Source organism: Myxine glutinosa, chromosome 1 (assembly GCF_964187855.1).
Source record: "Myxine glutinosa chromosome 1, kmMyxGlut1.1, whole genome shotgun sequence".
NCBI lineage: Eukaryota > Metazoa > Chordata > Myxini > Myxiniformes > Myxinidae > Myxine > Myxine glutinosa.
In genome coordinates this window covers 153,879,914-154,018,944 of record NC_136261.1, presented here as the reverse complement: position 1 = coordinate 154,018,944, position 139,031 = coordinate 153,879,914, and the positions used below count along the sequence as shown (strand labels likewise).

The following is a 139,031-nucleotide window of genomic DNA, read 5'->3' as shown; positions in this document are numbered from 1 at the left end:
CGGCAAGATGGTGGCTGTGCATGTGTGGTGAGGTACGAGCTGCTCTGCTGTTCTACTCTTTTGTCCCTTTGCACGTCGTATCTCACCTTTTCCTTCCCCCTGTTCGTTTATCTTTACATCCTTACTCTGCATTTGTGCCCCAACCCCTCCCCTTTGATCAGACCCAACACTTCGGAGCTTCGGCCTTCCCCATCCCCCTCTGCCTCCCTTTTCCCTCCTCGATCCCTTTTCTTATCTCGTTTGTATTTATATTCACTCCGTGTCCTTTGTTTCCTTTTCCTTTTCTGAGAGAGAGAAAGAGAGCCCGCAGCTGTTTGTGGATAACTTTTGCATTAATCGGCGGCCCATCCCGTCCTCCGGCTGATCGCTTTTTTCTCCACCAGCTGTGTTTGTTTTCGCCTTTGAAAATCTGTCTCGGCTCGTAATTAATTAATCACTGTTCGAGAGCGATATTCACTCTCCCGTCCTCGTCCCCCCCCCCCCGTCCCTCGTCCCCCCCCCGTCCCTCGTCCCCCCCCGTCCCCCCGTCCCTCGTCCCCCCCCCCGCCCGCTCCTCACCCCCGTCCCTCGTCCCCGTCCCTCGTCCCCCGTCCCTCGTCCCCCGTCCCTCGTCCCCCGTCCCCACCCCCCACCCCGTCCCTTGTAAATTATGACTTCGTTTTCACGTTACGTGGCATATGAAGCGTTAACTCGTAGACATGGCGTTGTTTGTGTCCCACCCGAACGAGGTCAGCGTCGAAGACCTCGTTATTGCTGTGGGCAACATAATCGGTATTGATAAAGTTCGCGCGGCCTCACGAATGAACAAACGTGTCGTTATTTTCGTATCCGAGGCTGAACTGGTTCACGAGATTGTATGTACAGGATTATCGACAGATGACGGACATTTCGTACTCGTGTCCCCTCTCGACACTCCAGCTGTTAAGGTTCATCATCTCGAACTGTCCTCCATTCCTGAAGAACGAGAGGACTGGTCTCCGAACTATCTCGTTATGGTACTGTGGTTTCGCATGTCACGATGTTACCTTTACGTTGCCAGGACGACCGGGCTAAACATGTGATGTCTTTCAGGAGACAAGCTTATCTTGTACTTCCTCCTTCTAACGTCGAAAGAACGCTGAACATTTGTTTTGAAATTCAAAATTGATAATCATGATTACCAATTATACGTAACCACTGACACCTTGAAATGTTTTGAATGTGGTAAATTCGGACACCTGAAACGCTCTTGCCCAAAAACGGCTTCGTCGAACGATGGGACAAACCACGTAAACAACAAGGATTCTTCTTCTTCATCCTTTTGCTTCGGCTGTGAAGGGAACATCTTCCATGTCCGGCAATAACGCTCAGCCTTCCCATCCCGATGATCCAAACAGCACAACGAACATCGGGGGATGGTTTCACCATTGTTCCGTCAAGGAAGAGAAAGACCTTTCCCGACGGTCATTTAACTCAGAAAAAGGCAGCATTTAACAATAAGCAACCTGTCGGTAACACCCCCCCAGTCGTGACCGATGCCACTCTACAAGGCTTACCTGGGACAAACCCTGTACCTACAGCCAACAAGTTCGGCCCCCTTTCATGTGAGGACATAGACGTTCCACATGCAGGGACTGGTTTACCTGTTAACAAATCAAATGGAATCGTCTCACCTGTTACGGACTCGGCTATTGGAAAGTCCCTCTGATGATTTTGCTGAGACCACTGGTGATGAACCTGCTGAGACCACTGGTGATGAACCTGTCGAGACCATGGATGATGAACCTGTCGAGACCATGGATGATGAACCTGCCGAGACCACTGGTGATGAACCTGCCGAGACCACTGGTGATGAACCTGCCGAGACCACTGGTGTGAACCTGCCGAGACCACTGGTGATGAACCTGCTGAGACCATTGGTGATGAACCTGCCGAGGCCACTGGTGATGAACTTGCTGTCACTTTGGAAAATGTTAATCCTGAGCATGATGATGCTGAATTCCCGCCAGCAGAAAATAGCGAAACTGTCCCAGTTACTGCTCTCACTTCATCACCGGGTGAAGCTGGAATCGCAGGAATCAATATCTTGCAAGAGACTCCTATTCTGCTAGATACCGCCACACCATCGGAGGTTTGTTGCAGTCGGGGGAAGCAACATCGCTGCATCTGCTGATGCTGTTTCTGTTTCACAAAATCCACAGATTATTGCTGTTATTCCTCAAAGCAATGTTCCCACGGTGAGGAGAGCACACAGATGTTACAACTAGTGCAGGTCCGTGTGCCAATATTGATGACAGCAGCGACATGCAGGATTATACAAGCTTGTGTGATTCGGAAATTAAAACTGACTCTGACGAATCTGACCTGGAGGAAGCAAACAGCCAGATGGAAGCAATGGAGAAACCTACCAGTCTAGGTCCTACTTCCCCTGAACAAATACGACTTTTCTTGAAAAATACGTACAGGAAACGCAGTAATAACCTAACAGAATACTTTCCCGATTTACCGTCCTTCCTTGAGTGTGCTCAGGCTATTATACGCAGGCCTGACTTATTCAACTTTCCTCAGACACATTGTCACCGTTTAAGAAAATTGATCGCCAAGACGAAAAAGACTCTAAGTTAATTCATGGTGAGTTTCAAGATTGGAACAGTAAATGTCAATGGTGGTGGAAGTTCACTCCGCCAGATCCAGATCAAGCAGCTGATAAACGCAAATGGTCTCGACATAGCTTTGTTGCAGGAGACCCACGCTGTCAGATCTGTTCAGGCCCAGTGGCGGCTCATTATGGATAAGAAGTGTTTCTTTAGTAACAGCTCCTCGTCTAAGGCAGGAATCATGTTTGTCTTAGGGAAAACATTTCCCAACCATCCTCGCTTCAATTTGCGAATATCATTGATGGCCATCTTGCCTCTGTGACCTTCTATCTCAATCAGGTCAAGTTTACAATCCTTAATGTGTATGCTCCAAGCAAAAATGGTGAGCGGATCTCCTTCTTTGCTGAACTGAGAAAGTTCCTCCAAACACTGGATCTGCAGACTTGTCTAATTATTGGTGGCGATTTTAACTGTACTGTTAATGCCTCATGCGACCGAAACGGGCCGGAACCTCAACCATGTACCGCAAAACTCTTTGCAAATATCATCGCAAAATATAATCTCCATGATGTCTGGCGCTTGCAACACCTTCCGAACAATCCTACACTTGGTGTCGTTGTTCCAACAACCACATCTCACTTGCGAGGCTTGATCGCATTTATGTAAATTCTCACCTGTTACATGGAGTTTGCAAATCTGACATCGTGCCTTCCGGTTTCTCCGATCACTTCCTAGCTCGAGCATTCGTTCAACTCTCGAAACCGTGTCCAGGGAGTTCTCACTGGAAATTCAACAATAGTTTAATAGAAGACTTCAATTTTATTCAGGCTTTTGAATCTTTCTGGACAGATCTCTTGGAACGGAAGTTAAGCTGTTCTGGTTAACCCACTGGTGTGGTGGGATCTAGTTAAAAACCCCAAATCAAAGGCTTCTGCCAACAATACCAGAGCTCTCAAAAAGGGCTGATTATGAAGCAAGGAAATTATTGCAATCAGAGATTTCTACATCTCCAGAGGGTCACAGGACAAAATAATTAATGTGCAAAGAGCCTTAACCGAAAAACAGTCTTTATTGAAAAGAAATAACTGAGAGGAATGCACGTGGTGCCCTAGTTCGGATGAGGGTGCAGCACCTTAATGAGACAGACATACCAACTAAGTACTTTTTTTCCTTAGAGAAACGCCTCCCGAACAAACAGCTCTCTCAACTGCGTTTGGCAGACTCATCCATCACTTTCAACCAATCAGTTATCAAACTTTTTACAAAGGAATACTTCTCGAAAATATACTCGATGGAGCAAATAAATCCTGTCAGTGGTCGCCTCTATCTCCGTAGGGCTGCCAGTGTTGTGTGAGGGTGGACGTTCCTACCTGGAGGGGCCCATTACCTTGGACGAACTTGGCACCGCTCTGCACAGCCTTGCTGTTGGGAAAGCGCCTGGATTGGACGGACTTACAACTGAATTTTATAAGAAATTCTGGCATCTACTGGGTCCCGAACTCCTCAACACCTTGAACGCAAGCTGCCAGCTTGGAGAGCTCCTCAGAGTTGCCGACGGGCTATTCTCACCCTCATTCCAAAGAAAGGAGACTTGCTCTATATTAAAAACTGGCGCCCAATCTCTTTGCTATGCACAGACTATAAAGTATTCTCAAAAGCCCTGGCATCGCGACTCACTCCTCATCTCTCCTCATTGTTGAAAGAAGACCAATGCTATTGTGTACCCAAGCGCTCCATCTATGACAACATCTCCCCTCGTAGAGACATGATTGAACTGTGCAAAGAAAACCCCACAGATTTGGGACTTCCTTCTCCTTGATCAGGAGAAGGCCTTTGACCGCGTCGATCATCGGTACCTCTTCAAAGTGCTTGAACGGTTTGGACTTGGTCCGACCTTCATTTCTTACATTAAGATACTGTATAACAATATCTCTAGTGTGCTTAAGATAAACAATGGACTTGTTACATCCTTGCCTGTCAACAGGGGAATTCGACAAGGTTGCCCCCTCTCTGGCTTGCTCTATGCTCTCTCCATCGAACCCTTACTGGGTTATTTGCGTGCTAGACTAACCGGGGTTGGGTTTTCTCATCTTGAACGGCCCATTAAGGTGCTGGCATATGCTGATGATGTGTGTGTCTTTGTGCGGAACCTCAATGACATTAACGTTGTCCGTTATTGTCTATCCGTGTTTGAAAAGGCTTCTTCAGCCAAAGTGAATTGGGAGAAAACGAGCGCCATTTGGCTTGGTCCGTCATGTCACTCGGCACCCAAACTTCCTGCTCCTCTTGCATGGGCCACTGATGGCGTGAAATACCTTGGAGTGTTCTTGGGTAATGACGCCACAGTAGCAAAGAATTGGGCTGGTCTGTTGGATCTTGTTGAAGGAAAACTGCAAAAATGGAGAAATCTGATAACACAACTGTCTTATCGTGGAAGGGTCTTGGTGATCAACAGTTTGGTGGCCTCTACCCTATGGCACAGGTTCTTTGTGCTGCACCCTCCGGTAGTGTTGCTTCAACAGCTCCAGAAGTGCTTTGTGTCTTTCTTCTGGGATGGAAAGCAACTGGTTGCGACCCGAGGTCCTCAGCTTGCCACTGACCGATGGAGGCCAAGGCCTGGTTGACATAAAGAGCCGGTTAATGGCCTTTCGACTTTCGGTTGCTCTACGCATGCTGTACATGCACCCCTCTCCACCTTGGGTCGACGTCGCTCGTCGCCTTTTGCAGCAGGCGGGGAGACTAGGCTATGACCACGCTATATTCTTGATGGATCTCTCGCATCTTGATATGTCTCCCCTCTCCAGGTTTTATCAAAGTGTACTAAACGCATGGCGAACTCTAACGACAACAAGAGCTACGCATTCGTACACAAAGCAAATGTTCTTGATGGAACCTTTGTTTTACAATTCAATTTTCCATGATATGCCTGCTGATAGGTGTCTCGTTCAATGCTTTGTCGCGAAGAACATAAAATCCGTCGCCGATCTTTTAAGCCCAAGTGGCAGTTGGATTGGAGCTGATGCATTGGCAAGCCTGGTTGGCGTGCGATCCTCCAGAGTCGTGGCACGTATGCTACGCTGTGTGCTTCATACCTATGTACAGCTTGCACCTAACTGGGAGCAAGTCCAAGCAGACAACGAACAAGGTGCCTCTCCTGCTACCTTTCCTGAACTTATTTGCAAGTTTTCTCTTGCCAACTCTCCTCCGTGTACCCCCTTTAGCATAGGATTCAATGGGTTTCCTAAACAAAAAGACCTCTATTTGGGTTGCGTAAGTTTCCTTTTGCAAGGGCAAATGACACAGCGGAGGGTTCGATGGAGAGACCTCTTACCTTGTTCCCCCCCATATTTTCCTAATTGGAAAGGATTCTATCATCCTCCTGTGCCGCCACGACATGGTGACCTCCAATGGAGACTTGCACACTGGATCCTCCCCTCTAACCACTTGCTGCACCGCTTCTCAAGTCTCCTAGCAGATGAATGTCCCTTTTGTAAAAGGCCTGAAAACCTCTTTCATATTTATGTTGAATGTCAACGGTTGGCTCCTTTATTTATCTTTCTTAAGAATTGTTTTGGCAGGATTGGCTTGGTTTTCAACACTTGTGTTTTCATTTATGGCTTAGACATCTCACACAAGAATATGAATGATGTGTTAGGTAATTTCCTGCTTGCACAGGCAAAAATGGCAGTGTATAAATCAAGAAAAAGAAAAGTTGATGATCTCGGAGCTAATGAGGAAAATGCCTTATTCCTGTTTAAAAATCTTGTGACGAGCCGTGTAAAGTTAGACTTTGCCTTTTTCTCCATAACAGGAAGGCTGCCACAGTTTGAGACCAAATGGTGCGTGAAAGAAGTCATTTGTAAAATCCTGGAGAAACGTTTATTGTTTTGTGAAATGTTTTGTGCATAATTTTACTGTATTTTACTGTATTAATATTTTTTGTTTGTTTCTCTGCTTGAAATGACAATGTGACCCCTATTTGGGGGTTTTCTTTTTCTATTTTTATAATAAAAAGATACAAAAGTCTCTCTTTCTCTCTCTCTCTCTTCTCTCTCTCTCTCTCTCTCTCTCTCTCTTTCTCTCTCTTTCTCTCTCTTTCTCTCTCTTTCTCTCTCTTTCTCTCTCTTTCTCTCTCTCTCTCTCTCTCTCTCTCTCTCTCTCTCTCTCTCTTTCTGTCTCTTTCTCTCTCTTTCTCTCTCTCTCTCTCTCTCTCTCTCTCTCTCTCTCTCTCTCTCTCTCTCTCTCTCTCTCTCTCTTTCTCTCTCTTTCTCTCTCTTTCTCACTCTTTCTCTCTCTTTCTCTCTCTCTCTCTCTCTCTCTTTCTCACTCTTTCTCTCTCTTCTCTCTCTCTCTCTCTCTCTCTCTCTTTCTCTCTCTCTCTCTTTCTCTCTTCTTTCTCTCTCTCTTTCTCTCTCTCTTTCTCTCTCTCTTTCTCTCTCTCTTTCTCTCTCTCTTTCTCTTTCTCTTTCTCTCTCTCTCTCTCTCTCTCTCTCTCTCTCTCTCTCTCTCTCTCTCTCTCTCTCTCTCTCGAGAGAGGGCCCATTTTGGGTGCGGCCTACTGGCTTCGACGGCATTTTGTAAGCCATTTTTGTGCTTATAATGCACGTTTATTACTTACTTTAGTTCGATTATTTAGGTTTGATACCTTCTTGTCCGGTTCGGACAAGTGGGGGGTGTTGAATTCGCTGGTATGGCGAATGCACGCTCTTGGTTAGAGGCGTTCGATAGCCTAACGAGGAAGCATGCATTTGTGTGTGTTCCACCAGAAGGAGTCCTCACTGAGGATGTGGTACTCGCAGTGGGGAAAATAATCGGGTGCGAGCATGTCCGAGCTGCCTCACGAATGAATCAAAAAGTTGTTATTTTCCTGTCCGAAGAAAACTTTGTTCACGACGTCGTGAGTGCAGGTTTAACCACAGAAGGTGGTGTTTTTATGTTAGCGTCCCCCATGGATACTCCAGCGATGAAAATCGTTGTATCAAACGTACCACCATTTATAACAAATGACAAACTAATGTCAGTCCTTTCTCGTTATGGAACAGCTGTGTCGAGAATGTCCATGATCCCTCTGAAGAGCCGAGGCGAGAGGATAAAACACGTTATGAGTTTCCGTCGCCAAGTTTACATGGTACTTCCCGATCGTGGTGATGATACAGGGTTAAATATTTCATTTAAAGTAAAATCCGACGATCGGGAGTATCAAATGTATGCCTCGTCAGCCTCACTAACGTGCTTTCACTGTGGAGCCTTTGGTCACGTTAAACGTTTTTGTCCCAAGGTTTCGTGTTCAAAGTGTGGGGAAAATGGCCACGCATACACCGATTGTAAAAATGATAATACTCGTGTTCCTATTAAACCGACTGGAGTTAATCCTGTGAGTTTGCCGGTTCCTGCTGTTCCCTCCTGCAGTGAGACGAACAATAGCAGCATCGATGGGCATATCCCGAGTCTAGAAAACGATCGCACTTCACTTCCTGTCACAGAAACCGAAGCGACCCCAACTCGCACAACCTTTGCTGCGATTCCCTCATGTAGTGAAGGAATGGAGGAGGACCCTATTATTGGTTCTAAAAAACGAAGGGCGTCGGTTGATAATTTTTCTACCAGTAATCCAAAAAAGGTGGTATTGGAGAAGGCCAGTGTAGCTGAACACACACCTCAATGTGTTCCTAATGCTTCCATCGGGTTTGAAAAAAAGGATGGTGAATCGGGTGCTGCAATTGAGGATAATATGTCTGAAAGTTTGTGTACAAACTCTGTAGACGCAAATTGCTATATGGGTGAAATAAGTTGCAACGCTGAATACGTTGATAAACCCTCGAACGAACCATTACGATCATTGACATCAGTCACTGTGAACGAGCAGACAGTGACTGACTCATCCCTCCACAGTGCTGCTCCACCGATGCAGATTCAAAACTGTGTTACCGAGTCACTCATCGATTCGGTAGATTGTGCTCCACAAGAGGATGAAACCGAGGCTTCAACTTCTGACGAGCAGAAATATCACCATGGCATCGTGGATTGCACAGTGGAGCTCTCCAGCGAATCCCCAGAGATACTGACAATTCCCATAGTGACCACGGAGGCCGACATCCTCGATCCTGGAGGGACCTTGTCAGACTTGTCGGAATCTGATGAGGATGACGAGGTGCCCGAGTTGTCTCAGTCTCAGTTGAGTCAGCCAATGATATCTCCTCAACTCGTACTCTCCTTTCTGAATGAAACCTACAGACAGCGAAATGTAGTTATCAGGGATACATTTCCTGATTTAGGTTCATTCATTCAATCAGCAAAGGAAATAACAAGAAAGGGCAAAGAATTTCCACTAACAAGGTCACAATTTCACCGACTCAGGAAATTTATTACAAAAGCCAGTCTTGAGATTTCGCAAGACCCAATCAAACCTTTTGATAAGGAATGAAGCAAATTACCTTTGGCACCTTGAACATTAACGGTGGAGGTGCAAACCCAAACCGCCAAGCTCAAGTGCAAAGTTTGTTTCGGCGCAAAAATGTCGATGTACTTTTACTGCAGGAAACGCACATCACCCAAAACGTAGAATATGATTGGTGTCGCGTTTTTGGGGGACAGTGCTTTTTTAGCAACCTGTCTTCCCTTTCGGCAGGTGTTGCTTTCGTACTTCGACCAGGGCTAGTACCTGAGTCAATCCTCTTCCAGGAGATCATTAAAGGCCGATTCAGCTCTCTTGAACTGGAGGTTAATAATTTCCATTTCACATTATTCAATGTGTACGCACCAAGTGAGAGCACAGAACGGAAAGCTTTCTTTGCGTCTGTGATTAATCACCTGCAGACAGTTGATCTAAACCAATGTGTGTGTATCGGGGGTGATTTCAACTGTACCTTTGAACCTGTAATGGACAGGAACTCGGCAGAACCTCATCCCGAATCATGTATTGATTTATCCCTTTTCCTTTCTCGGGTGGGTTTGCTAGATGTATGGAGGGTACTTTTCCCCAATGAACCTCAGTTCACCTGGAGCCGCATCACCAGAGGAAGAGTGTCCTTTGCGAGACTCGACCGATGGTATATAAACTCACCTTTTAGAAACGCTATAGTCTCTCCAGATTATTTTCCGTCAATATTCTCAGACCATCATTTAGTAACCATGGGGTTTCTTTATCCTCAGTCAATAAATAAAAGTGCATACTGGAAATTTAATACCAGTCTTCTAGAAGATGGTCTATTTAAAGAAGCCTTCCAAGTTTTCTGGGCTAATCAAATCCAAAGAAAGCCCTCTTTTTCTTCAGTTAATCTTTGGTGGGACAATACGAAAGCCCAGATTCGGGTGTTTTGTCAACAGTTTAGAGCAAACATTACAAATGTTAAGAATATAACAATGACTTGTTTGGAAGCTGACATTGTACAGCTCGAAGGTAAACTTGCTAAAAATAATAATGCAAGAAACTTCCAGTTATTACTAGAAAAGAAGACTCAGCTGAGAGAGTTAATCCAGGAGAAAGCAGCAGGGTTGTTGCTCAGACTAAGGGTTAAGAACTTAAAGGTTTTAGATACCCCTAGTAAAGCTTTTTTTCATCTGGACTCTGTCAGTAAAGCACCCAAGAACATTTTTTCTGTAATTAATCCTGGCGGAGCTGTCGTAAATCCCAGAGACAGACGGTTATGTGTTCAAGACTTCTTTTCCAAACTGTTTTCAAAACAGGTAGTTTGTGATGAAACAATGAGACTTTTAACCTCTCACCTATCCTCGTTAACCGAGTCCCAGCGGCTGGATATGGACTCGCCAATTACGCTCGAGGAGTTAACGCAAGCCCTGGCTGGAATGGACTCGGGAAGAGCCCCTGGAATCGATGGTCTGCCGGCTGAATTTTATGTGGAATTTTGGGAACTATTAGGTCCAGAACTGATGCATGTTCTTGAATCATCACTGACTCATGGAGAATTGCCTTTAAGTTTGAGAAGAGCGGTGATGTCCCTTCTTCCAAAGGCTGGTGATTTGCGACAAATGAAGAATTGGAGACCTGTTTCTCTACTATGCACTGATTATAAAATCCTTTCAAAAGTTCTGGCGAATCGAGCTAAAAGGGTAATTTGCGATTTGGTTCACCCTGATCAGAGTTATTGTATTCCAGGTAGATCTATGTATGATAACATATTTTTCATTAGAGATCTCATAGATGGCAACTGTGTGCAGAATGACTTTGGTATAATTTTTCTTGATTTAGAAAAGGCTTTTGATAGCATCGATCATGTCTTTTTGAATCATGTGCTTGAAGCCTGTGGATTTGGAGATAATTTCAGAACTTATATTGCTTTATTTAGTCCAGTAAATCTAGCAATCATTTAACTGGACCTAGAACAAATTGCAATAGAAGGTTTTTTGGCTTTAACTTGTTTATTAGGTCCCTCTGATGAACATATAAAAAGTCTTCAACTTTTAGACAACTGGAAAGTGGTTAATTTGCATAAATTCAAGATGGCCGCCGTCCAAAGCTTCAATTTTGCCTAGGCCTATACTAATCCCATCATCTTGTTTCTTGTTTCAACAGATTGGACCATGTCTAATGGTGCGACATCTACCGAAGCCATGGAAGAAGAGGTGGTGCATAATCCCTGCGGCATTTGCTCAAACACGTTAGACGAAGGAGAAACAGTCAAGCTGAGGGCGAAGGGAGCAGATACTATCAACAAGGCCAGTACTGAACGTGGAACGCCGTCAATTACCGTGTCCGAGGGCCAAACGGTGCACATTGATTGCCGAAAGATGCATGTCAATACGAAGCCAAATAGAATCCCTGGGAAGCAGAAGAAACGTCCTGAAAAACCTGCTCTTCGTTCTCAGGAACCACACTTTTGTTTTACAGAGAACTGCTTTTTTTGTGGTAGAAAAATCTATTTGGACACAAAGTATGCTTCAAAAGAAGTGTATCCAGTACGCACCTTCAACTTTCAAAGGACAATACTTTCTGCATGTGATGCCAGGGCTGATGAGTGGGCTGAGACTGTTAGAGGCCGAATTAACTTTGCACGCGATCTTCCAGCAGCTGACGCAATATATCACAAGCAGTGCAGCTCAAATTTCCAGACACATAGGCAGATCCCCTCCAAATATCGTGATTCCGCAGACAGTGAACCTCCTCGCAAGGGTCGCAAAGTAGATGCGTCACGAGAGGAAGCATTTCTGCTCGCAATCGAGGACCTAGTCAGTGGCAATGATGATGAACAGACTACAGTGGTTGATGTCGTTGATAGAATGTCCCAGTTGTGCCCTGATGTTGAAGCGTATAGTGTAAAGTACATGAAACAGAAACTTATTTCATATTTTGGAGATGAACTGGTTATTAGTAACGTGCATGGACGCAGCGATGTTGTAACTGTCAAAGAAACTGCTGCAAAGATTTTGCAACAATTCAAAGACTCACCACAGACTGATGATGAGGAAGCAGGAAAAAGAAAGATCGTCAGGGCTGCGGCACAGTTGATCAAAGCAGATATAAAGAACATTGATACTTGTAGAGATTTCTATCCAGATCCTTCTGAACTCCGGTCGCTGGAAAAGAATGTGGCGTACGTTCCGCAGTCCCTTCGTATATTTCTGCAAGAGACGTTCAGTGGCAAGTCATGTGATCTTGAAGTTGCATCAATTGGACAAAGTATCATGCAACTTACCAGACCAAGGGCCATTGTAGCACCCATTCAGTATGGATTGGCGGTTCAAATGCACCAGCACTTTGGTTCCCGCTTCCTTGTGGACAGTTTACACAGCCACGGCTTCTGTCTGCCTTACGCAGAAGTTTTGAGGTTTTCGAAGTGTGCTGCCAATTTCAGGGGCACCAACATATCCACGGCAGGCAGGTTTGGACAGTTCGTTGCAGACAATGTTGATCACAACTTGCGTACGCTTGATGGGCGAGGAACATACCATGGTATGGGTATAATTGTTGCTGTCACCCCTGGAGTAAGAAACACAACATCAATACCAAGATTGCAGTCACCTGGAAACAACTTCACGGCAGCTCAAATTGAAATCAAATACTACCGCAGTATTCGTAAGAAGGGTGGGCCTCTCGAATTTAGAAAGCTTGACCCCATTTCAGCATCTGACAAGCTTGAAAATCTGGACATACTGTGGAAAACGTCATGGTTGCTTCGACCAAAACGACCAGGCTGGTCCGGCTTAATGCAGAGTGTGTGCCATGGACCACACCCAGGGAAATCATCCGTCCATTTCTTGCCCATGATTGACATGGACCCTACTGACATGAGTTGTATTTACTCAACACTTCACTTCGTTGCTGCGGAAAGCCATCGCCAAGGAACGACGCCAATGCTGACATTCGACCAACCGCTTTTTTTTTTTTTTTTTTTTTTTTTTGTATACAAGGTCGAGGCTCGTGAAAGAGCGAACATTAATCACACAGAAAGACAAACCGACACAAAAAACATATAACATAGGGAGCGGTAGACAAGATGGGGAGAGAGGGGGAAGGACACAAACACAACATTTGAGAGCAGGGACCGAGAGACATGGAGACATCGAGAGATCTGAGAGAGGGCGAGGGCTTTGGGGGGGGGGGGGGGCGTGGGAAGGGGGCGGTGGGAGAGGTATAAAACATATGGACACTGCCAGGACTTCCAGGAAAGAAGTTGGAATTTCAAACAAGGTGGATCTGGGGTGAATTAGCGGGGGTAGAAAAGATCAAGGTTTTGGATGGGGGAAGATAAGAGATGGTGGTGAACAGCTGTTTTAAAGACCTGGAGGGAGGAGTGGGATTGAAGGGAGTGAGGGAGTTTGTTCCAGAGGCGGGAGAAAAGAGGAATGAAAGAGTGAAGGTGAGCAGAGAGCCGAGATTTCGGCAGTTTAACCATCAGAGGGTTGCTGGCAGATCTTGTGCGACCTGTAGGAATATTTGGGGGACAGAGCACAGAGAGAGCTGGGGGTGCAAGGCCGGAGAGGAGTCGGTAGAAGACAGAAAGACCACCTACCTGCCTGCGGTGAGTGAGTGAAAGGCCCTCAGAGATAGCTTCATCGCGGGAGATTCCAATAATTCTGAAAGCTTTGGTTTCAACAGCGTGAAGCCGAGCTAGGTGTGAGGCAGGAGCACCGGCCCATAGGGGAGAACAGTATTCCATTGAGCTGCGGATGAAAGCCTTGTATGTGGTGAGGAGCTCAGGTGTGCCGAGGAAGGACTTCGCACGACGGAGGATGCCCAGTCGGCGACTGGCTTTGGAGGCCAGCTTGGAAATGTGGTTTTCCCAAGAAAGATCATGGCAGATAGTGAGACCCAAAATCTTGAGCGACAGAACTTCTTGGAGAGGATTGTTGAGAAAGTAGATGGGAGGGTTGTCCAGTCGATCTTTTCGGAGAGACATAGTAAGAGTGTGAGATTTGTCAGGATTGAAAGACATGTTCCACTTGTTTGACCAGTCTGTGATTTTGTCCAGGTCTTCAGAGAGTGAGGAGGCAGCAGACTGCCGATCTGAGGGAAGAGGAATGGAGCGGCAGAGAGTGGAGTCATCAGCAAAGAGATAGAGAGGATTTTCGAGAGAGTCAGAGAGATCATTGATGAAGACCAGAAAAAGCACGGGGCCCAGAACACTGCCTTGGGGAACTCCAGCCTGAACAGGAAGAGGAGATGAGAGAAACCCATTCAGGGCCAGACGTTGACGACGACTAGAGAGGAAGTCCGCCAGCCATGCGTGGAGATTTCCATGGATACCAAAGGAGGAGAGTTTGGTGAGCAGAGCGGGGTGCCAGACCGTGTCGAAGGCACGTGATATGTCGAGGGAGACAGCTCTAATTTCCTGTTTGGCATTGAGGACCTCCATCCATTGTTGAGACAGCAGAAGCAGCATGTCCAGAGTAGAGTGACCTGGTCTGAAACCAAATTGATGATCAGAGATCAAGCCATTGGAGAAGAGGAAAGATTTCATATCCGAAGCAGTGATGGATTCCATGACTTTGCTGATAATTGGGAGAAGGCTGATTGGTCTGTAGTTGCTAGGATCTGTTTTTGCACCTTTTTTGTGCAAAGCGGTGATGTTGGCTGATTTCCAAGCAGATGGCAGTTGACCTTGAGCAAAAGAGAGGGTGAAGAGAACAGAGAGAGGGTGAGATAGAGCAGCAGAGCAGGATTTTAGGACCCGTGGGCTGATGCCATCGGGTCCAGTTGCAGAATCAGAGTCGAGGGTTGACAGAAACTTTTCCACCTTGTCAGGAGGAAAGGACACGGAGTCCAGGAGCAGCAGGGTACGACTGGGTATGGTGGGTACAGAGAGGGATGGGTTTGGGACACAAGATTTAGAGGCAAACACAGAGTTGAGGCATTCAGCTTTTTCACGTGCGGAGTCAGCTGTGTAGCCATTTGAGGTAAGGGAGGGGATGGAGGGGGAACAAACACCAGAAACGGATTTGACCAGACGCCACCAGGATTTGGAAGAGGGAGACAGATAAGAGAGTTCGGTCTTGAGAACGGAGAGATATTGTTTCCTGGCTCTCCTGAGGGTGGACACACACTTGTTTCGGGCTTTGTGAAAGGAAATGAGATTTCCTTCCGTTGGATTTGCTTTCCAGGAGACGAAGGCAAGTTGTTTCTGGGCAACAGCCTCACCACAAGATTCCGTGTACCATGGACGGGAGGAAGGGTATGACAACTGAAGACGAGATGGGATAAATCTGTGCATGAGAGAGAGCAATTTACTTTGGAAGAATTCCCAGGATGAGTTGATGTCAGAGGTGGTAGAGATGGGAGACCAGTCCAGATGATTGATGGCTGCTTGAAGACCGTGCCAGTTGGCCTGAGTGAAATGCCAGACTCGTCGACGCTGAGCAGGCTCCCTGAGGATGGTCAGAGAGATGTCCACTTTAACAAGGACATGATCAGATGATCCGATCGGAGCAGAAGAAGAGCAGCAGACATTTTCAGGGAAGTTAGTCATAACCAAGTCCAGAAGAGAAGATGTTCCGTTGACTGAGATCCGGGTCGGGAAATTGACAGATTGTGTCAGTTCCAGTGAGTCGCAGAAGTCCTTTGCTGAGGAGCCATGGCTGGTGAGAGAGGTACCCACACCCAGCCAACTGGCATGATGACAGTTGAAATCACCACATATGAGGAAGAGAGAGTTGGGATGAGTAGATAGAAGTTGGTCCATATCATCAGACAGCGAGATGTAGATGGAGTCATCACTGTTTGGTGGATGGTACAACACACATATGAACAAGAGGTGGGAGCGAAGGGGAAGCCGTAGCCAGAGGTATTCCTGGGGGTGAGGTGGAGAGAGTGCAGTGCAGGGCGAGTGAGGAAGAGAGTTTTTGATAAAGATAGCAACCCCGCCTCCAGGACGAGGCTCAGGTCTATCATACCGGAGGAGGGAGTAGCCCGGGAGAGATACTATGGAATCAGAGACATCATAAAGGAGGAAAGTTTCTGTTAAGCAGATCACGTCTGGTTTGACAGAAGCAACCTGTATGGAGAGATCAGTTAAGTTTGAACGAAGGCCCCGGATGTTTGAGGTCCATACCGTTAATGAAGAGGAAGGGGGAGCATCAGATACAGAACAGGGGGGAGGAGGGGTAGGGTAAGATGTGGAAGAGGTGGAAGAGGTAGGGAGAGCTGTTGAAGGTGTGTCAGAGATTTCAGAATAGCTCGGAGAAAGGGAAGGATGGGGCGGACAAAAGGTTTGATGGTGATTGGGTGAGCCACAATGAGGTGTTATTTGAGGAGGGGGAAGAGCGAGGCAGAAGGTTGGGGGAGATGGAGGTGAGAGTTTGAAGGGGGAAGAAGCGGGGAGGACGCTTTGAGGAGGGGGAGTGAGAGGGGGGAAATTGAGAAGCAATGAGGTTGGGGAGATTTGAAGGGGAGGGGTGAGGGGGAAGTTTGGGAGGGAAGGGGCAAGGGGAGGGATTTGAAAGGGATGGGATATGGGGGAGATTTGGAGGGGAGGGGTGAGGCAGGAGTCTAGGAGGGGAGGGGTGAGGGGGCGTCTTGGCGGGGAGGGGTGAGGGGGTCGTTTAGGAGGGAGGGGGCAAGGGGGGAGATTTGAAAGGGATGGGTGATGGGGAAGATTTGGAGGGGAGGGGTGATGGGGAAGATTTGGAGGGGAGGGGTTATGGGGAAGATTTGGAGGGGAGGGGTGAGATTGGATTTTTGAAAGTGTACGATTTATGGGAAACGAACATTTATTGCAAAATGAGTTGCTTGTGACCTTCGAGTTAAAAATACGTTTAAGGACGCTGGATGGAGGATGGAGTGCAGGAGAGTTTAGGGAATGTAGAAAAAAGGCACTATAGGAGATGGATATTTTTTTTGGGATGAATTGATTTGGTGAGCAAGTCGAACAAGCTTTATTGGAAAAAATAAAGCTTTATTGGTGAGCAAGCTTTATTGGAAAGCGAAGACGATCATTGTTCATGAGAAGGAAGGAAGCGAACTGAAACCCATTGTTTTGAACCTTGGTGGCTTTCACTCTGTGATGAGCTTTTTGGGATGCATGGGCCATGTTATGGAAGCATCTGGGCTTAAGGAGGTTTTGGAACTTATATATGCTGAAAATGCTGTGACCCAAATGCTGAGTGGGAAAGCCTATGCACGAGCAATCAGAGGCCACTTCTTGGTTGACACAGCCTTGAGTTCGATTGTGTTAGGCAGGGCATACGGTCTCAACCTCTCAATGGTAGATGAGGAAAGTGATGAATGCAAGGACTTCCAGGAGGCTGCAGATCTTTTGGATAAGCTGTTGCGTGAAGACGTTTCACCGGATGAAGTCTGCAGTAAAGACGTTTTCAACAGAATTTGTGAAAAACTTAAAGCTGAGAAGAGCTCCTTAGCAGAGCATAAGATGGGAAAGCTATGGATTCAATACATGGACATGATTGACTTGTTGCGTCGCTTCCTGAGGGCACTGAGAATGGGCGATTTCCTACTGTACCTCAGAACACTCCAGGAGATGTTGCCGTACTTTGCAGCGTGTGGTCATAACAATTATGCCAAGTCAGCCCATGTGTACATTCAAGACATGATTGAACTTGAGCAGCTCAACCCAGACATGTTCTGCCAATTGAACTCCGGTCTATTTGTGATCAGCCGAAGTGATCGGCTGTGGGCAGGACTGCCAAGCGACTTGGTTATAGAGCAGGTTTTGATGCGCTCTTTGAAAACGAATGGTGGATTGACACGTGATAGGGGCATGGAGGAAACGCAACGCCTGCGCTGGTTACTTGCTATGCCAGCCTGCGCTGAGGTGAGTGAAGTTATGCAAGAACTCACAGGGAAGCATTTCCACACCTCTGAGCAGCACAAAGAAATGACTGAAGCAAGGCGTGAACGAGATAGGAAGGACACAGAGAAGGTTCTCGCATTCTTCAAGGATTATGATCCATTTCAAGAATCAAATGAACTCAGGAATATTGCCAACGGTGTGACAGGACCAGCCTCGGCCAATCCTCATTTACTGTATGAGGTTGGTATGAACATTGTGCAGAAGATGGAAGGTAGCAATGCTTTTGACTTTTCATTTAGGAAGAAAGATCAAGTTGCGTCGTTGGGTAAAAAGGTTACAATCAGTGCTGAAAAAGTAGCAATCGACCCACAGCTCCTTTTCCAGAGGCTCCTCATCTTTGCTAATAACAGAGAGTTAGGTGTTGAAGAGGTCTTTGCGTATGAGTTGTCTAGCTACCCTACTGCTCTGTTCGATAAGTGGGGGAGGCTCAGGGAAGCCAATAAAACACAGCTAGGAGATGAGATAGCTGCTGTTGCTCCCAGGTCGGCATTGGAATCATTTGAGGAAGAAAGGACTGTGACCCATGTTCTGGATGGTGGTTCCTTATTGCAAAGGATTCCATGGAAGAAGGGTGACACATTTGAGGACATTGCAAACATGTACATGAAGCATGTTTCCAAAAACTTTCTCAACCCGGTGGTTGTAGTCGACGGTTATAAATCAGGACCTACTACCAAGGACATGACACACAATCGACGATCAAAAGGAGTCTTTGGTCAAAAGGTGATGTTCACTCCAACCATGCCCCTTAGGTCAAAAAAGGAAAACTTCTTGTCAAACACGGACAATAAGCAAAACTTCATTGCCTTATTGTGTGAAACATTCAAGGCAAATGGAATTGACTGTGTCAATGCGCCAGCAGATGCAGATGTCATGATTGCGAAGAAGGGAATTGAACATGCAAGGGAAACCGTGACATATGTGATAGGTGAGGACACAGACTTGTTGGTGCTGTTGTGTCATTATGCGGAACGAGGGATGAATGATTTGTACTTCAAGTCGAGCAAGGACGGTGGGAAATGTTGGCATATTAACTCTGTAGCAGAAGCTCTGGGTGAAAGCATCTGCCGTGTCCTGCCAGTTGTCCATGCACTCTGTGGATGTGACTCAACCTCACGACTGTATGGTATTGGTAAAAGGGCTGCCTTGAGGAAAGTGAGGGAAGAGAACGGTTTCTTGAAATGTATAGAAGCATTCTGTTGCCAAAGTGGAACTAAAGACGCGATATCATCAGCTGGTGAAAAGGCCTTGGTTTATTTGTATGGGGGAAAAGGAAATGACACCCTTTACGGACTGCGAAAGACAAAGTTTTGCAACAAGGTGGCAAAAAGTTCAACTACCGTTGAAGTTCAAAGCCTTCCCCCAACAACCGATGCAGCCAAATACCACTCGTTCCGAGTTTATTGTCAGGTCCAGGAATGGATGGGGAACAGTGTGGACCCCGAGAAATGGGGCTGGTGTCTGCGGAAGGGACAGCTTGAACCGAAGACGATGGATTCGCCAGTGGCTCCTGATTCACTACTGAAATTGGTCAGATGTCAGTGTAAGGGCAACTGTGACACTCAACGCTGTAGTTGCAAACGGAATGAGCTTGAATGTTCCAGTGCATGTGGTGAATGTAAAGGACTCTGTCAAAATAGCAACTTTGATGCAAGCACCGATGATCCAAGTGAATACGAACTCCTATCATGAATGACATCATTGCCTCTGAATGACGTCATACTACGTCATGGTGACGTCATATCACATTTGCAATGCCTCATTCTGTATTTTGATATCATATTCCAGTTGTTTGTAATACATTTATAGGGTCTAGGAGCAGCCAGAAAAAAGTTAGCTGTAAATTGAAGCTTTGGACGGCGGCCATCTTGAATTTATGCAAATTAACCACTTTCCAGTTGTCTAAAAGTTGAAGACTTTTTATATGTTCATCAGAGGGACCTAATAAACAAGTCAAAGCCAAAAAACCTTCTATTGCACTTTGTTCTGGGTCCAGCTCTACTTTGACTGGACTAATTGTACAACAATATATTCAGTTTAGTTAAGGTGAACAATGAGCTTTGTTCTCCCATACAGGTTCAAAGGGGGGTAAGGCAAGGTTGCCCTGTCTCCGGCTTACTGTTCACCCTTGTAATGGAATCACTTCTCGTGTTACTAAGGAATAACGTTTCTGGAATGAGTATATCTCCTGATCATCCTCCAGTTGTCGTATCAGCGTATGCTGATGATGTTGCAATCATTGTTAAAAACAATAACGACATTGCAGCTCTGGCTAAGTGCCTACATTTGTTTGGTTTAGCTTCCTCGTTGAAGTGCAACTGGGAAAAGAGCAAAGCGCTATGGGTTCCCTCTGTCAGGGACAGTGCATCTAGAATGGCGCAAGACCCGCCAATACACCTTCCTGCAAGTTTAAAGTGGGTGGATGAAGGTGTTCGCTATCTTGGAGTGTTCCTTGGATCCCCACAGTACGGCCAGAAAAACTGGGAAGGTGTTGCTGAACGCGTAAAAAAGAGATTGAGTAGATGGAGGAGAGCCCTGCCTCACCTTTCATATAAGGGCCGAGTTTTGGTAGTCAAGAACCTCGTCACCTCCTTCTTGTGGCACAGATTCATCTGCCTGCAACCACCAGAAGGCTTGGTGAAGGAAGTGCAAAGGCAACTATTGGAGTTCTTTTGGGGAGGGCATCACTGGTTACGGCCAAACGTTGTATGCCGTCCATTGGCCGAGGGTGGCCAGAGTATGGTCGACATCAGGAGCCGTATAATGGCCTTTCGGCTATGCTCTGTGCAAAAACTTTTGGTGAAAGAGCAATTACCAAACCATGTTTTGGCCACCCACATTTTGCGGCAAGCTGGCGGGCTGGGATATGGCCGCGAATGTTTCTTGGTCCTGCTTCAACAAGTTGACACATCTCCTCTTCCTGTTTTTTATCAGTGTGTGTTGAATGCTTGGCAGAACCTCACAGTGTGCCGTCAAGAAGACAACTACGACATCCATATGTTTGCACAAGAGCCTTTGTTCTGCAATCGGCTTTTCCCAAACATACCCAAAAGTAGGGACCTCTGCCAGCATTTCATAATTGCCGGCATCACAAAAGTATGGCACCTCCGGCAAGTTTCAGGTTGCGGGTGGAAATCAGCTCGAGAAGTAGCCGAGCTAGCAGGAATTCGGTCCGAAAGAGTGACTGCAAAAGTGTTGAGAGAGGTGATACGAATAGGGGTACGGCTGAGAGTATGCTGGTCCCACGAGCTCAAACCATTGCACGATGAGTGGGTTTTTCCTGGGTTACTGGTGCACTTCAAGTTGGAAGACTTACCCCCGGTTAGCATGGGGATAAGCCCCTTTCAAGAGACTAGCAGTAAAGAGCTATACAAGTCATGTGTCAAGTTACTGCTGGGGGATACGGCGCTAAATGGAGTAATCCGGTGGAAGAGACTGTTGCCTGTGGGACCCCCCTCTGAACCTGTATGGAACTCCATGTATAGCAAGCTCGTAAGTAAAAGATCTGGTGATCTCCAATGGAGACTGATCCACTGGATAGTCCCCTCCAATAAGTTAATCAACCATTTCTCTCCTACATCCACATGTTGCCCATTCTGCATATGTACGGAGGACGTGTTCCACGCCTTCATTAATTGTGTGAGATTGGTTCCTTTGTTTCGGTGGTTTAATCTTGTGGCACACAGAATGAAGGTTGGTTTCTCGTTGCGTTCTTTTATTTTTGGCTGTAATGCCAAGTCAAGCAAGGAAAATATGTTAATGAGGTTTCTTGTCGCAACAGCCAAGCTGGCAATATATCTCTCAAGAAGGGAGAAATTGAACGGTAAACCTGCCGGGGAATGCAATGTAATGTTGTTTTTCAATGCCCTCGTGTCGGCAAGACTTAAACTAGAGTTTTGTTTCTATAAGGATGCAAACAATCTTGATGAATTCACCAATACTTGGTGTCATGAAGGGTTGTGTGAGGTTCGTGAGAACCAACTGGTTTTATTTTTGTAGGTTGTATAAAGTTAATGGTTTATTTTGGCAAATTGTGTGCCGTGATACTTCTGTAACCTTTTCGTTTCATTGCTTTTTCATGTATTTATGGTTGGTGTAAAGGTATAAATACATTTTTTTTGTATTATTTTGATAATAAAAGGACTTCAAAAGTCAAAAAGTCTCTCTCTGTCTCTCTCTGTCTGTCTCTCTTTCTCTCTCTCTCTTTCTCTCTCTGTCTCTCTCTGTCTCTCTCTGTCTGTCTCTCTCTTTCTCTTTCTCTCTCTCTTTCTCTTTCTCTTTCTCTCTCTCTTTCTCTCTCTCTTTCTCTTTCTCTTTCTCTCTCTTTCTCTTTCTCTTTCTCTCTCTTTCTCTCTCTCTCTCTCTCTCGCGCCCCCTGCTGGCCGTTCGTGTGTTGGGCGTGGCAAGATGGCGTGCACTGGTGTTCGTGTGCTGTAGCTCCGTGCTTGTGTTGTGTTGTCCCCCCCCCCCACCATTCCTTCCTTTCCCATCGTGCCTTTGTCGTGTCCTTCTTTACCACCTGTGCCCCTTTCCCTCCCTTGAGACAGAGAGAGTGAGAGAAGAGCCCAAAGGTGAGCAGACCCGTTCGGTTCGGTTTACCTGCTCCGTCGGTGCTGTTTACCTTACTCGCGTCGTGTGAACTTTATTATTCATTATTTCATTTCGACTTTATTTATTTTGTGTCCTTTCCGCCTGGTCAAGGTGGAAAGGTGAGACATCGCCGTTATGGCGAGTGTTCGTGCACGGCAGGAAGGGTTTGAAACCCTAACAAGGAAGCATGCTTTCGTGTGTGTCCCTCCCGAAGGTGTTCCTACCGAGGACATTATCCTAGCTGTAGGGAATGTTATCGGCGATGAAAATGTCCGCGCCGCGTCGCGGATGAACCAAAAGTTTGTTGTTTTCGTGTCGGACGAGAAGTTCGTGCATGATGTTGTTAGTACCGGTCTGTCATTGAAAGGTGGGCAGTTCGTCATGGTTTCCCCGATGGACACACCGGCGATTAAAGTAACTATTTCAAATGTCGCTCCGTTTATCACAGATGATAAGTTAATGGCTGTTCTGACCCGGTATGGAACTGTTGTTTCCCGAATCTCGATGATTCCCCTGGGATGTCGGGATGAACGAATGAAACATGTTATGAGTTTCCGGAGACAAGTATTCATGGTGCTTCCTGATCGCGGCGACGATACAGGACTAAACATCTCGTTTAAAATTTCGGTAAATGATCGTCAATATCAAATGTACGCTTCGTCAGGCACCTTAACGTGCTTCCTTTGTGGAGCTTTCGGACACGTTAAAAGGTTTTGTCCCAAAGCATCTTGTACGAAGTGTGGTAAATTGGGACACACCAATGTGGGCTGTAAAAAAGAAAACACCCCGACCGTGCTTCCTCATGCCTCGACCGTGCTTCCTCACGCCTCGACCGTGCTTCCTCACGCCTCGACCGTGCTTCCTCACGCCTCGACCGTGCTTCCTCACGCCTCGACCGTGCTTCCTCACGCCTCGACCGTGCTCCCCGACGCTCAAACCGTGCTCCCCGACGCTCAAACCGTGCTCCCTGGCGCTCAAACCGTGCTACCTGAAGCCCCGACCGTGCTTCCCGACGCCCCGACCGTGCTTCCTGATGTCCCAACTGTGCTTCCCGAGGTCCCGACTACGCTTCCCGAAGCCCCAACCGTGCTACCTGAAGCCCCAACCGTGCTACCTGAAGCCCCAACCGTGCTACCCAAAGCCCCAACCGTGCTTCCCGAAGCCCCGACTGTGCTTCCCGACGCCACGACTGTGCTTCCCGACGCCACGACTGTGCTTCCCGATGCCCCGACCGTGCTTCCCGACGCCCCGGTGCTACCCAAACCCAGTGAGATGGCACTTGGTGATGCTAGTACTGCTGGCGAACCCATGAATGAAGAACTTGTCATACTGACCAAAAAACGGAAAGCACCACTAACAAATAGCCCCGATGGTGCGATAAAGAAGGCTGTCTTGGGCAGAGACACTGTCTCTGCAAAAGAGGGCAAAACGTTTACAGCAAACGAAAATATCGAACGCCAAAGTGGAAAAGAGGATGTTACTGATTTCCCAGGCTCTGAGAATAAAGCCGACATTGATCCGAACAATGCGGCCATTTTTGAGCCTGAACGCGAAGCCCTACCGGTTCCCCCTCCAGTAGCTGAGCGGACTGGTGACCAAACAAATTGCTCTGTCTTACAAACAGAAATCGTAACCCCGGCTACGCAGAGATCTGCAGCCATTTGCCAAAGCACACATAAAGAAAGTAAGCACCAGTCTGCTCGTGAGTGTGTACCAGAGTACCCAACGAAATCTCAGGAGATGCATCCAGAGGAGCTCGTGAGAGCTGCAAGTAAAGCCCAAGATCCAGGTGGGACATTATCAGACCTGTCAGAGTCTGAGGACGAGGTGGAAGTGACTGAGCTGTCACAGTCATCAGCATCTCAGTCACAGATACCCCCCCAACACATCGTGTCGTTTCTAGCCGAAACGTACAGACAGCGTAACATAGTCATTAAAGACTATTTTGCCGATTTGGTTGCATTCATCCACACTGCAAAATCCATAATTAAAACGCCTGAACAATTTGACCTGAATAAGTCACAATACCACAGGTTAAGAAAATTCATCACACGTGCAGGTGTAGAGTGTTCCCAGCCACAGGCTGATTTCATCAATACAGGATGAAAACTATAAAACTTGCAACTTTAAATATTAACGGTGGTGGTGCTAGCCACCTCCGCCAGGTTCAAGTAAAAAACATATTTCAACGGAAAAAGGTGGATGTGATCTTACTTCAAGAAACTCACATCACACCAAATGTGGAACATAACTGGCATCAACTTTTTAAGAGCCAATGCTATTTCAGCAATTTATCAGCTTCATCTGCTGGAATCGGCTTCTTGCTGAAGCCAGGCCTCGTGTGTGAGTCATGCCATTTTCAGGAGGTAATAAATGGTCGGCTTAGCTCTCTCAAACTAGTAAGCCATAACTTCCATTACACCATTTTTAATGTGTATGCGCCAAGTGATAGCGTAGAGCGTAAGTCCTTCTTCACCTCAATGATAAATCACTTAAGATCGGTTGATTTTGATCATTGTGTGTGTGTCGGAGGTGATTTCAATTGCACCTTCGACCCATCGGTTGACAGAAACTCTGTCGAACCCCATCCTGAGTCCCATGTACACTTATCCAATTTTTTTAGCACAATGGGCTTCGTTGATGTTTGGCGGTTGCACCACCCAAACACATCCCAGTACACCTGGTGTCGATGCGCCAATAGTCGAGTATCCTTGGCAAGGCTTGACAGATGGTACATCAACGTACCCTTTAAAAATACTGCGGTTTCTTCAAATCTTTTTCCTTCTGTGTTTTCAGACCATCATATGGTAACCCTAAACCTTTCCTTTCCTCAACCCGCAAATAGGAGCGCTTATTGGAAGTTTAATGTTAGACTTCTAGAAGATGGTATGTTTAAAGAAGCCTTTCGTGTTTTCTGGGCAAGTCTAGTAGCAAAGAAATCTTCCTTTTCTTCATCCAGCATATGGTGGGATAACATGAAATCTCAAATTCGGGTTTTTTGTCAATGTTTCCAATCACACAGCGCAAACGACAAGCACTTTACAATGGCCCGGTTGGAATTGGATATTCTACAATTGGAGAGTAAATTGGCTCATGAAAACAATGACGCCAATTACCGGTTATTGCTTGTAAAGAAAGCTCTTTTAAGGGAGTTAGTTCAAGAGAAAGCAGCCGGTACATTAATTAGACTTAGAATACAGAATGTAAAATTATCAGACACCCCAAACAAGTCTTTCTTTCATTTAGAATCCTTAAGCAAGCCATCACGGCTAATCTCTTCTGTTTTGGACTCAAGAGGCAACGTTGTTGTCAACGAGGATGATGTTAGACTAAACATTATTGAATTCTATACAAAACTTTTTGAGGAGCAGACTGTTTGTAATGATACAATGATGGATTTAACCTCTCACCTCCCCTCCCTAACTGAGGCTCAACGGTTGGAGCTTGACCTACCAATCACCCTCCTTGAGCTAACCTGTGCTCTTGCTGCCATGGATTCAGGGAAAGCTCCGGGTATTGACGGTCTACCTCCCGAATTCTTTCTGACATTTTGGGACCTTTTAGGCCCTGAGTTGCTGAATGTTTTGGACACTTCTATACAGACTGGTATAATGCCGCTGAGTCTAAGAAGAGCCGTAGTGTGCTTGCTCCCGAAAACTGAAGATCCCCGACTTTTGGTGAACTGGCGACCGATCTCCCTGCTGTGCACGGACTACAAGCTTTTTTCAAAAGTACTAGCTAATCGACTAAAAAAGGTTATTGGCGATCTAGTACTGCCAGAACAGAGTTACTGTGTTCCTGGAAGATCCATCCATGATAATATTTCTTTAATCAGAGATCTCATTGATGGTAACCGTGTTAAAGAAGACTTTGGAATGATGTCGCTTGATCTTGAAAAGGCATTTGACAGTATCGACCATAAGTTTATGCATCATGTGTTACAGGCATGCGGCCTCGGAGCAAACTTTCGTTCCTACATTTCCTTGCTATACACAGATGTATTTAGTTTAATTAAGATTAATAATGTGCTGGCTCCCCCCATCAAGGTTCGGAGAGGGGTTCGGCAAGGGTGCCCAGTCTCTGGTTTATTGTTTGCTCTTTCTTTAGAGCCTCTTCTCAATCTACTGAGAAAGAAGATTTCTGGAATAGCACTTTCTCCCATGAGTGCACCGCTAACCCTATGTGCTTATGCGGATGACGTCTGCATCTTTGTAAAAGATAAGGATGATATTGATATCCTTGTTGAGTGCCTATCAAAGTTTCACGCTGCCTCCTCTTTAAAAATCAATTGGAACAAGAGCAAGACGTTATGGATACCCTCCCCCTATCGCAACCTTCTTCAGCCTGTACCACAGCCGCCCCCATCCCTCCCCGCAGGGTTGCTGTGGGGAAGTGAGGGAATTAAGTACTTGGGCATATTCCTTGGTTCCCCACAGTATGCTCAGAGAAATTGGGACGGGGTAATTGAGCAAGTGGGAGAAAGATTGAACCGATGGAAAAGGGTTTTACCTCATTTGTCCTTCAAGGGCCGTGTGCTAGTGATCAACAACTTAGTTGCCACAATGTTGTGGCATAGGTTCATCTGCCTGCAACCGCCAGAGGCCCTACTCAAAGCAGTCCAGGGCAAACTGGTGGACTTCTTCTGGGGAGGCTACCACTGGCTACGACCCGATGTGATATGTCGCCCCTCGGCTGAGGGTGGCCACAACCTCGTCGTCAAAGCCCGCTAATGGCCTTCTGGGCTGCGGTCCATTCAACGTCTCCTCTACATGGAACATCTGCCAGGCCGGCTCCCTGCACGCCTTGTACTGCAGCGAGCGGGTAGGCTCGGGTACGGGTTTTGAACTTTTTCAAATGAACCTCCAACATGTCGACATATCGGTTTCTCCCTGCTTTTTACCAAAGCCTCTTAAATGCCTGGCAGAGTCTTTCTGTGAGTCGTCAGGCGGGACACATATGTAACGAAAATGCTGGCACACGAGCCTTTGTTCTATAACCCTCTCTTTCCCGACATTCCAAAGAGTCGAGATTTTTGCCAACACTTTATAGCAGCTGGTATCGTGAAGGTGCGGCATCTCCGACATGACTCAGGGTATGGTTGGAAATCCGTAAGTGAAATCGCCGACCTAACAGGGATTTGGTCCCATAGGATGATTGCAAAAATTTTGAGGAAAATGATTCAGGTGGGACGGCAACTTGGCCTAACTTGGACTCGAGGTACAGAAGAAGATCTAAATGAGCCGACAGTGCCTAAATTGATTGTTGAACCCATTCAAAACGATTTGCCCCCTGTTAGCGATGGGTCAAAGCTTTTCCAGACAATGGACAGCAAGGGCATCTACAAGATGTGCCTCAAGCTGTTAAATGGGAACCCTTCGTTAAATGGAGTTACCCGATGGAAAGGATTGTTACCCGGAGGACCCCCCTCCGAACCTATCTGGGAAGCCATGTATAGTGAGCCCACATCCAAAAGAACAGGTGTTCTCCAGTGGCGTTTGGCCCACTGGATTGTTCCCTCCAACACGTTTATTAGACATTTTTCTCCTGTATCTGTTTGTTGTCCCTTCTGTACAGTCAATGAGGACTTGTTTCATGCATTCATAGACTGTATCCGATTATTTCCTTTGTTTCATTGGTTGAATTACATTGCACACGAAATGCATGTTACTTTTTCTTTGAGGAATTTCGTCTTTGGTTTTGCTCCTAAACAGAATCCTGCGTCTAAACTGTTTAGTTTCCTAATAGCAACTGCGAAACTTGCTGTTTATTTGACGAGGAAAAGACAAACTATCTGGCAAACCGATAGAGCACTGCAATATTATGTTGTGTTTGAATGCATTAGTCTCAGCAAGATTGAAACTGGAATTTACCCTTTCCAACGAGGCCGGAAATTTTCAAAACTTTGTTGATACTTGGTGTGTTGGTGGGTTTTGTGAGGTTAAGAAAACGAATTTAGAATACTGTTGTGAGATACTGATTGTTTCTTATTTGATGATCATTGGGTGCTTCTTCTTTTTCTTTTTCTTTTTATTGGCATATTGATTTCATTGCAAAACGTGTATATTGTTCCTTTTATATTTTATATTTTTGTAATAAAAGGACTAAAAGTCTCTCTCTTTCTCTTTCTCTCTCTCTCTCTCTCTTTCTCTCTCTCTCTTTCTCTTCTCTCTCTCTCTTTCTCTTTCTCTCTCTCTTTCTCTCTCTCTTTCTCTTTCTCTCTCTCTCTCTCTCTCTCTCTCTCTCTCTCTCTCTCTCTCTCTCTCTCTCTCTCTCTCTCTCTCTTTCTCTTTCTCTCTCTCTCTTTCTCTTTCTCTCTTTCTCTTTCTCTCTCTCTCTTTCTCTTTCTCTCTCTCTCTTTCTCTTTCTCTTTCTCTTTCTCTCTCTCTTTCTCTCTCTCTTTCTCTTTCTCTCTCTTTCTCTTTCTCTTTCTCTTTCTCTTTCTCTTTCTCTCTCTCTCTCCTTCACTTTTCACAAGTTTTAATTCGTGAAAGTCTTCACTTTTTTTGTGTACATAGTCAAGGTTTGTGGAAGAGTTCGATTTAGAACACAGAATAGATCAGGATGCAACATAACTAAAGTAACAGCAGGCGTAGAAGGGAGAAATGCCAAGAGCAGGGCGGAGGAAGAAATAGACAGAGACGGACAAGCAAGGGATGCGGGTAACTATGAGAGGAAGAGGAGCATGCAAAAGGTGGACAAGATAGCTACATAAGCACAATTTTGGGAGTGGTGGGGGTTGTTTAACATGTCTAAAATAGATCTTGTCAAGGCCTTTTCTTGGATAGGCCTTTCCCACCGTGTTCCTCGTTTTGCTTCTTTTTTCCCAAATATCTTACTTCTACCTCCTCAACATCATCCTGTTTTCCATCCTTGCTTCCGAAAATCAAAATACAGGGTGTCCCTTCTTAACGTCGTCCCAGTTAACGTTGTTTCGTTATTAAGTCTATACTAATTGGATACCAAGGCTTCACAGAAAGAACGTCGTGATTATTTAGCAATCGCTCACTATTACATCGTCGGTTATATAAATGGCATGGAAAGTCTTCAGTGCTACTATGAAATTTATAAAGAAAAGAGGCAGAGTAGCAAGCAGTCGACCATTGGTGCTTTTTTGGGAGGGAGAAAAACACTCATCTCAACAGCAAGCAGAAGCCTACACGAAGCAAGGGGGAGATCCCTCCAGATCTGAGTGACTCGCCACCCTCCACTCTCCACTATCCACTAGTAGATTTTTTTTTTGGTAATAAATGGTGATTTTTTTTTGTAATTATTTTACATTTATTTACAGTACTGTATTACAATGTACAATAAAGTATATAAACAATGAAAAGTGTGAATATTTGTTTATACTGGTGCACCCATTCCCCATGGGAGCGGCAGCAAGGGTCATTCCTCTCTGTGATATATAGATTACAGTAGATCAGGTGTTGGGCCTCAAGAACATTGGGGGGGGGGGGGGGGGGTGGGGGGGGTGTATTCAGTTTCCAAGTTTCTTGTAGATCTCGGTCAGACAGACAGACACCAAATTGCGTATTTTAGTATCATTTACTTATATGTGATGCATTTGATGTTGATGAAGGAACCCAACCTCCCCCACCCCTATTTACATTAATTCTGAGATAAATTGATCCATTTAACGTCATTTCACTGAACACTTAACCATTAGATTGATCCATATAACGTTAAGGGAGAACCAAGTGTGAACAAAAAAGAAAACGTCTTTCACTTCAAACAATCGGTTATGTTCATACGTACGTACGCATGTCGGATATGTCGTATGTATGTGTCTCGGCAACTGTTGATCCAATTCACACGAAATTTTCAACATAAGGAGCACCACCTCATGTGCAACTTTTTAGTCATAATTATGACATCTTAGATCACGTGGTACAAGCGCCATTTTGCGAGAGCCAAAGAAATTGGACCTTTGTATCTCTGAAACCACTCCATGGAAAAATTGAAACATGACTCATTGTAAAGAACTCCCCATGAGGAATAACATTAATGACGATATGATCGGTGCCTTCATTATGAAGTCATAATTCGACAAGTACAACGCTTGACCTGATGAGTATGAACATTTTTGAGGATCATCTTGAGATAATTTGGTCAACAGAATCAAAGTTATGACATCATAGGTCATGTGGGACCCTAAACCCCTGTAATGAGTGAAGATTTCGTTTTGTTTCGAAAGGCATTAATTTGGCATATTGGTCGATGTATATTCCAAGTTTCAGCTAGTTTCAATGTATAGACTTTGAGATATGAGTGCCCACACATTTTGGGCAGACGGACGGACAGATGAACTGACAGACACCAACGTGAATTCGAGGGTTTTAAAATATAACTCAAGAATGCATAAACAGACGTTGCTGAAATTTGGAAGATACCACCTCAATGTCTCAATAAACATTAAATGTAACTGTATATGCATGGGAATACATAAGAGTTGTTCGGGTTAGGCATAACCTCTTTGACTTTGAACACTGAATTGGAACGCAACTGTCGAACCACAACATGTACCTGTTCTTCCCAATAATAACGAAGTTTTCCTGGTCCACTCCGAGGGATCAAGTTCCTCACCAGCACTTTGTCTCCTGGATAAAGAGTTGCCTGATGTACTTTCCTGTCATATCTCTGCTTGTTGGTGGCAGCACTCTTCGTGGATTTCCTTGCTGCCATGTGTTACGTGTTCCTCCCCGACCTCCTGGTCTCGGTATACCTCCGAACCCCGGGAGGAATCACGGCAGAAAAATATATTATTCCGTGTCGAAATCAATAAGGAAACAACATCAATGATTACGTACAAACCAATAATATTGTTACGGACCGCGGATAAGATGTTGATTTGCCGAGCGGATGGCGCCGCGGCCCTAACAGTTACCCCGACTAACCCGATGCCTGAACGTTGGCCAAAATCGCGCCACAGATATTCAATGGGGAAACCTCTAAAGCGACCGAATGTAAAGAGGAAGAAGAAGACGTACAGAAGAATAACAGGATTTATTATTTACACACACTAAGCAAAAGGAGCAGTCAAGGTTATATACAGGGAAAATGGAAAAAGCAGGTGACACAGTGAAAATACTAGCTTAACTATACAAGCTTAATTAACCCTGGGACAAGACAAACAAAACAACTCACGTACACAAGAAGGATGGAAGGGCAGGAATGGATGCTGGAAGGAGGAATGGGAAGGTTCAGCTGGGGCAGATGGTTTGGGTTTGATCCCGCACGGGACGTCGGCTGGACCTCGACGGCCACCGATGCCACCGCTATCTGGTTCCCGCGGGGTAACGGGTTGACGCTGCCTGGTGGAGTCAACGCTGCTTGTTGAGCCCAACGCTGCTGGTTCTCTGGCTCACCTCAGGACGCGTCTGCCATCTCTGGCGCAACTCGTTCTTGGACCCTTTTTGCACAACTCTGTCTTGGTACCTTTTGCGCAACTCTTGTCATTCACCTCTCTTTGGCGCAACTCTTGTAATAGACCTTTGGCGCAACTCTTATAATTGACTTCTCGTGCAACTCTTTTAATTGACCTCGAACCTTCTCTCTCGAACCTTCTCTCTCTCTTCTCTCTCTCTCTCCTTCTGGCGCAACGGTGTCCGCGCGTGCTTATATTACGCCTCGGGCGATCAAGCCGCCGGCCTTCAGGACACGCCCCTCGGTGAGCTCGCTTCGGCCCTGATTGGTGGGCACAGGCCCTCTGACTCCACCCTTGATGACGATGGGCGGGCACGCCCTTCTTCCCCGAGCTGACCACGCCGTAATGGCGGCAATTGCAGTTGGCAGTAGAAGTTTTGGGAATGGGAATGAAAGGGGATCTATCTATTTGAATTCGGTGCAATGGAGTATTAAGTTAATGGAAGACAAGGCCTTACCCTAATACACATAATAAGGAAATAACTGTCAACAAGGGGGGAAATCTATGATTGGCTAACGTGTGGTGTTTATGAACTAATTATGGGACGCACTTTGACCTTTATACATAACTGGAGTAAGGAGGGCGATATTTTAACAACAATTTACACAATAACAATAAATATAAAAAAACATTCTCATATCCACAACACTGCACCCTCCTCCTCTTAGGCACGTCCCAGGCCTCTTACCTTAACTTTTAGTGTTGCACGTAGGTGTAGTTCCCTCTACATTTAACCTGACGCTGAGTGCGACAGTTTTAAAACATAAATAAATATGTCCCGCTGCTCCATTGCACCCTGCCTAACAGATTCATGCCCACAGCTAACCGAATTGCAGAATGGTCTTCAAACTATACATTGATGGTGGGGAGCATTATTTACAATGACGTTACTTTATTTACAAAATGCAACCCAGGACCTGTGATTGTTCTTTCTGGGGGGGGGAGACAGTCTGCTCTGCATCAATGCATCATGAAAGCACCCAAAAATGCATCAATACACCATCAAGCACCAATCGGTGCACAGTCATCACTGTTCATGAATAAAAAAAAACAACCAAACCCTGGTGGTGGTCTCTTGCTCTTCGGCTCCCTCTGCTGGCTATTTGTTCTTCCAGATGTTGTCTTTCTTTCATTTTCTTACTGGCGGCCTATTGGTGGAAATAAAATGCACCCAACGTGTCCATTTTTTTTAATTTATGGCCCACAGGGGCCGATTATGTATGGTTCACCTGTGGGGCATCGGTGCCCTGTGGCCAAGGTCCGCCAGCAAGATTTCGGGCCTTCAAGGCCGGTTTCAGCAGACGGGCCATGCCCCAAGACGGGCCATGCCCCAACCCATGGGGTCCATAAGTGGTGCTCGGCCACAGACATGTGGTCCATAAGGTGGTGCATCGATGCAGACAGCTGGTTCCGGGAGTTTCGGGCGCACAATGGCGGACTCACGCACGCTCCCCTCGGCGCCCAGTGGCGCACAGGTCCTCATGTGGGAGACAAAAGGGGGAAAGACAGATGAGCGAGGGGTAAGGTCTCAAGGGTACACATCAAACAAGGCAATGCAAGGCGAAGTGCGTACGGAGAGCGAAGTGAGAAAGCTCGTCCCTACCTTACGTCACCCCCCCTGTCACCTACTCTACCCTTGCCCTTACCCCATATTTACAACAATCTACACATTTACAAATCCGTCAATACCGTCACATCTTCCCCCTATTTCCCCTATACTAAATTCGTCTTCACTCCCTCTACTTCAAAATTTGCCATCACCAATTCATCATCAATCCTCGTAAGGAGGGAGAGATGGAACAACAAAGGACAATGTCACACCCACGTCATGATGCGTCTCACATTCCAAACATTTGCACAATAAAAATAATAAAACATGGCATGGTGTGGAGTTACGTCACCTCAGGTGAGTGGATGTAGATGGTGCGAGGAGATCTTAATCCTAACTACCTTCTAAATGACATTAACACACTTTACACTACCCGGGGTCTTTCCCTGCCAATCCATTGGCCAACTTACACTATGGGTTCTAAAAACCAATTTCCATTGACCAAACTGTGGTGCTTCTCAATTTGGGGTCTCACTCCCCCGATGCAACTCCCTGTGCCCTTGCACAATTTCAGGACTGGGGCATGTAGCTCTCCCAGCAGGTCTACCCACCTGCACACCTCCACCACTGCAGTTGCCACCCGAGCTTGCCTAGCTCCTCACCCTAACCTATCTAACTGTGGAAGGCCCCTCCTGGCTCTGTCACCCCTTGGTGCCCTCTGGCACTGGGCTACCCGGGTCCGTCCTCCTGATCCTCGGGCCCCATCCACAACAACTCTACCGGCTCCCAGAGCCCACCTGCGGCATCACCTGGCCGACATCCTCACAGTGGCGGAGTGTCAACCAACTACACACACTAACAGGCTACACGCCCAGCCATTTCCACAACACTAATGCACCAATCACAACACTCCTGTGCAACTACCCGCACCACAGATGCCAATATCCAACCACAATTTACCTGTAACCTCTACCTAACTCTTACACTACCCTCCCCGGGTATTCGTGATGGGGGTCCATCCTTCCCCCATTCACACCTTCGCACCATCCACTCCACTCCACAGCTTCCACCATACTCACTCCACGACCATCCATTCCAATACTCCATATACTCCACCCTCCATGTCTTCCACACAACCATTCTCCATTCACCTGTAGTTGCACACCTGTGCAATCACACCTGGTGCCACCTGCACCCTCCTTCCTTCCTGGACCATTTGGTCAGCACAACTCACATCACCTTCTCTCACTCATACACTGCTCCACACACCTGTTCAGTTGCACACCTGTGCAATCACACCTGTTCCTCACACACGCCATCATCTGAACTACCTGTTGCCCTGCTAACTTAGTGCTCCCCGTCTTCCCTTTAAACTAAGCACATACCACGTCATTATCATCCAAACTAATCTACCTGCGTCCCCACTACAGGTATCATTGTCACTACCTAATCTTACCGTTACCTAAGGTCATCTTCTCTAGATCCCTACACACTATATCCTAACCCTCCCGGGCTAGTTTTCACTGCCATAAACCCCATAAAACTAGTGCTCCTTTGCCCCCGCTGTGAGAGATGGCAGAGTTGCCATCCCACCACATCGGGCATCTCCCACTACCATCCCCCCAGTCCTCTGACGCTACGAGCCCCCGTCGCAAGAGGTACTGGGTCCTGCCTCGGCATCTAGAGCCGAGGCGATCCACGAGGGCGCCTGCTCGCCGGCATAAGGTCTTATCCGGTTGGCATGGACGATCCGAGGGGTGGCCCGTGGCCCCATTTTGATCTTAATGACCACGTCACAGATTTGCGACAGGACGACTCCTGGGCCTTGCCAGGGGGAGGTGAGTTTTGGGCACCTACCCCTTCCGCCTCCGGGGATTAAAGAACCAAATCTTCATCCCCGGAGCGTACTGACTCCCCTGGCTCCGGTCGTCGTACCTGCGCTTCATCTTGGCCCCCGCCAGATGGAGCTGGCGGCGGGCGAAGGCATGGACCCGCTCTCCCGCGGCGGTGTATCCGTGGTGTCTGGCACGGGACCGCTTCGCAAGTCGGCGGGAGCCCGTAACTCCCGCCCATACATAAGCAACGCTGGACTGCATGCGGTGGCCCCGTGCTGGCTAGTTCAGTAGGCCATTAACAGGTACGGGAGATGTTCATCCCAGTCATCCTGACGGGTGGTGGTGAACAATGCCAGTTGTTGTACCAATGTTCTGTTGAACCGTTCCACCATCCCGTCAGATTGTGGCCGCAAGGGCGTGGTCCTGGTTTTCCGAATTGACAGGAGTCTGCACACATCTTTTAGCAATTGACTTTCAAAATTTCGACCCTGATCGGTGTGCAGCTCCTGTGGAATCCCGTGCTGACATACAAATCCTTCTACGAAGGCCTGCGCCACAACCCCGGCTTCTTGGTTGGGGAGGGCGTAGGCCTCCGGCCACTTGGTGAAATAATCCATCACAACGAGGATATACTTATTACCTTGGTGGGTGCGGGGCAGCGGTCCTAGAATATCCATAGCCACCCGCTCAAGGGGGGCCCCCACCTGATGTAATTGAAGAGGGGCCCTCATCCTCCGTGCTGGTCCCTTTTTGGCAGAACAGGCGTCGCATCTTCGACACCAGTCCTGTATGTCGCGCCCCATATTCACCCAATAGAACCTCCGGCGGACCCGAGATATTGTCTTTGTCCTGCCCAAATGGCCGCCGGAGCGGGTACCATGCACCTGTTGTAATATGACGTTCTTGAATTTGTCAGGGACTATCACCAGCCAGGAAGTTCTATCAGAGGGAACCTCCACCCACTTGCGATACAAGATGTTGCCTTTCAATTCCAGGGTCTGCCACTGAGCCCAATATGCCTTCGTCTGCATCCCGAGGGGGGTGACCTCTTCCCCTTTCGGTCTTTGCCCCAATTTGACCCATTTGAACACCGGTCCCAGGACAGGATCCTCCTGCTGGGCCGTGCTCCATGCCAAATTTCCAAATTCCTCGTCCGCGGTTAGTGGCAAAATTGGCCCTCTCACCCGGGTTGCCCGGACGACGAGAATCGGGGCAGAATCGCCCAATTGCTCCCTCTCCTCGTGTCTCGCACAAAATTTGCAGTTTTCCCCCAGACAAGGACGCCGAGAGAGTGCGTCCGCATTACCATGGGCCTTCCCGGCCCTATGGGTCACATTGAAATCGTACTGCTGCAACTTTTCCAACCACCTTGCAATTTGGCCCTCCGGTTCCTTGAACCGAAGGAGCCATTGCAAGGAGGAATGGTCAGTTCGAACCGAAAATTTCCGCCCGTACAGGTACGGGTGGTAATGGTTCATGGCAGCCAGCATAGCCAATAACTCTTTGCGAGTGACACAATAATTTCGCTCGGGCCTACTTAAGGCCCGACTATAGTAACCAATCACTCTCTCCACGCCCTCCTGTGTCTGAGATAAAACTGCGCCCAATCCTTCCTGGCTCGCATCCGTGTCCAGAGTAAATGTCCCGTCACTAGTGGGGTAAGCTAGAAGGGGTGCGGATGTTAGACACCCCTTCAATTTTTGGAAGGCCTCATGGCACTCCCGTGTCCAATAAAATCGCGTCCCCTTCTCCGTAAGCCGGTGGAGGGGACGGGCCAACTCCGCAAATTTCGCCACAAAACGCCGGTAGTAGGAGCAGAGTCCCAAAAACCCCCGCACCTCTTTGATGGTACGTGGTGCGGGCCACTCCTCTACTGCTTTAATTTTGTCTGGGTCCGTTTTTACCCCCTCGCGGCCGATCACGTGACCTAGATAGGCCACCTCTCTTGCAAACAAGGTGCACTTACTCGGGTTCAGCTTCAACCCCGCCTGTCTGAGGCACCCGAACACCTGTTCCAAATTAGCTAACGCCTGAGGGAAGGTCTTGTCATGTACTAGGACGTCATCCAGGTATACCAGGCATGATTGCCATGGCATGCCGCCTAGTACATGTTCCATTAATCGCTCAAAGGTGGCGGGGGCATTACACAAACCAAACGGCATCACAGTGAACTGATACAGCCCCTTACCTGTGGAAAATGCCGTTTTCTCCTTCCCTGTCCGATCCATCTCCACCTGCCAATACCCACTCTTGAGGTCCAAAGTTGTGAACCAATTTGAGCCCGCAACGGCATCGAGGGTGTCATCAATCCTTGGCAGGGGATATGAGTCCTTGAGTGTCATGTTGTTTAGCTGGCGATAGTCCACGCAGAACCGCGTGGTCCCATCCTTCTTTTTGACCAGCACAACAGGTGACATCCAAGGACTTCCCGAGGGCTCGATCACGCCTGCGTCGAGCATTTTTTCAACCTGCTCGTCAGCTTCCGCCCTCTTGCTCCAAGGGAGCCGTCGGGCGGCCTGACGAATAGGCCGGGCCTCACCGGTGTGGATCTGATGTTTCACCAGGCCCGTACGTCCAATATCCTCGGTGGACAAGGAGAAGAGGTCCAAATGGGACCCAACCAGTTTGTGTAAGGCCTCACTCTGGGTACCTCCCAACTCTACGCTACTACGATTTACCATCTCACAAATGGGATCGGGCCAATTCCTACTACTTATTGAAGGCTCCCCCTGGGGCCGGCTTGGCTGGACGTTCTCGCTCCTCACTGACGCGACTTCTCTAACTGGGGTGCAGCCAGCTACCTTCGTGCCCCTCACTATAGTGCGTGGTTCTGTGCTAATATTAATTACTCGGACGGCCACCACCGGCCCGTCCGTTTTTACAAGGGTGCGGCCCACGATTAAACCAGGTATGGATCGCGCTGCCACCGGTTCGACCAGGCCGCAGGACTCCTGCCATGTCGGGCGAGCTGACCATCGGGCCGGCACTATGGCCTCGGCCCCCGGAGGGATGGTCACGGCCTCAGGAGCCTCCAGCTCCACCCTCTCGGCCGTGCTCACCCCCTCCAATGGTAGCTCTTCCACTCCCCATCGCAGGATCCCCCGGCTCAAGTCAAATTTTACAACCGCTGGCAGTCAACAAATCCAAACCTATTAAGCATGGGTCGCACACCTCCGCCACCCAAACCTCTATCTCTTGCTTTACCGATCCCAACTTGAGGGTCACAAAACCACGCCCTATGATCGGGGCCGTTGCCCCGGTAGCCAACTGCAAACTATGATTTTCCAGACGCTGGATTTTACCCCAGCCGTCTGCACTCGAATTAAGGATCACGGGGCTGATGATCGTGGCGCTGGCTCCCGTGTCCACCACGGCGTCTACCCCCACGCCGGCAATTTTGCACCGCATTGTTAAGCTACCTTTTCCAATTTGGCCACAATGAATGACCTGTCACGTCAACGAGGGCTTCTCTCCATCCCCTACTGCCGAACACCGCCCTGCATGCCCGGTACGTTTTAGTTTCCCGGGGCCTGGCGGGGGGGGGGGGGGGGTGTGTTACATATTTATGTTAATGTATGTGAATTACTATTCAGGTCCTTGCTTATTAATGTGTAGTCGATTAAGGGTTGTTGTGATTAAAGGGTCTGGAGCCCTTCTGGGAAAAAGGAGACCGGAAACGGAAGAAAAAAGACACGAGGTCCGGGAGAAGCGACGATTCTTCTTCTTCCTCGCCCAGCTCCGAGGAGAGTGGGGATCGAGATTGAGCAGCGTGGAAAAGCTGCGTTCCCAAGCCCGTCTGGCGAGAGGAGTTACCGGGACGTGTAACTACCCTTTTGACACGTCAAGTTGCCGTGGGTCCGTGCACGGACCCAGCATCCGGCACAGTTCGCCGCACCGTCTACAAGGACGCGTATGGGTCGCACTTTGGGGCCTCGCCCGCGTTGCAAGCGGTGCTTGCTTTGCCCGCTTCGCTTGGCCAGGAGGGGTGTGCTGCAGCCGTGGTTCCCGGTACGGTACGTGCCCGGTGGAAGCACGTCCGCCCGGGGTTCGTTCAACCGCCCGTGTGCGGCGAAGCCGACCATCATCTTGGTCAGGAGGGGCCCAGAGACATTGTGAGGGACAGAGACCAAAGGGGTCGTGAGTACCCAAGGGGTCGGGAGTGGGGAAAGGGGACACACGTATGTAAGATGGCCATCTTAATCATCTCGGGGATTGATTGTTGATTGTGGATTGTTGATGGTTGATTGCTCGGGGAATATATCATTGATTATTCCGGATCCTTGGTGTGGGGTTTTTTCTTGGTTGGAATTCATATTGATTGCGTTACGAAAGCGCATACATAATAAATCTTTCTGGCGGAGTTCCTCTCACGGTCCGGGGGTCACCGAGACCAGGTAGTCACCGGGAGGACCACGTAACAGGTGTCTGAGGTCGGCTAGGCCGATCGATACTGGGCGGAGTTGAGGGCATCGGCTGATGGGGAACGTCCCGGCACGGAGCTCGACACTCCCACGCACGGTGACCCATCCGAGCACAATTATAGCACCTCACCTGGTAAGGTGCTTGCCTCCGGTATTCCAAATTCCCCCCCCTGTATGTCCGAATTGGGGTACTCTGTCGGGGACTACCGGGTGCCGCCACTGGAGCCGCCTGCCATGGTCCAGGTCCCGCTAGACGCCGATCCACCAGCCTCCGGACCATGCTGTCCAGGTCAGGGCCCCCGTGGGGGGAAGGCCCCCTGGGGGGGGGCGACCCCCATCATGGGCCCTACCTGACGCACCGCCACTGCGTGGCGCTCGCCTCCCCGGGCCAGGGGCCTCGCTGCTTCCCAACGGGCCGCAGCGTCGGCCGCCTGACTCATGGTCTGCGGGCGCCACATGGCGAGCTGTTGTCGGAGCTCCAGATCCGGGAGGGCCTGGATAAAGTGATCCAGCGCCAGGCTTTCCTGGGAACTCGCTGCCATGTCCGCGTGTGCAATCCCTACCGCGCGGCGAATATCGTGAGCAAGTTCCCCGATGGTCTCCTGGGGCTTGCGTTTTCGCTGCGCAAGTTGAGCTTTAACAAGCTCGCTTTGCTGCTCAATACCGAATCTGTTGATTAAAGCCGCACGGAGAGCTGACAGGGTGAGAGCACCCGGTGGTAAAGCTGTCAGCACCTCCGCCGCCGCACTGCGCAGCGCCCCTACCAGGTGTACTCCACCTTCGTCCGGACTCCAACCATTGCCTCGGCACACGTACTCAAACTGCGCCAGGTACGCCCTCAGATCACTCTTGCCGTCATACGGCGCGAGTGGTACCTTGTGGGCGCCCGAAGGCCGGACCCCGCGCGTCACTCCTGGCGGGATCAACGTGGGACCAAACCGTTCGGGCTCCCACAGTGCGCTATTCCCGGGGGGCTCCCGCGCGTCCCCCGTCCCTCCAAACACTACCCCTCCTGGTGTCGATGCCTGGGTCGCCCTTCCGCAACCCGCTACCCACTCCATACCCGCACACCCTTGCTCACCAGCACCCCCCTCACTCCCCACAGCCAGACCTCCTTGCACACCTCCTCTTTCCATACATCCGGACCATTCATACATCTCACCATTGGTCCCTCATGAACACCCGGGTCTACACCACCCCCCAAGCCGACTGAATCTCCCCTCACACCATATACATTTCCTCGTATATCGCCACTCACCTCGGTACCTCGTCGTCGCACCTCCTCTGCCACCTGCAAACTCTTTATTTGGTTAGTGAGCACATCATCATCATTTGAACACAGACCTTGCACATACTCCATCACTTCCTCCCTTATCTCCTTTTTAGTTTCCCTCCGTCCCTTCTTAATTTCACTCACCCCTTCTTCCACCTCCTCTAATTTTTCCTTTACCTCCTTCATCTCCCGGTGCGCCCCCTCTATCTCTTCCTCCAACGCCACTTTAACCGTTTCTATGTGCGTCCTCACCTCTCTGTCTTTCGTCTCCATTACGTCTGTCACCTCTTCCAACTTCTTCGTCAACCCCTCATGTACCATCTGACATTCCTTCTGTGTCGCTATTAATTCATTCTTGATGTCTTTTTGTGTCGCTTTTAACCCCCCGATTATTGCAGTGTTCTTTTCCACTTGGTCCACGAGTTCCTTTTTTCCCACTGTCAGCTGTTCTACTCCCCTCGTCAGACCCTCTATGCCCCCCTGTAACCTAGCCGTATTATTCCTCACCTCTTTCTCCATATGCTTCTCACCTCGCTTTACCTCCTCGCGTACCCCTGATACCTCCTCGCTTACACCTCGTCGTATCTCCTCCTTCATCTCCTCCCTCTCTTTTGTAGATGCCACCCTCATCTGTCCCAATTCATCCCTCTGAGCATCCAATTTACCTTCTAACCCGATTTTCACCTCCTCTATCTGGTTCCCCATCCGTTTGATTTCCCGGGCGGATTGCTCCCCTACTTCCCACAATTTGTCGTCCATTGTGCTTTCTAACCCCGTTAACCCATTCTTTACCTCTTTTATCCCGTTGTCTAACCCCTCAAATTTATTGTCTAACCCCTCAAATTTATTGTCTAACCCCGCAAATTTATCGTCTAAACCCTCAAATTTATTTCCCATATTGTTTAACCCGGCTCTTAATTGCTCACTAGTACCTCTCGCTTCGTCCCTCATTGCCCCAATTTGGTCTCCCAGCCCCCTGTTCTCTTCCATGAGGGCCCGCATTTGCAGCATGAATAGGCCCCAATCCATTGGCGGCGCTGCTACGGTCACGGGCGCCGCTAAATTTGGTGCCGCTGCATCCACGTGTGCGAGGACGCCATTTTGCGCGCCTGACACCTCCTCAACCACTTCCTCATTGCTCTCCTCCATTTCTTCCCTCTGATCCTGGGTTACCCCTAACCCCTCTTCTAGTTCCCCCACCGACATCCGATTGCCTTGACTAGCCATGGTGCGATTTCAAAGTTCGGGTTTTTTTTTTGAAAACAAAACAAATTTCGGCAGCTCGTAATTTTGAGCGCGTTAAGCGCGCTTCGGGTCCAATTCCGCTCCCGACACCAATTGTTATGGACCGCGGATAAGATGTTGATTTGCCGAGCGGATGGCGCCGCGGCCCTAACAGTTACCCCGACTAACCTGATTCCTGAACGTTGGCCAAAATCGCGCCACAGATATTCAATGGGGAAACCTCTAAAGCGACCGAATGTAAAGAGGAAGAAGAAGACGTACAGAAGAATAACAGGATTTATTATTTACACACACTAAGCAAAAGGAGCAGTCAAGGTTATATACAGGGAAAATGGAAAAAGCAGGTGACACAGTGAAAATACTAGCTTAACTATACAAGCTTAATTAACCCTGGGACAAGACAAACAAAACAACTCATGTACACAAGAAGGATGGAAGGGCAGGAATGGATGCTGGAAGGAGGATTGGGAAGGTTCAGCTGGGGCTGGTTCTCTGGCTCACCTCAGGACGCGTTTGCCATCTCTGGCGCAACTCTTTCTTGGACCCTTTTTGCACAACTCTGTCTTGGTACCTTTTGCGCAACTCTTGTCATTCACCTCTCTTTGGAGCAACTCTTGTAATAGACATTTGGCGCAACTCTTATAATTGACTTCTCATGCAGCTCTTTTAATTGACCTCGAACCTTCTCTCTCGAACCTTCTCTCTCTCTCTTCTCTCTCTCTCTCCTTCTGGCGCAATGGTGTCCGCGCGCGCTTATATTACGCCTCGGGCGATCAAGCCGCCGGCCTTCAGGACACGCCCCTCGGTGAGCTCGCTTCGGCCCTGATTGGTGGGCACAGGCCCTCTGACTCCACCCTTGATGACGATGGGCGGGCACGCCCTTCTTCCCCGAGCTGACCATGCCGTAATGGCGGCAATTGCAGTTGGCAGTAGAAGTTTTGGGAATGGGAATGAAAGGGGATCTATCTATTTGAATTCGGTGCAATGGAGTATTACGTTAATGGAAGACAAGGCCTTACCCTAATACACATAATAAGGAAATAACTGTCAACAAGGGGGGAAATCTATGATTGGCTAACGTGTGGTGTTTATGAACTAATTACGGGACGCACTTTGACCTTTATACATAACTGGAGTAAGGAGGGCGATATTTTAACAACAATTTACACAATAACAACCAAAAAAACAAACCATTCTCATATCCACAACAATATATTATAAATCACACAGGAATAACATTACCACCAATGACAATTAAGAGTGCACTCTCTATTCCATCAGCTAGCATGCATAAAGTAACTCACAGTGTTCCAAGTGAGTGGAAAGAACCTTCCCCAATGTCTCTACATTCCCGTCTTCGAGCTCAGAGTTGGTCCCCTCCAGTGATCAACGGAACGATGTCGACTCTAAAGCAGAATCTCGTTCCGAGGGCAGGCACAGACACGCCGCCCAAAACGGCACCAAGGCGCACGCAGCCCAAAGCGGAGAAAAGGGTCACGTGGTTAAAGTGGCACAAAGGCGCACTCACGGCGACTGGGAAATCCAAAGGCCCCCTCCAGGTATGAACTTTCACTGCACACGGTCCAAAGTAATCGTCAGAAGCCTAGGTGCACACACACACCACAGATACGTCTGAACGCGGTGGAAACGGTTGACGAAGCGAGGAAAGTTTGCTCGACGCTCGAAGCACACGAGTCAAAATGGTGGACGGCTCGTACTTGAGACGTAATCACACGACGATGGTTCCTCCGAATCCAACGCCAACCTGACATGCAGGTTTGATCAGTCACAGCGATAACAACTCTATCGCGGAAACCCTTTCCAGGAAACCCCAAAGTTCACTCGTGTCTCTTGCTCGACAACGGTCGATCCAGAACGCAAAGCAACTAGCTTCTTCTCCAACTTTTCTCACCGCCTCCTCCTCTTCCTCATCGTTTTCCGGTGCACGATTTCCTGTATCATTTTAAATTAACCTTTTAAACTTTAGATAGCTGTTCCTGAATAATAAACCTTTTGAGAATAATAATAATACCTAATATCAGAAACATGTCAAGTGGGTGAAAACCCCAATAACGGAAGTTACGAATCCGTAACACATGTCATATGCCTGCTTGATACGCCGTTGCCAGTCAGTTACAAAATCAGAATGATTGTTAGCTGGTTCATCATGCTGGTACCCAAACAACAGGTCGATTGGAAGTCTTGGTGAACATCCAAATAGGAGGAAAAATGGAGAGTGATGTGTTGCCTCATGTTGCGTACAATTGTAGGCATGTACAACTTATCTAGGGAGTCCTTCCATTTCCCTTTTAATTCTTCAGGCAAAGTTATAAGCATCTGTAGTGGGATCCGGTTCATCCTCTCGACCTTTCCATTTATCTGTGGGTGGTATGGTGATGTCCTGCAGTTATCAACGCCAGATAATCCAGTTAGTTCCTTAAATAATTTGTTTTCCAACTCGCTCCTTGATCGTGTAAAATCTTTGTTGGGAACCCATACTTGAGGGCAAACTCATTAAATAGTTTATCAGCAGCAGTTTTGGCAGACTTATTCTTTGTGGCATATGCTTGGGCAGACCATGTGAAGTGGTCACCAATAGTAATATGTATTCAAAACCACCTTTGCTTTCTTCAAGATGGAGGAAGTCGATCAATACAATTTCAAGAGGATTGGATTGACTCCATCGGGGCTCGAACTGGCCTAACAGGGTGTTTCCGTTTTACCCATTCACATTTTTTTCGTGACATACTCCTCAATGTCCATCTTCATATGGGGTCAATAGAACCGATTTCTGGCAAGATCCAGGACACGTTCTGTCCCAAAGTGCCCCATTTTGTCATGTGTGATGTACTCTGTAAACGAGTGGATGTTAAAGTTCCGGGAGAACGAACTACCGTATAGATGCAATTTCCATGAATAACAGTCCATTATCCGAGATCACCAATTTGGACCATTCTCTGATTAGAGCTCGAACATCAGGCATTTCCTTCCTTGACTGCCCAACAGTGGGTTTCCAACCCCCTCTTTTCAGCTTTATGACTCATTGAATAACTTTATCCCTAGACTCTGCATCATGCAATTCAATCTTATCAATGGTGGTGTGTCTTCTAAGCTCATCTCCAGTCTTGCATAACTCAAACAAAGCCTCTGAAATAGTGGTGAGAACACAGGGTGAGGTGCCATCTTTCTGCTGCTTTCTCCCAATTATATTATCGCTTGAACAGCATCCAATGAACATTCATGTTCAACATTCAACATTCAACATTCATGAACATTCAAAGACAAAGTACAGGAAAGTACGTAGTCTTCTATTTCAAGAGGCAGCCTCGATAGGGTGTCTGCAACAGGAATTACTCCTGCCAAGCCGATACTTAGTTGTGAATCGGTAGATAGCCTACTCTCCTACCCATCTGTGTCCCGGCGCATTTAGCCTGGCACTGGTTGTCACGTATGTAAATGGATTGTTATCTGTATAAACAGTAAAATGGGGGGCGTAGTAAAGGTAGTCTCTGAATTTGTCCATCAAAGCCCATTTTAGGGCTAAGAACTCAAGTTTGCTTGAGTGACGGTGGTAACTCTTCTCAGCAGGAGAAAAATTTCTGGAGCCAAACCCAATCACACGCAGATTCCCATGTTGCTCTTGATACAGCACAGCCCTTAGACCATCCGTAGAGGCATCTATATACAAAATGAATAATTTATGAAACTGTGGATAACCCATCACTGGTGGCTGGGTCACTGCATTGATCAAGAAATTCAAACCTCTCTGATGCGAATCATTCCATTTAATAGGCTGACTAGAAGGGGCCTGGCTGGATTTGACTTTAGTCTTCTTGTCGGCCTTGGACTTGGTTTTCTCACTTGACTGAACTTTCAGCAAATCATACAGTGGCTTCGAAATTCTGGAAAAATCCTGAATATATCGACGACAAGAGGCAATTAGACCAACTAGCTTCTGTAAATGCCCAACATTGGTACATTTTTGTTGTTTCAGGGCTAACACAGCAGCAATGTCTTTTTTGTCCATTTTGTATCCCTCTTCCGAGACAATCATGCCAAGATATCTAATTTCTTACTTGAAAGATCACATTTGTCAGGACAAAGCTTTATGCCAAAATATTTGAGGCGTTACAATACCTTGCGTAGTGCGTACGTTCTCCACTTCTTCTTCAAATGTCTTGGCGTAAACGATGTCGTCAACATACGGTAAGCAAATGTTGTCTCACAGCCCTTCCAAGCATTCCTCCATACACCATTGGAATGCAACAGGGGCATTGGTTAGCCCAAATGGGATCCTGTCTCACTGGAAATGCCCTCAAGGAATTACAAATGCAGTGACATGTTTACTGTTTTCATGCATAAATCCGTGGTGGTAGGCCTTTCCCTGGTCTAAAAGTGAAAAGAAAGAGTGACCAGATAAGCTATTCAGGGTATCCTCTACACACGGTATTGGGTGCCTGTCTGCTGTGGTCTTTTGATTCAACTGTCGGAAGTCCACACACAAGCGCAAGGAACCATCTCGTTTCCTCACGCACACCACCGGAGAAGAGTAAGGGGAACGAGACTTTGTGATCCAACAAATCCTGTAAGTAAGCTTTGACCTCTTGGTATAATTAAGGTGGGATCTCAGAATACCTCCTTTGTATGGATTTTCATCCTATAGATTTATCTCCATTTGCAGGTTTGGAATGCACCAAATATCATTGGAGTCCTTTGAAAACACAGAACTCTCTTGCCGCAGCATTTTTTTGAGCAATTTTTCTTTCTTCATCACTTGGATGCTTCAAATCAACTGGTGGATCCCACTTTTATTCAAATGTCACAGTAGAGATTTGCTCAACTCTTCGGGTCTCACAGTGGCAATCAAGCAGATGAAAGATAATCTTCCAAGAGGGTCCTCTTGCCCATTTTTGGGCTAAGAACGGAAGCATTTTTCAGCGCCAGTCATCAAAAAGAGTCTGGGACATTAAATGAGTCCCAGATAATTACGGTATCCAGGTAAGTCAATGGTATGTTTACTTGAATTATATGCTAGGATGTTCACCTTGTGGAAACTTCCAGCAGGCAATTCAACCAGTGTTTCACTAAGTATCAGCCCTTCTGGCCAGCACTGTTCTTGGTCAGGTTCTAACAGTGCAGGTGTTTTGACTGCAAGTGGATGAGAATGCACATGACAAGGGATATTTGTTGTTCTCCCGGGAAGAATTTGAGTATGGCGACAGCCTGTACGCACAGAAACAGGTCCCTCCTCTCGAATCCGCACAGTCTAGAGACTGTAGATATTTGCGATCGGCTCAGCTCCGGAAACAAATAAATTAATGACTCTGGTGGCACTACGATATTGTCAGATTTGGCCTTGTTCAGAGCCATCAACTCTGAAATTACGTTGAAGCCAATTATCGGATCCGTCAATGGTCCCTCCCTCACTGACCAAAACAAGTACTAAAATTGGCCCCTCTCTGCCACCGTTTCGAAGCTTAAACTCTGCTTCAAACCATCCTTCAAATGGAATGGGGCTTCCATTTGCAGCCTTTAATTGCAATCCATCCTGTAGGATTTCTTCCACTGGTCTTACAACAGTGTCTGGCAAGTTATCTTGGAGCCAGTCTCTACTGGCAATGCTTATTTGGGAACCATTATCCCAAAGGGCCTGGACCTCAACGTCATTCAGTTTGCACGTCAATATGCACCTTCCATAAACTACAGACTTGGCATTTAATATGGAATATTTTTTTGTGGGGGTTAACTTACTTTTCAAGATGACTTAGAACTAAAAGTTCATTGGAATTATGTTGAAATTATTCTAGATTTTGTGAATGTGACCTTTAGAAGAAACAAAAACCACATTTGACATTTCGAAACAAATAAATTGATCCTTGAAAGTGATGTAAACTGATATCGAACTCAAGTCATGGACAACTCTATGTTAAACTTCTGTACGTTTTCCAGAAGTATCTCTTTATTTTGCACATTAGCCAAATTTTTTTTTAACAAAAACAAAAGTTAAATTACGACTGGGATTACGGACAGTAAAATTACAGTTCAGTACTTCGTTTAACCCCCACGAGCATTCAGGAGAGCACGTACACGTTGAGGCATGCTGTTCACGAGATTTGCCAAGGTTTGGACAGGAATCGCTTGCCATGCAGTGACAATAGCCTGCTGCAATTCACGCACAGAGGTCGGCTGCTGGTCCAAGTGGTCGATTTGACGCGTTAATTCTGCCGACAAGTTCTCTATCGGATTCATATCCGGGGACATGGCAGGCCACTCCATATGCTCTACACCACGGTCAGCAAGAAACTGTTGGATCATGCGAGCACGATGAGCCCGTGCATTGTCATCTTGGAAGACAAAGTTTCCTCGAAAGGCTGCACGAGCAAATGGAAGCAATGTTTCTTCCAGAATGGCCCTGTACTTGAATTGGTTCAGGTTTCCATTCAGAACAACCAGGTCAGTTTTGCCCCCGGCATGAAAAGCAGCCCAAACGGTCACCCCACCACCTCCAGCTTGGACTCTTGGCACTATACAATCTTTGTTGTAGGCTTCATGCACTTGTCTGCACACTCGGACGCGGCCATCTTGATTATAGACCAGAAATCTAGACTCGTCACTGAAGATCACATGATTCCAGTGTCATGGCTGCCATTGACGGTGCTCTCTGGCCCACTGCAATCGGCACTGGCAGTTTTGTCTGGTCAGGCGTGGCTTTCTCAGGGGACGCCGGGCACGATAGCCTGCTTGAACCAGTCGTTGGTTGACTAGCCTTCTGGATACAGGCACATTTGTCAGTTGCTGCCACTCAGCCCTAAGCCGATTAGCTGACTTGGTACGGCCATTGCGGACTAACTGGTGCAGCTGGCGATCATCCCACCTTGTGGTTCTGCGGAGACGTCCTGGCCTCGGTATTGGAGTAGGGACACGCCTCTGAGCATTTCGTTTCAGGATCTTTGACACCTGACCTTGAGTGATGCCATACTGCCGAGCCATAGCATGCTCTTTCATGCCATAATTTCGTAAAGCCACCACTCCATGACAAACAGCATTGTCGAGTTGACGGACCATCTCCAGAGGAAGCGGCAATAACTTTTGGAGACATGCAGCAGTTGTTTTCGACGAATACAGAACGCAACAACCCTTGTATACCCGACTGTGAAGCCAATCATAAAATGCACCTGTCCGTACATTTTGCCACGCCACCTGTGATATAATCCTGTTGTTGACTTCTTGCTGCGACAGACAATCAGTGACATGGTTATTTTAACAAATAAATCACCAAAGTGTAAAAGAAACTCACCAGATTGATATACTGAGTTAAGAAAGTAAACCCAAGTCAAGAAAAAAAAAAATTCCATATTAAATGCCAAGTCTGTAATTTAGACACCTTATTTCTTCTAGCAGTGTCTAGACAGGTGGACGAGAAATACTTCATCTCAGACTTTAGGTTGTCTGTTTGCCTGGTGGGGCTATTACGATATATACTGCCGGCTAAGGTTGGCCCCGCCCCATAGCCCGCTCGCCGTTTCCCGAAACCGGTGGTTTGAATCGATTGCCGGGACAAGTTCTTCGATAGTGGGTAGATGACCCACAGTTCCAACAATGACGTCAGGGCTCTCTAGTGCCATTTCTTTGGCAGCGGGGGCAACCATGGGTTCAAAACCAAAGACGGGGACCCTTCCTACACCTTCAGACTGGAAATTTGCTGCCAATGACTTCTTAATACTAGCTGTATCTTCTTCTAACTGTTTCACAATCCCCAAGTCCTTCTTGATTTCAGCGATGTCATCTCTTACTGTGTTGATTGTCTGCTGAGGCTTTGTTGTGAGGGTTTGTTCGGGCTGAGGAATGCCAGGATTATCAACATGTCCTTCTTCAATAATGGCAACATGTCCAGAATTAAAGAGATCATTGATGAAGACCAGAAAAAGCACAGGGCCCAGAACATTGCCTTTGGGAACTCCAGCCTGAACAGGAAGGGGAGATGAGAGAAACCCATTCAGGGCCACACGTTGACTACGACTGGAGAGGAAGTCCGCAAGCCATGCGTGGAGATTTCCATGGATACCATAGGAGGAGAGTTTGGTGAGCAGAGCAGGGTGCCAGACCGTATCGAAGGCACGTGATATGTCAAGGGAGACCACCTCTAATTTCCTGTTTGGCATTGAGGTCCTCCATCCATTGTTGAGACAGCAGAAGCAGCATGTCCAGAGTAGAGTGACCTGGTCCAAATTGATGATCGGAGATCAAGCCATTGGAGAATTGGAAAGATTTGATATCCGAAGCAATGATGGATTCCATGACTTTGCTGATAATTGGGAGAAGGCTGATTGGTCTGTAGTTGCAAGGATCTGTGTTTGCACCTTTTTTGTGTAAAGCGGTAATGTTGGCTGATTTCCAAGCTGATGGCAGATGACCTTGAGCAAAAGAGAGGGTGAAGAGAACAGAGAGAGGGAGTGAAAGAGCGGCATTTGCATTTGACTCAAAAGCATTTGAGCTTTTGTGGTCAAATTTTCAAAAAAGCTTTATTATGAGAATATCGAGAAGACAATTCATAATTTTGTTAAAAGGTCAAAGGTCAGCATCACCTAAAATAATTAATTTTCATCCAATTGACCTGAAATTTTAATTTACCAATTTGAGCTTTGTCATCAAAATTTCGAGAAAGCCTAATGAGAACATGGAGAAGAGAAATTAAGAATTTGGTCAAAAGCTCAAAAGTCAGCGCTCACCTAACGTCACCAATTTTCATCCAATTGACCTGTAATTTTAAGAATTTGCTCATTGCGTCACTGAATTGGTTCACCAATCAAAAGCTATAAACCAATTGATTTTTTAAGAACAAAAGGTCAAAGGTCAAGGTTGCATAAAATCATAAATTGTCCTTTGATTGTCCTGAAATTTTAAGAATTTGCATATTCGGTCACTAAATTGGTTCAACAATGAAAAGCTGGAGACCAATTGTTTTTTTGTTTTTTTAGATCAAAAGGAGAAATGTCAAGGTTGCATAAAATCGTCATTTTTTCATCGAATTTGATTGAAATTTGAGCAGTGTTTGCATATTAGGTCTCCGAAGCCCATTGCATTTGATGTCAAAGGGTCAAGGTTGCCGAAAAGTATTAATGTTTTTTTTTTTTGTGTTTTCGTCATGTTTAGCATACGTAAGTACAGGAAGTCTGAATAGAAAGTGGGCGCAGATGGGCTTTACATTTCAGATGCTTTCTCTTATACGAGCGAAGTGCAAGTTCCGTTTTGTTTTTGAATAAGGCAGGTGTGAGATCTTGCTTCACAAACTGTGGGAGCATTTCTTGCATATTTCATGCAGAGTATGCCTAATTGTGTGTGTTTCTGTGATGTTGGTTCATTGCTGTTTTGGTTTAAGTTTAAGTTCATACATTACTGTGGATGACCCAATTCACCAATTATGTAATCACAATTATAAAACTCAAAAAATATTCACCAAAACTTGATATCCAATCAACTCATTAAAATATTCTCCAAAGCCTGATATCTAATAAACTCATAAAAATATTCACCAAAAACTGATACCTAATAAACTCACAAAAATATTCACCAAAAGCTGATACCTAATAAACTCAATAGAATATTTGTGGGGGCAGCGCCCGTCTCCCCGTTTCCGTCACCTCCAGGAAGAAACTCGTGGAAGCACTAGAACTGTTTACAAGAGGTTTATTATAGAATCACTGCATGCATGGACACCGCAGTGCATGGGAAAGGAGGACATCAAAGATGCACAGAACACGAATCACAGAAGCCAGTAGCAATTCGAGATACACACAGTACACCAGTGAAGTCTCATAGCCATACACTGAAATCTTAAAGCTTTCCCAGCCAGCCGTTCACAAATATATATTGTTGCGGTTTTGAGTTTTGGTAACAGGCAGTATAATAAAGGTTAAATTTCCCCTCACAGTTAGTCACACAAACAACACGTAGCCTCGCGATAGTTCAGTTATTTCTTAGTATTTGTGAGCCTAGTCCTTTTCCTATGTTAGTTCTGCGTTGAGTAGAGTAAGGAGAATAGGTCCTACTTCTACTTCCATTGACTATCCCGCCTCCCTAGCCTCATGCCTCTTTGCACTGCCTTTGATTCTTTTGGCGCGAATTAACACGAGGCCAACTAGGAGGGTCGGGTCGGGGGCCGCATGAGGGCGGCAGAGAAGCTGACGGTAAGCACGAGCCGCCAATCAGGGCTCAGAGGGTGTGGCGGCAGCACTGCGTCACAGGGCGTGGTTGGAAGGTTCGAGAGGGTTCGAGAAGGTTCGGGGCGTACCGATATAACCCGTCGCGCAAAGCCCCCGAGAGGACTGACGAGAAGGACTCGCGAATGAGAGTGCGCCAAGAGCAATAGAGGACTGATTAGAAGGACTCGCGAGCAGCTGGATTGAAGAGAGCAGTAAGAGGACTGAGTTGGCATTAAGTGGAGAAAGACGCGCATGAACCGGGATACGTGCTCATATGAAAGTAGCGCTCGGTTGAGCTTGGAGCCGAGCCGCGTACAGTGCATTGAGCTGCGTGAGTGATAGCGCGCTGTGTAACCGCCAGCCGCGCTGAGAGACGCGTACTTTGCCTTCCTACCTCATCGGCTGCCGTTTGTTCGGGACACGCGCTATGAGGATCCTTCCCCCGCCTGCTTGCCTTCTTCGCGGGACGTGCTGGGACTGTGTAGAGCCGGACGGGGCCGTTCCTGGACGACCACGTCGACGCGGTTGGCCTGAACATCAACCTGCCTGCAATTCCCTGTGTGCGTGTGACGGGCCCGAGGCTGGGGGTTAAGAATAAGACTGATTAAGTGCTGCTCTGTGTCTCTGCGTCTACCGATCATTGTACATACGTGTGGGAATAATAATTAAACCTGTGTTCTTCCTTCCATTTGATCGTTCTCGTGATTTCCTCATTGGCTAAGCGTGGTACAAGTAGAACCACTCAAATCGGGTTCCACTAATAGAAAACTGCATGGACCACGTGGTACTCCATCTGCTCGGTGTACCCCAAATTACATGTGGCTCGTGCGAGGCTTGCTTCCCCGCTTCCGTGGCGGCGCAGGGATTTAGGTACGAGTGAGGATTGTCCCGAAATCCTACCTTGCGTTTGTCCAAAAGAGGCGTTTCAAGTCTCTCGGTTCCGCCAAGCCCAGGAAGAACAAGGGGTTTAATCCCCCCTTGGTGAGGGTAAGAAGGGCGGCGGAAAACCGTAACAATTGGTGTCGGGGAGTGGGATTGGACCTGGAGTGCGCTTCACGCACTCAAAATTACGAGTGGACTACATTTAATTTAAGAATCCAAATTTAATTCGTACCATGGCTAGGCAAGATGGTCGAATGCTGGTGGGGGTATATGATGAGGAGGAATTAATAACCCAGTACCCACAGGAAGAGCTGGTAGACGAAGGGAGAATTGAAGAAGGGGCGGTAGCTGGCAAAGAAAATGGCGGCACTTCGCACGTGGCGACGAGAGCCGAGCCCGCGGTGCCAGCGGTTTCGGACCTGTACTCACTCATGACGCAATTCATTGAAGGAAATGAAGGGTGAATTGAAGGAAGCATTGGATACCCAAGGGGACAAATCAAGAGCAGAAATGAAAGAAATGGGGGACAAAACAAGAAGGGAAATGAAGGGTGAAATTCGGGGACTAAATGATAACATGAATAAAATAAATGAAAGAATGGACACTGGAGGGGAGACATTAAAAAAGATGAAGGAGGAATCCAGGTGTAATATGGAAAAATTGGGGGAGGACATTGTGCGGAGGTTGAGTGAGGAGGTCGCATTGGGACACGATGAGGTGACGCGGTGTGAGGAGCGTGTGGAGAGCGAGCTAGAGCAGAGCGCAGCTAAGGTGACCGAGGGTATAGAAATCGCGACATGGGGTGTAAAAGAGCCGACGGCGGCCGAATTGGACAGAAAAAATTTATGCGCGCTGGCGGTCGTCGAGGAAATAATGGAAATAAAAGAAATGATTGGGGCCGAAGAGACGGCAGAGATAGAAAATGAATCGCGGGAGAAAGAAATGGAACCTGAACAAAGTTTGCATTTACATCGTGATGTCGTGCTTCCTAACCAAATGGAAAGTTTGCAGGTGCTGCTGGCGGAAAAAAGGTCCCCAAGGTGAGTTGTAAAAATGGCGCGAAAAGGGGTTTGGCGCGCTTGGGACATGGACGAAACCCGGGAGGTCGTGGAAGGTCCATTGTGCGTTGTACGAGGGCGACTGGCACGCGTGTGAGAGAAAAGTGTGCACCGGAGTGCGAGTGTGAGCGAGAAAAGTGTATGACGGAATGTGTGCGGGAAGAGTGTGTAACAGGAGAGTGTGTTAAAGGGTGTACGATGATTGGGTGTGTACCAGGAGAGTGCACACCCATGGGCGTTACGGAGTACGTAACGAGAGTGTGCAACGGGAGAGTGCACACCCGTGGGTGTTACAGGGTGTGTAACAGAAAAGTGGGTAACAGATTGTGTGGAAGGTATGAGTGCGCCTAGGTTTGCAGGTTCCAGTACGGTGTGCAAGGGAGAATGCAAACCAGAGAATGTGGAAGGAGAGTGTGCGGTAGCAGAATGTATGGGAGGTGCAGGGACGCCTCGGTGTGCGAGTGCGAAGTGGGTCGCGAGTAGTGAGAACGCGGCTCAGGCATCGACACAGACTGGGGTAGCGTTTAGCGCGACGGATAGCTGACGTGAGCCCTCGGTGAGTTGTGTGCGGCAGGGACCGGCGGGGATCGATGCCACGGCCGTGTCACAAGGACCGACGTGCACGATTCGCGCCGACCCCCGCCCTGTATGGTTGGTGCCGCGCCGTGGCGGCAAAGACAATCGGCAAGGTTCAAGGGGAGGTAGGAGATTTCGGAGCCGTGCACCCTGGCGGATGCCGTGCTCCGACCGTGGGCAGTTGGGCCATCGTGCGTGGGACTGCGAGGCTCCACGCAGGGATAGAGTGCTGAACCTCGGCCCATCCATGCCTCCTCCCCTGGATCGAAAATGCCAGGCGGATCCAACCTACAGGAGACTAACCACCCGAATGGATCGCTCGGCCTTTCAAAGCCGAGCCGTGATGACAATGTATTTCCACACAAAGAGGCTCAAGTGTAGTGGATTGATGAAAGGAGTGTACCCTACAGGGGGAAATGGTAGTTTGACCATTCCTCACACGACCAGGGCCCATGAGCATTAGATTAGGGGGATGGCAGTGTTAGGCACATGGGGGGCCAGCGATGGTTACCTCCATGGGGCACCGAAGCTAGCCGAGGGATGGCTAGGATAATTGATAGGGAATTAGAAGACCTTAGAGACATGAGAATTAAGTAGGGACATCTGAACTATAGTGGGGACATAGGTAGTTTAGGTGGATGATAATGACGAAGGGAGTGCTTAGTTTAATGGGATGATGGGGAAGCACGAGTTTTAGGGGAAAAGCAGTTAGATAGATGATGCTGTATGTGTGAGGAGTTGTGTAGTAGTGTTTGAGGAATTGTGTGTGTGGAAAACAAATGGAGTTGTGTTTGAGGAGTGAGCACAAAAGGTGTGTGAGGAAAGTAGTGGGGGGAGATAAAAGGTGTGCGAATTTGGTGTGCGAGATAAAAGGTGTGAAATGCATGGTGCGAAGGACTGAATGGGGGGAGAGTGGAACCCATTCGCGAAAGCCCGGGGGTGGGGGGGTAGTGTAAAGCCAGGTGGAGGGCTTAGGCAAAATTTGTATGGATATTGACACCTGTGGTGCAGGTAGTGGCAAAGTAGTGCTTTGGAGGGAGCATGCGTCAGTGACATGGCTGGGCGTGTGGTTTAATTGGTGCGTATGGTTATTGGGGCACTCTGCCACTGGTAGTTTGTCGGCCAGGTGAGGCCGCAGGTAGGCTCTGGGAGCCAGTTAGGGTAGTCGTGAGTTGTTGAGTGGGGCCCGAGGATCCAAGGGAAGGACCCGGGTTGCCCAATGCCAAGGAGGGCATCAGAGGGGCAAAGAGCCAGGAGGGGCCTTCCCCAGTTTAGGTAGTCACAGGAGCAGGTAAGCTCGGGTGGCGACTTCAGTGGCGGAGGTGCGCAGGTAGTTGGACCTGCTAGTGGAACCACACGACCCAGCCCCGAAATTGTGCAAGGGCACAGAGTGAAAAATTGGGGAGTGAGACCCAAATTCAGATGGCATCACAGGGTAGGCAGTGGGAATTCGGTTTTTAGATCCACATAGTTCAAAGAGTCCGATTGGCAGGGTACAATCCCGGGTAGTGTAAAAGTAAATGTCATTAGTGTAGTTAGGAAGAGAAATCCCCTTTGCGCCATCCACAGCCATTCACCAAGGAGGACGAAGCTCCACACCAAGACCAAATGAACTGTTTAAGACGCATCATGACGTAATGAGACATTGTGGTTTGTTCCATTCCTTCCTTCCTGGGAGGGATTAGGAGAGGAATTTGGAATTAGAGGGGGATATGGGAGACAAGACGTAGAGACGAATTTGTAAATACAAAAAGGGCTAGGGTAGGTGAGCCGACATTGGGGGGTATGGACGGTTAGGGACGAGCTTGCCCTGCTCGCTCTTCTGCGCCCCTCATGCTGCATTACCTTGTTTTGCTGTGTACCTTTGTGCCCTTTCCGCTTTGCTGGTTGTGCTTTGTCTCTCCCCCCCACCCCAGGACCATTTTGGAGGTGGAACTGTGCAGCACCATCGACCTGTGCAGCATCCCTGCTGCACCTTGTGTTACGGGGTCCTCCCATATTTACCTGGTCTCGGTGACCCCCGAACCTCGAGAGGAGCCCCGGCAGAAAAATATGTTATCCTTGGGTGAAACCCATCAGATCATTGAGGAGACCACACCAAGGGTTATGAACGAACAAGGATATTTTCACAATCACAAACACATCAAGGGTGAATACATCAATTCACGATTATAATCACAATATTTAAGATGGTACCACCTTATATATCCCTCTAACCCAACTCACGGCACTTCCACCCCCAATGTCTCTGTACTCCTCCAAGGCGACGTCAAGTTGCTCCGGCGATCGTCGGATCAATGGCCACTCAAAGTCAATTGAGGCTTGGTCGAGTGAAACAACCCTGAGATCACGTGATCCAGTTCCCGCACAATGGCGGTGGTATGGGCGCTTTCCAAAGACGCTCCAAACATGCACGTACACCGTGCAGCCGCAAACCGCACCGTCTCCTTCAAAGGCCGCTGGCGCGCAAACGCATCCTCGGCAACCCCCCGGGGGAGGCGAAACCAGCAGACGCGGCAACCTTATTCTGCGAACATCGCGCAACGCGCACGAGTCCCAAAGGCGGCGGGCTTGTACTTGAGGTGAACTTATGCGACGAGGGTTCATCCGAATCCGACGTCGATCAGACACGCAGATGTGAACAGTCCCAGCGATCACAACGCTGAAGGCAGGACTTCCTTTATAGGCTCAAAAGTTCCCTCGCGACGTTCCTTCGACAATGCTTGCTACGGAGCTTCAACCACCACGTCTCCTTACGATCTCCTCCCACCTACTTTTCTTCGCTCCACCTCTTCCGGTCTCGATCCGGATTTTCGGCCACATTTTACCAAGAGGGCTTTTAAATCTTTTACTCACAACAACCCTTTCCCTTAAGTCACAATAAGCATAATCTAGAATGCTTCGAACCAGCAAAAATACTCATAACCACAATCATTAAGGCCGAGTCCGTAACACTTGCTACATCTGTGCAGCATTCTTTCTGCACTTTGCTACATCTGTGCAGCTGAACTGCGCAGCACTTTGCTGCCATATCCTTTGTTGTAAATTTGCTGCACCTGTGCAGCACTTTGCTGCCATAAACACTTTGCTGCACTACACAGACTTATGGACCACAAGTCTTGTGGCCTTGCACCTTTGCTATGCAGCACCTTCCTGCAAATTCACCTTGCCTCTTCGGACCACTTGTTTTGAGTGGCATCAATGTCACGCAGTCGGACCACATAGGGTTGGCCCTGCTTGGCAAAAAAAAAAAATAAACACAGTTTTTGTGCATTTTTATTATGGTGTGCTTGGGACGAGAAGATTTGTAAGTTTAATTAGCCCTGAAGAGTAGGAATGGCCTGTATTCCGGTCCAGGGGCTTCCCGGTTTGATATATGCACACAGAAGATGCAAGAAGCAAGATGCAAGACGCAAGCAGCAAATGTGATAATTTTTGAGTGTGTTTTTGTGTATTTTGCACTGCCTTCTCTCCCCTCCAATCTTCGTTCCAAAATGGACAGGTCCTGGGTCGTAGAATTGTAAATAAGGATAAGTTTTTTTTGTGCTTGTATATAAAATGCTGCCCACCGGCTCTATGTTTAGTTTGACAAATTCTGGATTCGGTTAATTGTGGGCGTGATTCTGTTAGATTAGCTACTCAACGCAATAGGTGTGACATATTTAGTGTTTTAAAACTGTCGCATACACGGGTTAGAGTAAATGTTAGAGGGAACCACATCTATATGTCACATGTAAAAGTAAAAGTTAGTTCCCAGATCTTTCTCAAAACCGGTCGTTCCAATTTTTGTAGGTTTGACTCGGGGACGAGTCTGACGAGGGAGAGGGGTAGTGTTGCAGTTTTGAGTTTTGGTAACAGTCAGTATAATAAAGGTTAAATTTCCCCTCATAGTTAGTCACACAAACAACACGTCGCCTCGCGATAGTTCAGTTATTTCTTAGTATTTGTGAGCTTATTCCTTTTCCTATGTTAGTTCTGCGTTGAGTAGAGTAAGGAGAATAGGTCCTACTTCTACTTCCATTGACTATCCCACCTCCCTAGCCTCATACCTCTTTGCGCTGCCTTTGATTCTTTTCGCGCGAATTAACACGAGGTCGTCTAGGCGGGTCGGGTCGGGGTCGGCATGAGGGCAGCAGAGAAACTGAGGGTAAGCGCGAGCTGCCAATCAGGGCTCAGAGGGTGTGGCGGCAGCACTGCGTCACAGGGCGTGGTTGGAAGGTTCGAGAGGGTTCGAGAAGGTTTGGGGCGTACCGATATAACCCGTCGCGCAAAGCCCCCGAGAGGACTGACGAGAAGGACTCGCGAGTGAGAGCGCGCCAAGAGCAATAGAGGACTGACGAGAAGGACTCACGAGCAGCTGGATTGAAGAGAGCAGTAAGAGGACTGAGTTAGCATTAAGTGGAGAAAAACGCGCATGAACCGGGATACGCGCTCATATGAAAGTAACGCTCGGTTAAGCTTGGAGCCAAGCCGCGTACAGTGCATTGAGCTGCGCGAGTGATAGCACGCTGTGTAACCGCCAGCCGCGCTGAGAAATGCGTACTTTGCCATCCTACCTCATCGGCTGCCGTTTGTTCGGGAGATGCGCTACGAGGATCCTTCCACCGCCTGCTTGCTTTCTTCGCGGGACGTGCTGGGACCGTGGAGAGCCGGACGGGGCCGTTCCTGGATGACCACGTCGACGCGGATGGCCTGAACATCAACCTGCCTGCAATTCCCTGTGTGAGTGTGACCGGCCCGAGTCTGGGGGTTAAGAATAAGACTGATTAAGTGCTGCTCTGTGTCTCTGCGTCTACCGATCATTGTACATACGTTTGGGAATAATAATTAAACCTGTGTTCTTCCTTCCATTTGATCGTTCTCATGATTTCCTCATTGGCTAAGCGTGGTACAAGTAGAACCGCTCAAATTTGGGTCCAATAATTAATGGTGGCTGCACAGACCACGTGGTACGCAATCCGCTCGGTGTACCCCAAATCACACGTGGCTCGTGCGAGGCTTGCTTCCCCGCTTCCGTAGCGGCGCAGGGAGTTAGGTACGAGCGAGACTTGGTCCCGAAACCCTACCTTGCGTTTGCCCGGAAGAGGCATTTCACGTCTCACCCGTAACAATATGCTTTCAACGCACGGCAGTATCCTGACATCACCCACATGAACATCCCCCCCCCAACCCTCATCCCACAATGAGAAATCAAAGACTACGATGCACAGGAGGCAGATCAGGATGAACCTCAGCTGAAAGCAGCTTTGGAGAAAGACAAGGACACTCGCAAAGGAAAGTAATGCTTGGACAAGTTCGGGCGGCCTTGGTCCTCCAAGGAAAGGCAATAACAAGTGTGTTCGTGTGGGGGAAATACCTACAGTGTGTAGCCTTGGGAATAGAAGGAGAGGAACCTGTGGACAGGAGAGAGAGAGTGTGTCTATGAAAACATGTCTGGCGTTTCGTGCCACACGGAACCCCTGTTGTCAGGTCGTCTGGAAAGCAGCACAGTGCAATGGCGCCATCTAAGGGCCATTCGGGCCATTCTCCCAATTGCATTTGTCATTTGTGGTCTGAGGCTGCCCTCCAGAGTATTGGGAGGGTATAGCAGTGGGGAATATACTGTTCAAACGCAAGTTGCTGGGGAAATGTGATTTTACTCTTTACCGCCTCCACATATTCACCAAAATCTGATATCTAATAAACTCAATAAAATATTCACCAAAAGCTGATACCTAATAAACTCAATAAAATATTCACCAAAATCTGATATCTAATAAACTCAATAAAATATTCACCAACAGCTGATACCTAATAAACTCAATAAAATATTCACCAAAAGCTGATACATAATAAACTCAATAAAATATTCACCAAAAGCTGATACCTAATAAACTCAATAAAATATTCACCAAAAGCTGATACCTAATAAACTCAATAAAATATTCACCAAAATCTTATATCTAATAAACTCAATAAAATATTCACCAACAGCTGATACCTAATAAACTCAATCAAATATTCACCAAAAGCTGATACCTAATAAACCCAATAAAATATTCACCAAAAGCTGATACCTAATAAACTCAATAAAATATTCACCAAAAGCTGATACTAATAAACTCAATAAAATATTCACCAAAAGCTGATACCTAATAAACTCATCAAAATATTCACCAAAATCTGATATCAAATAAACTCATTAAAATATTCACCAAAATCTGATATCAAATAAACTCATCAAATTATTTACCAAAATCTGATATCTAATAAACTCATTAAAATATTCACCAAAACCTGATATCAAATAAACTCATTAAAATATTCACCAAAATCTGATATCAAATAAACTCATCAAATTATTTACCAAAATCTGATCTATCTATAATTCCAGTAATCTCTGTGTGAATGTCTGTGTGTCTGTGTGTTTGTCTGTGACCGCTGTTTCTCGACAACTACCGGTCCGATATACTTGAAACTTGCCAGGTATATTGCTGGGGACCCGAGGATGTGCCTTTTCAAGGTTTCATATTAATCGGAGAAGTAGTTACCGAGCTATGGCGATTTCTTTACCAAACTCCGCAAGCCGTTCGCTTTGGACCAAACCATTTCATGTAAATAGAGGGGGGGGGGGGGGGGGGTTGTCACCATACTCGCAAGCCGTTCGCTTTGGACCAAACCATTTCATGTAAATAGAGGGGGGGGGGGGATTGTCACCGTACTCGCAAGCCGTTCGCTTTGGCTTTGCGAATGGACCAAACCATTTCATGTAAATAGAGGGGGGGGGATTGCCACCGTACTCGCAAGCCGTTCGCTTTGGCTTTGCGAATGGACCAAACCATTTCATGTAAATAGAGGGGGGGGGGGGGGATATAATTTTAGATATATATATAGTACGGGCATGCCCTAGTATCTAATAAACTCATTAAAATATTCACCAAAACCTGATATCAAATGAACTCATTAAAATATTCACCAAAATCTGACATCTAATAAACTCATTAAACTATTTACCAAAACCTGATATCAAATAAACTCATAAAAATATTCACCAAAATCTGATATCTAATAAACAATAAAATATTCACCAAAATCTGATATCAAATAAACTCATTAAAATATTCACCAAAACCTGATGTCAAATAAACCCATTAAAATATTCACCAAAATCTGATATCTAATAAACTCAATGAAATATTCACCAAAATCTGATATCTAATAAACTCATTAAAATATTCACCAAAACCTGATATCAAATAAACGCATTAAAATATTCACCAAAATCTGATATCTACTAAACTCAATAAAATATTCACCAAAACCTGATATCAAATAAACTCATAAAAATATTCACCAAAATCTGATATCTAATAAACTCAATAAAATATTCACCAAAATCTGATATCTAATAAACTCATAAAAATATTCACCAAAATCTGATATCTAATGAACTCAATAAAATATTCACCAAAATCGGATATCTAATAAACTCAATAAAATATTCACCAAAATCTGATACCTAATAAACTCAATAAAATATTCACCAAAATCTGATATCTAATAAACTCAATAAAATATTCACTAAAATCTGATATCTAATAAACTCAATAAAATATTCACCAAAATCTGATATCTAATAAACTCAATAAAATATTCACCAAAAGCTGATATGTAATAAACTCAAGAAAATATTCCCCAAAACCTGATATCAAATAAACTCAATAAAATATTCACCAAAATCTGACATCTAATAAACCCAATAAAATATTCACCAAAATCTGATATCTAATAAACTCAATAAAATATTCACCAAAATCTGATATCTAAGAAACCCATTAAAATATTCACCAAAATCTGATATCTAATAAACTCAATAAAATATTCACCAAAAGCTGATACATAATAAACTCAATAAAATATTCACCAAAAGCTGATACCTAATAAACTCAATAAAATATTCACCAAAAGCTGATACCTAATAAACTCAATAAAATATTCACCAAAATCTTATATCTAATAAACTCAATAAAATATTCACCAACAGCTGATACCTAATAAACTCAATAAAATATTCACCAAAAGCTGATACCTAATAAACTCAATAAAATATTCACCAAAAGCTGATACCTAAAAAACTCAATAAAATATTCACCAAAATCTGATACCTAATAAACTCAATAAAATATTCACCAAAATCGGATATCTAATAAACTCAATAAAATATTCACCAAAATCTGATACCTAATAAACTCAATAAAATATTCACCAAAAGCTGATATCTAATAAACTCATTAAAATATTCACCAAAATCTGATACCTAATAAACTCAATAAAATATTCACCAAAATCGGATATCTAATAAACTCAATAAAATATTCACCAAAAGCTGATACCTAATAAACTCAATAAAATATTCACCAAAATCGGATATCTAATAAACTCAATAAAATATTCACCAAAAGCTGATACCTAATAAACTCAATAAAATATTCACAAACATCTGATATCTAATAAACTCAATAAAATATTCACCAAAATCGGATATCTAATAAACTCAATAAAATATTCACCAAAATCTGATACCTAATAAACTCAATAAAATATTCACCAAAAGCTGATATCTAATAAACTCATTAAAATATTCACCAAAATCTGATATCTAATAAACTGAATAAAATATTCACCAAAATCTGATATCTAATAAACTCATTAAAATATTCTCCAAAATCTGATATCTAATAAACTCATTAAAATATTCTCCAAAATCTGATATCTAATAAACTCAATAAAATACTCACCAAAATCTGATATCTAATAAACTCAATAAAATATTCACCAAAATCTGATATCTAATAAACTCAATAAAATATTCACCAAAATCTGATATCTAATAAACTCAATAAAATATTCACCAAAATCTGATATGTAATAAACTCAAGAAAATATTCACCAAAACCTGATATCAAATAAACTCATAAAAATATTCACCAAAATCTGATATCTAATAAACTCAATAAAATATTCACCAAAATCTGATATCTAATAAACTCAATAAAATATTCACCAAAACCTGATATCAAATAAACTCATTAAATTATTTACCAAAATCTGATATCAAATAAACCCATTAAAATATTCACTAAAATCTGATATCTGATAAATTCAATAAAATATTCACCAAAATCTGATACCTCATAAACTCATTAAAATATTCACCAAAACCTGATATCAAATAAACTCATGAAAATATTCACCAAAATCTGATATCAAATAACCCCATTAAAATATTCACCAAAATCTGATATCTAATAAACTCAATAAAATATTCACCAAAATCTGATATCTAATAAACCCATTAAAATATTCACCAAAATCTGATATCTAATCAACTCAATAAAATATTCACCAAAATCTGATATCTAATAAACACAATAAAATATTCACCAAAAGCTGATACCTCATAAACTCATTAAAATATTCACCAAAATCTGATATCTAATAAACTCAATAAAATATTCACCAAAATTTGATATCGAATAAACTCAATATAATATTCACCAAGATCTGATATCTAATAAACTCATTAAAATATTCACCAAAATCTGATATCTAATAAACTCAATAAAATATTCACCAAAATCTGATATCGAATAAACTCAATATAATATTCACCAAGATCTGATATCTAATAAACTCAATAAAATATTCACCAAAATCTGATATCGATACAGTCTGGCACCCTGCTCTGCTCACCAAACTCTCCTCCTTTGGTATCCATGGAAATCTCCACGCATGGCTGGCGGACTTCCTCTCTGGTCGTAGTCAACATGTGGCCCTGAATGGGTTTCTCTCATCTCCTCTTCCTGTTCAGGCTGGAGTTCCCCAAGGTAGTGTTCTGGGCCCTGTGCTTTTTCTGGTCTTCATCAATGATCTCTCTGACTCTCTTGAAAATCCTCTCTATCTCTTTGCTGACGACTCTACTCTCTGTCGCTCCATTCCTCATCCCTCAGATCGGCACTCTGCAGCCTTCTCACTCTCTGCAGACCTGGACAAAATCACAGACTGGGCAAACAAATGGAACATGTCTTTCAATCCTGATAAATCTCACACTCTTACGATGTCTCTCCGAAAAGACCGACTGGAAAACCCTCCCAACCACTTTCTGAATAATCCTCTCCAAGACGTTCTGTCACTCAAGCTTTTGGGTCTCACTATTTGCCATGATCTTTCCTGGGAAAACCACATTTCAAATCTGGCCTCCAAAGCCAGTCGCCGACTGGGCATCCTCCGTCGTGCGAAGTCCGTCCTTGGCACACCTGAGCTCCTCACCACATGCAAGGCTTTCATCCGCAGCTCTATGGAATACTGCTCTCCCCTCTGGTCTGGTGCTCCTGCCTCACACCTAGCCCGTCTTCACGCTGTTGAAACCAAAGCGTTCAGAATCATTGGAATCTCCCGCGATGAAGCTAACTCCAAGGGCCTTTCACTCACTCACCGCAGGCAGGTTGGTGGTCTTTCCGTCTTCTACCGACTCCTCTCTGGCCTTGCCCCCCCAGCCCTCTCTGGGCTCTGTCCCCCAAATATTCCTACAGGTCGCACAAGATCTGCCTGCAACTCTCTTATGGTTAAACTGCCAAAATCAAGACTTTCTGCTCACCTTCACTCCTTCATTCCTCTTTTCTCCCACCACTGGAACAAACTCCCTCACTCTCTTCAATCCCACTGCACCCTCCAGGTCTTTAAAACAGCTGTTCACCACCATCTCTTATCCTCCCCCATCCAAAACCTTGATCTTTTCTACCCCCGCTAATTTCGGTCCCCTTGTGTTTTATACCTCTCCCCCCCGCCCTCCCCCTCGCATGCCTCCTGCCTCCAAGCCCTCTCCCTCCCACACTTCTCCCTGCTCTCAAATGTTGTGGTTGTGTGCTTCCCCTTCTCTCCCCATCTTGTCTTCCGCTCCCTCTTTTTGTGTGTTTTGTTTGTCTGGTTGATTTGTTTGTGAAATAAATGTTAGCTCTTTCACGACCCTCGATTCAGTATACAAAAAAAAAAAAAAAAAAAAAAATCTAATAAACTCAATAAAATATTCACCAAAAGCTGATACCTCATAAACTCATTAAAATATTCACCAAAATCTGATATCTAATAAACTCAATAAAATATTCACCAAAATCTGATATCGAATAAACTCAATATAATATTCACCAAAATCTGATATCTAATAAACTCAATAAAATATTCACCAAATAACTGATATCTAATAAACTCAATAAAATATTCACCAAAACCTGATATCAAATAAACTCGTAAAAATATTCACCAAAATCTGATATCTAATAAACTCAATAAAATATTCACCAAAATCTGATATCTAATAAACTCAATAAAATATTCACCAACAGCTGATACCTAATAAACTCAATAAAATATTCACCAAAAGCTGATACATAATAAACTCAATAAAATATTCACCAAAAGCTGATACCTAATAAACTCAATAAAATATTCACCAAAAGCTGATACCTAATAAACTCAATAAAATATTCACCAAAATCTTATATCTAATAAACTCAATAAAATATTCACCAACAGCTGATACCTAATAAACTCAATCAAATATTCACCAAAAGCTGATACCTAATAAACCCAATAAAATATTCACCAAAAGCTGATACCTAATAAACTCAATAAAATATTCACCAAAAGCTGATACTAATAAACTCAATAAAATATTCACCAAAAGCTGATACCTAATAAACTCATCAAAATATTCACCAAAATCTGATATCAAATAAACTCATTAAAATATTCACCAAAATCTGATATCAAATAAACTCATCAAATTATTTACCAAAATCTGATATCTAATAAACTCATTAAAATATTCACCAAAACCTGATATCAAATAAACTCATTAAAATATTCACCAAAATCTGATATCAAATAAACTCATCAAATTATTTACCAAAATCTGATCTATCTATAATTCCAGTAATCTCTGTGTGAATGTCTGTGTGTCTGTGTGTTTGTCTGTGACCGCTGTTTCTCGACAACTACCGGTCCGATATACTTGAAACTTGCCAGGTATATTGCTGGGGACCCGAGGATGTGCCTTTTCAAGGTTTCATATTAATCGGAGAAGTAGTTACCGAGCTATGGCGATTTCTTTACCAAACTCCGCAAGCCGTTCGCTTTGGACCAAACCATTTCATGTAAATAGAGGGGGGGGGGGGGTTGTCACCATACTCGCAAGCCGTTCGCTTTGGACCAAACCATTTCATGTAAATAGAGGGGGGGGGGGGGATTGTCACCGTACTCGCAAGCCGTTCGCTTTGGCTTTGCGAATGGACCAAACCATTTCATGTAAATAGAGGGGGGGGGGATTGCCACCGTACTCGCAAGCCGTTCGCTTTGGCTTTGCGAATGGACCAAACCATTTCATGTAAATAGAGGGGGGGGGGGGGATATAATTTTAGATATATATATAGTACGGGCATGCCCTAGTATCTAATAAACTCATTAAAATATTCACCAAAACCTGATATCAAATGAACTCATTAAAATATTCACCAAAATCTGACATCTAATAAACTCATTAAACTATTTACCAAAACCTGATATCAAATAAACTCATAAAAATATTCACCAAAATCTGATATCTAATAAACAATAAAATATTCACCAAAATCTGATATCAAATAAACTCATTAAAATATTCACCAAAACCTGATGTCAAATAAACCCATTAAAATATTCACCAAAATCTGATATCTAATAAACTCAATGAAATATTCACCAAAATCTGATATCTAATAAACTCATTAAAATATTCACCAAAACCTGATATCAAATAAACGCATTAAAATATTCACCAAAATCTGATATCTACTAAACTCAATAAAATATTCACCAAAACCTGATATCAAATAAACTCATAAAAATATTCACCAAAATCTGATATCTAATAAACTCAATAAAATATTCACCAAAATCTGATATCTAATAAACTCATAAAAATATTCACCAAAATCTGATATCTAATGAACTCAATAAAATATTCACCAAAATCGGATATCTAATAAACTCAATAAAATATTCACCAAAATCTGATACCTAATAAACTCAATAAAATATTCACCAAAATCTGATATCTAATAAACTCAATAAAATATTCACTAAAATCTGATATCTAATAAACTCAATAAAATATTCACCAAAATCTGATATCTAATAAACTCAATAAAATATTCACCAAAAGCTGATATGTAATAAACTCAAGAAAATATTCCCCAAAACCTGATATCAAATAAACTCAATAAAATATTCACCAAAATCTGACATCTAATAAACCCAATAAAATATTCACCAAAATCTGATATCTAATAAACTCAATAAAATATTCACCAAAATCTGATATCTAAGAAACCCATTAAAATATTCACCAAAATCTGATATCTAATAAACTCAATAAAATATTCACCAAAAGCTGATACATAATAAACTCAATAAAATATTCACCAAAAGCTGATACCTAATAAACTCAATAAAATATTCACCAAAAGCTGATACCTAATAAACTCAATAAAATATTCACCAAAATCTTATATCTAATAAACTCAATAAAATATTCACCAACAGCTGATACCTAATAAACTCAATAAAATATTCACCAAAAGCTGATACCTAATAAACTCAATAAAATATTCACCAAAAGCTGATACCTAATAAACTCAATAAAATATTCACCAAAATCTGATACCTAATAAACTCAATAAAATATTCACCAAAATCGGATATCTAATAAACTCAATAAAATATTCACCAAAATCTGATACCTAATAAACTCAATAAAATATTCACCAAAAGCTGATATCTAATAAACTCATTAAAATATTCACCAAAATCTGATACCTAATAAACTCAATAAAATATTCACCAAAATCGGATATCTAATAAACTCAATAAAATATTCACCAAAAGCTGATACCTAATAAACTCAATAAAATATTCACCAAAATCGGATATCTAATAAACTCAATAAAATATTCACCAAAAGCTGATACCTAATAAACTCAATAAAATATTCACAAACATCTGATATCTAATAAACTCAATAAAATATTCACCAAAATCGGATATCTAATAAACTCAATAAAATATTCACCAAAATCTGATACCTAATAAACTCAATAAAATATTCACCAAAAGCTGATATCTAATAAACTCATTAAAATATTCACCAAAATCTGATATCTAATAAACTGAATAAAATATTCACCAAAATCTGATATCTAATAAACTCATTAAAATATTCTCCAAAATCTGATATCTAATAAACTCATTAAAATATTCTCCAAAATCTGATATCTAATAAACTCAATAAAATACTCACCAAAATCTGATATCTAATAAACTCAATAAAATATTCACCAAAATCTGATATCTAATAAACTCAATAAAATATTCACCAAAATCTGATATCTAATAAACTCAATAAAATATTCACCAAAATCTGATATGTAATAAACTCAAGAAAATATTCACCAAAACCTGATATCAAATAAACTCATAAAAATATTCACCAAAATCTGATATCTAATAAACTCAATAAAATATTCACCAAAATCTGATATCTAATAAACTCAATAAAATATTCACCAAAACCTGATATCAAATAAACTCATTAAATTATTTACCAAAATCTGATATCAAATAAACCCATTAAAATATTCACTAAAATCTGATATCTGATAAATTCAATAAAATATTCACCAAAATCTGATACCTCATAAACTCATTAAAATATTCACCAAAACCTGATATCAAATAAACTCATGAAAATATTCACCAAAATCTGATATCAAATAACCCCATTAAAATATTCACCAAAATCTGATATCTAATAAACTCAATAAAATATTCACCAAAATCTGATATCTAATAAACCCATTAAAATATTCACCAAAATCTGATATCTAATCAACTCAATAAAATATTCACCAAAATCTGATATCTAATAAACACAATAAAATATTCACCAAAAGCTGATACCTCATAAACTCATTAAAATATTCACCAAAATCTGATATCTAATAAACTCAATAAAATATTCACCAAAATTTGATATCGAATAAACTCAATATAATATTCACCAAGATCTGATATCTAATAAACTCATTAAAATATTCACCAAAATCTGATATCTAATAAACTCAATAAAATATTCACCAAAATCTGATATCGAATAAACTCAATATAATATTCACCAAGATCTGATATCTAATAAACTCAATAAAATATTCACCAAAATCTGATATCGATACAGTCTGGCACCCTGCTCTGCTCACCAAACTCTCCTCCTTTGGTATCCATGGAAATCTCCACGCATGGCTGGCGGACTTCCTCTCTGGTCGTAGTCAACATGTGGCCCTGAATGGGTTTCTCTCATCTCCTCTTCCTGTTCAGGCTGGAGTTCCCCAAGGTAGTGTTCTGGGCCCTGTGCTTTTTCTGGTCTTCATCAATGATCTCTCTGACTCTCTTGAAAATCCTCTCTATCTCTTTGCTGACGACTCTACTCTCTGTCGCTCCATTCCTCATCCCTCAGATCGGCACTCTGCAGCCTTCTCACTCTCTGCAGACCTGGACAAAATCACAGACTGGGCAAACAAATGGAACATGTCTTTCAATCCTGATAAATCTCACACTCTTACGATGTCTCTCCGAAAAGACCGACTGGAAAACCCTCCCAACCACTTTCTGAATAATCCTCTCCAAGACGTTCTGTCACTCAAGCTTTTGGGTCTCACTATTTGCCATGATCTTTCCTGGGAAAACCACATTTCAAATCTGGCCTCCAAAGCCAGTCGCCGACTGGGCATCCTCCGTCGTGCGAAGTCCGTCCTTGGCACACCTGAGCTCCTCACCACATGCAAGGCTTTCATCCGCAGCTCTATGGAATACTGCTCTCCCCTCTGGTCTGGTGCTCCTGCCTCACACCTAGCCCGTCTTCACGCTGTTGAAACCAAAGCGTTCAGAATCATTGGAATCTCCCGCGATGAAGCTAACTCCAAGGGCCTTTCACTCACTCACCGCAGGCAGGTTGGTGGTCTTTCCGTCTTCTACCGACTCCTCTCTGGCCTTGCCCCCCCAGCCCTCTCTGGGCTCTGTCCCCCAAATATTCCTACAGGTCGCACAAGATCTGCCTGCAACTCTCTTATGGTTAAACTGCCAAAATCAAGACTTTCTGCTCACCTTCACTCCTTCATTCCTCTTTTCTCCCACCACTGGAACAAACTCCCTCACTCTCTTCAATCCCACTGCACCCTCCAGGTCTTTAAAACAGCTGTTCACCACCATCTCTTATCCTCCCCCATCCAAAACCTTGATCTTTTCTACCCCCGCTAATTTCGGTCCCCTTGTGTTTTATACCTCTCCCCCCCGCCCTCCCCCTCGCATGCCTCCTGCCTCCAAGCCCTCTCCCTCCCACACTTCTCCCTGCTCTCAAATGTTGTGGTTGTGTGCTTCCCCTTCTCTCCCCATCTTGTCTTCCGCTCCCTCTTTTTGTGTGTTTTGTTTGTCTGGTTGATTTGTTTGTGAAATAAATGTTAGCTCTTTCACGACCCTCGATTCAGTATACAAAAAAAAAAAAAAAAAAAAAAATCTAATAAACTCAATAAAATATTCACCAAAAGCTGATACCTCATAAACTCATTAAAATATTCACCAAAATCTGATATCTAATAAACTCAATAAAATATTCACCAAAATCTGATATCGAATAAACTCAATATAATATTCACCAAAATCTGATATCTAATAAACTCAATAAAATATTCACCAAATAACTGATATCTAATAAACTCAATAAAATATTCACCAAAACCTGATATCAAATAAACTCGTAAAAATATTCACCAAAATCTGATATCTAATAAACTCAATAAAATATTCACCAAAATCTGATATCTAATAAACTCATAAAAATATTCACCAAAATCTGATATCGAATAAACTCAATATAATATTCACCAAGATCTGATATCTAATAAACTCATTAAAATATTCACCAAAATCTGATATCTAATAAACTCAATAAAATATTCACCAAATAACTGATATCTAATAAACTCAAGAAAATATTCACCAAAGTCTGATATCAAATAAACTCATTAAAATATTCACCAAAATCTGATATCTAATAAACTCAATAAAATATTCACCAAAATCTGATATCTAATAAACTCAATAAAATATTCACCAAAATCTGATATCTAATAAACTCATTAAAATATTCTCCAAAATCTGATATCTAATAAACTCAATAAAATATTCACCAAAATCTGATATATAATAAACTCAATAAAATATTCACCAAAATCTGATATCTAATAAACTCAAAAAAATATTCACCAAAATCTGATATCTAATAAACTCAATAAAATATTCACCAAAAGCTGATATCTAATAAACTCAAGAAAATATTCACCAAAACCTGATATCAAATAAACTCATAAAAATATTCACCAAAATCTGATATCTAATAAACTCAATAAAATATTCACCAAAATCTGATATCTAATAAACTCAATAAAATATTCACCAAAATCTGATATCTGATAAACTCAATAAAATATTCACCAAAACCTGATATCAAATAAACTCAATAAAATATTCACCAAAATCTGATACCTAATAAACTCAATAAAATATTCACCAAAATCTGATATCTAATAAACTCAATAAAATATTCACCAAAATCTGATATCTAATAAACTCAATGAAATATTCACCAAAATCTGATACCTCATAAACTCATTAAAATATTCACCAAAATCTGATATCTAATAAACTCAATAAAATATTCACCAAAATCTGATATCTAATAAACTCAATAAAATATTCACCAAAACCTGATATCAAATAAACTCATAAAAATATTCACCAAAATCTGATATCTAATAAACTCAATAAAATATTCACCAAAATCTGATATCTAATAAACTCAATAAAATATTCACCAAAACTTGATATCAAATAAACTCATTGAATTATTTACCAAAATCTGATATCAAATAAACTCATGAAAATATTCACCAAAATCTGATATCAAATAAACCCATTAAAATATTCACCAAAATCTGATATCTAATAAACTCAATAAAATATTCACCAAAATCTGATATCTAATAAACCCATTAAAATATTCACCAAAATCTGATATCTAATAAACTCAATAAAATATTCACCAAAATCTGATATCGATACGGTCTGGCACCCTGCTCTGCTCACCAAACTCTCCTCCTTTGGTATCCATGGAAATCTCCACGCATGGCTGGCGGACTTCCTCTCTGGTCGTAGTCAACGTGTGGCCCTGAATGGGTTTCTCTCATCTCCTCTTCCTGTTCAGGCTGGAGTTCCCCGAGGTAGTGTTCTGGGCCCTGTGCTTTTTCTGGTCTTCATCAATGATCTCTCTGACTCTCTTGAAAATCCTCTCTATCTCTTTGCTGACGACTCTACTCTCTGTCGCTCCATTCCTCATCCCTCAGATCGGCAGTCTGCAGCCTCCTCACTCTCTGCAGACCTGGAGAAAATCACAGACTGGGCAAACAAATGGAACATGTCTTTCAATCCTGATAAATCTCACACTCTTACGATGTCTCTCTGAAAAGACCGACTGGAAAACCCTCCCATCCACTTTCTGAATAATCCTCCCCAAGAAGTTCTGTCACTCAAGCTTTTGGGTCTCACTATTTGCCATGATCTTTCCTGGGAAAACCAAATTTCAAATCTGGCCACCAAAGCCAGTCGCCGACTGGGCATCCTCCGTCGTGCGAAGTCCTTCCTTGGCACACCTGAGCTCCTCACCACATGCAAGGCTTTCATCCGCAGCTCTATGGAATACTGCTCTCCCCTCTGGTCTGGTGCTCCTGCCTCACACCTAGCCCGTCTTCACGCTGTTGAAACCAAAGCGTTCAGAATCATTGGAATCTCCCGCGATGAACCTAACTCCAAGGGCCTTTCACTCACTCACCGCAGGCAGGTTGGTGGTCTTTCCGTCTTCTACCGACTCCTCTCTGGCCTTGCACCCCCAGCCCTCTCTGGGCTCTGTCCCCCAAATATTCCTACAGGTCGCACAAGATCTGCCTGCAACCCTCTTATGGTTAAACTGCCAAAATCAAGACTTTCTGCTCACCTTCACTCCTTCATTCCTCTTTTCTCCCGCCTCTGGAACAAACTCCCTCACTCTCTTCAATCCCACTGCACCCTCCAGGTCTTTAAAACAGCTGTTCACCACCATCTCTTATCCTCCCCCATCCAAAACCTTGATCTTTTCTACCCCCGCTAATTTCGGTCCCCTTGTGTTTTATACCTCTCCCCCCCGCCCTCCCCCTCGCACGTCTCCTGCCTCCAAGCCCTCTCCCTCCCACACTTCTCCCTGCTCTCAAATGTTGTGGTTGTGTGCTTCCCCTTCTCTCCCCATCTTGTCTTCCGCTCCCTCTTTTTGTGTGTTTTGTTTGTCTGGTTGATTTGTTTGTGAAATAAATGTTAGCTCTTTCACGACCCTCGATTCAGTATACAAAAAAAAAAAAAAAAAAAAAAATCTAATAAACTCAATAAAATATTCACCAAAAGCTGATACTTCATAAACTCATTAAAATATTCACCAAAATCTGATATCTAATAAACTCAAGAAAATATTCACCAAAATCTGATATCGAATAAACTCAATATAATATTCACCAAAATCTGATATCTAATAAACTCAATAAAATATTCACCAAATAACTGATATCTAATAAACTCAATAAAATATTCACCAAAACCTGATATCAAATAAACTCATAAAAATATTCACCAAAATCTGATATCTAATAAACTCAATAAAATATTCACCAAAATCTGATATCTAATAAACTCATAAAAATATTCACCAAAATCTGATATCGAATAAACTCAATATAATATTCACCAATATCTGATATCTAATAAACTCATTAAAATATTCACCAAAATCTGATATCTAATAAACTCAATAAAATATTCACCAAAATCTGATATCAAATAAACTCATTAAAATATTCACCAAAATCTGATATCTAATAAATTCAAAGAATATCCGTTTCCTTCCTGTTAATGTGATTTCCAACCCCTCCAACCACTGTGTCCTGTTACCTTTCGCCTCTCGACGTCACCTGCACAAACCGGAATCTCCGCCCCTCTCTCCACCTCCCGACACTCTCAGGAGGTCGGTTTCCCAAAGCTCATTCTCATCGGCCTTCTGTCCGCGCTCCCTCTCCCGATCATGTTCCTGGGACCCGCGTGCTCCTTCCAGGGATCCTCTGCTGTTCGGACATTGCGAGTTCTGGGGTTCCTGTTGTTCGTGTTCGTGGGGTTCTCGCCAGGTATTTTAACCTGTGGCTCCAGCATAAAGAGCTGAAGCAAATCCCGGTGGACGCACCTTTTACATGAGCTTTGCATGCATTAATGGTTTGATGTTGCTGATTGAGGACATTATCGCAGAAGACTCATGCTGCTTCTGTTTGATCGAAACCTTCGCAAATCCACGTGACCTTTCCAAGCTACTGTTTATTTGTTTATTTTATTTCGTAGTACGGTAGTCTGCGATACTGCCCTGCACAGATGTAATTTTAGTACGTTTTTATACAGATATTTAAGAGGAAAGTTTGCAATTTTGGAAAACAAAAATCTACCCTCTATAAAAAAAAGTTTGAATAGCTTTTCCTCTTATCAATGGCCTTTTATTTCCTCAATAATCCCCCTCACCTCACCTCCTCCCTGCCCATTACATTTCTGCATTCACCTATGGGTTAATATCCTTACCTCTTCTTCCTCTTCCTAGTTACTTTTGGTAAATTAGTTTGTTGATCTACTACCTCACTGTCAATGTTACGTTTGTGGGGCGAGGGGATCAAATACCATAGTACAGATAGGATTGTGTAGTATTAGCATGGACCGCGTGTGAGTAGGAAGCCCATTTCGATGTATGTAAGTAGAAAAACTGTGAGCTTGAGTTGTTTATGTGTTCTTCACACGGGGGTGAAGACATGCTAATTATGTAAGGTATAAGGGCAGTTCTCCCATTATGTGATTGCCTCCTGTGATTTCCCCTATGTTCTTTCAATTATAACAAGCCGGCCATAAAAACCCACATCTTTACAATTAAAACAACAATTTAAAAAAAAAATTCTGCTTCTGTTGTGTCAATAATGGATGGAGGCCCTCAATGCCGAACAGGAATTCAGAGCTGTCTCCCTTGATATATCACGTGCCTTCGATACGGTCTGGCACCCCGCTCTGCTCACCAAACTCTCCTCCTATGGTATCCATGGAAATCTCCACGCATGGCTGGCAGACTTCCTCTCTGGTCATAGTCGAGCCTGGTGTTGGCTTCGTGGTTAGGGTGCTGGCTTGGGATCCTCGGATCCTGGGTTCGAATCCCGGTCGATCGCTGAATTAATGCCAGGGGGGTTGAATCAGCCTGTCATCCCTTTGAGGTCGGCCAATGAAGTACCAGTTCACTGGTAATTCCCTGTGTGTCGCAAGAGGTGACTAACAGGGTTGGCGGCAGGAAGGGCATCCAGCTGTAAAACATTGCTTCAAAAAGGGGACCACTGTGCCCAAAAAAAAAGCCAACCCCTGCTCCGTAGGGAAAAATAGCCTCTAAAGGTGGTTCTTCTTGTTCTCTCTGGTCATAGTCAACGTGTGGCCCTGAATGGATTTCTCTCATCTCTCCTTCCTGTTCAGGCTGGAGTTCCCCAAGGCAGTGTCTGGGCCCTGTGCTTTTTCTGGTCTTCATCAATGATCTCTCCGACTCTCTGGAAAATCCTCTCTATCTCTTTGCTGATGACTCCACTCTCTGCCGCTCCATACCTCATCCCTCAGATCGGCAGTCTGCAGCCTCCTCACTCTCTGAAGACCTGGACAAAATCACAGACTGGTCAAACAAGTGGAACATGTCTTTCAATCCTGACAAATCTCACACTCTTACAATGTCTCTCCGAAAAGACTGAATGGACAACCCTCCCATCTACTTTCTCAACAATCCTCTTAACGAAGTTCTGTCACTCAAGCTTTTGGGTCTCACTATCAGCCATGATCTTTACTGGGAAAACCACATTTCCAAGCTGGCCTCCAAAGCCAGTCGTCAACTGGGCATCCTCCGTTGTGCGAAGTCCTTTCTTGGCACACCTGAGCTCCTCACCACATACAAGGCTTTCATCCGCAGCTCAATGGAATACTGCTCTCCCCTCTGGGCTGGTGCTCCTGCCTCACACATAGCTCGGCTTCACGCTGTTGAAACTAAAGCTTTCAGAATCATTGGAATCTCCCACGATGAAGCTAACTCTGAGGGCCTTTCACTCACTCATCGCAGGCAGGTTGGTGGTCTTTCTGTCTTCTACCGACTCCTCTCCAGCCTGGCTTCCCCAACTCTGCCTGTGCTCTGTCCCCAAAATATTCCTACAGGTCGCACAAGAGCTGCCCCAGCAACCCTCTGCTGGTGAAACTGCCAAAATCAAGACTCTCTGCTCACCTTCACTCTTTCATTCCTCTTTTCTCCCGCCTCTGGAACAAACTCCCTCACTCTCTTCAATCCCACACCCCCCTCCAGGTCTTTTAAAACAGCTGTTCACCACCATCTCTTATCTTCCCCCATCGAAAACCTTGATCTTTTCTACCCCCATTAATTTCACCCCAGATCCACTTTTTTGAAATACCGACTTCTTTCCTTAAAGTCCTAGCATGTGTTTTATACCTCTCCCACCACACCCCCCCCCACCCCCCTTCCCATGCCTCCTCGCCCCAAACCGTCTCCCTCCCACAGATGTTCCGATGTCCCTGTTCTCTACTGTTGTACTTGTGTGCTTCCCTCTCTCTTCCCACCCTCTCTCTCCCCACCCTCTCTCTCCCCACCCTCTCTCTCCCCATATTGTCTCCCGCTCCCTTTATTATATGTTTTTTATGTGTCGGTTTTTTTTGTGTGACTATGTTCGCTCTTACACGAGCCTCGATCTTGTATAGAAAAAGCAAACAACAACAAAAAAAACAATATCAACGAGCGCTCCATTAAACCACAACTATTGGATTGCCGACAGAAACCCGAATATCCCCTATCGGGCTGAATCCCCCCCCCCTCCCCCCGCCACCGCTGACAGGATCCGAACATTACGATCGACAAATAAACCCTGCCTCGAAGGAATCGTAATCGGCAACTAAGCCCTGCCCAGTAGAGGCAGAGAATCGGTGGGCGGTCAAGAGGGCCGTGAGGCGCTGCCCCCAAAGTGCATGATTAGTCAGGGTGACGTGATCGAGAAACTTCAACTTCAAGAACGGAGGAAGAAGAATCGGTCTCTCTCTCTTGTTCTGACTTTCGTGTGGGGCGGACGCTTATGTCTACGGCTGCAGCTGTCTCGGGTGCGATCGTTGCGATCGTGAGGAGAACTTTTGGAACTCAGGTGGACTTTTGCGATTGTGAGGAGAAGGTGTTAGTGGCGGTTTCTGGGTCCGCGTTGTGCTTCCCCGGACGACAGAGGGACCCGAGGGAGGACTGTCCTCAAAAAGGACCTCATATTCATGGTGCCGAGGAGCGGCCATCTTGTGCACTTCTTGCCTGTGGGGCTTCGAGCTTCGATGACCAAGAGGCTCCTAAAAGTCTCGTTGAGCAAGCTGAGTGCCGGCCGATATAAAAAGAACATTGTTTTATTTTTATTTAATATTTCCCCTTGTCTGTTTTTGTGTCAGACTGGAGACATCTCACTGTAGGATTTGTTTTACCTCAACATTCTTTTCATCATATTGCATTTATTTTCATTAAATCCATTAATGTACATTTCATTTGTTGTGTCGTGTTTCTGTGTTTGTGGGTTTTGGATATAAGCCCTGTAAGCTCCGTGCAGGTAAGCACCCTGGCTCCTTCACCCGCGCACAATGGACTGACTGCCAATTTCAGGAATTCGCCTCGGAGTAAAGACTGACCGGCTATCCGTCCAAGGCTGGTTTTCATCGGCCACAGACTTGACAATACATTACTTTCTGTACTCTGTCACTGAGCTGTTTCATGAGCCCACACTGTATATATAAAAATAAAAATATAAAATGTTAATCACGACCAATACTATGCTACAACTACTATTTTTATACAGTCGTGGCCAAAAGTATTGGCACCCTTGCACCTTTATCAAGTAACCCACAATTTTCTCTAAAAATAAGTTGAAATTGACAAGTAGTTGGTCTCCACAATTCTTTATTTCACTGTTAATATTAATATAAGACCTTTGTTTTTGATTCAGAACTTAATATATCCTTTTAAATCAAAAAATAAAAATAAATGGCATTGACAAAATTATTGACACCCTAGACTTAAAATTTGGTATCACAGCCTTGGACAAAATAACTGCAGTCAAGCGCTTCCTATAGCCATGAATGAGCATCCGACCTCTCCACTGGCAGTTTGGCCCACTCTTCTTGTGCAAACTGCTCCAGTTCTCCCAGATTTGAAGAGTGCCTTCTTCCAACTGCTGTTTTCAGATCTCCCCACAGGTGTTCAATGGGATTTAGATCTGGACTCAATGCTGGCCACTTCAGAACAGTGCAGCATTTTGTTTTGAACCATTCCTGTGTGCTTTTTGAAGTGTGTTTGGGGTCATTGTCCTCCTGCAAGACCCATGACCTTCGACGGAGACCCAGCTTTCTGACACTGGGTTGAACATTTCGCTCCAAAATGCTTTGGTAATCTCCTGATTTCATGATGCCATGCACACATTCAAGGCACCCAGTGTTAGAGGCAGCACAGCAACCTCAAAACATCACTGAACCTCCTCCATGTTTGACTGTAGGGAAGGTGTTCTTTTCTTTGAAGGCTTAATTTTGTTTTCTGTGAACATAGAGATGATGTGCTTTACCAAAAGCTCTAATTTGGTCTCGTCTGTCCACACGACATTCTCCCAGAAGGTTTTTGGCTTGTTCAGGTGTGTTTTGGCAAACTCCAGTCGGGCTTTCTTATGTCTCTCTCTCAGCAGTGGGATCCTCCTGGGTCTTCTACCATAGAACCCCCTTTCATTGAGTTGGCGACAGATGGTGCGAGTTGAAACTGTCATACCTTGTGTCTGAAGGTCAGCTTGAATCTGTTTGGCAGTTAAACGAGGTGCTTTCTCCACCATTCGAACAATCCTTCGCTGCAATCTTTGATCAAGTTTTCTCTTGCAGCCACGTCCAGGGAGGTTGGCTGCAATGCCATGGGCCTTAAACTTCCTGATAACATTGCGTATGGTGGACACCGGAACATAAAGGTCTCTGGAGATGGACTTGTAGCCTTGAGATTGTCCAATGTCCATGCTTGGCTACAATCTTGTGTATGACCTCCTCAGACAATTGTCTGGTTTTCTTTCTTTTCTCCATGCTCATTGCGGTACACACAGTGACACAAAACAGCAGAATGACTCCTTTTCTCTTTTCAAACAGTTTGTCTGAGTGATTTTTATATTGCAGGCACCTGCAAATCACCACAGGTGAGTTTATTTCCAAAGTAAAGGAGAATCACCTGCTTTAAATCGAATTATTTCTAACAACTTCTAAAATGTGCCAATAATAGAGTACAGGCCATTTTAGGATTCTTTGTGGAATAAGCTAAGATTTAGTAATTCTTTCAGCTTTTTTTTTTGTTTTGTACCACTGCAAACAAAAGAAATACATATGTGGATACCAAAAAAAAAATTATTTCAACAATTTTCTGGAAGAAATGGTGAATTATTTGAAAAAGTGCAAGGGTGTGAATATTTTTGGCCACGACTGTACTTTGCTCTTATTTGTATAAATGTGTTATTTTGGGGGGTTTTTTGGTGTTCTTTTATCTCTCTATCTGTCTTGGTAGTGCTTTCTTTTTAATATGCCCTACCTTGTCTACTGCAGTTCAAACCATGGATTTGCAGGGACGAGGAAGTCGAGCAACATTAAACAGGAAACTTATGTTTGCCTGAGCTTTCCTGAGCCCTGAGCACAAACTAAGTATTTCTAACAAAAGCACTATTACTACTTGTACTACTATTACGACTATTATTATTATTATTATTACTACTACTACTACTACTACTACTACTACTACTACTACTACTACTACTACTACTACTACTACTACTACTATTACTACTACTACTTGTACTACTATTACTACTTTTACTACAATTATTGTTATTACTACTACTACGACTACTACTTGTACTTCTATTACGTAGAAGCCCACATCTTTACAATTAAAAGACTGGGCAGTGGTAACACTGTAACACTAACACTAACGTGCCTGTCGTTATTCACAACGGGCAGTAGTAGTAGTAGTAGTAGTAGTAGTAGTAGTAGTAGTAGTAGTTGTTGTACTACTTCTTCCTTAACGTCCAAAACTCACCTACTCCTCTTGAAAGATACCATGTGACATTTGACATTCACAAACTAATGGTAGCAGACGGGACTTCCAGTTTAGCATCCATCTGAGTAACCTAATGCTGTCTGCAAAGCACCAATGCAACAGTTTCTTTTTGGTCCGGAATCAAACTAGATAAACAGCTCAAAAGTAAATCTACCTGAAAATAATCCTGTTGAGCAAAGTGTTTATCATCAGGCACGTAGCCTAAAATATAATAGAGATTCTTCAGTTGAAATTGTTATAAAATGTTTAGAAAATGTTATTCATATCAGCAGATGATATCTTACGTGAGAACATGTACTTTCTGATCACTCATATAGTCCAACCACATGAATACTGAGAATGCTTTAATGTCATACAAAAGGAATGATTGACATTAAGGTGTTGATGCTAAATTGCTCGATCAAGTCATTTTTGCCATGAAAGTGAGTGAAGGTGAAGTACATTTTGTAGTTGTCCATCATCATGTCTGTCTGACATGTAGCATATCGGTAGACACTTTTGGCATTTACTTTCTACATGTGAGCTTATAATGGGGGAGTGAGAGAGATTGCACGCCTGTTGTGGGTATGGTATGTTTGGGACTCCATGTTCCGCCGTGCTTGCGCACTCGCTTCTGAGCTGTTCATCCTGGGTTTGAATCTAGGCACATCTATAGACTGTCATCCTGCTGTTTTGTATGTAGGGTGAGGAGGAGTCCTGTGTGTCGTCCCTCAGATGGATGTTAAACTGAGCGTCACCCGCGAGTCCCATCCCATGGTGTTGATGGAGATTCAAGATCCCATGAGTTAGCAAACTATCAGGACCCTGGCAAAATTCCAATTTCTTGCTCAAACCCCACTTCCCCCAAGCAAATTATGATGTTCATAGCCATGTGCTGCATACAAACGAAGAAGCCCCGCTTGCTTGCGTTTGTGGTGGAACTGCTGCCTGAGTCTATCCTTGCTGCTCTGTGATGAGAATGAAAGAGCTCTAGTTGGCATGGATTTCGAGGAGTGCATTCGTACAGCTGCAAGGATTGTGTGACTCTGGATGGGAAGGAGTGAGTAGGGGGGTAGCACGACCATCTGTTTTCTGTAGCATGTACATGCTTGGTGGACACACCATCTTGAAGTTTTCTAATCACTGTCTGAACAACAACCAGGCTTCAACTGTGAAAACTTGACCACACAAGCCATGTAGATTAGGTTCAAGTATTTGTCCCTTCCTAAGAATTGAGCTTTGAACCCCACCTCCCTCGTTTAACTCTCCGACCAACCGGTGCTCCAAGCGAACCCCAAGAAAGGGTGCAGTCCCTGGAGCTGCAAGTCTTGACAATGTCTCAACCTTTCTTCAGCAAACGATGAGCTGGCTTCCAGGACAGGCCGATGCCTTGGTATTCTCCACAGCGCTAATTCAATTCGCAGCTACACCGCGCTCATTGCAGTCATAGATCCTTCATTTGAAGTATAAATGAGTATGGGTCCCTACTCTGGGTGGCTGCACATGCTTCCCATCTTGCTTCTCTCAAGGTGATCATGTCCAAGGCTCTCCGTGTTATTGGTGTATATCAACAAGAAGCCAAGTTCTAAAATCTTTTTCTCACCCACTGCACACAGGTTGGTGGACTCTCAATTTAATATCACCTCATTTCTAGCAAATTGTTCCACCATCTCGCCATAGTGACCCTCCCCAATTCTAAGCCAGATGCTCATCATTCATCCTTCTATTGTCTCATCTGTGGTGCTCACTCCCAGAGCAGCTCGTATTTGTTGACTCCTGCCGTCCTTCCAATTATTCAGGAATGCTTCCCATTATCACTTTATGCTTTCTCACCTGCTCTACTCTCGCTGACCCCATCCCACCCTTTTCCTATCTGCCACCCAATCACTCATGGGCAATGTCCTTGTCTCTGTGTTTCCCTTTGATCCTTGATCCTTGTTTGTGATTTTCCTTGTTTCTGTGTTTCATTTCAGCTTGTGTGAGTTTCCTATTTCCTATGTATTTGCAGCTTTGAGCAAAATGCTTTGCTATCCATTTGGCAGTGATGATGCTGCAACTTACTGGGTTTTTTAAATAAATAACCTGCCACAACCTGCTTTATCTAAAATGTGGTAAATTGTAATTTATATGTGCAATAAATTAGCAATCGTTACAATACTGTATTTATGCTATTCGTTTTTTAGTTTTTTCGAAGGGGTCCTTATTTGTTTATTTTTAACAAAATGACTTTTCATTTAAGTTCGCCTTGCGCTCGACAGTAGTTGGGGGGTTAGAGAGAGGTATGTGTTGTTTCTCTGCAAGAGGGAGGTGAGGAATTTGAGAAGATAACACGTCATCACGCACGTTTTCAGAATAATCACACTGAATTCAGAAGAGGAGGGATTCACCACTCATGTCATTGACATCTTGATTTCCAACCATCCTTGTATTTGCGCTTATTTTTCAGTGCCATTATGGACTTCTGTATGGCGATTGTGAATGGAAGAGTGCATTAGTATGTGGGATTTAATTTGAAATGATTGCCTCAGCCCAGGGGTTCTTAACCTTTTTCCCTGTCAAGACCCCCAACGGATTGCCCACTATGTCCCCATACCCCCTTCGCCAGACTGTTGACTGACCAAGGCGCACCAAAGGTGTGCATAGTTAGGGGGGACTGGGGGTATGTCCCCCTATAATTTTTTGGATTTATAGGTGCTCTGTGGTGCATTCTGAGGGGTGTTTTTACTTTAATTGTCTATTTTTTTGGATGAAAATTGGTAACTTATTACCCAGAAAATGGGCCAAGTTCGGGGATCCGCACCTGATTACCAGTCCCATTAGGTTCCAGTGTGACTTCAAAATATCTCAATAGCTTAGTTTTACATATGGATAATTAGGAACAGAACAGGAAAGAAAATCATTAGGATTTTATCCCTATTTATTTCTTTGCTTGTTAACAAAGAAACAAAACAAACTAAACTAAACTAAAACATGCAAGTTTTATGCAAGCCGTTTTACTAATCTAGTGAGTTTGGTGCTGCTGTTTTCGTGCAATCAGCATATGGAATCGGGGCACAGTTTGTGACAACGCCACTCGCATATCATTGGACACATCAAGTCGATTTCTCCACTTTGATTTCAGGTTCAATAACGCAGAGAAACCTGTTTCACAGAGATACGTAGTTGTGAAGAGAACCAACATATTATTTGCCCTCTTCGCCAAGCTAGGGTAAGCTGCTATCTGCTCACACCAAAACTGCTTAAAATCCAGCCCAGCCTTTCCGAAATCAGCTTTCTTTCTTTGATCTTCTTGGAACTCGATCAAATCATCCTTCACTAAATCGTACAATCTCACGTAATGTAGGGCCTACATTACGTGACAGCACATTGGCTCAGTGTGAACTTTGACCTGCCATAATCGCTATGTAAATGTTCTCATTGTCATGTCAATCATGCATTGTAATCGCACGTATACGCCTGGGGTGTATAGTTGATTTATTCGAATTTTATTAGAAAATTGTATTTATATTTGTTTGAAATATAATTATACAAATATAATTCGTTTTGAAATATATATATATTTATATTTAAATATATATTTATTATATATTTAAAGTTGATATTTCATTGGATTTATTACAATTTATTATTATTATTTATTACGAGTCCCATACCCCCAGATTTTGGTCCCCATACCCCCAAGGGGTATGGATACCCCAGGTTAAGAACCCCAGCCTTAGCCAAAGAAACAGGAAATCATGGAGCAGCTCAAGAGTTCAAGATTCTCTTTTGTGGGAGCAGAAGATGATGGAGCAGCCAATGACGAGGCCAACAGCTAGGAAAATGGCTCTGGTAGTGACGACAGCATTGTTGCAGTCTAAAACGTTGTTGTTTTGTTTGTTTTTTACTCATTTATTTTATTTTTATTTTGGGTAATTATTTCATTTTTTTCTTTTCTGACATGTTAATCAAGAGTTTCTCAGTTGGACTTCCTGTGAATTTATAAAGGTGTACTCTCCATTCACAAGTATTGTTCATTTGACCTTTTCTGATGAAAAACGGACACGTGCCTGTAATTTGGGGGCACCATTGGATCGTGTACATACAATACTGTATACGTCTTGCCCCTCTAGCTCTCTAACAAACGTGTCTTCCTTGGCCTTCTCTTGTACTTTTCAGTTATTATGATGGTGCAGTTGTTGCAGAAGCTATCATACTAAAATATGCAATTTGGCATCTGTCTGTTTGACGATTTTTGACTTCGATACATTCGGTCGTTGATAGGGAGACTAAGGGTCACAAAATGAAGGTTGTAGCGAATTCATCCGCCAAGGGTGGTTTCCCATCATTGGGGTTGCGTGTTGAGGTGTATATCTGTGTTAAGATGGCTTTATCGGGGCGTTTTCCCAAGGCCGTTTCTAAAAACAAAAGTAACAGCAACATTAAATATAAAAGCATAATATTAATGTTATTACAAAACAATATTGCTACTAATAATATCCCATCTCCCCAAGGGGTTTTTCTTCCTTGAACAAACGCCATGTTATCATGTATAAACAGCTTATCGTGCCTTTTTGTTAATCACCTCTACCAGAAGTAAAAATTTATAAACCACCAACACGTTTGATTACCTTTTGAAACAGTCACTCCTGCTGTTTAACACCAAACGGAAAGGGAGAAAACTCAGGTTATGTTTACTGACTGAACAGATAGCTAGCGCTTTCCCAGCCTGCCATTCCTTATCAACGGATTAGAATGGAGTGCTTGCTCAAATACTTCAACCGCTTGGCAAGCACTCTACAAGGAATTGGTAAATAAACACCACCCCACTTCACTCTCCCCAGGTGTTCTTGAGACCCGACCCTAGATCTACTGTAATCTGTATTCCCCAGAGAGGAATGGCCCTTCTTGCCACTCCCGTAGGGCATGGGTGTATTGGTCAACATAAAATACAGATGTGTTACGGTACAGTCTATATTATAGATTGGATGCAAGTCGTACAGAGACCTCCTCAAGAGCCCGTGAGTATTCTGGGTGGGCACTATACCTGTAGAAAAGTTGTCAACACAAAGGGGTTATTTTAAACTCACCACATGAACTTCGTGTACTGCTGACAGCATTGGGTTTTGTACTTTTGTACTTTCTGTGGAGGTGCAAAGCTTGTTTATTTATTTATTTTCCTTCAACATTGGTTCTGGGACAAAGGCTTTGTACATTCATGTGCACATAAGACTTAAGCTCTCTGTATTCATTGTTTCCTTTACTTCACCCATTTTTGCATCTCAACCCTCTTATTGTTTTATTTTTATTTTTGCAGTGTTTGCTGAGATAATGACATATACACCGGAGCCAAATCTTGATGTTCTGATTGGACATGATGCCCTCTTGTCTGTGAGCTTCACAAGCTTGAACATACCAGTGGTTCGCTGGAACTTTCTCTCAAATGATGATGAATCCTCCGAGATCAATTCCTTCAACGTCAGCGACCCAACAGACATGCTTGTTGTCAGTAGTCATGAAGGTCGTTTAATTGGACATTCCAATGGCTCTCTGACCTTGAAGAAAGTGTCTAATGCCGACGCTGGCACATACACTGTAAGCTTTGTAACATACAGTTCAGAAGGAAATAAAAACACCAAAATTATTCTTCATATTTATGGTAAGCACATGCTCATATATACGGTCATATTCTTATACTGTGTGTATATGACTAAATTGTTTGATTTAGCATATCTATTCCACATACTCATGTATTTATGTTTTATTAATTTATTTTTTGGCGTTTTTTGTCCTTTTCTGTCAACAATTTCTAAAGAATTATTTGTGATGCACGTGGATAGTTTACATGCACTACAAACACGCTCCTTTCAGGTGCAGCCTGTGGTGTGGGTTTGGGGGAGGTGGGCCAAATTTATTTTGTTCACTTGGCTATTAATACCCCCTCCCTCCGCGGATCATAAACCATGTGCACAGGCGAAAATTGCAAACATGTTGGGGAGAGGAGTGGGAGATTATTTTGGTTCATGTCCTGATTCTTGATACCCCCAGCACTCATACAAAATTTGGTGGTGATTGGCCAATCCATTTTCGACTCTATAAGGTTCATACATGTGTACACACCCACATTAATGAATTTTAAGACTTCTATCGTTAAAAATGCACTCATCCTCATAATCCCTAATGTTTTCTACTCTTTTAATCCTAATTTATTGGCCTCTTGTTTTCTCCACAGATACTCTTACACATTTCTTCATCGTAATGGAGCCAGATCCCCCAGTGTTGGGTCCTGTTAAGCTTACGTGTCAAACAAACTCTTCTTTGGAGTCTACGGTTTATTATAACTGGACTTTCAATGGCAAAGCAGGAGAAGGCGTGCCGGGATTCACAATTGATGGATCATCATTGATGGTTAATGTGACAGAAACAATGCGAGGGTTTTTTGTCTGCAGTGCATGGAACCCACGGAGTCAACATTTTAGCGAAGCCCGCTTGCTCGAAGCAAATTGTGAGTGGCATGCACATCAGAGTTTGAAACTTGAGCAATATTAGGAGGCTGTATAGTTATAGGTTACTAATAGCATGCGAAGCCGGTGTTGTGAATGAACGCGTATTATGTTGAAAAGCCAGATTTTGCCGAATCCTTTGAGAATTTCGAAGCTTTGACGCACCAAATCGCTTCATGGAGGCCGCCATCTTGCAGATGCGGAAGTATGCATAAAAATTGCGAAAAAGTTCAATAGGAGTTTGTTTCACCCGTCTTTTTTTGATTCACAATCTTATGTACCTCTAATTTGTAATTAAAATACTTTAAGACCAACCTCGTTCCCCGGGCCCGCATGGGCCCTGGTTACCTTCAACGAAAATCGTCACCAAACACTGGAACCAATGGGATTCGAGCATTTGAAAAAATATTTCAAAAACCAAAACGCTCCATGGAGGCCGCCATCTTGCGGATGCGGAAGTATGCATAAAAAATTGAGAAAAAGTTCAATAGGAGTTTGTTTCACCATCTTTTTTTGATTCACAATCTTATGCACCTCTAATTTGTAATTAAAATACTTTAAGACCAACCTCGTTCCCCGGATCCACATGGGCCCTGGTTACCTTCAACGAAAATCGTCACCAAACACCGGAACCAATGAGATTCGAGCATTTGAAAAAATATTTCAAAAACCAAATCACTCCATGGAGGCCGCCATCTTGCAGATGCGGAAGTATGCATAAAAAATTGAGGAAAAGTTCAATAAGAGTTTGTTTCACCCGTCTTTTTTTTATTTACAATCTTATGCACCTCTAATTTGTAATTAAAATACTTTAAGACAAACCTCGTTCCCCGGGCCCGCACGGGCCCTGGTTATCGTCAACGAAAATCGTCACCAAACACCGGAACCAATGAGATTCGAGCATTTGAAAAAATATTTAAAAAACCAAATCGTTCCATGGAGGCCGCCATCTTGCAGATGCGGAAGTATGCATAAAAAATTGAGGAAAAGTTCAATAAGAGTTTGTTTCACCCGTCTTTTTTTTATTTACAATCTTATGCACCTCTAATTTGTAATTAAAATACTTTAAGACAAACCTCGTTCCCCGGGCCCGCACGGGCCCTGGTTATCGTCAACGAAAATCGTCACCAAACACCGGAACCAATGAGATTCGAGCATTTGAAAAAATATTTAAAAAACCAAATCGTTCCATGGAGGCCGCCATCTTGCAGATGCGGAAGTATGCATAAAAAATTGAGGAAAAGTTCAATAAGAGTTTGTTTCACCCGTCTGTTTTTGATTCACAATCTTATGCACCTCTAATTTGTAATTAAAATACTTTAAGACTAACCTCGTTCCCCGGGCCCACACGGGCCCTGGTTATCTTCAACGAAAATAGTCACCAAACGCTTTGTTTGTGATTTCCATCGACATCATATTTTGGGCAATCCACAACCAATGAGATTCGAGCATTTGAAAAAATATTTCAAAAAAGCTTATTACCGCGTTTTAGGCTGAAAACGGCATCAAATATTCTAAAATTGACAAAGAATTATTTTTTAGAAATCTCGCGGCCGTCGGGGATAGTTTTTCACGGCCGGAAATATCCGAAGTTGAGATGGAATTCACCGAATTAATCAAGAAGTAAATTTTATAAATTTTAATGTCATCCAGAATGCAAATGGTGTCATTTTGAACTCGGTACGGTACCTACTACACCTACCTACTACCAACTCCCTAACCTACTGATGCCATAGTGATGTGTAAAATAGTAGCAAGAGGCTTTGGCTTCGCCGGCTCATTGCGGATTTGCAGTAGGGTACTAGTATTGTTACAAGTAGGTTTTATTTTTAAACTTTTTATTTTGATGGCATGATCAATAATAAATTGTATCAATGATTTTTGCGGCCTGTGTTTGTGATATTGTGCTTCATATATTTTTTGCTTGTGCTGTTTAGTTTTAGTAATCTTACTTCTGATGAGGAATGTTCAGAGTAATTTGTGGTTTGTTTCATTCACTGCTGCACTGCTGCTTTATTAAGGTATGATCACAAAATTCTGACACATTGCATTTTAGGGATATCTAGTCAGGTTCACTATGTTAACAAATATAATTTCGTTCAAATTTTTTTGGAGATTAGCAAAACTATATATTTTTGGAATATTCAAAGCATGAGGAATCCAAAAATTAATGTTTACATTTGCGTAGACACCTTTGCGAAAATGACACTCAGGACAGTGATGAAGATAGTCAGGTTCACATGTTAACAAATATAATTTCGTTCAAAATTTTGGGAGATTAGCAAACCTGTACATTTTTGGAATCATCAGAGCATGGAGAATCCGAAAATCAATGTTGGCATTTGCACAGACACCTGCATGGCCGCCATTTTGGATTTTCAAAATGGCCGCCATATAATACATATTTTGCGCTATCTTGGCTTCTAGTCAACCTAGAAACTGAATTAAAAATTCTAATCCTATGTTTTCTGGGTCAAGGAATCCAATAAAGGCCTCAAAATAGTGCTCAGGATTATAGAAAAGCAACAAACAAAGGTAATTGAAAACCATTGTCTTTATATTTGTGATATAACTGTATTACATAATACATGATATTGCAAGTCCTTTGAAGTTATAGGTATGGGTTTATAAAACAAGAAAGCAGCCTTGTTCGTATCAGATTGAACTATAAGTCCTATACACAGGATCTGCTAGGTCTATACCGTTCAGGAATATGCTTTTACAGATCTTCATCACTGTCCTGAGTGTCATTTTCGCAAAGGTGTCTACGCAAATGCCAACATTAATTTTTGGATTCCTCATGCTCTGAATATTCCAAAAATGTATAGTTTTGCTAATGTCAAAATTTTTGAATGAAAAAATATAGTGAACCTGTCTAATTGCTTGGTTCAGCAGGAGTGTGTCACTTTGTCTTTCACACAATTAATGAGCTTAACCTACTTGTGTTGTAAGATGCTTTTGTTTTTGTCGACAATTATTTTCGGATTGTTTTATTTCATTTTATACCAGCTGATGTACCCGGCGTTGCCTGGGTATCTAAATATTTCCTGCATGACAATCACAAAACGTATTACTCTATCGCTCCCGGGGGGAAATGCAGGCAGGATATAAGAATGTACTGACTCGAGGCCTGGACACGGAAGTGTTATAATAAGCCTGTGTAAATCAATCTTTTTAATAGCAGGTGCACGTGTATACACTATACTGATTAAATTTGTGTTGTTGACAAATCACTATACACAACCTCAACATACGATCTTCACAAAACGTATTACTTGATTGCTCACAGGGGGGAAAAAAACGCAGGCAGTGTATAAACACAATACCTGATCGAGGCCTGAAGGCCAATTTTCTGATTTTAATTTTTCAATTGTTATTTATCCAAACATAGCCCTCGACCTTCCTCTGAATGACCATTAACAATTGTGATGTTTCAACTTCGTCATTTCAATGAGTTTCACCATTACATTCGAAATTTGCATAGTTGGTGGTAATTGTAAAAGAGAAGTTGCTTGATTGATTTGATTGATTTTGTTGATTTGCTTTTGTTGAACTTTTTCTCTCTATTTTCCAGGTACTGAGTGGCCAGACAACTCTATTCACCAGATGATTAACGTTTTGCAGGGTAATTCTGCCATATTTCATATCAATGTGATGATGAGCAATTTCTTTGCGATTGAATGGATCTTCAGAAAATTGGGAAGTCAGGTGAGTGAAATGTATATGGAGATGTGAGTGATTTCATTAATTCTGTTCCTCTATGTACAAAGCAATGGCACCTGAAGTCAAGGCTGATTGTTTATTTTCATTCCATCTTGCTTGTCATATTATCTTCCCACATTTCTGATCCAAATCCCACACCAATTGCTTCCAGGTGGCTGTTGCAATGATAAATGAATCTAGTATGGTGTCTGAGGGCTATGCTGGTCGAGCGGAAATCAATAAAAGTAATGGATCACTGACCCTCCTTGAGGTCAAGCAGTCAGATGCTGGCAGCTACTTTGCTAATGTCAGCTCTTGTAAGAAAAGGTGGCAAGAGGTCTTCGAGCTGAAGGTCAAAGGTAAGAATATATCCAGGTTGGCTCTATCACTTCTCCACCAATATTTCCCATGGAGAATATTGTATTGCTAACTCTAACATCATATGTCATATGGTAGGGCAGCCATATTGGTTTAAAGGAAAAATATTGGGCATCATTTTCTCTGAAACCGCTCAATGTAAAATAATCGAAACTTGCATTATGTTGTCAACAACCCTGTGGGGTATATAGAGCTATAATGATAGTAAAGCGCGGCGTTACGCGCGCTGCTTGTAAACAAGGAGGAAGCGGACAACGCGGTAATTTGTAAGAGTCTTTATTCAAGAGCTCACTGTAACACTGGCGCGCTCCGGGATGCACGCCCGGTGTTTATCCTGAGGCCACGCCTACCCCTCGGCGTGCCCGCCGCCCACTTGGTGCGCGGAATGATGTCACCATGCCAGTGAGCTTCCGTGTCCGCCACACGCGCCCCCCCAGAATTCCCACGCACCTGGAGGGCCAGTTTGCGGGGCAAACGGATGACCCGGCCGAAGTTCCCTCTGGCGACCGGCGGCGTCCGGGGTGCAGGGATGCCAGGTGGGATGCCCCCGCCTGTACCCGGGATGGGTGCCGGACCGGGGGGCGGCGTGCCTGCGGTGCTGGGCGGTGCCGGGGGTCCGCCCACAGGGGGGCGGCCCCGACGCGGGGGCCGAGCCACCGGCGGTGGGTGGTCCACGTCGAGGTGGGCCGGCTTGAGGCGGTCCACAGAAACGCGGTCAGGAGTACCGCCGATGTCCAGGGTGAAGTGCTTCACCCCGGTCTCCAGCACGTGGAAAGGCCCGTCGTACGGGGGCCGCAGTGGTGTCCGATGGGCATCATGGCGGACGAAGACGTACTCCGCCGTGCGAAGCTCCGGGGCGACGTGCGTCGGTGGGTGCCCGTGGCGTGCCGTCGGCACCGGGGCGAACCTCTGGGCGGTCTCCTGCAGAGCGGAGCGCTGCAGAGCGGACCATGGTGCCGTGGAGTCGGGGAGGAACTCGCCCGGCACCCGCAGCGGTTGCCCGAAGACCAACTCCGCCGCGGATGCGCGCAGGTCCTCCTTGGGCGCCGTCCGGAGGCCCAGCAGGACCCAGGGGAGCCTGTCGACCCAGCCGCCGTCACGGAGGGTGGCCCGGAGCGCGGCCTTCAATGAGCGGTGAAATCGCTCACACAGACCGTTAGCCTGGGGGGTGGTAGGCCGTGGTTCGGTGCAGCCGGACCCCGAGCCCCTGCGCGACCGCCCCCCAGAGCTCCGAGGTGAACTGGGGGCCGCGGTCGGACGAGATGTCTGAGGGGGCACCGAACCGGGCGACCTAGGTGGCGATGAAAGCCTGCGCGACGTCCGCCGCCGTCATCGACGCCAAGGGCATGGCCTCCGGCCACCGGGTGGTGCGGTACACCATGGTGAGGACGTGGGTGAAACCCCGCGAGGGGGGCAGAGGTCCCACCAGGTCCACGTGGACGTGGTCAAACTGCCGTTCCGGCACCGTAAACGGGGCCAACGGGGCCTGGGTGTGCCGGTGCACCTTGGTGCGCTGGCACGCGAGGCACGTCCTGGCCCAGCCGCGGACGGCCTTCCGGAGGCCATGCCAGACGAATTTGTCGGCGATCAACCTTTGGGAGGCCCTCGCGCCCAGGTGGGACAGGCCGTGGATGGCGTCAAACACCTGGCGCTGCCAGCCCGCGGGCACGATGGGGCGAGGCCGCCCGAGGGAGACGTCGCACAAGAGGGCCGCGCCCGCGCCGTCGAACGGCACCTCGGTGACGCGGAGGCCCGTGACGGCGGTCCGCAAGGCCTGGACGTCGGGGTCAGCGGCCTGGTCCACTGCCATCCGGGCATAGTCGATGCCGAGGTGGACTGCTTGGGCGACGGCCCGGGAAAGGCAATCCGCCACCGGGTTGTCCTTCCCCGCGACGTGCCGGATGTCCGTCCTGTACTCGGACATGGCCGAGAGGTGATGCTGCTGCCGGGCCGACCACGGCTTGGTGACCTTGCCCATCGTGAAGACCAGCGGCTTGTGGTCGACGAAGGCCGTGAACGCATGGCCCTCGAGCAGATGGTGGAAGTGCCTGACCGCCAAGTGAAGCCCGAGCAACTCGCGGTCGAAGGTACTGTAACGGCGTTCGGGCGGGCGAAGCTGCCGGCTAAAGAACGCCAGCGGTTGCCAAGCGCCACGCACCCATTGCTCGTGCACCGCGCCCCCCGCGTAGTCCGATGAGGGCGATCGGCGCATCGGGCGCCGGGTGCGCGAGCATGGTGGCGTTAGCCAAGGCGAGCTTCGCGCCCGTGAACGCCGCGTCCATCTGCTCGGTCCAGGTGACGTCGCCTTTGCCCGGCTTACCTCGGAGAGCTTCGTGCAGGGGGCGCAGAAGCTGGGCGATACCGGGCAGGAACCGATGGTAAAAGTTCACCATGCCCAGGAACTCCTGCAGCCCCCTGATCGTGCGGGGGCGCGGAAACCCCTTCACCGCCTCCACCTTGGCCAGCAGGGGGACGGCTCCGTGCCTGGTGACGCGGTGCCCCAGAAAATCGAGTTCGGCGACGCCGAACCGGCACTTTACGGGGTTCACAATCAGGCCATGCTGGCCCAGGCATTCGAAGAGCGTGCGGAGGTGGTGTAGGTGCTCTTCGCGGGACGCGCTGGCGATGAGGATATCGTCCAGGTAGACGTATACAAAATCCAAGTCACGCAGGACGCTGTCCATCAGCCGCTGGAACGCCTGAGCCGCATTCTTCAGACCGAAGGGCATCCGCAGGAATTCGAAGAGTCCGAACGGCGTGATGACCGCCGTCTTCGGGACGTCCTCCGGCCTGACGGGGACCTGATGGTAACCGCGTATGAGGTCCACCTTCGAGAAGAAGGACATGCCCGCCAAACGGGCGGAAAAGTCCTGAATGTGGGGGACGGGGTAGCGGTCGTGGGTGGTGGCGTCATTGAGACGGCGATAGTCCCCGCACGGTCGCCATCCCCCGCTGGGCTTCGGCACGATGTGCAGCGGCGACGCCCAAGCACTCTCCGAGCGCCGAATGATGCCGAGTCGCTCCAGGGTAGCGAACCCCGCTTTTGCTACCGCCAGCTTCGTCGGCTCGAGGCGGCGTGCCCGGGCGTAGACCGGCGGCCCGACGGTGGGGATGTGATGGGCCACCCCGTGCTTGACGGCCCCCGCCGAGAAGGTGGGCCGCGTGAGGGCCGGGAAGCCAGCGAGGAGGCGGGTGAATTCGTCCGCTGCCGGAAGCGTACAGATCAACGTGGCTGGAACCGAACCGTTCAGCAAGCCGCTCGGTGAGCCGCCCAGTGGGCTGCTCGACGAGCTGGGCAGCGCACAAGCGAGCGAGCTGAACGTCTCGGCCTGGACAAGACGTCTGTGCTTTACGTCGACCAGGAGCCCATTTGCGCACAGGAAGTCCGCGCCAAGAAATGCCATGGGCACATCGGCGGTAACGAATGACCATCGGAAAACCTGCCCTCCGAACCGCAGAGAGAGGCAGCGTTTTCCGTACGTACGGATGGGCGTCCCGTTTGCGGCAAGCAGCGCGGGGCCCCCGCCTGCGGCGTGCTTGTCCGACGTACCGGCAGGAACGACACTCACCTGCGCTCCTGTGTCGCACAGGTAACGGCGCCCGGATAAGGTGTCCGTGATGAACAGCAGGTTGTTCGAACGGCCGGCGCTCATTGCCACTATCGAGCGCCGGCCCAGGCGTTTCCCGACCCGTCGAAGGAGCATGGCGGATGACACTGTCGAGCCTCGTGGCCGAACCTGGCGTGGAACCGGCACCAGGTGGTGGAGCTGGAGGAGCGTGGCTGGCTCCGCCAGGCCGGTGGAGCTGGCGGTTTTCCCCGCAGTGGCGGTTTTCGCCGCGGCGGTGGGCGGGGCGTGGCGGCGGCCACGAGGTGCGTATCAGCATGCTGTGTATGCTGTGGAAGCTGATGCTGTGGATCAGCATCGGCCTCGGGATCCACGAGGTGGGCCGCACCGACTCTCGCCCGCGTGTCCGAAGCCGCGAAGTACCTGTCCGCCTCGGCGGCCAAGGCTCGGGGTTCCGTTAGCACGGTCCCGGCCAACGCGAGTCGTACCTGTGCTGGAAGTTGGCGACGGAAAAGCGCCCGGAATAGAGAACCAGGGGCTTCATCGCCCAACAGTGACAGCATATGGTCCATTCGGACCGACGGGCGCGTGTCGCCGAGCTCGGGGAGATCCAGGAGGCGGTCGGCCCGTGCGTCCTCCGTGAGGCCGAACGTGGCTAGGAGCAGCCGCTTGAGTGCCTCGTACTTGTGGCCGTCCGGTGGGTGGCGAAGGACGGACACAACTCGAGCGGCCGTGCCGGGCCCGAGGGAGGCGACGACGTGGCAGTAGCGCATGTCGTCGTTGGTGAGGCGCCGAAGCTGAAACTGGGCTTCGGCTTGGACGAACCAAACTTCGGCCTGGGCCTCCCAAAATTCGGGAAATTTAACCGACATCGTGTTGTTGGGCATGGCAATGGCGTCGTGTTTGGAAGGATCGCTACGGCAGATCCAACGTCGAGGGTCACCAGTAAAGCGCGGCGTTACGCGCGCTGCTTGTAAACAAGGAGGAAGCGGACAACGCAGTAATTTGTAAGAGTCTTTATTCAAGAGCTCACTGTAACACTGGCGCGCTCCGGGCTGCGCGCCCGGTGTATATCCTGAGGCCACGCCTACACGTCGCCACGTCGTGGCCGCCGCCCACTTGGTGCGCGGAATGATGTCACCACGCCAGTGAGCTTCCGTGTCCGCCACAATAGCATCATTGGTGAAGTGGTATTCTATCCATAATTGTTTGAATTGAAATCCTTATCCAAAAATCTGAAACTTCATATAACTGGATCTTGATCACCAAATGTGAGTGAAGAATGACATTTATGATGTTCATAACCTATGTCAATAAACTGTGACATAATAGGGCAACATGGACGATACAGGTATATGGGCTATAATAGCAGTGGGCCGTAATAGTAGCGTGTTCAGTTAACGATGGTCTTTTTGTTCAGAATGAACGCGCGAGGTGAGACTATATGCTCCGAGTTCCATTCTAGTTCATATAAGATTTATATTTGGTAAGCATTAGTCATAAAACATGAGGAGTCATAAAACCTCAAGGAGCATTCATCATAAAACAAAACTACTCATCGGAACTTGCTTTAGTCTCATCATTCTAACTATAAACATAAGGACACTCGTAAAACTCATTTTAATAGTTAGATGCGCTGGTGGAAGTAAATTAAACAACAAAAAAAATTGCTATGCGTTAATAAATCCACAGATTTTTTAATTTTTTTATTTTTTGCTCCTCAGATTATTAGTTGGTCCGGAATTTTGGGACCATTGTTTGCAGCAATTCAGTTTTTGCCATAATGGAACCGTGTTCAGTTTCTTGATATTATGAGATCTAGAAAAACACGTGACAGCAACTGATCTCACTTTTTTGTGAAGTTTTTGATTTCTAATCATTAATTTTTGGTTAATCACAAGTAATACATTCCAGCTTCCATTTTCACTCCTCTCTCATTTATTTTTCAGATCCCATAAACACAGCAGCTCTCATTGGGGGGCTCGTGGGAGGGATTGGTTTGCTGCTTCTGTTGCTGCTGGCACTGGCTGTGGGATTCTACTGCTGTCGTAAAAATGATAGTAGTTTGCACATTTCCAAGATAAGAAGCAGTGAGTGACATGGGATGAGCCGTTATGAGCTTCCTATATGGGAGTGAATGTGCTCCGTATTATATAATGTAAAGAATAACGACGTGGTGTATCGTAGTTGCTATATTCCACATAACAACTCACTGTTTGATTGCACTTTGACTTTTTATTTCCCCTTCACCATTTGTGCAATTAGTAAATATTACTTGTTCTGTGTTTGCAGAAATTTTTTCACCAGAAACCATCGACACAGGGTAAGTCTGACCATTAAATCAACCTTAGGATGCAGAACGAACTTTAAATTTAACCAAACGCGGTGGTGTAATTGTTAGAGCGTCTGTCTGCTCCAAGTCTCGGAGGTTGGCGGTTCGAGCCATGGCCGAGTCATACCAAAGACTTTTAAAATGGTACGTGCTGCTTCCTTGCTTGATGCTCAGCATTTAAGAAGGATAGAGCACGGACAAACAAGCACAGATTTGCAACTATACGTGCAGACTACATGGGCCTAATGGCCTCTTCCTACATTGAAGGTCTTTTTTTGGGAAGTGGGGTTTTTATGTTTATCTATTCATAATAATTTTCACCAACATTGTGAAAACTTAGGGCTGTTTACTTCATAACGATTACAGTAAACTTTGCTGGAATTTATCAATAGAGTGATTTAAAAAAAATGTTTATCAATAGTGTTTGTACCATATCAGACAAATATCATGCTATTTTGATGCATGTCTTGTTTACTTGATTCATCATCAATATTGAAAAGTAATATTGTACAAATTAAAAGCAGTAAATTTGAATTTCTAAACAATGTCATTGCAACTTGATTATCGTTTTGATGATGCATCGGTTAGGTCAGGCCCTGAAAATGCTAGCACCCAAGTGACATTTCATAGGAATATCAGGGATAGCCATATTTCAAACCAGGGATGAGTGATGGATGGAAATGAGGCATGTTGTTGCTTTCACGCCCTTACTTCCTCTCCTTTTACCCACTTATGCTTCAACTCCCTTGTCCTCTATTTTCTCTTCAAATCTCTTCCATGTCTATATTTTTCTCAGTTAATTTTTCTCAAATTGTAACTCCCACCATTCTCCCCTCCACATTGCTCTCAACATTCCCACCCTTTCCCTCAATTTGTTTTTCCTTCCATGATGCTCATCACTTTGCTACTGAAAGAACTATCAAGGACATATCTGACATTGTACCAACTCAAAGTAAGAACTTTAATTGCACATTGTAACAGTGATGATAGTTTCATGTATAGTAATGGCTGTAACGATCTTACACAACAAGTCTTGGATAAAGATCAATGCACCATAGGCCCAAAGTCATACTGACACTAAAGACTAAACAATATATGTGCTGTGTCTGACTCATTTGCTTGGTTCCTTGAAGTTTATTGAAATGTATCAAGTGATTTTGAAACTATTAATGAATATAAGATTCTAAGGTGTATCGTGCTTAGAATGGCAAGCTTGTTGCAGTTTGAATGTTTTTAGGGGGGGTTGGGAATACAAACTTGAGGCATGTGGAAGATCTAGAGCACAGGACAGAACAGTGGAAATCAGGGAAATGCACCAACAATAAAGGAAAGGGACAATTTGAGAGAAAAAAATGGGTTAGGGGAAGAATGAGAAAGTAAGACGAGGGGAAGGAGAGGCGATGGAGAATGATATAAAGGGTGCTTGGTTTGCAGTTGACATGGAGACTGGCTTTTGCTATATGGTCAGCCTAGTAAAGCTCATAGCTGATGGTGAGGCCTGAAGTTCAACAAACTGAACCTCTTCAGGTTTCAAACCACCATGGGAAGCGATAGGTCGGTTAATTTGATTTTCCTTTCGTGGAGACGGGTTCAAACTTTGAGATTTACCTGGGTTGAAAGATGTGTTCCTATTCTCAAACTAGCATCCAAAGAAGAGGACGAATGGCTTTAAAACTATAATATCAACAGGATCAATTCCAGATCAGCAAGAGCGGCTGTATGTCTGATGGGGCACTTGACGACACATTGTGGAGTTACTTGCAAAGAGGAAGTTTTTCCAGAGGGTCAGATAAGTCTTACAGCTCTTACACGAGCCTCGATCTTGTATACAAAAAAATAATTAAAAAAGTCATTTATGTAGTCAAGAACAAGATTGGGCCCAAACACTACCTTTAGTCCTTGAGCCAGACCAAAAGTAATGCTCCGGCGGGGGGAGTAATTCTCATTATGATTTTCCATTAGACCAATGTCTCAAGTGTCAGAAAAGGTGTGATGGACATCTGAGAACGGTAGCTTAGTGCCCGGATGGACGCCATCTTTGAAACCACCCAGCTCGAAAATGCCCATTTGGTGGGGTACATTGTTGCACGTGTATCTGGACTTCTATACTAGCTATCGATGTGCGGTTGACGACTAAATATACGTCCGATGTGTACCGTCTAAATAAAAAATAATATGAAGCATTTTGTTTTAGATTAATTATTATAAAAATCAATTATCGAAAAAAAATCATATATTTTTCAATATTTTATTATTAGACTTGTACTTTTTTTAGTGAAACAACACTGGTATGATTTTCCAAATTATGCATTGTGCTACACCGTTTATCTGTCTATAAAAATAACTCAAAAACTAAAACATATCATCCACCACGAGTTTACAACAAATAAATGTAAAGAGGCATAAAATGACTTAGGCCGCCGCTGGCATTATCTATTCTGACGATAACGCAAGTTAGGAATGTCGTACGGAGAGGATTTTAACACCATACGATATCTAATAAGCAGGCGGAAATTGTTACATAGGAAATCTGCACTTTGGTGGCCATCTTGGATTTCAAAATGGCCGCCAATTATATTAATTATTCATTACTAGAGTTTGGAAAGACGTATGGAGCTGATTTTAACACCATACGATGTATATTCCTAATAAGCAAGCGGAGGTATCATTGAACATGTCATGTTTTAGTCAAATAACACCGGTATGATCTTCCAAATTATACATTTTGCTAAACCGTTTATCTGTCTATAAAGATTTTCAGGCAATTTGGCCTGCATTATAATAGAGAACAACATATGCTATACAATATACAGTGCACACAAAGTTAATCATCAGAGTCGCCATCAGAGTCATTGGCATCCTGAGCCACGATAGCATCATCCTGCACCATGTTGGAGCATCCCTGCAGCTTACACACAACAGTGCACTTCAACCCATTCAGTATGCAGGAGCAATCTGACGGTCGACACGTCCTTCTGCATGTGCATGAGATGAGATTCAAGACGACATCTGGAGCTGGTAGACCCGCCATCCATCGGATTGTGAGCGAACCGCCATCATCGAGTTCCCAACCATGTCCTGCTGATGGTGTTGGGACGTCTGGTAGGTTTTCAAGGCTGCGTCGCCAGATAGCCGCCTGATAGTTGGCCCTAAGCGTATGCTGCATCAAGGAGTCTTCACAAGGCGGCAATTGTCCAGATTCGATCTGGCCCTTCTTTGCACAGAACATGTGATAACGGAGCGAATTAACACCGACGATCTTCGTGTTCTTGGCGTACAGCTGACACGTGAAGGCCTGAATGCTATTGAAGACGTCTGTTGGTACATTCCACGAAGATCCCAGATCTGTGAATGCTTGAAGATACAGCTCATTCGCTTGCACAAGCTTCAAAGCCTTTATCTTTCCTTGGCTAGCCAGAGCACTCACAGTGTCACACCCGCTCCATGCATGAAGCCCTGGCAATGCACTGCAAACTCCAGACCCCAATACCGCAGCCAACTTTCCAACGTCGATCATTCTGACTCGAACCTTTGTTCCTCGTCTGATGAAGAGCTGACTATCGATGGTTCTGCTGAGATGAAGACTGATGATCAGAACGTCGGTGTCATCTGCCACTAAGATGATCGTCTTGTAGTGGGTAGCGGCGTGCTTTGCGTGGAGAAACATACGCGTGTCTGCTTCCTCGTGGCTACATTCGAGTGCTTGCACCAACTTCTACCTATCGCGGGTCAGTACCAGACATTTTTCACCGCAGGTGACATACAGTGTTCTGTTGCCTAGCTTTTCGCGATTTGTTTTATGTTTCCACGACTCCGCCAGAAACACAACCAGTTTCTCCTTTGTCTGGCTGCAAGCAAGGAGACGCCGCCAGTTCATGATTTTGTGTGCGGGTCTGATCTCGCTGAAACTGATGCCTTCATTTGAACCGCGGTTCACACGCTCAGCTGCTTTGATGGATTCTTCTGTGTATGTGTCAAAGACAACATCGATGCGCTCACTGCCTTGACCAGCGTGAAGCGCTGCAGCAAGGATGCGGTCAGATAGTTCTTCGAACGTGTCGTTCTCGCCATGCATCTTTTGTATGAGAGCCATCGCATCAATTATTGTTGCACTTCGCTTGTCAACGTTCTCGGCTGGTTCCACAAGACCTTCCATGTGTTTCGCAAGTGCAGCTTTGTTCGTTTTTTTCATTGACCCATCAACGTTTGCCAAAGACCATGGTAACGGCCCTAGTGGGTGACAAAGGACAAGTTGCATGTCGAGGTTCCTTGTCTTGGCGATGAGTATCATGGTGGCAAACAGTTGTCTGTCAGCTCTCAGGACGATCTCCTTGTTTGTGCCCTTCACAACTTTCTGCTTGATCTTACCAAAGGTCTTCAAGTTTAGCTTGTTCAATGTGTCATGAAAGCCTGTTCCCTCTTCAAGACGTTTCTGGAAGCTTTGATACGCCGCTTCCCCCTTTTGCAGGGTGTTGAGTAGGTCATTAGAAACGTCCTCCCTCGCAGCCGCTCCGGTAGATATACTGAGAAGACATGACGGATCATCGGCGAATGGATTGGTCGTCATTTTCCAGTAGATCACAGATAGCTGTGACGCCAGACTCATCACGTTTGATGCGAGAAGTAGACAAGTCAGGGTGCTTGGCGTGAGATGTGTCGCTGCCATTCACAAGGATAGTTTCTCGTAGTTGCCTCAGTGCAGTAGCCCGATTTTCTGCAGTTAGATAGTATCGTGACACAGCCCCTTGTCGAAGACTAAAACCTCGTGTTCCTCCAGCTGTTTGCGTATCTTTGTTTACTGTTTCTTCTGTTGTCTGATCAACAGCGATTCTGGCAAATGGATTCCCTGGTCTAAGCTGTACGGAGAAGTAGCCTTGATTGAAATGCCTGTACAACTCGGAGCATGTTTCGTGGAGTTGCGTCATCTGTGCATAGTACACTGGTAGATATCTAGCATAGTTCACCTTGTTCATTGCGAAACACCAAGGGATCACTCTTCTGACACAAGCCAAGTGAAGCATCCAGTCGCCTTCTCTATCCGCACGAATCAACCCCAGCAGGGTCTCTACCATATCAATATACATCATCCAGAAGCGAGCCAGGTCTCCATGTTTGGTTCGCAGAAAATGTAGGTATTTCGCGAACATGTCAAAGCTCTGTACACATGAATCATCATCGAGAGCAGCAGCGAGAGTCTCGTGGCAAACATCCTCCTTGATGCTGCGAATTTTGAGGTCAGTGCTTCGAATCTGGGGTTCCTTGTCAGGATGATTGCTTTCTATCCACACCTGGAAGCCCTTCCAAATGATGCGCATTAGTGCCTCGTACATCAACTTGTGGAGTCGCACAGCACGGTTGTATTGCTTGCCTTCCAGAACCCTGTTGATGGAACCTTCAGCGATTACTCCTGACTCAACAGCTACATCCCGAAGGCCTGCATCTCCAAACATTTTCCCAATGCTCGACATGAAGTTACAGATGGTATGGAAGTTCCCCATCATGAGCACGATTCTTCCATATCGATCGACATCTTTCCATGCTATTTCGGTCGCCTTAGCAAATAGTGCCTGGTCTAGCACCACCGGTATACGCTCAAGCTGAAGTGATGACATGATGTTCAGAGCTTCTCTGAGGATTTCTTGCACTGTTGCCATATCTGTGGCAGGCGCGTTTATAGTCGGCAGGTAGCCAACTACATCTTCCGTCACCTGAACACGATCTCTAGTCATGATGTTGAAACCAGTCCACGAACTGATTGTCTGGTCGCATGGTTCCAGCATGCGAGTCATAATCCATACGTGATTTCGGCGCTGCGCAAGGGATGTTGCGCCTGCAAGAGTGTCAGAAAGATCTGCAGGCTTGATTGCAGGTGGGCCCTCTCGTTTCCCACCGCTGTATATTGGAACTAAATCGCTGGATGACGGGATAGATCGCTTCTTATCTGCTTTGGATACTGCCGATGGAGGTTGGGGCGGCAAACACGACTGCGACTTCGGTTGGACGATGATACCGTTGACGCGATGCGATGTTCCGCCACCACTCAGCGATTCCTCTAGCCTGTCGATGTTATCGAATGCTAATACAGTCGGGACCGAAGGGTGCACATGTGACGGAAGTGGTACTGTATCTTTCTCCACACTTGCTAATTTGTCTATGCATAGCGCTGTCTCGATTTCTTCCAGAACTGTGTACGAACATCCGTGCCCGAGTCGATTCAATATTCTGATGACCTCTGTATTACCGGTGAGCGTTTTCATGACCCACGGAAGTAGGACATGCTTCGATGTTCTGATGGTACCCCGGTGTACAGCATTGATGATATCTTGAGCCATTGACCATACCAGTGTGTCGGCACGCGCAGAGCTACCCCCACTCCCGCAAATCAAAGTATGCAGAAATACACGAAGAGAATCTGGTATCTTCACGTAATCTGAAGTGAGTTCTGCTGGCTGAGGCGGCCAACATTCATTGTAATGAGCATCTTTGATCTGGTGTCGCAGTGAAGTAACTGCACGCACAATGTTACTTTCACCGTCCGTTCGTTCAAATGCTTTCACTTCTGCTTTCAGGTTTACGCACTCTGCAGCAATCTCTCGCTTTGTCAGATTATCGGGCATCACGTATACACGGTGTTTCACATTGAAGAAGATGAGCGATTCTCCAAACTCTCTTTGTAATGTGCGCTGCAGATTCTTCTTGATGGAGTCACGAACATCAACTGAAAATGTATCTGAAGACAGGATATCTGTTGCAACATCAACTATTGGAACAATCCTCGGGTTCAAGAACAAGTCAGTGCGAATGAAATTGAATATACATCGTATCATTTCTTTTTTCTCGATATTATCTTCAATGTCAGTTTCTACTTGAGGTTTTTGGGGCCGTGTGTAGTTTCTATAGCAGGAGAAGTGGTAGTGAGCCTCAGCTGCAACCATATCTCGTGTAGTCAATGCCAAAACTCTCTCATCATTGCGAGCTGTCGCAGCATCTCTTATTGTCTTATCTGCTCGAAGTTCAACAGCCAAGACAACTGTTTCACGGGTACGACTGCCTTTTATGAATTTTGAAGCACGCTGGCAAAAAATGCATTTATCATCGTAGACCGTTGAAGTTGATCCTGTCTCTTCCCGTGATGATCGCCGTCGCACCGCATCGCCAGTATCAACTGAAGAACTTCTAGCTGCATTGGTCAAAGTAGCTAGGTGGTTTTTGTGAGTGAAGTCTGATCTACAAGCCCTATGGTATAATATTGGAATATTAGGAAGTTCAACTGCGCCTTCTTGGACTAGCTTTAGAATTGGATAAAAGTTTCTAACTGCGGCTGCGTCACACAATGTCTTCCAAGAACTGTTGCCCGCTGCCTTGCTTAGTTCAGAGAGTGGCGACTTCTTGCTGCACAGGATGCACGTTCCGGACTCAGGTTCAATCTTCGCCCGTTTCGCCTCGACACCGGCCATCTCAGCTGAAAGAACAAAAAGACTGACGTTAGATTACTCCGATATCCGAAAAGCTCGCCAGCTTACATAGACATACTCATCCAAGTCAGTGAACATGTTAGATGGCGCCACAATACAACTCTATAATAGAGTTGTATGTGGCGCCATCTAACATGTTCACTTTTAGTTCTTAAGCCACCCACCCCCTCCCCCCCCCCCCCCCTCAGAAATTAATCAGGTCACCGCAACAAATCTCAGACTGAGATATAGAATATATAATATAGATATAGAATAGACTGACGTCACTTTCGGCACTGGGTTCTGTGGGTTGATTATCGGCGGGAAATTCCAACTGACATAGTTTCGGTTTGTGGAAAGTGCATGCCTTTTCATATATTTTTTGTGTACACTCGTGGTGGATGATATGTTTTAGTTTTTGAGTTATTTTTATAGACAGATAAACGGTGTAGCACAATGCATAATTTGGAAAATCATACCAGTGTTGTTTCACTAAAAAAAGTACAAGTCTAATAATACAATATTGAAAAATATATGATTTTTTTTCGATAATTGATTTTTATAATAATTAATCTAAAACAAAATGCTTCATATTATTTTTTATTTAGACGGTACACATCGGACGTATATTTAGTCGTCAACCGCACATCGATAGCTAGTATAGAAGTCCAGATACACGTGCAACAATGTACCCCACCAAATGGGCATTTTCGAGCTGGGTGGTTTCAAAGATGGCGTCCATCCGGGCACTAAGCTACCGTTCTCAGATGTCCATCACACCTTTTCTGACACTTGAGACATTGGTCTAATGGAAAATCATAATGAGAATTACTCCCCCCGCCGGAGCATTCACTTCAAAAAATGGCCGGTTGGCTCAAGGACTACTTGGGGTATTAGTCTTTACTGGGTGATGAGATTTATCTAAAAGTCCAGTAATGTTTTCTAATGTCTTTACTTTTCTATTGGTGGGGGTTCATATGCAGCCTGTGGCTGCTTCGCTGCATCACTTTCTGGGGGTTCGGTGCCCCCCCCCCCCCTTACCAGTAAGCTGGTACTCATCTTGCCGACCTCTGAAGGATGACAGGCTGAGTCAACCCACATGGTGTTGCCTCAACAGCATGACCTGGGCTCAAGCTCAGAACCCGGAGATCTCAAGCCAGTCACCTTAACTGTTAAGCCAACACCAGGCTTACTTTTCTATTAATTTGAGCAAAAGAAAAGGAATTGAATTTGCACAAGGAAAAGCATTAATGTGATTAGCAATAGAAAAGCGTGACTTATTTTGTGTCTATGCTCATATTTTCTTGAACACTGAACATTAATTGATTGGAGCATAAAATCCAATGAATTTCTACAAGTGCAATCTAGCTTCAACTTTTGCTTGTGACCTCTTGTGCAAAGCTATTTAATGTGTTGCACTTGGTCAACTGTAAAATCAATCCTTCTGTTTCCCCACCAAGATCTTCCCACTGAAGGCAGAAATAATGACGGTTTCCTCCAAAAACCATCTTACAAGAGAAGCTGCACCTCTTCAGGTAAGTTGTGCGACACCGTTTACTTCTTTCTCCTGGTGTTGAGGACTAATGCCATTGTTATTGGTATACAAAATCAATAACAACAATCCCATTGAGTTATTGTTGTCGTCTTGTTCATCTTAAAACATGTCACACTTGATGAAATTACACCATTTCATATTCCGTGCCTTAATTGAGTTCTCTTCCATTGATCTTTATGGTTATGGCTTAGATGTCATCCTTCCATCTCTTGGCCTTCCATGGGATCTTTAGTCTTCCATCTGTCTCTGCATCACTGTCTGCATTTGATTTCTCTCTCTCTCACCTGGTGATTTGTCCAAAATACTTAATTCAGACTGTTAATCAACTGGATCTTTCTCACATGCTCTTCAATCTCCTCAAAAATAACTTTAATTAGTTATTCCCACCATACATCGAATATAAGCTTGTATATAAATGTACATTGTTAGCCTGGTGTTGGCTTAGCAGTTAGGGTGCCGGCTTGGGATCCGAGGATCCTGGGTTTGAATCCCGGTCGATCCCTGAATTAACGCCAGGGGGGTTGACTCAGCCTGTCATCCTTCCGAGGTCGGCAAATTGAGTACCAGCTCACTGGTAATTCCCTGTGTGTTGCAAAAAGGTGACTAACAGGGTTGGCGGCAGTAAGGGCATCCGGCCATAAAACATTGCTTCAAAAAGGGGACCAGAGTGCCCGAAAAAGGCCAACCCCGCGCTGCGGGGAAAAATGGCCTCTTTTGGCGGTTCATATAAATGTACATTGTACAGGTCTGAACATGAGAGTTATCACACTTCATGATGCTCAACTCGTAGCACCTCCACTCCATCTCGCTCTACTCCAATCATAATGATGTACGTTACACGTAGCACATAATGTACTCCACCTCTTAAGCCACAGCTGTCTCTGTGGTGCATCACAAATGCCGATGACTGTCACACACCATCAGGTTCATTTTCCAATTATGTTCCTGAAGGATGCACGAATTTTCCACCCTCCGCTTCCCCCCGTATAGCCAATATGTATTTTCTAGATTTTCTTTTCCAAAAACACCCGTGCAATGCTATTATTTTTTTTGAGCAAAAGCACCATATTTTTGGTTTTCTTTTACAGCTTTCATATTTACTTCCACCACCAAAGGTGGATGGAGGTTATGTTTTCACCCCTGTCTGTTTGTGAACAGGATATCTCAAAGTATTGACCGGATTCAGACAAATTTGTTGGAGAGGTAGTGCATGTGACCAGGACGAAATTAATAGATTTTATTGAAGACCCGGAGACGAGAATGTTTTAAGTGATTCTTCACCATTGAGAGGAAGGGCTAAAACCAATACATAGCACGATATCTCAAAAACGTTTGGGCAGATTTAGACTAAACTTGGTGGACAGGTTAGGTGTGTGTGACAAGGACGATTTTATTCAATTTTGGTGAAGATTCGAATCCGGATCCAGATAATATAATTTTTTAAAATTGATTGCGTTATTCTTCATCATTGAGTGATGGGACCAAAAACGATATACAATATAGCATGATGGCACCTTCCAATGGGAGCATTCAGCAGTTTGTGGAGCACTTCCAAGCACATGCAAGCATGAAAAATCAGAATAAAGGCAACAGTGTCTGCCCACCAAGTGTTACCAAGGACCAAGAGAACATTGATCTTGTGAGAGCTGTGGCTTAGAGTCCAGTCTTTCTGGGGGTGCGGGTGATTTTTCTGGGCAGATTTAGATGCTCATATGCATATGCATATATCTCGTCATCACCAAAATTGAATAAAGTCTTCATTGTCACACACCCAACCTCTCCACCAAGTTTCGTCCAAATCCGTCCACAACTTTTTGAGATATCCTGCTACGTATCGTTTTTGTCCCTATCTCCCAATGGTGAAGAATCGCTTTAAAAAACATCTACTACCCAGATGCGGATCCGGATCTTCACCAAAATCTAATCATTCCGTCCTTGTCAAATACACTACCTCTCTGCCAAATTTCGTCCGAATCTGTCCACAACTTTTTTGTCTTGTTCACAGACAAACAAACAAACAGAGAGACAGGGGTGAAAACATAACCTCCACCCACCCTCGGTGGCGGAGGTAAAGAGTGATTTGAAAATGGCATGGTGTATGCTTTGCATAAATGTATCACTGAACTTGCTACCTTTTGCAATTTTTCGAGAATAAAACGTTGAAATAGTCCACTTTTTTTTTTGGAAACACCATTATATATATATATATCAGTCGTTATTATAGTCATTATTATAGTCATTAGGCTGGAGAACTTAAATTATAATCTGATATATAAATATTTGAATCAAATATATATACAGTATATCAGTCATTATGCGACTTCATACCATCAGTGGGGAACCGCCAGTAAGGTGTCCCGTCCCATACAGCTACTGTTGCACCTTACTGGGAGCGATAAGAACCGCCTACCACACGGTAACATTATCTCTGGGTATCCACTCACTATATGGAGTCGACCTGGATAATGCGACCGTGTGGCAGGCGGTGCTTATTGCTCCCAGTAAGGTGCAGCAGTGGCTGTATGGGCCACCTTACTGGCGGTTTCCCACTGATGATATGAAGGTCGCATAATGACTGATATAAAAATCGAAAGGTTTTCAGAGTCACAAGTGTATGGAAGGCTCACTGCGTTGCCCTAATGAAGCATCAACAAGGGCGAAACCAGTTCGGTAACTGTGAGTTTTGCATACACTTGTGACAGTATCTGAATTTAAGATCCATAATGACGCACTGCGAGATAGCTCCTCCGGAGCTTGGCAGGCAATGCGGACATGCGTGGCGATGACGTCATGACGCTCGCTCATTAGGTTGGAGAACCAAATTACAGATACTAATATATATATATATATATGTATATAATTTTAGAAACAGGAATCAAATTACTGCGAGGGGCTAAGTGTGAAATTTATTTGACTCAATGCGGGGCTCGAACCACGGACCTCCGTTGATAATGCGTCAACAGCCCACTGCGCTATTGAGCCAGCCACAATCTCCTCAGAACGTTTCCATACTTAACACTGTGAGCTTTATCATGGCCGATGTCTTACGTGCCTGCTAAGCAGACCCTGAATGTTCATGGCCGATGTCTTACATGCCTGCTAAGCAGACCCCGAATGTTGGCGTAAGTATATGCATGCTTATGTATGTGTGAATAAGTAGAAATGCATTGAAGATTAATTCAAATACAATTTTAGAAACAGGAATCAAATTCCTGCGAGGGGCTAAGTGTGAAAAAATTCTGACTCAATGCGCGGCTCGAACCACGGACCTCCGTTGATAACGTGTCAACAGCCCACTGCGCTATTGAGACAGCCACAATCTCCTCATAACTTTTCCACACAACACTGCGAGCTTTATCATGGCCGATGTCTTACATGCCTGCTAAGCAGACCCCGAATGTTAGCGTAAGTATATGCATGCGTATGTATGTGTGAATAAGTAGAAATGCACGAATGCATCTATATATATATATATTGTTGCGAATATGGAATTTGGCCTCCATATCCGCTTGTAAATATTCCCCTATTTCCCCAATACTCCCCAACTATCCCCAATCCCCCATTCCCTAGTCCCATTGTCTGTAAACAACACTCTGTAGAACCGACCTTCCCCTTTATCCCCCATTAAATGTCGTGCCCAGGTCCACCGCATCTCACGTAGACAACTTTCGGACATCTTGCTAGTTATTCTTAGTCTATGTCAGTTAAGGACTCCTTTCCATTAATTATGACTCTTCGTTGCACCAGAATGTGATTATATGGCACCAGTAGTGAGTTTAGGACCTTCCCATACCTCCTTCCATCTTCTTCCCCAAACAACAACAACAACAACAACTACAGCTACAACAACAACAACAACTACAGCTACAACAACAACAACAACTACAGCTACAACAACAACTACAACCACGGCGCGCGGGGGGAGTGTGCGTCCTCCCACCAGCTCGGTTAGCCGCCATGACCATGCGCTCCACGGGGTTACCACGAAGGGGCTCCCTGTCAGCCCCTCGTCAAGGGCGGAGCCGGTAACCCCCCCGCATGCACCCAATGAGAAGCAACGAGCCGATTCCATCTGGGGCGGAGCTAACGAGCCGAGGGCGTGTCACTCCCCGCCGGATATACGCAGCGACTTACCGGATGTGAGGTGAGATGCGCCCCGAGCTTGAGAAGACAAGAGAGCCACCTCCGAGCGCTGAGAGACCTCCTGCATCTTTTGGGCCGCGCTATCCTGTCCCTGAGCACAAGGTGCACCTTGTGCTGGCCATCGAATACCCGCTTTCCTTGCCATCAATCCCCGTGTGAGTCAGTTTTTGTCCTGTTTCTCTGTGGTCTGTCGGGAATAATATAAGATTGTGTCTAAGTGCCTATCTTCCTTTGCTGTCCCTCTTGTAGTTGTAATCTAACCTTCCGAACGAATATAACCTCCTCCGGAGGTCTTGAGAACCGTATCCCTGGTGTCGTGTCATTTTAATCCCAGCCGTGTGTCTTTTCCTTCATTGACCTAGCGTAGCGCGATTAGTCAACGTTCGGGTATAATCGGGTAACTTGTGCAGACGTGGTCATACCAAACCGCTCGGTAAATAACATCCACCACCACGTCAGTAACAATTGGTGTCGAGGAGTGGAATTCGAACCCGGGACTAAATTTATTAGGCCCAAATTTGTAGTAGAATCAATTCGGAGCGCGTTTCCCGCGCGAAATTATAACGGCGAAATTTGAATTTGTTTTACAAAAATAAAAACCCGAATTTTGAAAGTCGCGCTATGGCAGACCAAGACAGCTGGGGTCCGGTAGGGGAGAGTGAGGCAGGGTCGGTCCAGGACCAAATTGAGGGACGCGAGGAGAGCGAAGCAGTGAGGGCGGCAGGGTCGCAAAATAGCGTTGTCACGCACGAGGTGGCCACGGCGTCCACGCCCGCGACCGTGGCAGCGCCCCTGGTGGATCCGAACCTTTTTATGTTGCAAATGAGGGCCCTTATGGAACAAATGGGTGAGCGATTGGAGGGCCAAATGGGGGCCCAGATCGGAGGGTTAGGGAGTAGAATAGAGGGATTAGACAATAGATTAGGGGAAATACAGGAGGGGTTAATGGGGGTAGAAAACAGAATGGCCGCTCAAGAGAATCAAATGGAAGGGATGCAAAAGGGGTTAGAGGGGGTAGAAAATAGAATGGCTGCCCAGGAGAATCAGATAGAGGGAGTGAAAAATGGGTTAGAGGGGGTAGAAAACAGAATGGCCGCTCAAGAGAATCAAATGGAAGGGATGCAAAAAGGGTTAGAGGGGTTAGAAAACACCATGGAAGGCAAATTGAGGGACATGAGGGACCAAGCGGAAAGGGAAGTTAACCAAATGGGGCAGCAGATAGAGGGGGTCAGAATGGGGGTAGAAACCAAACTGGATGCTCACAGGGAGGAAATGGAGCAGATGAGGGTGGCATCTGGGCAGGAGATGCAAGTGATGGGAGAGGAGATCAGGAGAGGTGTGAGTGAGGAGGTCGGAGGAGTGCGCGAGGAGGTGAGGCACTGTAAGGAGCGCATGGAGAAGGAGGTGAGAAAGGGGACTGTAAAATTGCAAAGTGGTATAGAGGAGTTGACGCAGGAGGTGGAACAGCTGACGGAGGGACAAAAAGAACTAACGGACCAGGTAAAGAAGAACACAGCGGTAATAGGAGGGTTAAAAGCGACACAAAATGACCTAAAAAATGACTTGGTAGCGACGAAGAGGGAATGTCAGATGGTACGTGAGGGACTGACAACGAGGTTGGACGAGGTGATAGAGGTAATGGAGACGAAGGACCGGCAGGTGAGGACGCACATGGAAACGGTCAAGGTAGCCTTGGAGGACGAGCTTGAGGAGACGTACCGGGGAATAAAAGAGGTGAAGCAGAAATTAGAAGAAGTGGAAGAAGGGGTGAGCGAAATTAAGAAGCGACGGAGAGAGGATAAGAAAGAGATAAAGGAGGAAGTAAAAGAATTGGTCCAAAGTCTGTGTTCGGATCGTGATGATGTGCTCATTAACCGGATGAGGGATTCGCAGGTGATGGAGGAGAAGCGAAGAGGAAGAGGACCCGGTGTAAGTGGGGACCAATATGGTCGTGCGTATGATGCGCCAGGTGATTTAAGAAGCTTGGGGGTCGAGATGGACCCGGGTGTTCGTGAGAGGCCGCTGGTGAAGTGTGCGACAGGTCTGGTGTGCGAAAAAGGAGGTGTGCGAGAAAGTCCGACTCTGGGGTGTGTGAGGAAAAAGTGCGTGCCAAGGAGTGAGGGTGCTGGCGAAAGTGAGTCGGTCGTAGCGCGTGTGCGAGGGAGCACATGGAAGCGCGGTGTGGTAAGTGTTACAGAGGGTGTGACGGGAGAGTGTGCGCAAGAGTGTGCGCGAGAAAGGTGTGTGACGGACAGGTGCATGGGGAGAGAGTGCGCTGTCAAAGGCAAGGAAGAATGCATGCCTGTGGTGAGTGTTACAGAGGGTGTGACGGGAGAGTGTGCGCAAGAGTGTGCGCGAGAAAGGTGTGTAACGGACAGGTGCCTGAGGAAAGAGTGCGCTGTCAAGAGTAAGGGTGAGTGCGCTGTCAAGAATGGAGGTGAGAGTAGTGAGAGTGACAAGGAGAGTGAGTTGGCTGTGACAGGTGAGCGAGGATGTACACCTGGGATGGAAGGATGCACACCTGGAATGGTAGAGCGTGAGTGGGAATGCACGCTGGAGTTGGTGGTGAGGCACGTGGTTGGGTGTGCGAATGAGAGCACACCTGTGATTGTCACAGAGGAGGTGACAGAGGAGGGGGCGCGAAGAGGTGTGTTGGTGAGGTGTGCGACCAACGAATGTGTGCCAAAGTGTTCGGTGGTCAGGTGTGTGACCAAGGCTGTGAGTGGAATGGGTGTACCTGGGTGTGTAAGGAACGGTACAAGGAGCATGGAAACGGCTGGATGTGTGAGCAAGGAACGGGCTGCGGGGTGTAAGCATGCAGGTGAAGCATCGACGTTAAACGGGTTAGAGGTTAGGTCGACTTTTAGCCGAAGCGGGCCCTCGGTGCGTGCCGGGCCTCGCTGTGAACGGCCGCGTCCGTGCTCCACTAGGCGGAGCTGGCAGCCCGATAGAAAGGGTCGTCATGGCGACCACTTTTTGGTGAGACGTGCCGGCAGGTCGAGAGCGGGACATTGGATGGCTCCGTGCCGAGATGGTGCGTGGGATCTCGGCACGGGTAAGCCCCCGTCCCTGCACCGAATGCCGGACGCATCCAGCCGCTGGCACAGAACAACCCGCATTCATGGCTTGGCTTTACGAAGCCGGGCTTTGGATAGGAGTTGGCGCACCGAGAGGCATTCGTGAGTAGACTGGGTGATGAGGTTAGTGTTTTGGACCCAAAATTAGAGAAAAACAAAATTTGATGATTGGCAAGGGATTGGCAGTAGTGATTGGCAGATGATGGGTAGTGATTGGCAAATTTTTAATTTGTTGAAATTTGATGTGCAAAATTGGTAGTGAGCGATGGGCCCGGTGGGTAAGGTTGGCATCCCTGCCACCCTTCCCATATGGGGGCAAATGCGCAATAGCTTATGGGGTGTATGGCAGTGAAAACTAGCCCGGGTGGGTTAGGATATGGTGTGTAGGGATCTAGCGAAGAGATTGACATTAGGTGACGTTAAGTTTAGTTAGTGACTGATACCTGTAGTGGGGACGCAGGTAGATTAGTGTGGATGATAATGACGAGGGAGCGCAATAGTTTAAAGGGACGACTGGGAAGCGCAAGTTTCAGAAGGGAGTAGTTAGCTGAGATGATGCCGTGTGTGTGAGAATTGAGCAGGTGTGATTGCACAGGTGTGCAACTGGACAGGTGTGTGGAGTAGTGTGTGAGTAGTGAGTGTTGTGGATCAGCGCGAATGCGCTTGGGGAGAGAAGGGTGCAGGTGGCACCAGGTGTGAGAGCACAGGTGTGCAAGTACAGGTGTGTGGAGAGAGTTGGAGTAAGTGGTACGGAGTGGTGTGCATGGTGCGAAGGTGTGGATGGGGGAAGAGTGGACCCCTTTCACGAGTACCCGGGGCGGGTAGTGTAAGTGTTAGGTAGAGGGTATAGGTAAATTGTGGTTGGATATTGGCATTTGTGGTGCGGTTGCAGAATGGTGTTGTGAATGGGTGCATTAGTGTTGTGGAAATGGCTGGGCATGTAGCCTGTTAGTGTGTGTAGTTGGTTGGGCACTCCACCACTGTGAGGATGTCGGCCAGGTGAGGCCGCAGGTGGGCTCTGGGAGCCGTTAGTTGTGGATGGGGCCCGAGGATCCGGAGGACGGACCCGGGTAGCCCAGTGCCAGAGAGGGCACCGAGTGGGGAGAGCGCCAGAGGGCCTTCCCCAGGTAGTTAGGTTAGGGTAAGGAGCAGGTAAGCTCGGAGGCAACTGCAGTGGTGGAGGTGTGCAGGTGGGTAGACCCGCTGGGAGAGGTACACGCCACAGCCCAGAAATTGTGCGAGGGCACCGGGAGATGAATCGGGGGAGTGAGACCCCAAATTGAAAAGCACCACAGTTTGGCCAATGGGAATTGGTTTTTAGAACCCATAGTGAAAGAGGGCCAATGGTTTGGCCGGAGAAAGACCCCGGGTAGTGTAAAGTTGTTAAAGTCATTTAGGAAATAGTTAGGATTGATGAACCTGTCGCACCATACGCAGCCACTTACCTGTGGTGATGATGATGACTCCACACCTGTGTTTTCTTTGTTTTGTTGCAGGAAATGAGATTGCTGTGGATTGGTTAGACGCATCACGACGTGGATGAGACATTGGGGTGATTCCATCTCTCCCTCCCTAGGAGGGACTGATGATGAATTGGTAATGGCAAATTTTGATGTTCAGTTGGAGATGGCAAATTTTGATGAGAGTTGAAAATGGCAAATTTGATTGGTTAGGAGGGAGAGAAGACGAATTTGGTTAATGGGAGGAACGGGGAAGACAGTAGGGATGTTTGTTGATTTGTAAAGTAGATGTTTATGGGTAGTGTTGTGTTTTGTGGATACAGTAAGGGGTAAGGGAGGGGCCATGTAGGTTACCTGGTGGGGGGGGGGGGGCGTACGGTAGGAACGTACCTGTCTCACCTGGTTCCCATGTGCCCCCAGTGTGCATTACCTTACATTGCGTGCACTTTTGCGCCCTTACCGCCTTACTCACTTGTCTGCTTCTTTTGTCTCCCACCTCCGAGGATCTGGCTTTGGGGCAGAGAGAGAGGAGAGAGAGGTGCTGGCTTCGCAGTTGTGGGCCTGCACTTTCGCTGCTTGCTGCCTGGATCGATACACCATATGGACCGCAATGTTTGTGGCCACCCACCATGGACCGCAGTCTTATGCGGCCAAGCACCACCCGTGGATGGACCTATGGGTCAACGTGGCACCTATGCCATACAAGGTGAACCACTAACAGTTGGCCCCCTGACGGCCACAATAGAGAAATGGACGCGGTTGGCGCCTTTCTTTATTTTTGAAAGAAGTAAGAAGGCCAAGTGCACCACACGAAGGCAAGACCAGCGGCAGAACATCGGCCGGCTGTGACACCACCGGTGATTCATAAACACTTTATTGGTGCACCGGATGGTGCTCACTGTGTGATGGGGTGGTGCTTGATGCTTGGAAGGGGTGCTCTGCACATTATTAAAGGCCGTAGGCCACAGAGCACTCGTGGGTTGGTGTATCGATGCTGGCATGCGTGCTCTCTCTATGCATAACATCTGCATGTGTTCCTCCAAAAACAGGTCCTGGATCGTAGTGTAAATATCAGCGTAGTCTTGTGTAAATAATGCTCCCTACCGGCTGTATGTTTAGTTTGAGGATTCTTTCCGGATTCGGTTATCCTGTGGGTGTGTTTCTGTGAGGAGAAGGGTGCAATGTCGCAGGGGGACATATTTACTCATTTGTGAATATCTGTAAAACTGTCGCACTCAGGGTAGAGTTAATAGTAGAGGGAACTACATTGCGTGCCACACTAAAGTAGGTAAAAATTTATCGGGTCGGGACGCCCCGAGGGTAGAGAAGGGTGCAGTGTTGCGAATATGGAATTTGGCCTCCATATCCGCTTGTAAATATTCCCCTATTTCCCCAATACTCCCCAACTATCCCCAATCCCCCATTCCCTAGTCCCATTGTCTGTAAACAACACTCAGTAGAACCGACCTTCCCCTTTATCCCCCATTAAATGTCGTGCCCAGGTCCACCGCATCTCACGTAGACAACTTTCGGACATCTTGCTAGTGATTCTTAGTCTATGTCAGTTAAGGACTCCTTTCCATTAATTCTGACTCTTCGTTGCACCAGAATGTGATTATATGGCACCAGTAGTGAGTTTAGGACCTTCCCATACCTCCTTCCATCTTCTTCCCCAAACAACAACAACAACAACAACTACAGCTACAACAACAACAACAACTACAGCTACAACAACAACAACAACTACAGCTACAACAACAACTACAACCACGGCGCGCGGGGGGAGTGTGCGTCCTCCCACCAGCTCGGTTAGCCGCCATGACCATGCGCTCCACGGGGTTACCACGAAGGGGCTCCCTGTCAGCCCCTCGTCAAGGGCGGAGCCGGTAACCCCCCCGCATGCACCCAATGAGAAGCAACGAGCCGATTCCATCTGGGGCGGAGCTAACGAGCCGAGGGCGTGTCACTCCCCGCCGGATATACGCAGCGACTTACCGGATGTGAGGTGAGATGCGCCCCGAGCTTGAGAAGACAAGAGAGCCACCTCCGAGCGCTGAGAGACCTCCTGCATCTTTTGGGCCGCGCTATCCTGTCCCTGAGCACAAGGTGCACCTTGTGCTGGCCATCGAATACCCGCTTTCCTTGCCATCAATCCCCGTGTGAGTCAGTTTTTGTCCTGTTTCTCTGTGGTCTGTCGGGAATAATATAAGATTGTGTCTAAGTGCCTATCTTCCTTTGCTGTCCCTCTTGTAGTTGTAATCTAACCTTCCGAACGAATATAACCTCCTCCGGAGGTCTTGAGAACCGTATCCCTGGTGTCGTGTCATTTTAATCCCAGCCGTGTGTCTTTTCCTTCATTGACCTAGCGTAGCGCGATTAGTCAACGTTCGGGTATAATCGGGTAACTTGTGCAGACGTGGTCATACCAAACCGCTCGGTAAATAACATCCACCACCACGTCAGTAACAATATATATATATATATATATATATATATATATATATTGTTGCGGATATGGGATTTGCATCCATCCATATCCGCTTGTAAATATTCCCCTATTTCCTCAATACTTCCCAACTATCCCCAATCCCCCATTCCCTAGTCCCATTGTCTGTAAACAACACTCTGTAGACCCGACCTCCCCCTATTTCCCCCATTAAATGTCGTGCCCAGGTTCACCGCATCTCATGTAAGACAACTATAGGACATCTTGCTAGTTATTCTTAGTCTATGTCAGTTAAGGACTCGTTTCCATTAATTCTGACCCTTCGTTGCACCAGAATGTGATTGTATGGCACCGTTAGGAAGTTTAGGACCTCCCAATACCTCCCCGCAGCTCTTCCTCACAGTTCAACAACAACAACAACGACAACGAGCGCAGGGAGTGCGCGTCCTCACTCCGGCTTGGTTGGTAGGGGGTGTTGGGAGGGCACCAGGCCTTCCCAACGAGCCGCCATCGAACATGTGCTCGACGGGGTTACCAAATAGGGGCTCCCTGTCAGCTCCTCGTCAAGGGCGGAGCCCGGTAACCCCCGCACCCAATGGAAGCGGCGGACCGGCCCCAGTGGGGCGGAACCAACCAGCCGAGGGCGTGTCACTCCCGGCTGAGCATGCGCAGTGAAGGGGAGGTGACGTCAGATGCGCGCTGAGCTTGAAGCAAGAAAGGCGTCCCCTCTGAGCGCTGTGATACCTCCCCGCATCTTCTGGACCGTGCTTTATCCTGTCCCCGAGCCAAGGTGCACCTTGTGCCATCGAACTACCTGTCCCTCCCTGCCATCAATCCCTGTGTAAGTCTGCCTTGTTCCGTTTGTCTGTGGTCTGTCTGGTATAAGATAAGACGGTAATTAAGTGCCCATCTCTTCTGTGTCTTTACCTCACTGCCTTGTAATCTACCCCTTTTCTCCACCACTGTAATTATACCCTCCTCCGGAGGTCTTGAGAACTGTACCCCTTGCGTCGTTTCATCTATCCCAGTCGTCGTGTCCTTTCTACCATTGATTTGGCATAGCGCGATTTGGCCAACGTCTGGGTGAATCGGGTGAGTTGGGGAAGAATCGGGGAAACTGTTAGGTCGCGGCAATACCACCGCTCGGTAAATAACATCTTTAACCGCGTCCGTAACAATTGGTTGTCAGGAGTTGGGATTCGAACCCGGGACTAAATTTATTTAGCCCAAATTTTGGACACCAATTGTGTTATTACCGTAACAATTGGTGTCTGGGCGTGAGATACGGACCCGAAGCGCGCTTAACGCGCTCAAAATTACAAGTCACCGAAATTTGATTTTGTTTTACAAAAACCCGAATTTTGAAAGTCGCGCTATGGGAGATCAAGACGGCTGGGTTCCGGTAGAGGAGAGTGAGGCAGGGTCGATCCAGGACCAAATTGAGGGACATGAGGAGAGCGAAGCAGTGAGGGCGGCAGGTTCGCAAAATGGCGTCCTCGCGCACGAGGTTACGGGCGTGCAAAATGGCGCCTCGCACATGGCTACAGCGACCGCGCCCGCGACCGTAGCAGCGCCGCTGGTGGATTTGAACCTTTTTTTAATACAAATGAAGGCCCTTATGGACAAGAATAGCGAAGAAATGGAAAGCAGAATGATGGGGGTAATGGGGAACCGGATGGATGCTCAGAGTGAGCAAATGAGGGCTGATAGTGAGCGATTGGGGGGCAGAATGGGGGGCAAAATGGGAGAAATGGGGGAACGGCTAGAAGCTAAATTAGAGGGGTTAGACAATGGGATAGAAGGGGTGAAACATGGGTTAACGGGGATAGAAAACAGAATGGCCGCTCAAGAGAATCAAATAGAAGGGGTGAAACATGGGTTAACGGGGGTAGAAAACAGAATGGCCGCTCAAGAGAATCAAATGGAAGGGATGAAAAAGGGGTTAGAGGGGTTAGAAAACAGTATGGAAGGCAAATTGAGGGACATGAGGGACCAAGCGGAAAGGGAAGTTAAACAAATGGGGCAGAAGATAGAGGGGGTCAGAATGGGGGTAGCAACTAAATTGGATGCTCACAAGGAGGAAATGGAGCAGATGAGGGTGGCATCTGGGCAGGAGATGCAAGTGATGGGAGAGGAGATCAGAAGAGGTGTGAGTGAGGAGGTCGGAGGAGTGCGCGAGGAGGTGAGGCACTGTGAGGAGCGCATGGAGAAGGAGGTGAGAAAGGGGACTGTAAAATTGCAAGGTGGTATAGAGGAGTTGACGCTGGGAGTAGAACAGCTGACAGTGGGACAAAAGGAGTTGGGGGCCCAGGTAAAGAAGAACACAGCAGTAATAGAGGGTTTAAAATCGACACAGAAGGAGATGAAAAAGGACGTAGGGGTAATTAAAAAAGAGTGTCAGACGGTACATGAGGACCTGACGAGGAAAATGAACAAGATGGTAGAAGTGATGGAGGTTAAAGAGCGGGAGGTGCGGGAGCACATAGAAAAAAATAAGGTGGAGTTCGAAGAAGAACTTAAGGGGGCGCACGAGGAGATGAAGGAGGTGAAGCAGAAATTAGAAGAAGTGGAAGAAGGGGTGAGTGAAATTAAGAAGCGACGGAGAGGGGATAAGAAAGAGATAAAAGAGGAAGTAAAAGAATTGGTCCAAAGTCTGTGTTCGGATCGTGATGATGTGCTCATTAACCGGATGAGGGATTCGCAGGTGATGGAGGAGAAGCGAAGAGAAAGAGGACCCGGTGTAAGTGGTGACCAATATGGTCGTGCGTATGATGCGCCAGGTGATTTAATAAGCTTGGGGGTCGAGATAGACCCGGGTGTTCGTGAGAGGCAGTTGGTGAAGTGTGCGACAGGTCTGGTGTGCGAAAAAGGAGGTGTGCGAGAAAGTCCGACTCTGGGGTGCATGAGGAAAGAGTGCGCTGTCAAAAGTAAGGAAGAATGCACACCTGTGGTGAGTGTTACAGAGGGTGTAACGGGAGAGTGTGCGCGAGAAGGTGTGTAACGGACAGGTGCATGGGGAAAGAGTGCGCTGTCAAAAGTAAGGAAGAATGCACGCCTGTGGTGAGTGTTACGGAGGACGTAACGAAGGAGAGGTGTGGACCGAGGTGTGCGCAAGAGTGTGCGCGAAGAGGTGTGTTGGTGAGGTGTGCGAGCGACGAATGTGTGCCAAGGTGTTCGGTGGTCAGGTGTGTGACCAAGTCTGTGAGTGGAATGAGTGTACCGAGGTGTGTAAGAGAAGGTACGACGAGGAGCATGGAAACGGCTGGATGTATGAGCAAGAAAGGGGTAGCGTATGAGCAAGAAAGGGGTAGCGTATGCGTGTAAGCATGCAGGTGAGGCATCGACGGTAACCGGGTTAGCGGTTAGAACGACAGTTAGCCGAATCAGGCCCTCGGTGCGCGTCGGGCAGCTTTGCGTGCCGCGAGAACCAGCGGGGATCCGAGCCACGGCGGGTTCGAAAGGACCGCCGTATGCGATCCACGCTGGGCCTCGCTTGGAACGGCCGCGTCCGTGCTCCACTAGGCGGGGCGGGCAGCCCGACAGGAAGGGTCGTCATGGCGACCACTTTTTATTGAGACGTTCCGGCAGGTCGAGATCGGGACATTGGATGGCTCCACGCCGAGGTGGTGCGTGGGATCTCAGCACGGGTAAGCCTCCTTCCCTGCACCGAATGTCGGACGCATCCAACCGCCAGTACCAAAGAACCCGCATTCATTGCTCGGCTGTACGAAGCCGGGCTGTAGACGTGAATTGGCGCACCGAGAGGATCTAATAAGTAGACGGGTGATGAGGTTCGTGTTTTGGACCCAAAATTAGAAAAAGGCAAAATTTGATGATTGGCAAAGGATTGGCAGAGTGAAGATTGGTAATGGTACAGTGATTGGTAGAGTGATTGGCAAATTTTTGATTTGTTGAAATTTGGTAAGCAAAATTCGTAGTGGGACCTCCCCGATGTGGTGGGATGGCCAATCCACCATCCCTCACAAAAGGGGGGCAAAGGAGCACTAGGTTTATGGGGTTTATGGCAGTGAAAACTAGCCCGGGTGGGTTAGGATATATCATGTGTAGGGATCTAGCGAAGATGACATTAGGTAACGTTAAGGTTTAGTTAGTGACTGATACCTGTAGGGGGGACGCAGGTAGATTAGTGTGGATTATATTGACGTGGGAGCGCTGAGTGTAAGGGAAGACGGAGGAGCGCGAGTTTTAGAAGGGAGTAGACAGAGCAGATGATGCAGTGTGAATGGAAGTGCTGGTGAGCAGCTTCAAATGAGGCATCGGTGAGGCAATGCTCCGAGGTGTGTGTGAGTGTACAAGTGATGAATGAGAGAGCATTGCGGATGAGGTCATGGTGAGTAGTGAGTGTTGTGGATCAGCGCGAATGCGCTTGGGGGAGAGAAGGGTGCAGGCGGCACCAAGTATGAGAGCACAGGTGTGCAAGTACAGGTGTGTGGAATATATGGAGCAGAGAATGAGTGGTGTGGAGAGAGTTGGAGTAAGTGGTACGGAGTGGTGTGCGTGGTGCGAAGGTGTGGATGGGGGAAGAGTGGACCCCCATCACGGATACCCGGGGCGGGTAGTGTAAGTGTTAGGTCGAGGGTATAGGTAAATTGTGGTTGGATATTGGCATCTGTGGTGCGGGTGGAAGAATGATGATTGGATGGGTGCATTAGTGTTGTGGAAATGGCTGGGCGTGTAGCCTGTTAGTGTGTGTAGTTGGTTTGGGCACTCCACCACTGTGAGGATGTCGGCCAGGTGAGGCCGCAGGTGGGCTCTGGGAGCCGGTAGTTGTGGATGGGGCCCGAGGATCCGGAGGACGGACCCGGGTAGCCCAGTGCCAGAGGGCACCGAGGGGTGACAGAGCCAGGAGGGGCCTTCCCCAGTTAGTTAGGTTAGGGTGAGGAGCTAGGTAAGCTCGGGTGGCAACTGCAGTGGTGGAGGTGTGCAGGTGGGTAGACCTGCTGGGAGAGCTACACGTCGCAGCCCAGAAATTGTGCAAGGGCACCGGGAGATGAATCAGGGGAGTGAGACCCCAAATTGAGAAGCACCACAGTTTGGTCAATGGGAATTGGTTTTTAGAACCCATAGTGTAAGTTGGCCAATGGATTGGCAGGGAAAGACCCCGGGTAATGTAAAGTTGTTAAAGTCATTTAGGAAATAGTTAGGATTGATGAACCTGTCGCACCATACGCAGCCACTTACCTGAGGTGATGCTGATGACTCCACACCTGTGTTTTCTTTGTTTTGTGTTGCAGGAAAGGAGAATTACTGTTTGGATTTGTGAGACGCATCACGACGTGGATGAGACATTGGGGTGATTCCATCTCTCCCTCCTTAGGAGGGACTGATGATGAATTGGTGATGGCAGATTTTGATGTTGAGTTGGAGATGGCAAATTTTGATGAGAGTTGGAAATAGCAAATTTGATTGGTTAGGAGGGAGAGAAGACGAATTTGGTTTATGGGAGGAACGGGGAAGACAGTAGGGGCGTTGTTGATGTGTAAAGTAGATGTTTATGGGTAGTGTTGTGTTTTGTGGATACAGTAAGGGGTAAGGGAGGGGCAATGTAGGTTACCTGGTGGGGGGGGGGGGGGGCGTATGGTAGGAACGTACCTGTCTCACCTGGTTCCCATGTGCCCCCAGTGTGCATTACCTTGTATTGCGTGCACTTTTGCGCCCTTACCACCTTACTCACTTGTCTTCTTTTGTCTCCCACCTCCGAGGATCTGGCTTTGGGGCAGAGAGAGAGGAGAGAGAGGTGCTGGCTCCGCAGTTGTGGGCCTGTACTTCCGCTGCTTGCTGCCTGGATCGATACACCATATGGACCGCAATTTTTGTGGCCACCCACAATGGACCGCAGTTTGCGGTCAAGCACCACCCGTGGATGGACCTCTGGGTCAACGTGGCACCTATGCCATACAGGTGAACCACTTTTAGTTGGCCCCCCTGACGGCCACAATTCAGAAATGGACGCGGTTGGCGCCTTTCTTTATTTCTAAAGAAGCCAGAAGGCCAAGTGCACTCCATGAAGGCAAGTCCAGCGGCAGAACATCGGCCGGCTGCGACACCACCGGTGACCATGGACACTTAATTGTGCATTTCTATGAACACTTTATTGGTGCACCGGATGGTGCTGACTGTGCGTAATGGGGTGGTGCTTTTGATGCTTGGACGGGGTGCTCTGCACATTATTAAAGGCCGTAGGGCCACAGGGCACTCGTGGGTTGGTGTATCGATGCTGGCATGCGTGCTCTCCCTATGCATAACATCTGCATGTGTTCCTCAAAGAACAGGTCCTGGATCGTAGTGTAAATATCAGTCTTGTATAAATGATGCTCCCTACCGGCTGTATGTTTAGTTTGAGGATGCTTTCCGCGATTCGGTTATCCTGTGGGTGTGTTTCTGTTAGGAGAAGGGTGCAACGTCGCAGGGGGACATATTTACTCATTTGTGAACATCTGTAAAACTGTCACACTCAGGGTTGAGTTAATAGTAGAGGGAACTACATCTGAGTGCCACACTAAAGTAGGTAAAAATTTATCGGGTCGGGCCGCCCCGAGGTAGAGAAGGGTGCAGTGTTGCGGATATGGGATTTGCATCCATCCATATCCGCTTGTAAATATTCCCCTATTTCCTCAATACTTCCCAACTATCCCCAATCCCCCATTCCCTAGTCCCATTTTCTGTAAACAACACTCTGTAGACCCGACCTCCCCCTATTTCCCCCATTAAATGTCGTGCCCAGGTTCACCGCATCTCATGTAAGACAACTATAGGACATCTTGCTAGTTATTCTTAGTCTATGTCAGTTAAGGACTCGTTTCCATTAATTCTGACCCTTCGTTGCACCAGAATGTGATTGTATGGCACCGTTAGGAAGTTTAGGACCTCCCAATACCTCCCCGCAGCTCTTCCTCACAGTTAAACAACAACAACAACAACGACAACGAGCGCAGGGAGTGCGTGTCCTCACTCCGGCTTGGTTGGTAGGGGGTGTTGGGAGGGCACCAGGCCTTCCCAACGAGCCGCCATCGAACATGTGCTCGACGGGGTTACCAAATAGGGGCTCCCTGTCAGCTCCTCGTCAAGGGCAGAGCCCGGTAACCCCCGCACCCAATGGAAGCGGCGGACCGGCCCCAGTGGGGCGGAACCAACCAGCCGAGGGCGTGTCACTCCCGGCTGCGCATGCGCAGTGAGGGGGAGGTGACGTCAGATGCGCGCTGAGCTTGAAGCAAGAAAGACGTCCCCTCCGAGCGCTGTGAGACCTCCCCGCATCTTCTGGACCGTGCTTTATCCTGTCCCCGAGCCAAGGTGCACCTTGTGCCATCGAACTACCTGTCCCTCCCTGCCATCAATCCCTGTGTAAGTCTGCCTTGTTCCGTTTGTCTGTGGTCTGTCTGGTATAAGATAAGACGGTAATTAAGTGCCCATCTCTTCTGTGTCTTTACCTCACTGCCTTGTAATCTACCCCTTTTCTCCACCACTGTAATTATACCCTCCTCCGGAGGTCTTGAGAACTGTACCCCTTGCGTCGTTTCATCTATCCCAGTCGTCGTGTCCTTTCTACCATTGATTTGGCATAGCGCGATTTGGCCAACGTCTGGGTGAATCGGGTGAGTTGGGGAAGAATCGGGGAAACTGTTAGGTCGCGGCAATACCACCGCTCGGTAAATAACATCTTTAACCGCGTCCGTAACAATATATATATATATATATATATATATATATATATATATATATATATATATATATATATATATATATATATATATATATATATATATATGTATATATATATATATATATATATATATATGTATATATATATATATATATATATATATATATATATATATATATATATATATATATATATATATATATATATATATATATATATATATATATAGATGCTGATCAATACCTTGCTTCATGCCTCTAAATTAATTATCAACATCAGATCCAGAATGACTAAAGCGATGAAATATGCATAGAAGATGATATTTTCCTGCAAAGAGAAGATGATTTAGTTTAGTAGAACCTGATCACCAAGGCTTTTATTCTCGTATTACTGAGCCACCCATTTGCATTTTGAAAATGTAACCGACCGTTTTTCACCATTCCCAACCTACCAACGTGGTCATCTGAAAGTAATTCATAAGATACACGTTTCCCTCTTTATCCATTGCAGCTACAATTTATAAAGCAAGACTGATGAATCACATGTAATAAGGAACAGGAGCCTGGTTCTGATCACATTTAAAGACGATCGCGCACTAGAAGGCTCTCATCCTCTCCCTGCTTGCATTTTGTGGAGTTGTTAAATGGGCCCATATATTCCCATTTTAAACCATCGACCTCGTAACCCTGTTGTCAATTTATTTGCTTCTGCTCTAGGTGAAAATGACTTGAGTAAGAGCACCCTGGAAAGTTCGGTGAGCAATATAACGGTGAGCAATATAAACATTTCTGAGTTCTTTATCTACAACATTCCCAATACTTCCATCTCCAACTTGTCCATTCTCTCTTGTCTCCTTTGGGTGATGCAGAGTGAGATTCACGATTACAGAGTCGTAAAAACTGAACCTGAAGTAGGTGTTAAAATCAGGTCCCTCACCATCGTATGATGCTTGAGATAAAGCAACAGGTAACAAAGTTTACTTTTTCTTAGTTTTATATTTATCAATTAAAGTTTACCTGCACCAACCAATTTATAATGCTGTTTGATGGATGGAATCAATAGACGTTCATTGATTTATGACTTTATGCGAACCTCCGTGAGAAACTGACGTTTCTGGCATTGACCCTTCCCCGGAGTAAAACAGCCTTGTTCTACCTGTCCATCAACACGAGCCTTCACCTGTAGGACTAGTTCTTCATTCTATGATGCTGTTGTTGTGGCTTTGCTGTCTTTTCAATATGTCACCTCTGTTGATGTCACTTCCAGAATGGAACTCGCAAACCAACACTGTATTTTCACAAACAATGGTTTCAAGCCATAGACGGATGTTTATCAGGTTATTGGAATATTTAACACTGCAGTTGGCTCCATAATTATTGTGCAATTGACCAGAATAAACAATTTCATGTTGAAGTTTAATGATAGGAAAGCAGGATGCAAGTTTTTTCAAGATTGGTTTTGCAACCAACATTATTTCTATTTTCTCGCTCTTGCTCTTCTCAGTACAACAGGTGCAGTTGCACATTTGAAGGAAGGAAGGGTGTGTGTGTGTGTGTGTGTGTATGTGTGTGTGTGTGTGTGTGTGTGTGTGTGTGTGTGTGTGTGTGTGTGTGTGTGTGTGTGTGTGTGTGTGTGTGTGAGACCTGTAGGAACTGACAGTGGGGAAACAATTGGGCACAACCAGCAATGGAATAAATGAACAGGAAAAGAAGAAGAATAAAAAGAAAACTAGACACAATTCCGTGTGTGTGTGTGTGTGTGTGTGTGTGTGTGTGTGTGTGTGTGTGTGTGTGTGTGTGTGTGTGTGTGTGTGTGTTGCATTGGCGACATAAGCCTGGTGTTGGCTTAACGGTCAGGGTGCTGTCTTGGGATCTCCGGATCCTGAGTTCGATCTTAGGATCGTTGAATTAACGGCAGGGGGGTTGACTCAGCCTGTCATCCTTCCGAGGTTGGCAAATTGAGTACCAGTTCACTGGTAATTGGGGCGCTGCATCAACGGCACAAACACACTTCCAGAGAAATGATGCAACCGGCAGCCACAGGCTGCACATGAAAACAACAACATTGTCTACATGTCCTGTTCAATTGTCACAATTTCTTTAATTTGCTTCCTAAAGTGTCATTATAAAGACCAGTTAAAACGATTTTAACCCCAATTCGACTGAAAATCACAGGGTTGTGTTTTCCAAATACCAATCAGGATCATGTACTTTTCAGATCAATTCTAGTTTTTTATATGCACATATGGTTCCAAGATACCAAATATCATTTTTGGTTTTTTTACACAAAATGTGCAAAAAACCAGTGTGTAAAAAAACAAAAACAAACAACTTGTAATGATAAGAATGGTCAAATATCTCAATAAATGTATGATAATTTGTCAAGGGTGTTCATACAGCTGTTATAATGACTTTTTCTGTTGGTTGGAAGTCATATTCAAACTGAATGATGTCCATGCAAATCCATTTTCTTGGCCCAAATAATTGTTCATGACTATGGAATCAAAATATGGATTTATTGTGCAGATATAACAGGGAAACTTGGAAAGTGCAAAGGGCATCGGGGATTAACTACTGCAAGCAGGTTATTAGTCCCCTACCGGTGTACACCGGCCTTCACCGAGTCTTCACCGTCCCTCCGTCTGTCAGTCCGTCAGTCCGTCAGTCGGTCACGCAAAGAATAGTTTTCCGGACTTTTTTTCTAAACGCTTAACGCTAATGATTTCAAACTTGACACATGGTTTCCTCATGATAAGTTACAGATCAAGTTCAAACTTCACGACGTTTCGATCATTTTTGACAAAGTTATGGCACTTTGAACTTTGGGAATTCTGATAATTCTGATGATCCTCAACTCAGTGCCATTTTAAGTTTTAATTTCCTTTAAAAACCATTTCCTCTGCAATAATAGGACCGATTGAGATCAAATTTTCACCATAGGAGGGACTCGGTCTGTAGAATATTTTAATGGTAATTATGACGTCACAGGTCACGTGGTTCGGCCGCCATATTGTTTTTAGTGAAAACACGAAAACCCCTTTTTCTCTGCAACGGCTGAACAGATCGAGGCCAAACTTTGCAGGCAGCATCGCATACCCATGACGAACAAAAAAGTCAGCGAGCATGACGTCATGCGTCACATGGTTTCAGAGTTATGACGTTTTTAAGCATGAACCTTTAAAACCGAGCCCCTCCCTCATTTTTGATCCAATCGAGGGGAAACTTCACAGATCTGTTCAGCATGTCAGTCTACTAAAATGTCCTTTTGAAATTTGCGATAGGGCACGTGGTTTGGCAGATATCGTTAATTAAACGACAATATTAAAATAAATGGATATCTCTTGAATCGCTAGTACCTCAGACCGTGAGTTGGTAATTATATAATTCACACAGTGCAACACGTGCAGGCCGCTCCACGGAGTGACCTTGCGGGCTTATCAACGAGGCGAGGCGTGACACACATGTGTCTCAGCATACCTCAGATCAAGTTTGAAAACCAGCGTCAACCATGCATAAATTTGCATATTCGATCATTTTTGACAAAGTTATGGCACTTTGAACTTTGGTAGGGGACATGTATTGTAGCGTAATACTCAGAATGCTTATTTTATTTGAAACAAAACCGTTTACCTTGTTTCATGACCATTACTGAATCTAAGGGGGCTTCCTGGAATAGCATGACCCATGATCATTATTACCCCCATTCACCTGACTTAACACAACCCTCACTGGTTGATTTGTGTTTCTTCTTCTTCCTATTCTTCTTCCTTTATTTATGCTGCGATAACTTCAGAACAGCTGAAGAGATCTAAGTCAAACTTGGTGCAAGTATGTATAATTATATAAAGATAAATTGATTAGATTATGGGGTCAAGAGGTTAATGATCAACGTCAGAAGTCCCATGAGGTAAAAAAAAAAAAAAAAAAAATACTGTTGCCGCACTAACTTGTGAACCAGTGATGGGATTTTGACCAAACTTCGAATAAGTATATATTATGATGCAACGATGCACTGATTAGATTTCGGCATGAAGATGTCAAAGGTCAGAGGTCATGCCAGGTAAAAATGTGATACTTGAGAACAGCTGAAGGGATTTCAATCAAACTTGGTACAAGTATGTATAAATCTCCATCAGTGCATCAATCCACGATAGATTCTTACTAAAAATAAACGGTCAGAGGTCTCCTGTTAATGTTAATGTGATACCATTGATTATAGGCTTTGAACAAACTAAGTAGACGCACCATGATAATATTGTTTGTACAGATTAGATATCGAGGTCAAATTGTCTTGAGGTTTTCAGTCAAAGTTAGTCAGCAAATACTTAATGTGGGTGGAGGCATATCGGTCGACGTTGCAACGTCGAAGTGTCTAGTTTTAGTTTTATTCTTCTTCTTTTCCTGTTCATTTAATCCCTTGCTGGTTGTGCCAATTGTTTCCCCACTGTCAGTTCCATGAGCCTTGCTCTTGTGGACAGAAAAAGCATTACTCTGGAGTCAACCCATGCTCTTCAAAATCAATGCCCTCATTAAAATGTCATGATCATATTTCAAAAAATGTTTTTGTATAAAAAATTGCTGCTCAACATGACATCACGGTTCAGTAATCATAGCAAATTAATGTTAGACATGCATTTTTGATGTTTTTGTACAAAAGTTTATACATCATTGTTTTGCAAAAAATATTGCCAAGACAATCTTTACTTTTTTTTATTATTATTGTTTTGTCTTCGATTTTGCACATTTTATATCAAGCATATTTTAACTACAGAATGAATGGAATTATGTTTTTATTCTTGAAATTACTCTTTGTAATATATTGTGATTGTGTCTCACATGGGACGTTTTGTACTTGCTGCAATAGGTATGTTTTGCCTTGCTATTTACCTTGGTTTTATTTCCATCTTAATGAATGTCATGTTTTTTGCACTCTATTATTTTGAAATAAACATCACATGAGTTAGATTTGTGTCAAACTCAGTAATTCTGCTTTATTCTCCACGAGCGAGGCCTACCCGGTGCTTCATGGGAAAGGGGGGGGGGGGGGGGGGAGGGTAGGAGGGTTGTGCGGTGCTGCCTAGCTGGGTGACCTTTTCCCGGCGGTGATTTTCAGTCGTGAAAGAGTAATAAAAAAAACACGGAAACAAAATTATTTACAAGATTACAATGTGCAACATGTGCCAGAACCCATACGTATATTTTATCGCCCGTGCAGTGCTTTATGGGTTGGGTGAGGGGGGTTGACCCATGATCTGACCTTGGCTACCCCCAACACGTTTGCAAAATTTGGTGGAGATTGGCCAAGCTGCTTCTTTCTATCATTTTCAGACGTACACACAATACATATATAAATTCCTTGAGGGGGGGTGTAATTTTGAGGGTGATATTTTGGTGCCATGAATTAATTTTTTTTTTGGGGGGGGGTGGTTATTTTTGTGCCATTAACTTGAACCTGGGTACCCCCCAGCACTTGTGCAAAATCAGTTGGAGATTGGCCCAGCCATATTTGTTTTTCTATTATTTTCACAACTACACAAACATGCATACAGAAAATTTTATTGTGGGTGGATAGCTTAAAATCTTACCTAGATTCTGAAGTACCTGCACCCAAAATTTGGGGCCTCTCGGTGCTACGATTCAGCTGTGAGAGAATAACGTACAAACTAACACAAATACTTCAAAATATTTAAAACTCTTTACCATCATATTCTCTGTCCCTCCTCCCAATCTTTGGATGATGGTTGTTCCTTGATGGGGCGTGGCAACTTTGAGTAATAAAACTTCACCCAAATAATCAGTTTGACATGTGTAAATATATATATAACAAATGTATTGGTACCACTATTGGGCTTGCAGCCAATTTTCGTGTTAAACGTAGGGGTGTTTCAGGAGTTTAGAAATAACTCCCGAGTTATTTAATTTAAAATTAAATTCAAAATAGAATTTATATATTGTTTAAAAATTGAATTCAAATGTGACATTGAAAAAAAAAAGGTCATCCAGTTTACTTGGAATACATTTGGTCATTGTTTGTGGTCATGCCTTGTGAAAATTATCTGGCTTTTTTAATCGTCTCTGGCAGTAAATCCCTGAGACAACTAAATCGTCTAAATGAAGTCAAGACTTCTAAAAATTATGTATCAGTGAAATCTGATTTTTAAATTCCATATAATTGTACCAAGGGGATGCCAATTAAATGAAGAGTGGACCAACAACAGACCTGTGCAACACTTTCAGTAATGAACTGGGACTCTGAGTGTCCAGCAATATTTACAGTAGATGTACAATCAGAAATGGGCTTTAAACTTTTCAAGAGCAGGAGATTTATTTATGTATTTTTTTTTTTATACACACAGTCGAGGCTCGTGTAAGAGCTAATAAATACATTAAACACAAAAAACATAAACGGACCCATAAAACATATAATAAAGGGAGCGGGAGACAAGAGAGGGAGAGAGAGGGAAGCACACAAGCACAACAACAGAAGAGAACAGGGACATGACATGATTTGATGATTGGTCTACTCTTGGTCTACTCTACATTATTTGGTCTATTGTTGGCTATAAAAATACGATTGGACCTTCAACATCCACCAATTAATGCTATCAGAAGGGTTTGCATCTTAGCATCTATCTGAGGTATGGGACATTTTATGATGTACCACATTGCCTGTGAAGTACCAATCTGAGTTTTATATTGAGACCGAGGATAGAATCCAGACAAAACAGCTCAAAATTAAATGTGCTACCTCACCACCATCCAGTTGGTCTGGTCAAGTAATATATTATAGTTATCTCTGTCAAAGCAGCTGATACAGTGCTTTTAGAAAGTATTCACACCCCTTGACCTTTTCATATTTTGTTGTGTTACAGCCTAAATTTAACATGGACTAAATATATTTAAAAATTGTCACTGATCTGCACAAAATACCCCATAATGACAAAGTGAAAACTTTTTAGCAATTTTTACAAATTTTCTTGAATATGAAATAAAGAAATATATAATTGAAATTTAACCCTATCAGTCAATACTTCAGAGTATTAGTCAATACCTGCTGGTGCGTAGGCGAGATAGGGGGCACCTCCGGGACACAAAGGTGATCCCGGGGGAAGAGGCTGTTTCACAGCACCACTTGGTTGTCTGCGACATAAGGGTGAAAGGTGCGAGGAGAGCTCGGCGGGTGAAGTACCAACCGAGAATGAAGGTGTGGAGGTTGAAAGAGGTGACAGTAAGGGAGGCATTAAAAGAGAGGCTGAGTATGGTAGAGGATGATGTGGTTGAGCTTGAAAGTGGTTGGATGTCAATGAAAGATAGTCTGTTGGGAGCCGTTGGTGAGGTATGTGGATGGACAAAAGCACCACCGAGGCACTCGGAAACATGGTGGGAGGATGATGAAGTTGGAAAGAAGATTGACGAGAAGAGGAAGAAGTTCAAGAAGTGGAAGAAGGCGGAGGGTATGGGGGCAGAAAAGGCAGAGCATGAAAGTTATAAGGCAGCCAAGAAGGCTGCAAAGAAAGGTAGCAAAGGCACAGGAGGCATGTAGGAAAATGTTCGGAGAACGCTTGGATTTGGAAGAGGGTCAGAGAGCGGTATTCAGGATTGCAAAGCAGATAGTGAAAGAGAGGTGTGATGTGATGGGGGTGAGTTGCTTGAAGGATGAAGTGGGACAAATCGTTGTGGACCCAGATGGAATTAAAGGAAGATGGAAGAGATATATGGAAATACTGTTGAATGCAGAGAATGAATGGGATGGCAACATAGAGAGTAACCAAGTTTTAGGACCGGCAGAGAGGATAACCGAGAAGGAAATTGAGGAAGCGATAAAAGCAATGAAGAGTAGAAAAGTGGGAGGGCCGACGGGAGTTGTGGGAGATATGTTGAAGGCAGCAGGAAGTTGGGGGTGTGAAGAGAATGACAGAGATCTGCAATCTGGTGGTGAAAAAAGGCCGCATTCCAGTGGTTGGGAACTGAGTACCCTCGTCCCTCTATACAAGGGGAAAGGTGACCCTCTGGACTGTGGCTCGTATCGAGCGATAAAGTTATTGGAGCATGGAATGAAGGTATTGGAAAGGTAGTTGGAGAGGAGGATAAGAAAGAAAGTGAAGATTGACGAAATGCAGTTTGGATTTACGCCAGGAAGAGGAACGACAAACGCACTTTTTATTGTGAGGCAGTTGCAGGAGAAGTACATGGAGAAGAGGAGGAAGTTGTTTCTTGGGTTTGTTGATCTGGAGAAAGCATTAGATAGGGTTCCACGTGAAGTATTGACATGGGCATTGAGGAAGTTAAGAGTGGAGGAATGGTTGATCAGAGTAGTGATGGCAATGTACAAAAGAGCGTGCACAGCTGTAAGGACGAAGGACGGGAACAGTGGTGAGTTTGAGGTGAAGGTGGGAGTGCATCAGGCGTCGGTACTAAGTCCACTACTATTTGTAGCTGTGATGGAGGTGCTGGCTCGGAACGTAAAGGAGGGTTTACCATGGGAGTTGTTGTATGCAGATGATCTGGTGTTGATTGCAGAAAGTATGGATGGACTGAAGGAGAAGATGAACAAGTGGAAGGAATGTATGGAGACAAAAGGTCTGAAGGTGAATATCAGAAAGACGAAGGTGATGGCGAGTGGTAAAGCATGTGGTGAGGTGGAAAGAACTGGGAAATGGCCGTGTGCTGTGTGCAGGAAGGGTGTCGGAGTGAATTCCATTCAATGTACAATGTGCGCTGAGTGGGTTCATCAAAAATGTAGTGGTTTGAGAGGGTCATTAACCAGTGTGGCAGCTACATTCAAGTGCAAGGTGTGCACAGAGGGAGCTGCAGATGGAGGAAATGTTGAGTTGGATCTTGGAGACAGCGTGAAGCTGGAAGGTGTGAAAACATTTTGTTACCGAGGAGACATGTTGAATGGAGAAGGTGGATCAGACTCGGCAACGGTTACTGGAGTGAGATGTGCATGGAAGATGTTTCGGGAACTGAGTGGCGTGCTGACGAGGAGGGGAGTGTCGTTGAAGCTGAAGGGAAAGGTGTATGCTGCATGTGTGAGAAGTGTTATGATTTATGGGAGCGAGACATGGGTAATGAACGTAGAGCAGCAACGAAGGCTGGAAAGGGTGGAAATGCGAATGGTTCAGTGGATGTGTGGAGTATCGTTGAGAGAGAGGAAGACAAATGATGAATTGCGAAAGATGATGGGAATAGAGCCTGTGATGGATACTGTGAAGAGAAACAGTTTGAGATGGTTTGGTCATGTGTTGAGGAAGGATGAAAGTGACTGGTTGAGAAGAGTGATGGAAATGAATGGAGAAGGGAGTAGAGGACGGGGAAGACCGAGAAAGACTTGGCTAAAGATGGTCGAAGAAGAAATGCGGGCAAGGGGGTTAACAAGGGGAGATGCAGAAAATAGGGCAAAATGGAGAAGATTGTCATCGGGACCGCAAGGCTAACCCCCGCTCTTGCAGGGAAAATGGCCTTAAAATGCCTGTTGTTGTTGTAGTCAATACTTCGGAGAAGCGCCTTTGGCAGTGATTACAGCTTCGAGTCTTCTTGGGTACGCCTATCAGCTTTGCACATCTGGATTTCGGGAGTTTCTCCCATTACATTCATTCATTACATTACATTACATTACATTCTTCCTTGCAGATTTGCTCAAGCTCCGTCAAGTTGGAAGGGGAGCATTGGTGAACAGCAATCTTCAAGTCTTTCTGCAGATTATATTAATAGGATTCACGTCTGGGCTTTCACATTATTGTTCTGAAGCCATTCAAGTGTTGCTTTGGCTGTATGTTTGAGGTCGTTGTCCTGTTAGAACTTAAATCTTTGCCGCAGTCTCAGGTCTTGTGCACTCTGAAGCAGGTTTTCCTCAAGGATTTCCCTGTATTTGGCTCCATTCATTCTTCCCTCTATCCTTGCAAATCTCCCGGTCCGGTGCATTAATCTGCCAATGGCTGCAGGCAAACAAGACCTAGATGGAAATGAGCAGTTCAGCAGACACAGGAGTGTGGAGAAAGACAAACGGTTGTCCAGAGAGTGTATGGAGTCATGAGCCAACTGTGCCAAGCTTTTGTCTGTAGCTCAATGGAATACTGCTCTCCACAATATGCCGAGGCCCCAACTTCACACCTGTTTCTCCAAGATGTTTTGGAATCCAAAGGTCTTAGCATCATTGGCATATCCCATGTTGTGGAAGAAGTACAGGGCTTGCTCCTTTCATTACAGACATGTTGATGACCACTCTTTTATATTGCCCGTCCTCATATATTTGTCCTCCTTGTCTTCCTCCCTCCATCCTTCTCTAGTCCCGCTAATTTGTACAAGGTATTCCAGGTGTCAACTTCTTCTTCCTCTTTTTAACCTTGTGGAACCTTTTTCAGTCTATTCAAACCCACTCTTCTCTGGAGTACTTCAAGTTGGCAGTGCACCACTACCTCAGATCACACTCAGTCCTTACCCTCATTAATCTTCGCCTTCCTCTGCTCGTCTACCTGCAGGTTGTTAGGTTTCCTTCTCTCTTTCTTTTTATCCTATTTGCACATCCTCTTGATGCATCCAAATATTGACCTACTGCCACACTGCTTGTTCATTGCCCTCGACCATCTGCCACCTCTCCTCTACCTGAGCGGAGACTTTGTATTAAAAGAAAGTTCGTGAAATTTAAAGCAAGAGTAAAGTAGAACTTTTGATAACTTTCAATTTTGTCAGGGTCACATCAGAAAAAAGTAGCTGAGTTGAGAAGACGTAACTTTCCAACTGTATTTTATTTATTTATTTTATTTTGGTGGAAGATCATTTATCTTTACTGTCAATTAAAATATAGATTGTGGACCACCAAATAAGTTAACAATCGTTCCCCAGTCAGGTTTCCCTTCATCACGATTTGTTGAAGTTTGGTTTTAACTTTACACAAGGGTAAGACATTTAAAATAAAAGGCAAATTCATCACATGAGGGTTAAATAAAAACAAAATGTTGATTTTATAAAATAAATTAAAATTTGATGAATGTTGCTACTCCAGTCCAAAACGTCTCTTTTCGACACCAGCACGATCCACCTGCTGTTGGAGTTGTTTTGTCAACCACGCACCACCTGAGAGTCCCTGAGAGGAGGGGGAGTGAAACAAGCTGAGTGAGTAATGAAGCTAGAACATATAAGAGGACAATTATTTGGTAGAGGAGAAAAGTATATAACTGTAATCACTTAAATAGAATACCTACCTAAAACAATATAAAGTTTGCTTAATTTATGAACCTCGTTTATATTAGTGGTGGAATAATTTTCATGTCGATTTTTGTAACTTTCTTGCATAATATACTTATTCTGTTTGTTTCTCGTCTATACAATGATTTTCTCTTAAAGTACTCGACGAGGAACCATAAAGGTGTCTGTTGGAACGGAAGAGGGCGGAGAGTGGAGTTGAGGACTTGTCACATTTTACACATTACATTACCCGGGAGAAGGTTCCTGCTGGTACCTTAATAATTTCATAAGCAGGTGGTAAAATACATCAGTTTGTTGCCTCTTACCTCTCTGCTGTTTGACTTGTTCACAGCTGGGTAGATCAAATTTAATTTACCAGCCCAGTGGGGTGCCATTAGTAAGCTTTGTGTGCAGTGATATCAAGAGAAAGGATCCCATGGTATCCCTTGCAATAATAATAATAATAATAATTCATTTATTTTGTATAGCGCTTTTCCAGAAGCCCAAAGGCGCTTTGACAGAGTGGAAAACATAATGCATAACAATACATGAAAACAACAATTGCAAAAAGACAAGAATCAAGAAAACAAACAGCAGCGATATACGGCATATATATAAGACAAGAATCAAAAAGACAAGACAAGAATCAATAGGGAAATATTTAAAGCAAAAGGAGGGAGAAGGAGAAGAGATAGTCAGGGGTTAAATGCTGTGGGTTGAATGTTGAATGCAGCGTTGAACAGGTGGGTCTTTAGTGATGTTTTGAATGTGGTGAGTGAGGAGGAGTCTCTGATGGTGTGAGGTAGTGAGTTCCAGAGGGTGGGAGCAGCGATGGAGAAGGCCCTGTCCCCCCAGGATCTGAATTTGGTCCGGATGGAGGGGGTCAGGAGGTTGGTACCAGCAGAGCGGAGGTTGCGGGTGGGAGTGTGTCTGGAGAGGAGGTCAGCCAGGTAGGATGGGGCCAGGTTATGGAGGGCTTTGTATGTCAAGAGGAGGATTTTGTACTGGATTCTCTGGGGGATGGGGAGCCAGTGAAGCTTGTAAAGGACGGGGGTGATGTGGTCACGGGTCCGGGAATGAGTGAGTAGACGGGCAGCGGAGTTCTGAATGTATTGGAGTTTATTGGTGATTTTTGAGGGTGAACCATAGAGGAGGCTATTGCAGTAGTCCAGACGGGAGGTGATGAAGGCGTGGATGAGGGTTTCTGCAGCCGTGGAGGAGAGGGATGAGCGGAGACGGGCAATGTTTTTCAGGTGAAAGAAGGCTGACTTTGTGATCTGTTTAGTGTATTTGTCGAAGGAAAGGGTTTGGTCAAAGATGACGCCAAGATTCCGGATGTGAGGGGAGGTGGATACTGGGATACCGTCGATGTTGAGGGCAAAGTTATGGGTGGATTTTGTGAGCGTTTTTGGGCCAATGATGATTATTTCAGATTTATCACAGTTAAGCTTGAGGAAGTTGATTTGAAGCCAGGATTTTATTTCAGTGATGCAGTTTGTCAGGATAGAGTGGGTGTCGGTGGAGACGGACTTGGTGGAGATGAAAAGCTGGATGTCATCGGCGAAGCAGTGGAATTGGAGACCATGACGGCGGATTAAGTGACCGAGCGGGGACAGGTAAAGGATGAAGAGGAGGGGGCCAAGAACTGAACCTTGGGGGACACCTTGGGGGAGGGGAGCAGTGGGGGATTTGCAGTTATTGATGGAGATGAACTGGCATCTGTCAGAGAGGTATGATTTAATCCAAGAGAGGGCAGTGCCGGTGACGTTAAAGGTGGATTCAAGTCGGGTGAGGAGGATAGTGTGATCGATGGTGTCAAAGGCAGCGCTGAGGTCGAGGAGGACGAGAATGTTGAGGTTGCCAGCGTCAGAGGAGAGGAGAAGGTCGTTGGTGATTTTGAGGAGAGCAGTTTCAGTACTGTGGTTGGAGCGGAATCCGGATTGGAATGTTTCATACAAGTTATTGGCAGAGAGATGATGTTTGAGTTGAGTGGCTACAGCGCGTTCCAAAACTTTTGACAGAAAGGGTAGGTTGGAGATGGGTCTGAAGTTGTTTAGGGTGTCAGGGTTTAGACCAGGTTTTTTTAGAATGGGGGTAACAGCAGCAATTTTGAGGGAAGGTGGGACGATGCCTGTAGACAGGGAGGAGTTTATTGTTGCAATGATAAGTGGAGAGAGAGCAGGGAGGGAGGCTTTGACAAAGCTGGAGGGGATGGGGTCAAGAGTGCAGGTGGCAGTTTTCATTCCTATGAGGAGTTCAGAGAGGTCAGTAGGAGAGATT

At 45.3% G+C, this 139,031-nt stretch overlaps 1 protein-coding gene across 3 annotated transcripts; it reads left to right on the top strand.

Moving 5' to 3' along the window:
- The first annotated feature begins 75,110 nt into the window (after positions 1–75,110).
- LOC137429973 (cell adhesion molecule CEACAM3-like) lies at positions 75,111–130,527 on the top strand. 3 transcript variants are annotated; one of them, XM_068120406.2, is made up of 12 exons: positions 75,114–75,275; positions 86,586–86,927; positions 87,501–87,773; positions 91,346–91,479; positions 91,646–91,832; positions 97,367–97,507; positions 97,710–97,740; positions 98,664–98,701; positions 106,664–106,738; positions 126,282–126,334; positions 126,434–126,531; positions 130,016–130,527. In XM_068120406.2, the coding sequence occupies exons 1-11, from the start codon at positions 75,176–75,178 to the stop codon at positions 126,509–126,511; spliced, it is 1,452 nt and encodes a 483-aa protein (XP_067976507.1). In that variant the 5' UTR covers positions 75,114–75,175; the 3' UTR covers positions 126,512–126,531; positions 130,016–130,527. The 3 variants fall into 3 exon arrangements, 2 of the variants coding, with proteins under 2 accessions (XP_067976507.1, XP_067976498.1); XR_013623573.1 differs by lacking the exon at positions 98,664–98,701 and having other exon boundaries at positions 75,111–75,275; XM_068120397.2 differs by lacking the exon at positions 130,016–130,527 and having other exon boundaries at positions 126,434–126,984.
- The last annotated feature ends 8,504 nt before the right edge of the window (positions 130,528–139,031 follow it).

Coding starts and splice junctions, on each gene's coding strand:
- LOC137429973 (XM_068120406.2), top strand. CDS start 75,176: ATGTTCCTGGGACCCGCGTGCTCCTTCCAGGGATCCTCTGCTGTTCGG. Junction 91,833..97,366: donor CTTCGAGCTGAAGGTCAAAG/GTAAGAATATAT, acceptor TTTATTTTTCAG/ATCCCATAAACACAGCAGCT. Junction 126,335..126,433: donor GTTCGGTGAGCAATATAACG/GTGAGCAATATA, acceptor TGGGTGATGCAG/AGTGAGATTCACGATTACAG.